The sequence below is a fragment of the Phyllostomus discolor genome, chromosome 13 (assembly GCF_004126475.2).
Source record: "Phyllostomus discolor isolate MPI-MPIP mPhyDis1 chromosome 13, mPhyDis1.pri.v3, whole genome shotgun sequence".
Lineage (NCBI taxonomy): Eukaryota > Metazoa > Chordata > Mammalia > Chiroptera > Phyllostomidae > Phyllostomus > Phyllostomus discolor.
In genome coordinates this window covers 67,744,515-67,888,693 of record NC_040915.2, presented here as the reverse complement: position 1 = coordinate 67,888,693, position 144,179 = coordinate 67,744,515, and the positions used below count along the sequence as shown (strand labels likewise).

Here is a 144,179-nt window from a genome sequence, read left to right as displayed (position 1 = left end):
CAGGTCAGTGTTCTTACCCACTGTGCTGTCCTGCCTCCCAAGACAAGCTGTCCCAGCCCGCTCTAGCACACACCTATGCAGAAAGAGTTCCAGTCTTCCTCAATTGAGTGTCCTTTGCGAAGACATAGAGATTGGAGCCTTTCTTCCACTGAGGGGGAGCAGCAATAGGAAGGCGGTCTGTTTCATGTCTGTTCTCACGCTCTCCCTTTCTCCGACATGCAGAACTTCTGCGGGAAGGACGGCATGTGCGACACCCTGGGCGTGGCGGACATTGGCACAATCTGTGACCCCAACAAGAGCTGCTCCGTGATCGAGGACGAGGGGCTCCAGGCAGCCTACACGCTGGCTCATGAGCTGGGTAAGAGCTGCCATGCCCGAGCCTGCCGGACGCTGTCAGAGAGAACTACCTCTTCCAACCCCGGGCTCGCCCAGGTTCTGCGGCCTACGCAGCCCACACAGCTAGCCAGGCTCCCCTTGTCGTTCTGACGGAATGATCAGGTGCCAGTACATACTGTGCTTCCTCCATGCCCACCCTGAGCATAGGGCCAAAATATTAAGATGGTGTCCTGGATCAAAACCGATGCCCGAGGAAAGTTGTGATGCCGTATGCAGGCTAAGGGGTCAGAACTCTGGGAAGATTGACTGTGAAGAGAGTGCGAGCGAGTAACTGAGGTGCCTGAGGATTTAAGACAGGCTGAGGCAGGAAATAAAGGGACACCAACATTCCTCAGTACTCTGAGAAAGCTTTCTGGAAGAGGAAAGCCCAGAATGGAAAATATCTTTAAAGAATAAGGAGAGGGAGGGGCACTGGGCCACCTGGGGTGCCCTGGAGCAGGGTGGGCAGGGGGGAGAGCAGAGAAGGCCCTTAGGGTAGACTGTGGGTCTCTCTCCGTCCTCAGGGCACGTGCTCAGCATGCCCCACGACGACTCCAAGCCCTGTGCACGGCTCTTTGGGCCCATGGGCAAGCACCACATGATGGCGCCCCTCTTCGTCCACCTAAACAAGACGCTGCCCTGGTCCCCCTGCAGTGCCATGTACCTCACGGAGCTCCTGGACGGCGGACACGGTAGGCGCCCCTGACTCGCTGCTGGCCGTGGAGCTCTGCCCGGCCGGCTCCTTAGATCGTGGTAACGCCGTTCCGGGCTGAGCTCCACCACAAAGCACCATCGCCACTTAGAGGGTTAGGAGAGACTTCAGGGATTTGTCCCCTGCCTCTCCTCTGGGGCCATGGCCTTCTCAGGCTCTTCCAGGCCCCATCTTCCAGCAGGCTGAGCTTCGTGCTAATCTTGATCGTCCGTCACGAAGCAGGGAGAATGAGTCTGGGAAGGTCTGTCTGGAAGAGGTGGGTCTGAACAGAGCTCGAAGGAACGGAAGGATGTTTGCAACGCAGAGGAGAGAAGAGTATTCTGGCTGGGGTGGACATCACATGATAGCTTGGAAATGGCAAAGAGAGCACGCAGGGGGTCGGGGGTGGAAGCAGTGGGCCTGGTTAGAACGGCTTGACTTGCGGAGCAAAGCAGCGAAAACACTTTATTCGGGAGTCTCCTCCTTGAAGGAGGCAGGGCCGAATACAATACAAAAATAAGGGCTTATCCAAACATCAGTACCTTGGCTGTATTTTGCATGCCATGGTTTTTAAGAGCTCATTTATACCCCCGATTATAATGTGATGTAGAAGAGCAGCACAGTTTACTGGCATTCCCCAGATAAACACTAAATCATAGAAGATGCCCATCATAGAAGATGCCATAGAAGATAACAAAAGAAATTCAATCCTAAAGATAACTTTTGTGACTAATAGTCAAAAATTGGACAAGTTCTATCCAGATGATGAGTGTTTAGATTAAGGTCCAGGAGAGCACGACATCTAGACCTTCAACCCCGTTAGGAGGGATTGAGGACTAAGCACGGGAGCCAGGGAGAGCTGGAGAGGGAAACTCTGGCCCCTTACTCTTGTTCCTCTGCTTCCTCCATTCCTCAGGAGACTGTCTCCTCGATGCCCCCACCTCCGCCCTGCCCCTCCCGACAGACCTCCCTGGGCAGAGAGCGCTTTATGAGCTGGACCAACAGTGCAAGCAGATCTTTGGGCTGGGTTTCCGCCACTGTCCCAACACCTCTGCCCAGGACATCTGTGCCCAGCTGTGGTGCCACATGGACGGCGCCGAGCCCCTTTGCCACACCAAGAACGGCAGCCTGCCCTGGGCAGATGGGACACCCTGTGGGCCCGGGCACCTGTGCTGGGAGGGCAGCTGTCTTCCTGAAGAGGAAGTAGAGAGGCCTAAGGTGAGCGATGGCCATTTGGGGACACGGAGGTGGGGTGGAGGGCAGGGGAAGAGCTGTGTTTTCAAGGGGGAACCCACACTTAAGAGCCACAAACTAAGAGACTCTGGGCCAAGCTGCAACTATGACTTCTAAGTAAAATTACTCATCTTCTTACAAACAAAGCAAAGCATATTTATGCAAACACAAGAGGAGCCCTTCGGAGCTGTACTCAGAGTGAATGGATGGTGCCACCAGAGCCACAGGCGTCTGGGGAGCTTCCCATCTGGAATTGCTTGGCGCTGATGTGAAGACTGGTGATAAATATGAAACACTCCAGCTCGAAGACCACGGGCATTCAATAAATGGAAACCGTTCGGAATTCTTTTATGAACAGATAAGAGTGACTCAGGAGAGGAACTTTCGATCAGAATGAAGGAAAAGTATTCCAATCCTACCCATGTCTGAGAAGAATTCATAATTAAGAGGTCGGGGGGATGAGAGTAGTTGTGGGAATTCCGTACTCAAAGAGGAAGGGGAGGAGGAATCAGACCGCCAACAGCAGGCAGAGAACCCTTGGCCAAGACAGAGCACATGTGCAGGGAGAACCAAGGCAATGCCACAGAGAGTTTTCAACGATCCACCTCATTGCGCCGCTCCTAATGCTTCCAGCCTGTGGGGCTGATCACATTTCCCTCACTGCGAGTCACTGAGGCGGCCCTATGAAACAGCATCTGTTGGGTTACGGAGCCTGGTCCCAGCCCAGCACTGAATCACCAGAGTGGTCTGGGCACTCCCTGTCCCAAGGGCTCTTCTCAGTGATGTGTGTCTTTTGCACAGAGTCTCAAGAGCCGGCCTGGGCCAGGTAAGCCCCGCGCTAGCTCTGAGCCTGAGCCGGGGTAAGATTCGTGCTTCATCCTCAGCCTCCTCCTGTGCGGACACTGAGCTTCGCTCCCAGGTGTCAGCCTCTCACATAGCCAGTGCTTCACGCATCGTCAGAGCAGGCAGAGGGGGTCCGCACAACCTCCCCCACCCAGCACCAGAGCAAAGCTCGGTCCTGGGCAGGGTGACCTGGGGTGATCATGGAATGCTATTGATCATCCATTTTTCAGGGGAAAGGACAGATCATAAAATACTATATATGTGACAGAATCCCATCTGCATAAAACAAAAAACACCTCCTCTTTATGATTAAATATTCAAAGCAAAGTGTGAAAGGCTGTTGATTAAAATCATAACCATGTTTTTCTTCTGGGTAGTAGCACTTTTTTTTAATGTTATACTTTCTTTTTTACACTTTTCTGTATTTTCATTTTTTATATAAGCAAATATGCCATTTTTAATATCAGTTTTATTTTGGAAACTCTATGAAGACACCAGTGACAAATCTCTGTCCTCACAGGACCAAGCTGACAGCAGCTCTGTCCGTCACCCAGGGACACCTGCCCCTGAACTGGGAGCTGGTGGACAAGCAGCTACACCTCCCAGCAGCTGTTCCTTTGGACCAGGACTTCCCACCTCGGCTCCAGAGACGCTGGGGGCTGCATAGGTGTCTGTGTAGGGGGAGTCTCGTTCACTGTGGGATATTCATCGTTAGAGGTTTAGCAGCACCTCTTCCTCTACCCATGAGAGGCCAGCAGCCTGGACCCTCTCCGGTAACAACCCAAAGGTCTCCAAACCCTTCCACTTGCCCTTGAGGGACAAGACTAGCCCCCGTGGAGAACTGCTGCATCGCACCCAACGTCAGTTCCATAACAGAGCTTCATTTGACAGCTACTACTGAGAACCATACTGAGGGCAAAGCACTGTTTCAGACACTGGGCAGCCCCCATGAGCAAGCCCAGCATGGCCTCTGTGTTCACAAAGTCGACGGCCAAGCAGGCCACACAGACATGAAACGAATGATCAGGGCAGTTTACTGACCTCCATGCCGTCCCCAGTCATAACTCAGCTGCTGACTCAGTGGCGTTGTGTGTTGTAGGCCGTGGTGGATGGAGGCTGGGCCCCCTGGGGACCCTGGGGAGAGTGCTCCCGGACCTGCGGAGGAGGAGTTCAGTTTTCACACCGCGAGTGCAAGGACCCTGAGCCTCAGAACGGAGGAAGATACTGCTTGGGCCGGAGAACCAAGTACCAGTCGTGCCACACGGAGGAATGTCCCCCTGATGGTAATGGCCACTTACGGCCGCCCCAGCCAGAGCAGCCGTTCTGAATCAATGAGTTGATGTTTCTCTCCCTCTCTCTCTCCTTCCCTTTCACTCTCTCTAAAATAGATAAACAATATCTTTTTAAAAAATTAAATGGCATCTAGACGTTCTCAGTGCTAGCTGTCCTGTCAAGTCACCTGGGAAGAACTTTGAGACCCGGGGCCCAGGCCCCTCAGACGCACTGACTCAGAGCGGGGCACGGCCGCCACGTTTCGAAGTCCCCACAGGGCATGCAGGCTCACAGCTGAGCTAGAGAAGCTCAGCAATAAGAGCAGGCTTAATCTCAGGGCTGTGCAAAACTCTTAATGCAGATGGATTGTTCTGGAAGCAGCACGAGGTGGGACGGGAAAGGAGGCAGCTGTGTGCAGGAGGCTGGGCACTGGCCCCGAGTGAAGCCACGGGGCCTGGGCTTGTGCAGGGGACCGAGGTGGTAAGAGCAGCACAGAGACATTCAGACTCACAGACTGCCCAGAATTTCGTAGCATTTGATGACAGCTGGGCAACGGAGGCCGCAGACACTCCGGTGATCATCAGCCTTAGACGGGAACGTGCAAGTGCCACCCAGTGGAAACCGGCCCAGTTAGTGCAGGGGCGGCAGGTAGTCGAGCTGCGCTGAGCTGGCGCTGATCCCAGCCCCTGCCGATGGAGTGCCTCTGAGACAGCCAGAATCGCAGCCAGTGGGGCGCACGCAGGGCACCGTCAGAGCTGAGCTGTAGAGTGGGAAGTCCATGGCCATGTGTCCAGTGCCACTGAGGAAGTCAAGCTGGGGTGCAATAACAGAGGCCCAAAAATATAATTTCATTCTGCACTTTCCATGCTTACTGAATTGTCCCCTATTTTCACCTAAAGATTATTTATTTGTAAAACAGACTTAGTATCTTCATCAAATGGAAAGGGAATTTATCCCAGAAAGCCTTGCTGAGGCTGGAGGCTCCTTTCCTTGCCCCTGTGAATCAGGGTCCCACGTGGCCCTAGGTGGGGTGCACCTAGAAATGCTGGGCCCAGGAGATGCTGGACCTATGTCCTGAGTCTGGTCAAAACCAGGAGGAAGAAAGACTCCTGAGTCCAGGCCTTTCTGCAGCTGGGTCCCCCCACTTCAGCACAGCATGTTAACTTCGAGCTTTTTTAATACTCTTTTCAGGGAAAAGCTTTCGGGAGCAGCAGTGTGAGAAGTATAATGCCTACAATTACACTGACATGGATGGAAACCTCCTGCAGTGGGTCCCCAAGTACGCAGGGGTGTCTCCCCGGGACCGCTGCAAGTTGTTCTGTCGAGCCCGGGGGAGGAGTGAGTTCAAAGTGTTTGAGGCCAAGGTGAGAATCCTCCTAGAACTCAGATCAATAGATGAAATTGAAAGTCACCTGTTGTCACCACTCCACCCCACCCCACCCCACCCTGGGCCAGGGCTGTGTCTGTGCTCACCACACCCTGTCTTCCCTGCCCTCCCCTTCCCTTCCCTGCCCTCCCCTGCCCTCCCCTCCCCTCCCCTCCCCTCCCTATCCCTTCCCTTCCTTGCTGCAGGTGATCGACGGCACCCTCTGTGGCCCAGAGACTCTGGCCATCTGTGTCCGTGGCCAGTGTGTCAAGGCTGGCTGTGACCATGTGGTGGACTCACCTAGGAAGCTGGACAAATGTGGGGTGTGTGGAGGCAAAGGCAACTCGTGCAGGAAGATCTCCGGTTCCCTCAACCCCTCAAGGTGAGCGTGTGTCCACGCTGGTGGTTCAGCGTGGAGGCGGAATAGCAGAATGGGCTTTGGAATTGCATCTTCCTAGGTTTCGATTGTGGCTGCTCCTTCATACCCAGGGAGTACTGAACTTCCGTTTCTTGACAAAATCTCAGAAGTCCTCTGGATCTGGGAGTCATGTAAAATAGTCATGAGATGGGACATGCGGAGTACTCAGGACAGGGACTGGCCATAGAGAGGACCAGGCACAGGGCAGCCAGAGGCCACATGGACGGGGTGGATCATCTCTGAGTCAACTGGCAATAGAGCTTTGCTGAGTAACGGGGACCTTTGCCAGGAAGCAGCTCTTCCAGGACTGTTTTGGGAAGGACACCTCACCCACCTCCTGGTGAGTCTATGCTTCCTGCAGGTGGATCTTTAGAGAAGAGGTACAAGGGCAGGGGACCTCAGGGACCCCAGTGACTTCCAAGTCTGAGCACTCCATACACTTGCTCACAGCTCAGTGCCCCACATCCATTAAGCTCCTGATATTTGATTAAGTGTTTTACCTGTGTGGCCTGGTTTGATTCCTAAAATAAGTCTCTGAGGTGGGCAAGGCCAGCACTGTTATCTCCCATTTACAGGTGAAGAAACAGGTTCAGTCAGATCACCTGGCTCTCCTGAGGTCACACTGATAACGAGTAACAACCAGGAAGAGAACCCAGGTTTCTTAACTCCTGGACAACCTTCTTCCTGCCGCTGCAGGCACCTGGGGAGGAAGGGGAGGGCAGGTGTTATGTAGCCACACAGGCCCCTCTGTCTCTCCCTGTATCGACAGAATCAACCCACAGCAGACAATTGGAGGTCTTTCCAAATTTAAAATCAGAGGATGTAGAAAAAAGAAGCCTGGGGCGTGGGATGTTCAGATATGGGGTCGCCTAGCCGGCTGCCTCCTGGGCGTTAGACAGATGGGCCCGTGCACGCTTTCACACTGCCCTGGGGAAGTGGCTGAGCATAAAGCAAAAATAGAGAACCAACTGGTTCTGCTCCTCTCCGTCCTTTTCACTTTCTTCCCAACCTGTGTAACCCAGCTGCTTTCAGCCCAGAAGATCAGAATAAGAACTAACGCTCCTCCACTTCACATAAAGCCCTACAATTACATTGGAACCTGTTCCCCAAACAACACCCTGTGCGCCCAGAAGCACAGCTCACAGAATCTGGGCACATCCAGAAAGAAGCCCGCTCCTCTGGGCCTTGGTTCCTGCCCTAAGATCGAGTGACTCTAAGAAGTGGGGTGAGGCGTTAGATTCTGGAATGAGAATGTGGAACATATTTTTCCACGTGGGTTTGAGCTCTGGGTATGAAAGTGGCCAAGCAAAGTTTTCTACCACTGCAAACAGCTAAATGTGTTTGAGATCTCATGTGAGCCCAGAGCTGCCAGGTTTGGCAGCCCCAGTGCCGTCTTCAGCCCCCTGGGCTGCCTTCCTGCTTGTGCTACTGTCAAGATCCGCCCATCCAAAGCCTCAGCCCCCGCATTTGAAACGGAGTTGCCAGGCACGGCAGAAGCCCATGCAAAGCCTCAGCCCCAGCATTTTTTTTTAAGATTTTCTTTTAAAGATTTTTATTTATTTATTTTTAGAGAGAGAAGGGAGGGAGAAAGAGAGAGAGAGAGAAACATCAATGTGCGGTTGCTGGAGGGTCATGGCCTACAACCCAGGCATGTACCCTGACTGGGAATTGAACCTAGGACACTTTGGTTCACAGCCCGTGCTCAATCCACTGAGCTATGCCAGCCAGGGCTAGCTCCAGCATTTGAAACGGAGTTGCCAAGCAGGGCAGAAGCCCATGCAAAGCCAACATACAAACCATTGCTGTCAGCCTCAGCAGCTAATTTATTTGGAACGTGGAGGTGGCTGCGAAACTATTTGCTACTGGTTTTTGTCTACCACCCTCCTCACCAGCAGGTTAGCTTCCTCAGGCTCTGGCCTAGGAAGCTTCTGGTCCTAAGGGTGTTGCTTTGTTTCTGTCCTAGTTATGGCTACAATGACATCGTCACCATCCCAGCTGGTGCCACAAACATTGATGTGAAACAACGGAGCCACCCAGGAGTCCAGAACGACGGCAACTACCTGGCGTTGAAGACCGCCGACGGGCAGTACCTGCTCAATGGGAACCTGGCCATCTCTGCCATAGAGCAGGACATCTTGGTGAAGGGGACCATCCTGAAGTACAGTGGCTCCATTGCCACCCTGGAGCGGCTGCAGAGCTTCCGGCCCCTGCCTGAGCCTCTGACCGTGCAGCTCCTGACAGTCCCGGGTAAGGACTTTCCCCCCAAAGTCAAATACACCTTCTTTGTTCCTAATGACATGAACTTCAGCATACAAAGTGGCAAAGAGAGAGCAACCACAAACGTCATCCAGCCCCTGCTCAATGCACAGTGGGTCCTGGGGGACTGGTCTGAGTGCTCAAGCAGCTGCGGGGCCGGCTGGCAGCGACGGACCGTGGAGTGCCGGGACCCCAGCGGCCAGGCCTCTGCCGCCTGCAACAAGGCTCTGAAACCCGAGGATGCCAAGACCTGTGGAAGCCAGCCGTGCCCTCTGTGACCTGTGCAGTGGGGCCAGTCTTGTGCTCATGGACTCGGGGTGCCGGGATACAGGCAAGTGTCCCCACCGTGGTGACTCTACGTGTGGAGGTGGCATGGCCTACCCAGCTCTCGCCTGGCACCAGCCCCTTTGGCACGGGGAGGGGAAGAGAAGATGGGCCAACAGATCCTAATGTCTACTTTCTAGGGGACGGGACCTTGCTTCGGTTCAAGTAGAGGGCATAGGTTAAAAGGTGAAAGCATACTTGTTGACCCAAACAGGAGACTCAGTCAGCCTGTTTGCAAAGGATGAGCAAAGTTAAACAACAAAAAAATGTTTTCTATTTGGTTTCCCCTATAAATAATCTACCTCAGAGGGGAAAAACTTAGTCCAAGATAGGTGTGGGGTGGGGAGTCCACGGCGAATGTCAAAGCAAGCTGCTAAGCTGGCTTCAGAAGCGATCACAACTCTCTTCAGTATTAAAATCCGTCGCCTGAAGGGCTGCGGGGTTGCGGGGAGCCACACGCTCCCAGGCTTCCACCTGCAGGGTGGACCCGTTTCAAGTATTTATGCAAATGCGTCTCTGAACTAAAGTGTGATCTTGTGCCAATGCAGTGGTCTGGTCTGCTTTAGTATTTCTTTTGAAAGAGCGGGGACCCAGAGCCCAAGGATAAAGGCCAAAACTAGGTTGGTCAGCTGACCTTGAACACACTGGGAAGCGGGCACCTCGCCTGAGTCTTTTCAGGCCTTCTGCCTGGGTTCTCAGACACCTGCCGAATCCAGCTCATTTGGAAAACTGCACCTTCACATAACCCAGTAGTTCTCAAACTTGCGTGGGCATTAGGATCACCTAGACATCTTCTCAAAACCCAGATTGCTGGGCCCACCTCCGACATTTCCGAGACAGTAGGTCCTGGGGGGCCTGAGGGTCTGCACTTCCAACAAGTTTCCAGGTGACGCGGAGGCTGCTGGTCTGGAAGCTGCGCTTTGAGAATCACTGCTCCGGTGGAAATTTCCAGTTCAGAGGCACAGTTGCTATGCGATGCCTCTGGGCTCGTTTTTCCTGAGAAAGACTGTCCCCTCCCCACTGCATGTGTCCCCACCCCCACTTTCACCCACTAGCCAGCTGGACGTACAAGAGTCTCTTAGGCCCTGAGGGGTTCTGAGCCCTCAGCTCTTTCCCTCTACACCAGAATCCATCCTCCTCTCACAGCTGTTTGGGCCCGAGCACCTTGCAGCTGTCCAGCCAGCCCTTTCACTCAGAATGGCACTCCCCACCAGCCACCAGGAAGTACCTGAGAGCCTCCAAAACCCCGTCTCCCGGGACATAGCTCCTCAGGCGCAGTCTTCCACAGGGTCTGCTGCAGAAGATACGCAGTGCTTGGTCATAAGTGGATGAGGAGAGACAGACAACATCAAGAAATGACATTCTAGCTCTGGCGGGGTGGCTCAGTTGGTTGGAGAGTCGTCCCGCACACCAGTACACCACCAATAGATTACAGGTCCAATCCCTGGTCAGGGCACGCATACCCAGATTGAGTGTTCGATTCTCAGTCGGGCGGGGGAGACAACCAATCGATGTTTCTCTCTCACCCTCTCTCTCTAATATCAATAACCATACCCTTGGGTAAGGGTTGTTGTTGTGTTTTTTTAATCAAAATAAATGTTAGAAAAGAAACATTCTAGTAAAAAGAAAGAAAATATCTAAATTTTTATCTTCCTTCTTTTGCCCCCTTTTACCCATTTGTCCTTCCCTTTTGCTTTCTGTTAAGACCTCTCCAAATGTATGGTGACACAGGCAGGGAAGATGCGATGTGGAGCCGTGTGTGAGTGAGGAAAAGGGGCCAGACGAGGACTCAAGCCCTTGGGTACAAGGAAGGCCCACGGGACTTCAGCCCCTACCGTGCCCTTAGCTAGCCACATCTGCGTGGTGCACGCGGCTGTTGACTAAGAGCTGACCGCTGTTCCTGCCTCCCCTTCCTGTCTGCCGACTCTTCAGTGAGCGGAGGCCGGGCGTACCTAAACATAAACAGGCACACACGCAGGCATGTGGTCGATGACGCCTAGTAAAGCCAGATTTTTCCTTGCTGCGCACCAGTTTTACTGAGGCTGATAAATGTTTTTTTCTGCAATCTTTCATCTCCTTTCATTTCTCATTCTCCCCAAAACACTCAAGGCCAAGTGTGTCCCCCATTCGCTGCCCAGGCCAGCCCAGCTGTGCCATCCCTACCGCCTGCATCATTACCAGGCACAGCTTTCGCCCTGGAGTTCAGCTGGCAACAGAGCTGCTGATGTGCAAAGCGGAATGGAATCCAGCTTGGCTCTTCCTCGCTGTGTGGGCTCGGCAAGGCTCACAGAATACATAGTTGTTTGTGTCTGGAAACTCAACAGCTGCAGCTCAGGGACTCAGAAAACAGATCTGCAGAGAGAGCCCGCATCAGTATTTCCCACAGCCAAGCACGACCACCCTTTCTGCCTGGAGAAGAAAAGACTGCCCCTCCTTTGCTGTGAATTTGCATTTTCCAGTTAGTGCTCCTCACAGAACCAGGTAGAGGTGCCTCGGAATGGGAGTCCCTATGGACCTGACTCGGCAGGTGACTTGGTCATTCATCTGTACCCTCCAAGTACCTGCCAGAAATATTTGCAAGGTGACAAATGAGTATCAAAGTTCTTTTACAAATCTTTCATCCTTAAGATAAGTGAATCCTTGTCTGCAGTTTATTCCCTGCCCTTATTCCCCTGTAGCTGACCTGATGGTTTTGTGAATTTACAAAAGGATGCAACGCCACTGGTCCCCCATGTGCTTCAGCAGACCACCCCTCCCAGGAGCATTTCCCAGGGGCGATGGGCCATCTTCCCGCCAGCCCTACATTTGCTCTCTGATGATGTCCACTAGGTCCCTTTTTAATCAAGTGGGCCCTCTTACTGAGGACCGTTCCTCCTCCCTAGCATGTAAACATGCAGTGCAGCTTCCTTCTGCTGGAACCCTCTTCTTTTTTTCCCAGCCTCTCCCTTCCTGCAAAAAAGATAACAAGAGCCATAGGAAAGTTCTTAAGAGTATGTTGGCTTTTGCTTTGTCTTGATATTTTCATCTTGTGGTGCAGGGACAATAACGAGAGGGGCATTGTCACCTCTGCGATCTCGAGTCTAAAGTGGCAGGAAAATGCTGCTGCTCAGTGCCAGGGTTCCACACTCGGTGCCGACCCACCTCCCCCCAGAGCCCAGCTGCATCTTCCCAGGCGTCAGGACGAGCCCACAACCATCTCTGCTCCACGTGCTGGGCCTCACATCACAGTCCCTGGCGGGAGCGGTGATATCCCCTTAGCTGTTTGAAAATTAGGAATTGTTTGTCTATAGAGTGAACAGAAATCTGGAACCTAGTCAAGGGGATCAGATGTGGTATTATCCCCAAGTTTCCAGATTTCTGCTGCCACCGCCTGATGACTTCCCTTTGCCTCTGTGCTGAGTTAAAGCTAACTTACTGCACACATGGCCAAAACAAAGCATGAGATGGGGTGGACATGGCAAAGACAGTGCAGGCAGCAGGTCAGGTACGTTTAAGCGACTGTCCCTGACCCCTGTCCCCCTCCAGCCCTGTTCTGTTCTGTGTGAAGGAGGAGGGGATCCCCTGAGTGGAGAGAAGTATCTTGCCACCAGCATTCCCACCCCCAATTCCACCATCAGTGAGGCAACGAGCTATCCCGGGGCCTTGAGCAGGCGCTGCGCAGGGGCACCAGGATGGAAGGCAGAGGAAGGGAGCACCCCTGCTCATGAGGAACAGAAACAGGGACTTGCTCGCTTTGGGGGGGGGGGTGGCCTGGCCGAAGGATTGTATGTCTTTACGAGAAAGCTCCCTTCTAGCATGGCACGTTTCCCATGTCCCCTGGCTGAGCTGGCAGCTTCGAGAAAGCTGCATGTGGAACGTGAAAGAGAAAGAAGTCACCGAGGTAAGCTGACGTTTTTGGTGGTTCCACCAGCGAAATCACTGAAGTGACATATTGTGGTCATATCGATGTTACAGTTGAAAAAGGTCTAAACAGAACAAAATAACACACCGAGGGGAGCTAAGAGGTGGAATGCGGAGGGGGCAGAGCGGTTGGGCTATGACACCCCCTTCCTCGCTTGGACTCACTGACACCATGTCGGCCCTTCCCAGGCACCTGTGTGCTTTCTAGGCTGACACTTCCCAACAACCTGGCAGGACTCTCGAAAACAGGCACGCCCCTTTCCAGCATGGTCCACTCTTCTTCAGATGTGGAGCTTCTCTGAGACTCCCTTTGGGAGGTCGTTGGCCTTCCTTGCTTACAATTGAGTGGCAGCCCACCCACACCACCCCAAACTATTACCTAGTAGAGGGGCTCCTCGCAAACACAGCTAAAGTATCGGAAAGAGAAAGATGAGACCTTATATACAAGTACATTCTGCATAGCAATGCTGGTGCAGGGAGAAAGAAAAATAAGAGGCTTCTAAGACACCTGTCTCTTTGAGAGCATACTTTCCCTCAGGCTCAGTTCAAGCTCAGCGATGAGAGACAGGAAAGTTCTGGTTAGTCTCCCATCCCCACAAGCTGCGCAGCCTACCCCTGGAAGATGCACGGTTGCCCCAGGAAGGGAGAGAGCAAAGAAGCCTTTCTCAGACCTCACCATTCCTCATTCCAAATATCATGTAAGTCTCAGGCACACTCAAGAGTTTGTCTTCAGCCAAACACAACTTCCTGTTTCTAAGAAAGGGAAGAAAAAAAATAGTTGAAAGGGTTTTGGGACACTGGAGATTTCGAGTTTCTATAAACGCAAATGAATCAGACACATGTGGAATAAATTTCTCCGGAAGTAAAAAAGATGCTGTGAGTGCCTCTTTCTGGACCAGAAAGTGGGAAAAGGGTAGCGGAGGTGGGAGGTGCACCAGACACCGAAAGGAGAGAGAGATGCCGTGTGGATGTGGGATCAAAGACAGGGTCCCAGCGATGACAGGGGCCAATGCGGGCCCTCCCAGGCCACATCCTGGGCTTGCTGATTACTCAGGCCTTCTCCACGTCTGAAGTCATACATTGAAATACCCTGCTCCCTCACTGCAACTTCCTGTCTTTCCAATCCCTCACTAGCTCCCCCTACACACATTCCAGGGGCCCCCAAACCCTTGGTCACCCCCCGTATTCACACGTCCCCGTCTTTGTTTCTCTCCTGTCTCTCCTCCTGTTCCTGTGCTTCTAAGAGTCCACGTTCCAGCATGTCAACCTCCATCTCTCCAACACTCACAACTCACCGGCCCCATGCCTTTCTGTGGGCTTCACAGGCAGAGACCCAGCAGGACCAGTCAAGTCTCGGCCTCAGGCCCCTTGTCACGATGCTCACGACCAGGCTCCACACCTCGAGGGAACCACACAGTTGCCACTGTAAACCTCATAGTCCCCAATGGGAACTGCGACCAGCCACCCAAGCAGGCTTCGCGCATCAGCTCTATTGCTGCTTCTCTACAAAATTATTTTAAACTTTCTCCACTCTTCTCAAGTTCACGATTCCACCGCATTTCCTCTTACTGTGAGCAAATGACCTCTCCGCCTCCTACTAAGCAGAAACCAATACTGCGTGTCCCATGACAGAAGAGAGAGAAAGGAGTCAGTCCCACTGTTAACCGATCGAATTACAGGCACCAAACTAGAGGAACATTCTAATTCCACCCTATTTTGGATTCAAGAGGCATATTCCAATCGGTATGAAATCCGTACAAAAGGAAAGACTCAGAAGATCATTTCTTGACCTTATTAAAATGATCTCCCAGCGCCTCTAAAGGGCTGTGACACCCAGGACTTGCACGAGGCTCAGCTCCCACACCCCCATCACCCTTGTGAAGTGCTCTGATCCCCACCACCCACCCAGAGCAATGTGTTTCTTGGGCTTGGCCCCTCCCATGAGTTACGAGTCACTCAGGTCTGTCTTGTTTCACTGCTACATAAAGCTGGGTCTTCAGATTTCAAGGGTAGGGTGAGGGAAGATGGAAAAAGCCCTCACAGGGACAGGGTCAAGGACAACAAGATGATAGACCTCCTACCGTGATAACCTTGGCCTCCTGTGAGCCTTTCTCCTGTGCACTGCCGTGCTGAAACATGTCGCATCCTGAGTTATATCGCCAAAGACCCCTTCTGTTTTCCTCGACTTCAAATGTGGTCCATCTCAGGAAAGCAGGGAGCGGAGAATCTGCCCCCAAGAAAATGAAGTCACTATACAAGAATGCACCATGTCTTACCATCAATTCTAAGGTCTTATCTGTCACTGTACCTACCCTTTAAAAAATGTACTGTCTTTTCCTATTTCTGTTACACAATGAGGCATTTTCCTACCATCAGAATCAGCATCTTCTAGAGGCCACAAGCCTGCACATTCACAAGGTCCGTGCACAGCCCATCTACGATCCCTTTCTCCCCTGTAGATTGAGCTTCCCTCTCTGCTGCCTCCTTCTCATCAGTATTTAGTCTTCTCTCTCCCTGAAATGTCCCTTTTATCCTCTCCCCACTTCAACAAACTACCTACTCACCAAGTCCCAGATTCAAGGTCGCTTCCTCCTAGGAACTCCAGAGTTAGGCTAAGCACCCCCCAACCCCATGGCGTTGGGCATGCACTTCACACGTCAAAGACGCAGCACACTGGTGGTCCCTCCTGTCTTCACTGCTGGACCACACACTCCCTGAAGCCAGGCCACATCTGGTCACTCTCATCTAGCCTGAGCTTGTCACACAGCAGGCACTTGATAAATGAGAAAACAAATGATCAGGTTTTTTCCACTTTAAAAACAGTATGTGTAGCCCTGATTGGTGTGGCTCAGTTGGTTGGGCGTCACACCATAAAGGGCAAGGTCACTGGTTTGATTCTCCATCAGGGCATGCCTGGGTTGCAGGTTCGGTTCATGGTTGAGGCACAAATGAGAGGCAACCAATCAATGTTTTTTGTCTCTCTTTCTCCCTCCCTTCCCCTCTCTCTAAAAACAAATAAAATCTTTAAAAAAAATGTTTACTCCCACCCACATTCCTCTCTTTCTCCCACAGTCACACTTGAGATGATCTCTCGACTCCTCACCTCCTAACAAACCAGCAACCCCCCAACTGTCCATGGGGACTCTCTTGCCAAAGTGGTCAGTGACCTTGTGCTAAATCCAGCAGACAGTATTGTCTCCTATTGCCTGGGTTCTGACCTTCTGTGTAGTTTCTGTCCCCCTGAACACCTCTAAGTTGTGGAGATCCTCAGGGTTTTACTCATGCTTCCTGGGTGAGCTGGGATACTCCCATGGCTTCAAGTTTTCCTATATTCTGATCACTCCCAAATTTAAATCCTGAGCCCTGGCTGGTGTAGCTCAGTGGATTGAGCACAGGCCTGTGAATACAAGGGTTCCCAGTCAGGGCACATGCCTGGGTTGTAAGCCAGGTCCCTCCACCCTCCGGTAGGGGGCGCTCAAGAGGCAACCACACATTGATGTTTCTCTCCGTCTCTTTCCCCCTCCCTTCCCCCTCTCTAAAAATAAATAAATAAAATCTTTAAAAAAATTAAATCCCGAGGCTGTGTGAGGGGTCCCCAAGATCACCCATCATCCAGAGATTCGCAAGAACTCACAGGACTCCGCACGTAGTTGTACTCATGGCTGAGATTATTACAGAGCTGTAGTAAGGATAGACAGCTGAACTGGAAGGAACCCGGACACAGGTGCAGTCCAGAGACGTCTGCACAAGGCTTCTGCGTGCAGTCTCCCGCCCACGAAGGCTCTCACAGAGCTCACTCTTCCCCCAGAAACGTACGTGTGTGCTGTTTCTGCCCAAAGAAGCCTATGAAAGCCTCGGTGCCCGTGGCTTTCACTGGGGGCTGGTCATGTGGCCATCGTCCCCTTAGCGTGTACCCAAGTTCCAGACTCCCAGGGGAAAAGCAGGTGTCTGGCATAAATCACGTTGTCTGCACAGTCTAGCCACAGGGAACCAGCCTTATTGGTTGACTGTTGACTGAGGACACTCCGAGAGCCAAGTTCCCAGACACAGGCCAAGGGCCAAGTGCAGGCAGGACTTTCTAAAGACAGCAGAGGCAGGCGTGCTGTGTTTACGCCTTTCTGCGCAGGCAGGATCTGTCTCCCGAACTACAGGCTCACGTGTCCCCAACATCCCACCAGATGCAGTGTCCTCTGTCTCACCCTCTTCCTCCCAGCTGCTGCACCTACGACATTTCTTCTGCTCCCCCTTCTTCCCCACCCGTCCTTACTCTCTGGTCCTCAAATGCACCCACTTCTCTGTATCCTTACTGCTTGCTGTTCAGGGTAACCTCCTTCCAGCACAGCTGCACCAGCCCTCAGAAGAAGCCTCTCTCACTGCATCTGACGTCCCTTCAATCTGGTTCTCACGTTATTCAGAGTTCTCTTTTAAACAAGAAAATCAGATCATTTCGTTTCTCCACTTAGTGCAGCAGCTCCCTGATGCACTAAGAATATACATCTAAACCTCTTAACAAGAACTACAAGTTCCTCCATGAACCATTCTCTAACAGCTCCCAGTCTTATTATATGTCACTCTCTCCTGCTCTGGTGACATGGGTGTCTGGTCAGTTTCTCACCAAGCTTTTTCTCATCCCAGGGCTTCACACATGGCCTTCCCAAGGCTGGGATGTTCTCCTCGGCTCATAGCTGGCTCCCCTTGACTTATTCTTGGGATCTCAGGTTGAAGGCCATGTCCTCAGTAAGTCTTCCCCATCTTCCCCAGTCCAAATGAGGCACCCTTGCCTTCTTTCATAATTAGTAACTATATAGATCTGGTATGGATCGTTCACTTCATGACTCCTGCTCCTCCCCACTAGACTGTAAGCACATGAAGACAAGGATTCTTTGTTCGTGGCTGGGTATCCGGAGCCAAGCTAGTGATGGCTGCATGGGGTCTTCATCAGCTTGGGCTCCCGTGCAAAGTGGCTTAAACAACAGAATGTGTTTCTCACAGCTCTGGAGGCTGGATGTCTGAGCTCGAGGTTCCTGGTAAGGGCCCACACCTGGCTTGCCGACAGCCCCCTTTTCACTGTGTCCTCACACGACCTTCCACGCCACATGCTCAGAGAGGGAGAGAGAGGGCACAGTCTATGGAGTCCCTGCTCATGTGGACACTGACTCATCATGAGGGCCCCACCCTCGTGCCCCCATCTAAACCTGCTTACCTCCCAGAGGCCCATCTCCCAGCTCCATCACACTGGGGTTGTGGCTTCAGCAGAGGAGTTGGGGTGGGGACGGTGGCAGTGGGGCACACACAGTCAATCTGTAGCAGACACTCAAGTGTCTAAGGAGACAAACGAGTGAATCGTGGCAGGGTGGGATTTCTAAACTTTGTATCTAATCTTGTCCTCCTTTCCACAAGGTTCTTCCATAATTTCTGCTCTCTGGAGGGTACATCCCAAAGGCTGGAGCTCGGTATCTGAGCCCAGGACACCCCAGCCCCACCTCTCTGTCCAGTGTCTGTCTCAGCAGTGCCCCACCATGCTCCCCTCTGTCCTGCAGGAGCACGCTCAGTGCTCCTGTCCTCTTTCCTGTCCTTGCCACCTGGGGGACAGCTCTCTCCTCGGGGATGGCACTGGACACAGCGCAATGGCCGCAGCGGGGTTGTGCATCGGAGGGTGCCTGGTGAATGGATGCAGCAGAACAGCCAGAAACCTGTTCTCCTAGAAGCTGCTGGAGAGAAAACACATCTGTGGGAGGAAAGCCACACACATGAGCTTGATCTGAGTCGCTCCACCTAGCACTGGGCGTCACCAGTTACACAGCCCCTTGCCACCCTCGCCCCAGCCTGCTGGGCAGAGCAGAGGAGGCCCCACCATGCCGGCACCACTGCCGCCACTACCACATCTCCAGTGGACCAGCACGGCCTGTCCTGCCTGGGCACGTACCTTCCCAAATTCTGTGATGAACAAGTGAGTGTGGCATACAGCAGACACTCAGTGTGGATTCATTCTTTCCCATTCTTCCTGTTCCCTTGCTCGCAAGCCCAACTCCTCACCTCCATGTGACATGTATGCCCCGAGATCAAAGGCTTCCCTCCCCGGCAGTTCTCCCAACCCAACTTTCTCTGGCTTCCTACACAGCTACCATTGGCCCTCTCATGTTACATGACATCGCGGCGGATCGATGTGGATAAATCGATCCCTAATTCTTCTTGTCCAAATCACCTCAGTCTATCTGCTGATAGGAAACGAAGAACTTGCTGAGCTTCGGCCTCCCACTGTCTTCCAAACGGAAAACTGACTTTAATGTCACCTACGTGGTAAAGGGTTAGCATATGTATTACGAAAGCAGAAGGCTGAGTTAGATGACCTGACTTCAAGTTTTGTGTGTCATTTATCAACTAAGTGACCTTCAGCAAGCCGCATAGTCCCTCTGAGCCTCAGCTTCTTCGTCTAGAAAATATCCTGCCAACCTCAGAAAATTTGTGTAAGGATTAAATGAAAGAATGTTATTTGCAAGTGCTGTGCAAATTGTAACATGCTACAAAAATTCAGGGAATTCAATACCCAAAGTCTTAGGATACCAGGGGCATCACTTGCTGGAAAAGTATTTTGGTTACAACCAAATCCCTAAGTTGGAGAAGGATGTAGGTAGAAGAGGAAAAAGAAAAGCATAAAATGACCGAATTTAGTGAACACCAGCATTCATAGAATCAGTTCTCATAGGAGGACGGCAAGTTGGGAACAATTAGGGGGAACAAAAGAACAAACCTGGATGTGTTTGACTCACTGACCTGGAACCCCAGGCCCAATGCCAGTCCCAACTGACAGGCACTCCGCCTGGACCACACTGCTCTCCCCTCTGAGCACTGAGCTTTGGGAAATAAACACAAGATCTGAGGATCAAATATCAACTTTATTTTTTCATTACAGCAAAAGATTGGAAACTACCAAATTCCCGTTCATATGAGAATAGTTAAATACATCATGGAAATTTATTCAATGAAATACTATGCAGCCATTTGAAAGGTGAAAAACGAAAGCAAGATGTGGAACAAAATAGCACGCCACTGATTGTGGAAAAATGTATGGTGTGTATATATGTGTTTATTTGCTCACGTACATATAAAACAGAAGATTATACGAGACCCTGTACGCATTGATTGCCTCTACCAAGGGGACTAAGGAGCTGGAGATAGGACCGCAGGGAGACTTTTGACTGTATGTCCTTTTGTGCCTTTTGAATTTTGAACTGGGTGACTGTGACGATGCTTTGTACGTACATGTGTATCAGCTTTACGAGACTGGACAATCAGCTTGGCCCAGAAGTCCATGGGCTCTCTGCTTCCTAATACTTAGGTCTCCACCCTAAGTTCAGACCCCAGGACCCACTCCTGGGGAAACCATATCCCGACAGCAGCAGGAAGGACAAGAGCTACGGAACTTGTGCTGCCTGGCAGTTCCTGGGAAAGGTGGCCAAGGGCTGTGGACGGCAGCACATTTTTTCGCAGTCTCAACAGTGGGAAGGGAAGAGAGGGACTAGAAGTTTCTCCAACAAGAGGTCCTCTCCCTGCTGCGGCAGCGGCAGCGTGAGGAGCGAGAGGACAAGCATGCTCCCTAATAGCACAGGAAACGTTAGCGTGGGGTGGAAGAATACAAGACGGCTCATGTGGGAAACAGTGGGTTGGGGAGGTAAGGGCCGAGAAGGAAGCTGAAGCGAGGTGTCAAGGCCAAGTTGAAGGAGTATGAGAAAAAAATACATGATGTCAGGGAGTCGTGGGTCACAAACTTTCATGGGGGACAGAAAATGAGAAGATGGCTCTGGAGAGACCCAAATTTTTTTTATGAATTATTTTATAACTTTTTTCTTGGGTTGTACATAACTTATCTGTCAACACTTTTTCTTTTCTTTTTTTAAAGATTTTATTTATTTATTTTTAGAGAGAGAAGGGAGGGAGATGGAGAGAGAGAGAGAGAGAGAGAAACATCAATGTGCGGTTGCTGGGGGTATGGCCTGCAACCCAGGCATGTACCCTGACTGGGAATCGAACAAGACCCAAATATTTTCTATGGCCTCCGATGGTGAGATCGAAGAGTAAAGAGGATGTAACCTTTGCTCTGGCACAATTAGCAAGGATGCTGACAAGATGAGATGATGACAAATGCTCCTCAGAGCGTGATTCAGTCTGATTGTGAGGAAGCCCCTCCCTTTCCTGACCCCCCACTGTCCTCCCCTGCATTCCCATTCCTCACACTTAGAAAAATCTCTTGGGTCAGTGTTCCAGTGTTCTGTTTTACATTTGGTTTTGTTCAACAGCATCCTATGCTTAGCCAATTTCTGCTTAGGAGCCAAAGCACCAAGAAACTACACAACAAGAGCAAGGTCTGGGCAGGATCAGAAAATGCCAGAGATTTTGCCACTGAGCCTCATCCACCAGGCAAGACTGCCAGGAGAGTTTTGCAAATGGAATCAATCTGAACGTGGCTGATGAGAAACATCTGAATGAGAAAGAAGCCAGCACAAACAGAAACCGCTGCGTTTCCCACCTCGGTAGCCTGGAGCGGCTTCCGCGGGGTTCCTGCTCATATGTGTTTGCCTTTCTAGCACAAGCAGACACGTGCTTCTTCTTGGAAACATCCGCAGACCGTGCTGATGAACGCTGGCCGCACAGACCCCACTTTCCCTCAGGTTCACTGAGCGCTCTGTGCTGCCCTCGGCCAGTGGCTGTTCGCCCTCATTGCCACGTGGGGTACATTTTTATAGGAGGCAGGTGGAGGTGGATTTTGTTTACAGTGTGACGCTTCCTTTTCCATGGAATTTATGTCCCTGCCTCACAGAAATACCAAGATACCTCCCAAACATAGTCAAAGAATCTGGGACATCCTCCTGTAATTTCTTCAGAGAAGCGGACGTGATAGCAAACAAGCAATGACATCATTCGCTGTAACATATCTCAGATGAGGTTATAATCAAGGAATGTGATTATTTGCCTAGAGACGAGGAGAAAGACTTAGATAGTAAAACCTTGACAGAGGTTGTCTAGCAAAGTCCAAGAAAGAGAACACCTTCATTCTAACCAGTACCTGCTATTGAATCCTAGACTGCTGTTCTTCCGAGTGGAAAATCAGAACAGAGATGTCAGCCTCAGAGAGATGATGCATAGAAGACAGTGTCCACTGGCCTTCTCCCAATCCCACTTCCACTGAGAGCAGCTGGCCAGCTCCGACCGCCCTAACAGATAATGGTCATTGAACACCCGACACTGTGGTGGTATCAGTCAAACCCTCTCTGTCGAGCCAGCATGAATCTGGGCAAACACCACGTAGGGATTTGGCATCTGCAAGGCTTCGGTCCAGATCTGGGACCGATGTTGATTAACGATGCTATGATTGAATATTTAGGAACTGTTGAGCTGCCAGTTCAGAAACAATTAAACCATTGGTCAGGGAGTTGCTCTGCTTTTTAGGTTCTCTAAAGGATGACTTTGCTATGTGTTACCCTGAGCATAAACATTATGCTGACCTTGATCCAGGAATTTAAACAGTGTCATTTAATGTAAACGCTAGCAAATGCCTTCTTGCTGAAGTGGTGTGTTTCCAGGATGGGTTAGGGTTTCTTCTCTGCTGAAGGAATTGGGGGCATTGGATTTTAAACTCACCAACTCACCATCAGGTGTGCATTCCTTCCCTGGTCTACATCACGTGGCCTTCCAAGCATCGATACCAGCTCCCAGGGCCAAGGGAGCCCTCTGCTGATGGCTTGGGTGTAACTTCATAGGACGCAGAAAGGAAAACTGAGTGAAGCCTAAAGCACTCCCAAATCTGAAAGCTAGAACCTGTTTCCACCCAGATATCTGAAAACCAGAACCTGTGTCCACCTCGAGCAGACTTCTGCTGCAAAAAGGCATGCTCTAGAAATGTCCTTATTTTCCTCAAAGTATCTACATATTCTTTTTTTCAGGTTTTATTCTTTCGGAAAACAAAAGAAAAGAATATCTGGAAGGGAGTTCTCATCCCCTGCATTGAGAGACACACACACTGTCCTCTGGTGCCGTGGCCCGCTGTGGAAAGGCTCTGCTCTGCATGTGTGTCTGGGAGTAAAGGGGTGGAGGCACCTAAGTATATATAGCGCCCTGGCCTCATGGGACTGGATTCAGGAACATTCACCCTTTGTGGCGTGTCCAGATGAAGAACTCTGATGAGGCCACAGCCTGAGAGAGGAATTCTTCCCAGCAGCTGTGGCCTTGATGCTGGAGGTTAACAGCTTAACACCAGGGTGTGGCGTCCAATTCCAAACTCTGAAATTAATGGCGATAAGGCCTGTGGTGTGAATCCCAGGAGAAGCACCTTCTATTCTGGGGCCTCCCGCAACCCGTGGCATGCCGTGCTGTGCTTGGATGCGCGTCCCACCTCTCGGTCTGTATGGTTCAGTCTCCAACTTTTATTCCCAAACTCTTGAGCTTTTGATGCAGGGACGGAGATAACAGCTTACTCTCTGACCCATCGAAGTCACTGACAATAAGTCAGGAGGTAATATGCATCAGATGCCTGACCCAGATGTCAACAGCCAGAACCGAAAGCATCCAAGCAGATGGAGAGGTGATATAACACATAGGGTACCAGACCTGGACTAAAGGGGCTACAAGCACAATAGGGTCTTTTTCCCTGAGACGGCTCCTCTGGAAAATAAATAAATAAAAGTGCTCCCTTAAAAATAGATAGATTAATTAATTAATTAATTAGCCCACACTGCCCAATACTGGCACATGCCAAAGAAGCCATCTCCAGAAATTCAAAAGGTCTTCCTTACTCAAAATTCTTCAGTGACTCCCCATTGCCTCTATAAAATCTGAAGCCTTTAAGAGGATATTCAAGTTTCTGGACCCCTCCTGCCACACTCCTCTCCTCCCTCTGACCTCACACACGTGCACACACCTCGCTCTCATATTTTGATGTTAGATCGCTTTCATCTCAGGTTTTCCTGGCTGTGGTTTCCTCCTTCTCGCCATCTAAGGGGTCTACCCACCCTTCAAGAGGGAACCCAAGTGGCCCGTCCTCCATGAAGCTCCTCGTGCTCTCCCAGGCAGAATGAACTCCCTCTCCCCTATGTCCCCAAAGGGTGCCGTGTATGCCCTCCTCCACCCCCATTCTCATACCTACGCATAGTCCTCCTGTTTCCGTCTCCTCTACAGGTTATACACTGAGAGCAAACCCCATACTCAGTTGCGCCTCCTCCCTCCCATCCCCACTTCTATGATGTCGCCCCTCCTCCCCCCACTTCCCATGCTCATTCCTCCAGTCAAGGGCCCATCTTGGCACCTTCCTTGTGGGAGATTCTTAACATGTTGTTTGTTCCAATAAATTAAACTAGTAACTTAGAAGATTAGGAGAGAATACAGTTCACTCCAAACACAAAAGAAAGGCATTACCATGATACTAAGCAAGTGAGATACACCTCAGGTCCTAAGTAATAAGAACTCTTGTCAGCTCCAAGGTGGCTCATTTAGAAGCTGCTCAAGATTTGGAATGTCTCTTGTTTAGGGACCCTGGCTTCTACCTGTGACCACGGAGCATTGAGAACAAGTTTTGATCAACTGTGAGTTAAGAACCACTCTCCCTTGCTCCAGACACTTTACTGCCATCTGCTAGAAATTTGTCATAAAAACTATCTATTAATAAATGTGAGAGCAGGAGGCATTCAACGAACAGAGCTAAGTGGTCTTAAACATGAAGCTGAACATATCCAGTCAGGGTCCATCCTTCAAGGTGGTCAGCATAATTGCTCATGAACTTTGGAGTCTGACAAATTTTATTTTATTTTATAGATTTTATTTATTTTTCAAGAAAGGGGAAGGAAGGGAAAGAGGGAGAGAAACATCGATGTGTGGTTGTCTCACACACCCCCTACTGGGGTGCTGCCCCATAACCCAGGCATATGCCCTGACTAGGAATATCAAACCAGCAACCCTTTGGTTAGCAAGCTGGCACTCAATCCACTGAGCCACACCAGCCAGGACACAAATTTTACTTTAAATCTGATTAACCATTCTAACCTTTAGTTTCCTTATCTCTAAAATGGAGCTAATAAAATTCCTCTTCACACAGTTGCTTTATGATTAAAAGAAATTTTGAATATCAAGTACTAAATGACTCAGAACAAATGCTCAGGAAGTAAAAAGCCATTATTATTATAGTAATGCTTCTATATTTTAATACATTTCTGAAAGTTTTCCCTTAGAATTAATTATAAGGCCTTTTTATAAGCTACGTGCAAAAATCGTAAAGTTTTTTCTTTTCTGTACATTCTGTAGTTTGTAAAAAAATACTATTATATTTGAGTCTTCATTTTTATTCATCAGATTTATCTAAAAATTCTATTTAGAGATTTACAAGAGTCAGATTCACTGTTTAAAGAAAAAGTTTTGCAACTAGTGGCTATGTGTTCCAAGAACTTATGGAATTCCGATGGCATTTTTCAAAACCTAAATTTTACTTTTTTTTAAAGATTTTATTTTATTTATTTATCTTCAGAGAGGGAAGGGAGGGAGAGAGAGAGAGAGAGAGAGAGAGAGAGAGAGAGAGAGAGAAACACCAATGTGCGGTTGCTGGGGGTTCTGGCCTGCAACCCAGGAATGTACCCTGGCTGGGAATCGAACCTGGGACACTTTGGTTCCCAGCCTGTGCTCAATCCACTGAGCTACGCCAGCCAGGGCTTAAATTTTACTTTTAAAAAAATCCACATCTTACACAAACATCCCAGACATTCTCCACAATCCCAGTAAAAGGTCAGACTGATGTTTCCTTTACTTAATTTAAATCATCAAGTATTTATTGAATGTCAATATGAAAGCTATTGACAGATGACAACTGTGGAAACCTGGTTTTCTGAGTCAGCACAGAATCCCAAGAAGCCTAAAACTGTGGGAGTGACCAACCCGACACTAAGTTGAGCTGACATTTTATTTATTTTTATTTATTTATTTACTTATTTTAGAGAAAGGGGAGGGAGGGAGAAAGAGAGGGAGAGAAACATCCATGTGTGAGAGAAGCATCTATCGGTTCTCAAATGTGCCCCCACCTGGGGACCAAACCAGTAACCCAGGCATATCCCCTGACCTGGAATCGAACCAGTGATGTTTCGCTTTTTGGGACAAAGCCCAACCAACTGAGCCGAACTGGTCAGGGCCTAGTTAAGCTGACCTTCTAGGTGGCCCCAGGGAATTTCACTGGAGTGATGGTTTCTTGGCTGCCTTGAGAAATACTGAGAATAACTTTAATTATTACCTCATATTCTAATTTTCCAGTGCTTAGCCAGAGAATATCCTTGAAAGAGCACAGGATTCACTAACTGATACTCCCAAAGCTCTGCTTTTTCAAGAGCGGATTATTATTCATTCAATCAATAAGCACCTTCTGGCTCCTCTTATGCAGAGTACAAAGTACTTAACACTATAGGAGTTACAAAGAAGACCATGCAGGAGCCCTGGCCTCATGAGGGTTTCCATTCCAAAGGAGACTGGAATGTAGAATTCCAATCTAAAGTCTGTCCATTCCAATCAGTACATAAGACTATAAAGAATACATCACAAGTAATATAATTACGCATTGAGTCGATAGTAGAAACAATACATGCTTTGGAAAGAAAGACACATGTGGATGGGGATGGTCATGGGGGCCCTGGAACCCATCGCAGCCTTAGTGGATGGAAAGGCCCTCAACAGGTGGAGAGAAGGGGAACTATTCTAGGGGAGGAGACCACTGCAGTGACGGTATAGTGGCACAAGTGGTCTTGGGAAACAGAGAGGACACCGATCTACTTCAGTGGAAGCCAAAGTAAGGATGCAGTGATTATAAGGTGGGAAAGGTCGTGTGGGGCCATTCTGCAAAGAATCTGAATGGCAGGAATTCATACTTCATCCTACACGGAGCAGGAAAGGACACTCTCCTGTGGGATTGTAGAAAGTTGGGCTGAACACACAGAAATAGGCCCCTTTGACATTAGCCACATAGTCAGAGGGGTTCACAGGCAAATGAGTCTAAATCTTCTGCCTAAAAAAAAATTGGGGGATTAGCTGTACATTTCAGTCTCCCATGTTCACCCTGTGCTCTCTGACCAAGGGTCATAAATAATGGGCAGCTGGAGCAGGAAAAGCCAAAGAAACTCTGAGCTGCTGGTGGCTGGAAAGAAATTGTTCCTGGCAATGAAACAGCCCCATCTTTGCCTGGGGCAAAGCAGTGGGATTAGGCGGTTTGCTGGGCCTCCCTGCGTGGTCTGAAGGGCTGTCAGCAGCCTTCCATCAAAACACGATGGTGTGGCACGCATTGGTGGCTGGTTTGTATTCTGGATATTAAAGTCAGGCTACGTGTCCCTCTATTTATACATGCGCACAAGCCTGCTGGAGGACTGCCATTCCATTCAAGGGACGTAAAATAAAACCCTCCGAGTAGCACGCTGAAACACACCACGCATTCCTGGAAGCAGCCGGCAAGAGAGGGTTTGACCTCCAACCACAAAAAGGAATCCAGTAGGGAAACCACACAGTGGCTTAACAGACCACAAAGAGAAACCCATTCTCAGAGTGTGAAAAGCTGGTGCTAGCGAAGGCAGTAGATGGGATTTTGAACAAACCGTACCAGTTTGGAAAGATGAGAGGGTGAGGTGAGGGGCCCTAGGGGCACCATCTGGCCCGTTCGCCGCAGCTCCACTCTCAAACTCCAGTCTTGTCAAAATGCTGCTGTGGGGGGCCATGCAGCTTACACGAACTTCATTCCCTGATCCATCAGGCATATCCTGCCAGAGTCCTTTCCCAGGGCTGAACCTGTTTCAACCCAAAGGAAAGCAGATTGCAGAAGTCAGCGTGGTTGGTTGTGTGGGAACTGGCTGAACTGAGTTTAAAGGCCCCTGGAGATACAACTGCATGCAGCTTGCCCTGACAAAATCCGCTTCTACGTTGACCTTCAGTTCCAAACCACCAGCCTCCCACTCCTCTCTAGTTCCCTGCCCTTGAGTATTTATGGCCAGACACATACTTTATTTTACTGGCTACTGCCTCCCTGATACTTTTCCAGATTACTAGAACGGAATGCTTCCTCTTTTGAACTTACTCTAATCTCGTGGCACTTTTCACATACCTCATTTTACCTAAGTATTTTCATACACTGCTTTCCCCCCATGAGTTTGTAAACTCCTATAGGCAAGATACCACTACCCTCTTCCCCCACATTGACTTAAACATCAGAAATAGTGGATAAACTCTTATGGAAAACATCCAGAAACATTTTATACAACTGATAAATTGTGAATAGTCTAGAAGAAAATGGAAACTAGCCAAGGTGTGAGTGGAAGGCCAATTAGGAGACAACTGCCACAGTTCAAGGGACAATTAGTGAGCATCTGAACTCAAGGGGTGGGGGGGAGAAGGAGGTGGACCTCCATAGATGTTGCTGACTCATTCATTAACTTGTAGAGCAAAGTGGCACAATTAAGCAAAACACAAATATCCCCCACAATGAAGATCATGATGCAAATAGTGTCACTCTTTGGCCAAGCTCTATGACTTGCTCTGATTGGGTATTAAAACCAGAGCTATTCAAATAACAAAGTGGAGAGACAGATTTGGAGAAGTAACCACCATCCTTGAAGAAGAGAAGCAAAAGTGAGGATTCTTACCTCCAGTGTCCCTCGCCTCCACCTGTCCCTTTTCCTTGCCCCAGCCACACTGTCCCTGGACAGTCCTCGCATCTCCTTCTTTCCCCCCAACCCTTGAGTGCAGGTGCTCACCAACTGCCCCTTGAATTGTGACAGTTGTCTCCTCATTAGTCTTCCACCCACACATCTTGCACCGTTTCCAGGTTGTTTCTAGATGACTGATAGTTTCCCCACACACATCCCACACGTTCTCATCCCCACGTCTGTGCTCAGGCCTTTGCCGGGCCTGTAAAGTAGTCACCGCCCACCCCCACTCCACATCTGCCCGTCCAAGCTTTATTTATGTGTCCTTCAAACCCCAATTCAACCACCTCATCCTTCACTGAGTCTTCTGTGAAACTCCCTCCTGGAAGCAATTTCTCTTTTTCTGAGCTCCCATAACACTCGACACCTTTCTCGCTATATTTAGCACACTCTGTATTACAGTTTTCCATGCATGTCTTCTCTCTCCTGGCCCGGGCCAGGAAGCTTAATTGGTTAGAGCATCCTCCCAATACACCAAGGCTGTGGGTTCAATCCCTAGTCAGGGCACATACCAGAGTGAACCAGTGAATGCAGAAATAAGTGGAACAGATCCATGTGTGTGTGTGTGTCTCTCTCTTCTTCTCTCCTCTGAAATCAATAAATTAAAAAATAAAATAAAATAGTAATTCCTGAGGGCAGAAAATTTTATCTTATCCCCCATTGTATCATGCATTATTAATTCATATGCTACATCCTTAATAAATAGTTATTGAGTGAAGCAATGTATGGATGAATGAGTACATAAAGCAGTAAATAACTACATGAATGAGATAAACTGCCCGTATTTCCCAGATGTCAGGAAATGAAAAGTCACTCAAGCTATCCATCAAGTTAAACCTCTTGCCTTTACCCACATTAGTTATTATTAGCCTCTGTTACAGACAAGGCCACCGAGGCTGACGTACGTGAAATCCCTTTTAAAAGTCATAATGTTCAATGAAGAGCCCTTTCTGTTCAAGATCAGTCTCTGTTTTTCCAACATCTGGCACATATATCACAGGAGTACTTTCATGAACTCCAGAAAAGACACTTTCGTTTTTCTTTCTCCTCTTCTCACTAACACCTTAGTCCCATGCCTTCATAGGAAGATGTCCTACTTATTGTAAACAGGGCAGACACAGTCTAAATAAGGTCAAAACATAAAAGTCTTTCAAGGTAAAAAATAACACCCAGATTAGAGCCTGGGGAATGGCGAGGAGGGAATTTATCGAAAGAAACACCTAATCACAGGGAATGTGAGAAATCATCCAATCACAGGGCTTCCCGCCAGCAAGCAGAGTCAGGAACACAGCTGTCTGCAAGGGTCATCTTCCCTCCCCACGACCCCACCAGGCTCTCCCTGGTAGATGACTGTGGGACAGTTCGGAGCCCACGAGTGGAAATTCTCAGGGCAAGCTTAGTCTTCTGGCTGCTGGCAAACCGCCAGAGAAGCACTCCCACCCCAGGGGGCTCCCCCGGGAGGAGCAGGCACCAAATCCAGAGAGCAGAGCACCAGCTTTTAGGGACAGAATGGCCCCTGCTTGGTAGTGGCTCAAGGCCCCAAGAAGGCTGAAGACCGTGAAGAGGCTGTCTCATCTACCAGGAAGAGTTAAGCCTGTTCCTGGGAAATCTCTGGCGAATGTTCTCTCACACTTCGTTTTGCAAGAACAGCAGTTCCTGATAAAAGCTCAGAAAGAAGATAGAAGCTCTTAACACCCTGGGCTGAGGCCTGCTACTCTTCTGACAGGCTTTCTGCATTTCAGAAAAAGATGTGCAGGAAGTCAGAAAGGCTTACAAGCAGGTGGCTGGTAGAGCAGCAGCCTGGAATCAGGAGGTAGTTCTCACCCAGCCTTTTTTTTTTTTTAATGGTTCATTGATTTCAGAGAGAGAACAAAGAAGGGAGAGAGATTGACTTGTTGTTCCACTTATGTATGCATTCATGAGTCAGCTGTTGTATGTTCCCTGACTGCAGGACCCAAACCGCAACCTGGGCATATCAGGACAACTCTCCAACCAACTGAGCTACCCAACCAGGGCCCCAGCCTGGTGCAGCCACTGTGGAAAGCAGTGTGGACGTTCCTCAAAAAATTAAAAATGGGTCGGCCGTGTGACCCTGTGATTTCACTTCTGGGAATATATCCTAAGAATCCTGAAACATTAATCAGAAAGAATATATGCACCCCTGTGTTCATAGCAGTGTTATTTACAATAGCCAAGCTCTGGAAACAGCCCAAGTGCCCATCAGTATATGAATGGATAAAAAAGCTGTGGTGAATTTACGCGATGGAATTCTACGCAGCTATTAAAAAAAGGAACTTTGTGGCATCATGAATGGACCAGGAGAATACTGTGCTAAGCAAAATAAACCAATCAGAGAAAAACAAATACTGTATGACTTCACTCATAATGGGAATCTAATGAACAGAATAAAATGACAAACAAAATAAAACCAGAGGCATGAATACATGGAACAAACTGATAGATCTCAGAGGAGAGGGGAGTAAGGGGACTGCAAGAGATTAGGCAAAGAACATACATGCATATACAAGGTCTTTCCAGAGAGTATCCAGCCATGTGATATGAAAAATAGAGACATTTATTAAAGAAGATATAAGAAACATTGTACATAAGACAATGACACCTCAGTCCCATTCAAAGTAGGCCCCTTGAGACCTCACACTGTTCTCCCAATCACCATTAGTTGTGACATTGTATTTTCTAGAATCTCACCAACAGTCTACAATCTTTTCCTTTTCAAGGGTGATTTTAGTTTGGTGAAAAGCCAGAAGTGTCTAGGCACCAAATCTGGGCTGTAGGGGGGCTGAGTCACCTGGATGATTTGATATTTCACAGAAAAACTCTGCACAAGACGTGATGCATGAGTGGGTGCCTGGTCATGATGAAGCTGCCAATTACCAATTGCCCATAGCTGTGGCCTTCTGAATCATCCAAATAGTTTCCACAGAGGAATGTTCAAGCTCAAAGGAAAATTTGATGCAGATTTGTTGCTCTACTCACTCAGTTGTTTTGAATGTGACAGCCACACAGTACACATGCTCACTCAATGGTGTCTACTGCCTCCACTGACTAGTACAGTGAAGCCATCATTGTTCACACATACTTCAGTCCACTCTCCTTGGCTGCCAGGTTCCATCAATGTCCCACAAACCATTCTCGTTATATTAACAATGGCTGGACATTTTCCAGAGCTTGTATGCATAGCCCATGGACACAGACAACAATGTGGTAAAGCAAGGGAGGGGAGAAAAGGTGAGGGAAAATGGGGGACATCTGTAATAGTATCAACAATAAAAATATTTAAAATGAGATAAATAGTTTTGTGCCTGTTTCCCTAACTGCAAAATGGGTTTGCTCTGGAGTTAGGATGGTGTGTGTGTGCGTAAAACACCAAGTCTATTCTCTATGAGTGTCAACCAAATGGGCTCAAACCACACCAGCCTGCAGTGGGAATGCTGACCAGTCATTCCAGGTCCAGTTCTCACCAGTAGGAAGAGTACAGCTTCCTCCTGGCAGCTCCCAAACTTGCCCCATGACCCCAGAACACAGTACCCTTCTCCTGGCTTCACTGATCCCATGGGTGCCTCTACCCTGGACTGAGGCACTGCCCTGGCCCCACAAACACTGCTGTACCCCTCTGGTGCTCGCTCCAAAGCCAACCTCACCACAGGGCAGGAACTCTGCTCCCCTCGGTGTACATTCCATTCTCTTCTTCAGCTCTGTGTCATTCAGGCCCCTGTGAGAAGTGTCTGCCGGGTTTCGACAGACACTTCATCAGTGTTCTCTGAAGGGTTAGGGGTCAGACACCATTTGAAAGGCATTTCACCATGTTACACTCTGTCTAAAGTGTCCTTCTCTTAATGTTGGGGAATTTTTAAAACATAATCACCATCCCTTCATCACACATCAAAATTAACAATAATTCCTTAATGTCCGTTACTACCAATCCCCATGCATATTTCCTTGATCGTCTCAAATATATCCTTTTTTAATATGTATTTACTTACTTACTTATTTATTTGACAGAGGGGAATAAAGAGAGAGAGGAAGAGAAACATTGATGTGAGAGAGGAACATCATTTGGCTGCCTCTTGCACACACCCCAACCAGAAACCCGGCCCATAACCCAGGCATGTGCCCTGAGCAACTGATAATCAAACCAGAGAAGCTTCACTTTGCTGGACAATGTCCAACCAACTAAGCCACACTGGCCAGTGTTTTACCGTAGATTAGCTCAAATCCGGATCCAAACAAGGGCCTTACAGTGCATTTGGTTGTTACCCCTTCTCATTTTTTTTTATTCTACAATAGCTCATCCTCCCTTTTTCTCTACTGCGATTTTTGTTGGAGCATAATGAAGATTTGTTGACAAAAATGGGTCATTTTTCCTATAGAGTGTTCTACCTGTTGGGTTTTGCCAATCATATCCTTGGCCTGTAGGTAGCTTTTCCATCTCTCATATTTCCTGAAAAGTAGTAGCTGTTCTAAAGACTTGCTTAGCATCAGGTTCCATTTTTCAGGCAAGGAACGTCATAAGAGATACTTCCTGCTGCATCACCTCATGGGGCATCTAATGTTTGGGCCATCCCACTTGCGGGGAGACTAAGGTTGGTCACAGGCTGTAGGTGGCATCAAGCTAACCACCCCATGATAAGGTTCCCCAATGACATTTCAGCTAACACTCATTAATTAAAGTTGCCTAAATCAATTATTTCATTAGAGGTTGAAAATGGTGCATTTTTTAAAAATTTTATTATGTCTTCATTAGATGAAAGTTTTCCATTATAGGACCTACTTTTATCAAATGTTTAGTTACCATGAAAAAATATAGTTGGCATAGGAAATATAAAATAATTTCTTATTATTCACTTTCAGAATAATAAGATACTACCCTAACAATGTCCAGTGACAAGATATTAGGCTGTTTTATTTTTAATTTTTTTAGGCATCATTATGAACTCATGGCTTTTATGTATTTTTCAGGTTTTAACCACTGTAGTTATCATTCTTTTGATGTACAAATTACCCCACTTTGGCCAGTGGGAGCCCCTTCAAAGTGGTTCCTGTGTTGTTTTGACAGGACCTCAAGTAGCCTGGGAAAGCATCCTCAAAAAACAAGTTTTTCGTGGCTTCTCATAAGGATTTCTTGTCCCAGATCTGGAATCAGCCATTTCACCAAGGAAAATGGTATTCAGAGACCTACTTCAGGATTTTTTTAAAATTAAGCATCCTGAGTATAATTGAGACATCCTGTGCGGACATCTCCCCATTCTCATTAAACTTCTTTTTTTGTTGTTGGTAAACACTACCATGAATATATTAGTTATGATTCTTTTTCAAGTTTCTGTCCTTTTACTGCATATTTTGTATATATATAAATTAAATGGCATCATTTGGCAGATGTTTAAATCTTATGCAATGGTATTATAACTATATGTATCTTTCTTACTTTAAATAATGTTTTTATTTTTCAGTTGACATACTTGACATATTTTATACTTGACATACAATATTATTTTAGTTTCAGGTGAACAACTCAGTGATGAACATTATGTAACTAAGTGATCATCCCAATAAGTCTAGTACCCACCTGACACCATACATAGTTATTACAATATTATTGACTATATTCCCTATGCTGTATTTTTCATTCCCATGACTATTCTGTAATTACCAATTTGTACTTCTTAATCCCTTTACCTTTTTCACCTATCCCCCCAGTACCTCTCCCATCTGACAACCATTAGTTTGTTCTCTGTATTTATGAGTTTGTTTCTGTCCTACTTGTTTGTTTATTTTGGGTTTTTTTAGATTCCATATATAAGTGGAATCATGACATTTGTCTTCCTCTCTCTAACTTATTTTACTCAGCATAATACTATCTAGGCCTATCTGTATTGTTGCAGATGGCAAAGTTTTATTTTTTATGGCTGAATCATGTTCCATATTATATATGTACCACTTCTTCTTTATTCACGTATCTACTGATGGACACTTAGAACCTTGGCTATTGTAAATAATGCTGCCATGAACATATGGAAGTATATGTCAATTTGATTTAGTGTTTTAGGTTTCTTTGGATAAATACCCAGAAGCAGAATTACTGGGTCATTTTTGTCTCTTGTTATATTATATAGCCTTTGTTTTAAAGTTTATTTTGTCCGGTACAATTGTTGCTACCCCAGCTTTTGTTTGTTTGTTTGGTTGGTTGGTTGGTTGGTTGGGTCCATTTTCATTAAATATCTCTTGTCATCCCTTTACTTTCAGTCTGTGTGTCTTTCCATCTGAAGTGAGTCTCATGTAAACAGCATATATAAGGGTCTTCTTTTGTTATCCATTCAGCCTCCTTATGTCTTGATTGAAGCATTTACTCCATTTGCATTTAAAGTAATTGTTGATAGATATGTATTTGTTGTCATTTTATTGTTCATTTTTTTTATCTTTCTTCTTCCTCTTCTTAAAGAGCACACTTTTACATTTCTGGTAATATTGGTTTGGTGGTAATAAACTCTTTTAGCTTTTTCTTGTCTGAGAAGCTCTTTATCTGTCCTTTGATTGTAATTGATAGCTTTATCTGTCCTTGGATTCTAAATGGTTGCTGAATAGAGTAATCTTGAATGTAGGTCCTTGCTTTTCACCACTTTGAATATTTCTTGCCAACCCCTTCTGGCCTGCAAAGTTTCTGTTGAGGAATCAGCTTACAGTCTTATGGGAACTCCCATGTAGATAATTAACTGCTTTTCTCTTACAAGATTCTCTCTTTGTCTTTAACCTTTGGAAATTTAATTATATAGAGTAGGGCAAAAGTAGGTTTACAGTTGTGAGAACGTGAAACACAGTTTATTCTTGTACTATTATTTATTAATTATTGTATGATTGTCCATATGAACAACTATAAACCTACTTTTGCCCCACCCTCTGTGTCTTGGTGTGTACCTCTTTGGGTTCTACTTATTCAGGTCTCTCTGCACTTCCTGGACTTGTATGTCTATTTCCTTCACAAGATTAGGGGAGTTTTCTGTCATTATTTTTTCACATAAGTTTTTAATTCCTTGTTCTCTTTCTCTTCTCCTTCTGGCATCCCCATCATGCACATGTTAGTGTGCTTGAGGCTCCTAATAATATCCTCATTTTTTATTCATTTTTCTTGTTGCTAGTCTGATTGGGTGTTTGCTGTTTTCTTATCTTCCCAATCTCTGATTTGATCCCCTGCTTCATCTACTACACTTTTGATTCCTTGTAATGTATTCTTCATTTCAGTTAGTGTATTCTTTATTTCTGAATGGTTCTTTTTTATGGCTTCTATCTCTGTTTTTATGTTTCCTATCTCTTTGTTGAAGTTCTCACTAAGTTTATCTACTCTTCCTCTGAGTTCATTGAACATCCTTATAACCAGTGTTTTGAACTCTGCATCTGGTTGGTTGTGTGTCTTCATTTTGTTTAGTTATTTTTCTGAAGTTTTGTTCTGTGTTTGTTTCTTTTTATTAAGTCAACCTGTTATATCCCCTGGGGCTTGGTAGAGTGGCCTTATACAGTAGGTATCCTGTAGGGTCCAGTGGAACAGCCTCTCTAATCACCTGAGCTGAGTACTCCAGGTATATTTCCCCCACCCTGTGTGGGCTGTGTTCACCCTCCTGCTGTAACTGAGCTTTGACTGCAGTTGGCACCTCATTGAGAGGAATTTACCCCCAGATTGATTGGCTGCAAAAAAAAAAAAAAAAATGGCTGCAACCACCATGGAAAATCAGCTGAGCAAGAGCTGACACCACAGACCAGGACTTATTTCAGCAGCGTTCTGGTGCCTGCTGAGTCCACCTCTTGAGTGTGTCCCTTGTGGAGGAATTTAGGTGGTGCTCAGGCATGGTCCTGAAGCTATCCACTGAGTGTGCTGGTTCTGGGGCCTTCTGGGAAGTGTAAGCCAAGGTCAGCCACTACCTGTGCCCTGCCAAGAGCCACCCAGCATGAGTTACAAAGTGATCTGCAGATGCCAACTACCTTCACTAGGCTTTGAAATACCTGAAAAAGGCCAACCTGTGAACTAAGACCAGCTAATGCTAGTGCTGGGCCTGGGGCCACTTAGTGAGAGGGGTACGCTGCATGCCTAGGCTAGGTGCTGCTTGTTTGAGAAATTCTAGGAAAGTCTGAAGCATAAGACAAATCATTTGTACAGAAAAGGCACTGGAAACACCTTGGGTGAGCCCCAGGTTGGGTAGGGTGGGGTCTCAGGTTATCACCAGAGTGGGGCAAACAGTGTTAGTCAGGTTGATGGAGCCTCAGATATGGCACTGGCCTGCCAGCTCTGTTGAGGGAAAGCTCAGAAAAGAAACAATGGCCTCTGCCAGCACTTCTCTCTAGAACAAAGCTGCTCCTCCAGCTCATCCTGGAGCCAGACAGTTCAGTTCTTCCCCATATGTCCCTGGTGCCCCAGCACTGGACCTCAGATCAAGAGAGTTCAAGTAAGTCCATGCATGGGCCATTTAAGAGGAATCCCTGGGACTCCAGAAGCCTCAATCAGCAACACTCAGCCACAGTCCTCCTTGGTTTTTACAGCCAGAAGGTATGGGGACTTCCCTTCTTGGCACTGGAACCCTGGGCTGGGGGGCCTGGTATGGGGCTGAGGCTGTGATATCCCTTGTGAATTTTACCCACCACACATGGGTGTGAAACCAGCTCGTATTGCATCTCCATCTCTCCTACCAGTCTCGATGTGGCTTCTTCTTTATATCCTTAGTTGAAGGACTTCTGTTCGGCTAGATTTCAAGTGGTTGTTTAGGTTGTTCGATTTTTATGTGATTGTGGGATCAATACTTGATGATTCAAGTATTGCATTTACGTATACTGCTGTCTTGACAGAAGTCCCCATACTATATGCATCTTATTTCAACCAGTTTTTTCCCACACAATACTATATTTTTTATATTTACCCATATTGGTAGATATATTGCTGGTTCATTTTAATTTCTGCTTGTTATTTTAGGGTTTAAATATACAAAAATTTTTTTCTTGTTGATGAATTCTTATTTTCAAATTTTGCTATTACAAACAGAACTACAACTAATATTCTTGAACACACTTTCTTGTGTTGGGTCATAGGGCACCTTCAAATTTACTAGATATGGCCAAATGCTACCCAAAATGGTTGTGCAAATTTATACTTCCACCAACAATGTACAAAAGTTCTAATTTTTTTCCTGTATCCTCACTCAAACTTGGTATTTTCAGACTTCTAATTTTTTTTCAATTCATGGGTGTGAGGTGATTTTGCCTTGGTACTTTAATCTGTACTTCTCTGATTGAGAAAAGGTTGAGATTCTTCTTATAACTACTTGGATTTATGTTTCCACTGAGTTAGAGAGCAAACATAGCAGTTAAGACCATAGGGATTGGAGCCAGACTCCTAGGCTCAAGCACAGCTCCACCACTTACTAGTCACATGACTTGAAACAAGCTATCTAACCCTTTTTGTGCCTGTTTCTTCATCTACAAAGTGAGGATGATAAACACATATCTTATAGGGACATGATAAAGATTAAATGAGTTCATCTATCTCAAGTGCTTAGGACAGGGCCTAGCTATCATCATCATCATTGATTTGTAGGGTTACTTTCTATATTCTGGGGGTTACTTTCTATTCTGGTTATTTTCTATATTCTACATTCTATATGCTATTTCTTTGTCAGAGTTTGCATCTTAAGTATCTTTCCCTAAATGTCTGTGATTTGTCTTTTTACTTTTATGGTATCTTTTGTTATTGCAGAACATCTAATGTTAATACAATATAATAAAAATTTATTCTTGTTTTTTTTTACTTGCAAAATTCTAGCCCATTTGTGATATTTCTCCACACAGATAATTTGTTTTCCAAGCACCATTTATTGAATAGTTGGTATTTGGACAATGACGTGCAATTCTGCCTTTATCATTTGTTGAATGTCCGGATACACGTGAGTGTGTTTCTGGGCTTCCCACTGTGTCCCATTGACTTATTTTCCAACTCCTGCAACATCCCACCTCCTAATTTCTAAGACATTTAAAAATAAGTCTTTGTATCTCATAGGGCAAGTCTCACATTTTCTTTTCTAAAATGGAATCTGCATTCTTGGCTCCTTGCTCCTCATAGAGTCCTTTAGAGTTTGTAGAACAGTGTAGCCCATGCATAACATCTGAGAAACCTAAACAATGAAAGACTGGCTAGTAGCTGCTCTGATGCAGAACAAAGGGAGGCATTCCCACACGCCCAGAATTTATCCAAGCAAAGTATGGAGATATTTCCCATGGGCCAGTGTGGGCCATAAGAAAGAACGTGTTTCCTTTTGTGGAATCATCTTAGCTCTATTTAAGAAGGCTAGCTTCTATAAAGAACTAAAGTTGCTATGTGAGGAATCCAAGCAACCAGGTAGAAAATATCCTCCTGCAAGAATGAAACTGCAGATGACAGACTCCCAGATATAGGACCCCAAAAGTGCCCCCAGAAGAGGTCTGTTATAGAAAAGGTCAGCTTTAACATTCCACCCAGCCCAGGGTGTTCCAATACCAGCTCATAACAGTATGGGGTAAATAGAACCTTTCCTATTGCTCTTCTCCATTCTCCTGGTTCAACTCTGAGGAGTCAGAGACCTCCTAGTGAGGGAGAAGGAGAAAATCTAGTGGAGGGAAACACAGGAGACACCACCACACTGTCTACCCCACCTGCTGCAGGCTCAGATGAGGAATGAAGATAAGCTTTAACTTTGGGATGTTGAAAGTTTTTACTATTACCTGGGACTATACATCAAAGGACTTTTCACTTGGCATGGCCAAAAAAGTCAATGACTTTTCATTTATTCAGGAGCAAGAAAGGGCTAGCCCCACAATTCAGCTTATCAGGACAATAGCAAGAGGCAATGAATGACAATGACACTGCATCACTCCATCCCATGCATGAATCCTGTTTGTGTGAAGTATCAGATGCTTATTATTTTTACTATAGGGCTGAATTAAATTAGCTAGTAGTTTATTTAGGAATCTTGCACCTACATTCTTGTGTGGCTAATAGATAAATTTCTCATTTTGTTCTTGTCAGCTTTGGTATCAAAGTTATACTAATTTCATAAAAAGCTCTGAATAGCTTTTCCCCTGTTCTGTCATCTTAAACAGGTGCGACATAAGGACTGTATGTTTGTTGATTTTGTAAAACTCATCTCTGAAACCATCTGAGCCCAGTGACTTTGGGAAACAGGAGACAAGATAATATAATCTGTAATTCCACTTAGGTACAGAAAAGGATGTGGCTGCCTGGAAACTAGCAAAGGAAGGCACCATTATCCCTCTGTTTTGGGGGACACTCACTGTCCTCTCAGGACGCCTATGGTACCAAAGATGGCCCTGGGTTCATGGTTGAGAGAGAATGCCAGGGTCAATTTGGACATCACATTTTAGTAAGACTAGATATCTTTTTAAAAAAAAAAAACTAAAAAGTAAATAGATATTGAAGAAATGGAAAATACTGCCTTTTTATACACCAGCGGAACCTATTATGCATCTTATCTTTGGAGACCATTAGAGAGGGAACTGAGCATGACCAGCAGCTAGAGCAATTCCCTCTGACCACCTGTGGAGAAAGGAAGAGTTTAGGAAGAGGGGCTTGCATTGGGCGGTGGCCATTTGCATGTTTTTTAACCTGGAGGAGGCTGCACAATAGTGCTCATTTTCAGATTAGTTTGATCATAAGAATCAGTGAGCACATTTGTTAACCAAAGGTATTCCCAGACTTCAGTCCCTGAGAACACGTATTTTTAATAAACTCTCCAGAAAGTGTTGCAAACAGACAAGTTTGGGAAACACACAAAAGGAGGACAAACATGAGCTTTGAAGTTGGGCCAGGATTGAATAATGACTCACTCTTTAATAGCTGTATGACTTAGAGTATGTCATTTAATCTCCCCACACCTCCATTTTCTTATTTGAAAAAGGGGATTCATCATACCCCCCCGGTAGGGTAGTCTAAAGGATTAAATGAGAAGATACATATATAACACTCTACACATGTCCAGCCCCCAGTAAATTGTCATCGTTATTGTAGACAGTTTCTCAAAGAAGCCATGAGGCTTAAATTACCAACCTATGAAAACATCCATTCTTGAAATTGGGATGAGACTTCCGGCCAAGATGGAGGCATAGGTGGACACACTATGCCTCCTCACACAACCAAAATTAAGGACGACAAAACTTTAGAAACAAAAAAACAACCAGAACAGACAGAAAATTGAACTTATGGAAGTCCCAACAACCATTCATCCAGACCAGTAAGAGGGGTGGAGTCAGCGGCCAGCAGAGAGGGGTTGCAGCAGGAAAAAGCAGTGGCTGGCAGACCTAGGCATGCACGGTGCAAACGGCAGCTAGCAGACCCCGATGGCAGACCCCGGGCGTGGGCGCAGGGAGGCCATGAGCAGACCCAGTGAGGCATGCAAGGCAGCTGATTGTCTGCAGTCACACATTCATGCACAGATAAACCAGGTGAAAATGGGCAGCAAGACAGGCCTTGCAACCCAGAGCCCTAGCACTGGGAAATAAAGCCTAAAAGCACTGATTGAAAAGTGCTTTGAGGAGATTGAGGTGGCAGGAGAGACTCCCAGCCTCACAGGAGAGCTCATTGGAGAGACCCACAGGGTCCTAGAACGTACACAAGCCCACCCACCCAGGAACCAGCACCAGAAGGGCCCAATTTGCTTGTGGGAAGTGGCAGAGGGGACTGAAGTCTGACAGAGGGTGGAGCAAGTGCCATTGTTCCCTCTCTGACCCCGCCCCCACAAACAGCATCACAAACCCATGACTGGGTTGCCCCACCTGGGTGAACACCTAAGGCTCCACCCCTCACTATGTAACTGACTCCACCAGACCCCACCCCCAAAAAATGGTTCAAACAGAAGAACCAATTAAAGCACCAGAGCCAATACTTTTAAGCAACCGAGATAGCCAACTTATCAGATGCACAGTTCAAAGCACTGGTGATTAGTGTGCTCACAGAATTGGTTGATTTTGATCACAAATTAGATGAAAAAAAAATGAAGGCTACACTAAGTGAAATGAAGAAAAATGCACAGGGAAACAACAGTGATGGGAAGAAAACTGGGACTCAGATCAATGGAGTGGACCAGAAGGAAGAAAAAAACATACAATCAGAAAAGAATGAAGAAATAAGAATTTGAAAAAATGAGGAGAGGCTTAGGAACCTCCAGGATATCTTGAAATGTTCCAACATCTGAATTATAGGGGTACCAGAAGGAGAAGAGGAAGAGCAACAATGGAAAACTTATTTGAACAAATAATAAAGGAGAACTTCCCCATTCTGGCAAAGGAAATAGACTTCCAGGAAGTCCAGGAAGCTCAGAGAGTCCCAAAGAAGTTGGACCCAAGGAGGAAAACACCAAGGCACATCATAATTACATTAGCCAAGATTAAAATGAAGGAGAGAATTCTAGAAGCAGCAAGAGATAAGGGGACAGTAACCTACAAATGAGTTCCCATCAGACTGTCAGCTGATTTCTGAAGAGACCTTGCAGGCAAGAAGGGGCTAGAAAGAAGTATTCCAAGTCATGAAAGGCAAGGACCTACATCCAAGATTGCTCTGTCCAGCAAAGCTTTCATTTAGAATGGAAGGGCAGATAAAGTGCTTCTCAGATAAGGTCAAGTTAAAGGAGTTCATCATCACCAAGCCCTTATTTTATGAAAAGTTAAAGGGATTTGTGTAGGAAAAAGAAGATAAAAAATATGAACAGTAAAATGACAGCAAACTCACAGTTATTAACAAGCACACTTAAAACAAAAGCAAATTAAGTAAACAACTAGAACAGGAACAGAACCACAGAAATGGAGATCACATGGAGGGATAGCAACAGAGGAGTGGGAGGAGAGAGAGGGAAAAGGTACAGAGAATAAGTAGCATAGATGGTAGGTAGAAAATAGACAGGGGGAGGGCAAGAATAGTATGGGAAATGTAGAAGCTAAAGAACTTACGACACAGGGACATGAACTTAAAGGGTGGGAATGTGGGTGGTGGGGGTGTGCAGGGGGGAGGGGAATGAAGGGGGGGAAATGGGACAACTGTAATAGCATAATCAATAAAGTATAAAACAAAGAAATTGGGATGAAAGTATAGTACCTCAGTTTTTGTTTGTTTGTTCAGCATCCAGTCTCACTTTTCTGGTAACAGTGTCTGTTTTTTCTCTTGGAAAATCACCACCACCTTCTCCTGTTAGTCAACATGGTTCAGGTTGATGGATTTGACCTTGTCTTTCACCTCCAGGGTAAGCGCAATCAAGGCCTGGCCAGTCCGCATACTGCATTACCCCAGCCATCATTATTGATTCAGAATGAGGACCACGACCGAAGTTGGTCCAATGACATTCAGTCTTGGAACTTTCACCAGAGATGTGAGCCTAGAACTGAGTTTCCAGCTGCCATCCTGCCAGAACAGGGGTGGACCCACCTGAGAAGCCAGCAAGAGAGGAAAGAAGAGCTGAGCTGCAGCGAGTGTGGAACCAAATCCTGAAGATATTTTTCAGCCCTGGAACCTGGATATGCTGAAGCCATTCCATCCTGGGACTCTTGAGTTAAGTGAGATGGTAAAAATTTTTACTTAAGACATTTTGAGTTACTGTTTCTGTTACTTGCATCCAAAGGCATCCTGACCATGATGTTTAAGGTGTTTCTTCCATTTTAGTCTCCAGCTTACTGTGTAACCATGCAAGCCCCTTTGTAGTCTGATATACTTTCTAACTTTATTAGGAAGAAGCAGTCCTGTGGCCTTAGCATTTAGATTTAGTGGATAATGGAAATTTCTGAGGCATGGTCACTCTCTGGGAATTAGAAAACTCAAATCCTTTCCATCTAAATGGATTCCTTTCTCTTGGGGTGAGAAGGAGCTGATATTTAGGTAAGTCTCTATTTTTGTTCTCCAAACTCTGAGAAAGGTTGTCATTAAAGGGCAACAACAATTAAAAGCTGTTGGATATGAGAATGACAAGCGTGGCTGGTATGCAATACTGTGCAGCTGAGATGATTATTCCCAATTAATAGGCAAACATTACACAATTGTCTCTTTCATGTCCAGAGTGCTAATATATAATACACAATCAGAGGGCATTGTACATTGGAATATAACTCATTAGCCAGTGCCAGATCTTTACACCCTAGAAACAAAATAGTCCATTGTCTTTGGAAACCACAATTTTGAGTCTTTTAACTTTGCAGCTATAGGCCAGGTGAGAGATTTCAATTTGGAAAACATCTGAATGGAGTTGGGAATAGAAATTCCTACTGGAATTCACCATTCAGATGAAACGAGTGGCTGGGAGAACTGGCGGGGGAGGGAGTAGGCTTTGACCTCCTGTGACTCCCCCTAGGAGCCCCATTCAAGGACCTTTGGCAGATCTGGCTGAGGCAGCATCTGTCCTGTGAGGGACATCCCAGAATGGACATGTCCCTGTGTGACTGCCCAGTAAATACCAAATAGATTGGATCATTTTACTCAAACCTGGAGGACTTGGCTGCCTGCATACATGCTCTGTGGATGAACTCACTTTTCTTTAGTCCCTTGTGGCTGCCCAAGTCTGAGCAGCTCAGACAGCGACAGGCAGAGGTGAGAAGAACACCAGGCAGGTGGTCAGAGAAATCTAAGGAAGGGGATTGGATTCTCGTCAGATTGCAGGGAGTGGGACAGATTGGGACAGATTGATGGGAGATCCGACTGGTTGGCAGGGAGCTGAGAGCTGTCACGGCTGACTGTGCTGAGCCAGCTGCTTTCTGTGTGCAGAGTGCAGGCTAAGTGGGAGGGGACAATCCTGACAGTCACAGAAAACATGCAGCCGTCCATTGGCCCACTCAGCTGGGACACAAAGCATGTCTTTTGGACTCCAAATCCCCCACCCAAAAAGACACCTACAATGTCATCCAGTTTCTTCCTTCCTAGGGCATGTGTCCTCCAGTCTTTCAGCAAACACTTATTAAGAGAGTTTTAAAAGTCAGGACTGTGCTAGGGGCTGGGAACATAGAGGAAATATGTACCAAATTGTGTCGTGTATAATCCACACTTTTTGCCCAAATTTTTGAGGGAAAAATAAGGATGGGCATTACACATGTGATCATGTGCAATGGGTATAATAATGCTTGTAGTAATCCCATGTATAATGTACACAAAAACATGGGTGTACATTATACATGGCAAAATATGGTACTTCTTTTTTTGTTTTGCTTTGTTTTGTTTTGTTTTCTTTTGTGTACTTCCTTCTAAGGAGCCCACCACTTAGTAAGCAATTACAAAAAGGGAGAAATGCCATAGGAGCTGTGACCAAAGAGAGCACAGATCCTGTACCAGGTCATGTAAGCTGTGCTCTAAAGCGAAAGAATTATCTTCAAACACATGTAAGCCACTCTTCAAAGGCCACCCCACGTTATGCCCACACAAGTTTTCTCTTATCCAATCCAGTCTCCTATCCATGACCTCAACAAGGTAAAACTATCTCCCCTGGCTGTTAAGGTCTAGCAATAATTTATCGTTGTGTTCTTCTCTGTGTATGTTCTCTCTATGTGTTTTCACATCTTGCTTGTCTTTGTTTTTGAGTGTGTTATTTACTCTGGTTGGTAGAATATGATATTTAAAAGTCAGGGCTTCAATTTTATGGACCATTTAGCTTCATTTTGAATGAGAATAAAGCCCCCATGTCTAGAGGTTTACCCATCAATCGGAGCCAGAGGCCTAGCAAACGCCTACTGTGTCCTTAGAGCAAGAGACCAGAGATAATTTCCTTCATTTAGATCTGTCACCAGATACACCATCAGGAGGATGCAGCCATTAGGTGGTGTGACAGCAGCATGACATTCATAAATAAGGCTATGCAGGGGTGTGTGTGCGAGTGCGCGCATGCATACTGTTTGGCAATGTCCTTGAGGACAGCGGATATAATTACTATGAACCTGCGAGCGTAATCCCTCCAAGGGGCACACTTCACCATATCTTTCATGTCTGTAGAATGAACACTCCCTGAGATTTTTGTCTGTTTACTTACTCTGTAAAATTAAAGCCCTGATCTTTTAAAATATCACATTCTACCAACTACATGAAACAACTCACTCAAAAATAGACAGCAAGGGTGCGGGAACACATAGAGAGAGCATACACAGAGAAGAACACAAAGGTTGCATTGTTATGGGACCTAGATGGCCTGGGGGGTACTTTTACCATATTGAGTTCGCAAACATGAGACCAGAGGAGCTGAGAGAAAGCTGTTGCACAGATATAAAAGGGGATGTGACACTGGCAGAGTGGTTTATGGGCCAGAAGGCGGCCCTTACGTGATTGTATGCTCTTTCCTAGAATAGTGCCTGCCACGTAGTAGACGATCAATAACTTCTGAATATCTAGTGAATTTAACAATCAGATGCTCTTCAATGAAGATTTTGTTTACTTCTTCTCCTTCAATTTTATAAAAAGCTAGTATGTTGGCACAGCTTAACATTTATATTAGGGTAAAAAATAATGCCAAGTCTCCTTCTCACCCCATTCTCTACCTATTGGGTTCCCACTTCCTGTACGGCAATCCCCTCCACCAACTATTTTTACTAGTTTCTTATTTATCCTTCCAGACTGGTTTATGCAAATCAAATACAAGTATACTTTATTTTGTTGTGCAAAAGATAGCATACTATCCACTTTGATATTAATCTTGCCTTTTTCACTTAATAATGTAACTCAATAAGTAAATAGAGAAAATGTGGTATATATACAATTGAACATTATTCAGCCATTAAAAAGAAGGAAGCCCTACCATTTTCAACAACATGGGGGGACCTTGAGAGCAAATACTGTACGCTCTCACTTATATGTGGAATCTTCTTTAAAAAAAGAATTCACAGAAGCAAAGAACAGATTGGCAGTTTCCAGAGGCGGGGGCTAGGGGTGGAAGAAATGGGTGACAGTTGTCAAAAGATACAAATTTCAGGGGACCTAATCTACAGCATAGTGACTACAGTTAACAATATGCATTGTCTATTTGAGGGTTGCTAAGAGAGTAAATCTTAAAAGTTTTTATCACAAGAAAAAGAAATTAACACTATATGAGGTAATAGGATGTTAACTAAACCCATTGTGATTACTTTCAGTATATACTGCATCAGTCATTTTGTTGTACACCTTAAACTAATACAACATTGTATGCCAATTGTATCTCAATAAAATTTGGTGGGGGTGGGGCCAGAATGTAACTTCTGGATTCTTCCATATTCAACTTGGATAGTATCTTTGATTTACATTTCTGGTCAATTCCATTATATAAATTGTTCACAGTTTATTAAAACAGCCCATGTGGATGGATATTTGTGTTCTTTCCAACATTTTGCTATTACAAAACAAAAACACTCTATACAATATAACAAAAATAGTACAAATTCCCAGAGACAGTATGCTTGATCCAGCAGTCTATGTATTGGTAACTTTATATATATATAGCCAAATTGCCTTCCAAAGGGTTATATAAATTTATACTCTCACCAGCAATGTATAAGAATGTCTGTTTCCCCACAGCTTGCCAGCAGAGTTTTTCAAACTTAGATTTATGCTAATCTAATAGGTAAAAAACAATCTCAGTATGGTTTTGATTTGCATTTCTCTTGTGACACAGAGCACCTCTTTATTTCTGTGAATGGACACTTTGTACCTTTCTCAGGACTCTATTAGCCATACAGCTTATAGGAGCACAGTATAGAGGGAGATTAACCCTTTCTCTGTAATGTGATTGCAAAAACTTTTTCTAGTGGTGTGTTGGTTAATGTTTAACAATAGTCTCCAAGGAACATAAGCTCTGGTTTATAGCATGCACCCATTTCCATGATGTAAATATCCCCACCACAGCCAAATTCAGGCTGCCAACACAACCTCTCCAAATGCCAAGCTGGGCAGAGGTGGGCAGCAGTGTGCAGCAGACCATCATATGTCTCCACTATACAGAGAAAATAGGTGTAAATAACCCCAAGAGCATGAGTGGCAGTAAAATGCAGTCAAACAATTGGAGAATGATGAGTTTGGATTCATTATTGCCTTTGTTTGTAACATAATTTATTTAATCATAAGTCTGCATAATTGAATTTTAAGCCATGGCTGTGTTTGACAGCCAGCTTGCAAAATCCCTAAAAATTTAATGGTTGGCTCCCATGAAACTTTGCTGGCTATTGCCAAAACATCACTGCTTTACATTCCATTTGTTTTTGCCTTTTTACTTGTTCTCAAATGATGTTTCTCACCACAGAAATGTTTGGTTTTCATGTACTTTTATTTATCAGTCATATTCTTTCAGAGTTTTTATGAGTTCAGAGTTTCGAATGATGATTAGGGAGACCTTCCCCATTCCAAGATTATAAAAAGGTTCTTTCATGTCTTCTTCTAACACCTTCATGGTTTCACTGTTACATTTAACTCTTCAGTCATTTTGGAGTATAGCCCATTGTACAGTGGGAGGTGTGGTTCCTCCTTTCACTTTTCTCCAGACGTCTATCCAGTTACTCAACACCAGCTGTTGAATAAATCCATTTTTCCCCCCATCTGTAAAGCTATCTTCATATGATACAGCTTCTTGATTTTAATGATCATGGTATTTATAATTATTTGACTAATAAGTTTCCACTGTAACTGTAGTTTATAAACAGCTTCCCTGGGTCTGCTCATTTGATTTTTTTTTAACCTGTAATGGTAGGTTTCATTATAAGGTAAGTTATAAGAGCTGTAATGTTTTTATGCCCAGAATACTTTCCCATTCTTTCCTTCCTGAATGTTTTAGGGGATTCTTCCTCCATGCAGTGAGATCCTAGAGAGGCAATCAGTTATGGTATACTGGTCAAATCACAGGGTCATATGAACAGATGACCTACGCTGGCCAGTCAAAAATATCCCACTATGCATCTGACCTGAGCAAGGCAATGCAATCATCCCTGGGAGTGCTAATTTGAATAAGATTTTCTCTTAGAATTGTTAAGCTGCAAAATGAGGGTGTTTTTTTAAAGGTATTATTTATTTATTTTTAGAGAGAAGGGAAGGGAGGGAGAAAGAGAGGGAGAGAAACATCAATTGGTTGCTTCTCATAGTATACACTCCATCTGGGGACAGAACCCACAACCCAGGGCCATACCCTGACTGGGAATTGAACCAGCAACCTTTTGCTTTGCAGGGTGATACCCAACCAACTGAGCCACACTAGTCAGAACAGAAGATAAGTTTTTTCGATCTTCTTAACTGACACATAAATTAAAGCTGCCTGAAGATAAAGCTAAGTAAAAACAAGCAGAGCTAAGTAATGGAGAGTCAGAAAGTTCTGAAGGTGTCCTGGATCCAGCCTTGCCCAAAAGTCAGTGTCCCATCCACAAATAAAAGCCTCTAAATTCTTCCTTTTTTTTACCTTAACTAGTTTAATATGCCTTTCTGTAATTTGCAATCAAAAGCGTTCCAACTCTCTTCGACAGATATTATTGCTCCCACATTACAGAAAAAGAAAGGTTAAATTCAATTACAGTGATGATGCACTTCCCACTCTTAGCTCTCACTTTCTGGTATTCGTACTCTTAGCACTGGCAGCGCCCACTTGCGTACTCGAGGAAGATTCTCCACCAAGGACTAGGAAGAAAGGCCATATAAAGGCATGCAGGCTGCTTATTATCCTCTAAAATAGTCAAGATCCTGAATTAGATCTGTTCTATTTCTGCTCATCAGCCTGCCTTTTCCTGAGACAAGGTTAAAACCTCCCTGACCTGACTTCTTAATATGGTCAAGGTCTTGGCATTGTCCCTAATGTCTGGCTGGCAGAGTGTAAAAGGTCGTTATTCAATGATGTCACACTCAAGTCAGGACCAGAGTTTTCTCCCACATTGGGAGGAGAAATTTGGTTTTTTAGAGCCCTTTTCTTATATGATTTAGAATTTCTTCATACTACCTGAAGTAGAGGGCACCTGGAAAACAGAAAAATTATTCTGAGTTGGAACCAGGTCCTCTAAAAATTCTATTTTCTATGGAATAGATAACACAGCTTCAGATTTAGACATTTTTTCTAGCGTGAAATATAGACTTCTCTTAAAATGCAAATAGCCCCCGAGAGGGTTTACATTCAAATCTTACTGACAGTGTGTGCCTTACTGTGAATTCATTTAGCATATTTCTTTCTTGGAGCATATTTTCCTTGAGGGAGTAGGAGGCAAAGGAAGATACGTAGAGCAAAACTGAGAGAGACAGAGGGTGCTACTGAAGGTAAGGGGGGAGAGCGTGGAAATGGAAAAGTAAAGACAGTTACTAAAAGCTTACTCCCTAAGTCACTTCTGAGATACAGCTGTGAACCACCATGAGGATTGAGACCAGCTAATATGACAGATACCATCAGGAATGAATTGAATTATACAGATTTTCTGAGCTCGGAGGGGAGGCTCTAATTTGATGCCAGGACCAGCCATCTCATTCTTTTCACATATTCTTCTACTTGGTCATTTTTGGCATGGCTCAAGACCCTTCATAAGCTACAGTTAATCTGCATCCAGAAGTCAGACCCAACTATCCGAAGCTTGTAACTACAGCTGTCCCATACCATCAGCCATTGCCAGCTCCCCAGGTGATTTATCCTACCTGGGCAAAGCTTGTTTCATAAGCTTATCAGTTTTCACCTGTCGAACAGTATCCTGTGAATTCTTCATCTATAGAAGTTTAATCTTTCACCAAGTTCCTATTAAGGGCCTCTTTACTGTGGCTGGGAGTGTCTCATTGTTCCCATCGTGTTTGTGTGGGAAGGGCTGTACACACCTTCATTTAACATATTTTGCCATGTATACTTTGCACCCACGTTTTTGACCCAAACTTTCAGGAAAAAAAGTCTTTCATTTGAATTCTTTCATTTTAATTTTTAACTCAATTTTTTATTGATTTACACTTAGATACTTGTTTTTTATATATTATAAAGGAATTTTAACATTTTTAACATATTATGGTACAAGAAATTTTATGTAACAAGTAATTGCAGAACACAAGAACAGACACAAGTTATTTCAGGTACTGCCCATGTACAGTGTGCATCCTTAATTTTCCCTCAAAAGTTTGGACCAAAAAGTGTGCATTATACATGGCAAAATATGGTAGTTTATACGCCAAGTCCTCTGATGCCCTTTGGAGAAAGTCCAATGAAGGCAAAACTTTCTTAAAGAAGACATTGACAGCCCTGGCCAGGTGGCTCAGTTGGTTGGAGCGTCATTCCATACACCAAAAGGTTGCATGTTCAATTCCCAGTCAGGGCACATACCTAGATTGTGGGTTGGGTCCCTGGTCAGGGTACATATGGGAGACAACCGATCGATGATGTTTCTTTCACATCAATGTTTCTCTCCTTCTCTTTCTCCCTCCCTTCCCCTTTCTCTAAAAATAAATAAATAAATTTTTAAAAATCAAAACCATAAGAAAAAATGTAAGGAGATACCACTTCATACTCAAAGGTATGCCTACTATTTAAAATAAAAGAAAATAAGTATTGATGAGGACATGGAGAAATTGGAAGCCTTGTTCATTACTGGTGGGAATGTAAAATGGTGCAGTCACTGTGGAAAACTATGTGAGGAATCCTCAAAAAGGTAAACATAGAATAGCCATATTATTCAGCTATTCCACTTCAAGGTATATGTCCAAAAAAATTGAAAGCAGAGACTCAAACAGATACTTGCCCACAAGTATTCATAAAAGCAAAAGATGGAGATAATCCAAGTGTCCATCAACAGATAAATGGACAAAATGCAGTATATACATATAAAGGAATATTTCTAGCTTCAAAAAATGAATGAAATTCTGGTACACACTACAACATACACGAACCTTGAAAACATTATGCTAAGTGAAATAAGTCAGTCACAAAAAAAACAATATTGTATGATTCCACTTACTTGAGTTAACAACAATAGGGAAATTCATAGAAATAGGAAGCAGAGTAGAAGTTACCAAGGATGGGGAGAATAATGAGGAGTTATTGATTAACTGTTACAGAGTTTCTGTTTGAGATCATGAAAAAGTTCTGGAAAGGGTTAGTGGTAATGGTTGCAAAACGATTTGAATGTGCTTAGTGTCACTAAACTGTACACTTAAAATGGCTAAAATGGTCAATTTTGTGTTGTGTACATTTTACCACAAGAAAAAAATGTGGTTAATGTATTGAATATAAAATGTTTTCATAGCCCTCTCAAACCACCCATTAAGTACCATTTAATTGTTTCCCTTTATTCAACAAAAATTTACTGAATGCTAACCAAATGTCACTGTCTCTCATAAAGGACATAATCTGCTTGGAAAGTCATGGAAGTAAAATTAACGGGCAATCACGTGATAAGCACCATGCAATTGGTAAGTATGAGGAATTAAGGAAGAACATGGGTCAGAGCATTTAGCTCAGACATCAAATATCTGGAAACACTTTCCACAGGATGTTAGTGACTAAGCCGAGGCTGGACAGAGAGGAGTTAGTCAGAGAAAAATGGAAAAGGGATTCTCCAGCGAAAGAGAAGGCAAAGACAATATGAGAAGATTGGGGAAATGTGAGTAATCAATGGGGGTAAGGTAGATAGAGGAAGGTAAATACTGAAGAGCCAGGTGAGGTTCAAAATGGATATTTCATGTAAAATTGGAGTTTGTACTTTATCCTATAAATAGCTATTATATAGGATTTCAGCACAGGAATCACACAATTGGCTCTGCCTTTAAAATAGACCTCCCCAGCTACACTGTGGGGAATGGACAGATGAGAGCTTGCCTCGCCAGGTACACAAGGGAGACCTGATGCAGGACCTGAATTAAGGCACTGGTATTGGCCATGGAGACTCGTGGAGTCAAAAATGTTCATGATAATGACTCAGAAGACGAAGTACTGGTTGGATGTGGGTCTCAGGAAGACTCGGAGGTTTCTAGCTTGGGAAATCTGGTGAATGGTAGTATAATTCACTGAAATGAGGAACTCAGATGAAGTAGGTCTTGGACAAGAGACATCAATTCTGTTTGGAAATGTTGCATTCGAGGTATCGAGCAGAAATAGGCGACAACTTAGGTGTAGAGCTTAGGGAAAGTGCTTGATGGACAGAGATAGATTGAAAGGCCCACTAAATTTAAAGAAGAATTTGCCTGAAGTTGAAGGACTTAGTGTCTAAACGTACAATTTCACTATGAAGTAAGTATATTCTTTCCATCATGGGATAATTTAAGGAATGGAGCAGCAACTCCATATGACATAAAAATCAAACCATATGGGCAGTTGCCCACTCAACCTTGCATGTATTAAGGCTTATGAGAACAAACCTGTTATGGATAAATCTGGAAGCTTTCAAACTGGTTTTTATATTGAAGCAAGGAAAGACTTCCAATATGTATCTTGCCTGTGGCAAATCAAAATCCTAAGTCACTTCTTATATTTCAGATAAATCCTTTGAAAATCTTATCAACAATCAGAAAAGAGTGGCTAACAAACAAAAGCAAGATAAAATAAAAACAAAACAAATGTTAGTGTGCACTATTCTGTTTTCCATAATAGGCATTCATCAATTTTCTCCATATCTGCTCTTCTTTCCTCCCACTACTGACAGAAATTCATCTTTCTAGCAGATGGATTCTATGTGCAGAATTTCTAAGGAACTGCATCACATCATATTTGGAAAAAGAAAACTGGTTTAGAGTAAAATAATCAATAAATAAAAACCCTGAGATTGAATTTTATTCTGCCATTTATGTGATTCTGGATGAATTTATTTATTCACTCGCTCTTTCATTCATGCAACAAATTTGTATGGGGTGCACTCTATATCACAGAACCTTCCCTAGTGCATAAAATAGTGAGTTAAAAATGGAAGTCTTGCTCGTAGACCAGAGATGAGGCAGATATACAAACAGAAAATCACAGAGCAATGTATATGCTAGAAAACTGGGGAAGTGGTTGCACCCAACTCCACTTTTTAAGAAAGCTTTACTGAGACTGAAAAAAAGGAAAAGGTGCCTGTCAGGTAGGAAAGGTTTTAAGAAGTATGAGAGGGTAAATGGTCTTAGGGAGATGAAAATCAGAGGGGGTGGGGGGATACCTTGTTGAAGGAACTATAAGACTAAAGTCAAAGAGGCATTAGCTAGAATAAAGTTGTATTTTGGAAGTTCCAAGTCATTTTTTTTAAGTTTTTATTTATTTTTAGAGAGAGAAGGGAGGGAGATCAAGAGAGACAGAGAGACAGAGAGACATCAATGTGTGGTTGCTGGGGGTTATGGCCTGCAACTCAGGAATGTACCCTGGCTGGGAATCGAACCTGCGACACTTCGGTTCGCAGCCTGCGCTCAATCCACTCCAAGTCATTTTTTATACTTGGTAAGTAGGGTAGGTACATGAGTGATAGAGAAAGGTGATAAAGTTTGACCACTAGGCAGGGATCACATCATGTACATTTTGCCTTGTTGACTGGAGCTACCTTTGAAGCATCACCCTCTCTTTCCACACAGACTCAAGAAACACTGTCCTTTGGGGTAGGCAATGCTTTTTCATACAGTCGTTGTCTCCTACTCTCCACCTTAGAAACTCTCATCCATTATTTGGGGACTTTGACATTGTGTTCATAGGCTCCTGCCTAAATTCCATAGAATCCTATATTACTCAGGATTCTCCAGAGAAAAAGAACCAATAAGATATATCTATTCACAGAGAGATATTTATTTTTAGGAATTAGCTCATACAATTGTGAGGGCTGACAAGTTCAAAGTCTATAGTGCAGGTCAGCATACAGAAAACTCAGGCAGGGTTTCTATGTTTTGAAGTAGAATTGCTTCTTCTTCAGGAAACCTCAGTCTTTGCTCTTAAGGCCTTCAATTGATTTGATGGGGTCCACCCACACTGGGGGCGGGGAGTAATCTGCTTTCATCAAAGTCTGCATATGTGCATGTGTTAAATGTTAATCACCTCTAAAAAAAATCTTAATGGCAACATCTAAAATGGTGTTTCACCAAACAACTGGGCACCATAGCCTAGCTAAATTGACACACAAAATTAACTATCACACATCCCTTGAGATTTCAAACTATCCAGCTATATTAGGCAGGGGCTCAGCAGGAATCCGAATTCAATGAGATGGATTTTGTGAAGGGACTATCTTTAAAGGTAACATCAGGTTTAAGGGAACAACCAAGAGATGCCAAGTTATCTGTCAAGAACTATGAAGAATCTGGGATTCTTACTCCATTTAAAAGCTAACAAGACAGTCTGTTAAAGTTTTCTGGGTGCTGATAGAAGACATAATGCTCCCAAGCCAAACATGAAGGACAGGTTATGACTGATAGCAATAACAGTAGCCAGAGAATCTGCATTTGTGTTCTGGTTTCCCATGCCCTAATTCCCAGAGTGACAAGGAGATAGCCAGATAACATCTTCACAGGCAATGGGTTGAGTTACAGACCAGGAAACCCTGAGCTGAGGAACCCCAATCTTTTATAAAGGGCACTAAGCATGTTTGCCCTTTGCTTCAAAGGAAGACATTATCTTTGTTATATTGAATAGTAAGTATGACTGCCTTTTGCTGTAAGGGGAGATACTACCTTTACCTTCCAAGGCCATTTAGTATACAAACATCCTTGAAAAGATGATCAGAAACAAAAGGCAGTTAATAACTTGCCCTCAAGTTGGGCAAAAACATGAGAGACTCATGAAGAATTCTCTCCTGACAGTATCTAGAAACCAGTGGTGGTTAAAAAAAAAGTTATCACTCATAAAACCAGAATGCAAGAAGAAGAAATAGAATCATCTGAGCCCAGTGAGAGCTGGCACCATGGAAAACAGGCCACCAGTGGGAACTTCAGTCATGGAGAGACACAGATGCTACTAGAGAAGCAATGTTGAAGCAGAAAGAGTGGAAAAGAAACTGATCTCTCTTCTACTCTGATTTTTAACCAGTGACTCCAAGTCCCAAAACCCACATGAAGCCAACCAGCAAGAAAACCTGGATGACACAGTTGATAGGGGTCAGTCTCCCTCCAAAGCAGTGCAGGGAAATGGTTGGAGAATCTATGTGGGATGCAGTAAAAGAGAATAATCAGCACAATATGTGCCCCCCACCCAATAACATAGCTTTGAAGCCCTAGGTGATATGGTTCAGTGGATTGAGTGCCAGCCTGTAAACCAAAGGGCTGCAGGTTCAATTCCCAGCTAGGGGGCATACCTGGGTTGCAGGCCAGGTCCCCAGTAGGGGCCATGTGAGAGGCAACCACACATTAATGTTCCTCTCCCTCTCTTTCTCCTTCCCTTCTCTCTAAAAATAAATAAATAAATAAAATATTTTTTTAAAAAAGTAACCTAGCTTTGAGGGTGCTTGACTTTATGGGATCAAATTATCTTCACTCACTCTAGTCCACTGCTCTCAAGGCTACACGCAACTTATCAACACATAGGATTCCTCCACCTCTGAAATACTGAGCCTAAAAATACCAATCCCTGACCACACTTTCTAAACTTCCAGTTGGTTCACTCTCTTCTTCCCCAGAAGAACTGCTTTGCTTACCTGAGCACCACTGCTTCTTGCATTCCATCAGTTTCCAGTAGTTCCTCTCCTTATTGAAGTGCTACATTTAATAATTCTTTCAGAGTCACGGAATGATAAGTTTCAGTCATTTGGCTGCCTGAAAATGTTTTTACCCTATGCTCAATATTGCATGATACTTTAGCGGTGTACAAGTCCTACTCTACTGGTTATTGCCTCTCAGAACTCTAAAGACATTATTCCAATGTTTTATTGCTTCTATTCTATCTGATAAGACACCAATTTAATGTTTTTTCCTCTGTAGGGGACTTTTGTCTCTAGTGTCCTGTAGTTTCTCTATAATGTGTTTACATAGGGAGCCATATGGATTTATTTTACTCATGAGTAAGCTTTCTTCACTTTGAGCGATCAAGTCTTTTATAATTCTTAGAAAATGTTCAGCCCTGTCTCTTTGATACTGCCCTTTCTCCATTCTTTCTACTTTCTTTTCCTGGGAACTACTATTACATGTGTACTGGATAACCTCCTCCATATCGCAACTTTTCTTTCATATTCTTCATCTCTTCTGTTTGTTATCTTACAGCTATGCCCCAGCTCACAAACCATGCATTAATGTGTAACTTAACCCACTTATTTAGTTTTAATTTTAATAAAGTTGTTTTTTATTTCTAGAAGTTCTACTTGGTTCCTTTTCAAATCTGCCTGTTCTATTTTCAGTATTCTATTCTTTCCTCATCATTTCTGTATCTTCTTCTATCTCTCTGATCATTGTAAACTACTTATTGTGTAATCTTTTCAAGACTGTTCTGTGAAAACAAGGTATCAGTATTCTAATTCTACTGTATCTGATAAATCTCTGCATTATGTGGCCTGGAATTTGCCTGTGAGTTCATCTTCCGTGGGGACTGGTTTCCCGTGAGCGTCTCCTGGATTGTAGAAGTGTGCAACACAATGACTTAAGATTTGCATCTTTCAGGTGCAAAAAAATTGCACTGCCTAGGGTAACGATCTGTCCCGAATCAACATTTATACTAATATCTCCTCTATAAGATTCCCATTAACAAGAATAGGGTAAATTCAGATTCAAAGTATGAAGATGGGGCAAAAATACACTTCCCCGTTACTTTTCTGGAAAGCTTCTAGTTCCCACTTTCACTAAGGGGTCACTCTACCAGAGTCCTGGCTTGATTTAAGGATCTCAGTTCCAGCCTGCTGCCTTGTTCTACATTAAGGCAATATTTCCTGTCCTTATGCAGGTGCTAGAAGCCCAGCACCCAGCCTCTAGAATACATATTCTGCTCTATATCCCTGGCCGATGCATCGGGTTTACAGACCCTTATTTTAGGCCTACGTCTTTTCAGTGAGAAGGGTGACAGAGATCCTCATTGGCTCATTCTGCGGTGATGCTACAACTGGCAGTTCCCCCGCATTGCTACTTTATTCATACCTCTAATTTCTTTGTTTTCATTTGCTTCTGGGAATGTTACTCCATTCATGGCTTTGGTAAGATGCCAATTCAGCCTAGAATCCACAGTACGCCATTCAACCCCTCTACTTCCTACAGCCTAACAATGTAGAACTCTTTATTCCGCCTCACCCACCTCAGAAACACGCAAGACTGGACTTGTCTGAAGAGCCCCATTCTTATGCCACATCCATGACAAGCAGAGTACACAATGAAAGCATGGACTTGAGGGTAAAACAGCTAAATGTAAAGCCCAGTTCTGCCACTTATTACCTCAGTAAGCTTAGACAAGATATTTAACTCAGGGGTCCCCAATCCCTGAGCAAAGCTCACCTGAGCTCCACCCCACTTTCTGTGCCTGCCCCACCATCCACAGCAGGTAAGCAAGTGAACTCACCTGAGCTCTGCCTCCCATGTCGTGTTGTCCCCTCCACCTCCATCTTCCACAAAAACGGTCCCCGGTGCCAAAAATGTTGGCGACTGCTTATTTAACTTATCTAAACCTCCATTTTCTCTCCAGTAAAATGTAAGTAATAACCATTTTCTCAAAGTGATTGTAAAGATAAAATAAAATAATGAGGGAAAAGCACTTAGCATAGCTCTTGACACTTTCAAGAAAGGTAGCTATTGTTAGAAAAAAAATCTGAGATTGATACTCACAAATATATTTCCTTCAACTTCAGCAAGACCATCTGTTAGGCTGGAAAACCTTTTTTGCGTGCTGCCTTTTCCATTTCCCACAACTGTTCTTGCAAATCTGGCGCCTTCTCCTCAAGCCCTGTACCACACACCTCTGACCCTGCTCCCAGCAGGCACCTTTGCTTCCTGCGTCAATAAAGACATTGAGAGTAGGAGATGGCTTCAACATCAGCTCAGACAGCCAATGGGGGCAATCCGTCTTACTGACTTCATATGACTTACAACAAATTTGGTCTTCATCTTACAAAAATTATTTGAGTACATATACTGTGCCCCAGGCAGTGTTCTCAGTCCCATGGATACATCCGTGAATAAAAGGAATAAACACCACTGCCCTAAATGGTTTACATTCTCCTGAGAAGAAAAAAATGGTAAGTAAATCAGCCTGTGTTATAAAAAGTGATAAGTGCCATGGAGGAAAGTAAAATGCTGGCAGGGCTGAAATTTTAAATCAGGTCATTGGGAAAGTCCTCACTGAAAAGGTAACAACCACACCTAAAACAAAAACAAAAACAAAAACAAACTAAGCAAACAACTAGAACAGGAACAGAATCACAGAAATGGAGATCACATGGAGGGTTATCAGCAGGAGAGTGGGAGAGGGCGAGAAAAGGTACAGGGAATAAGTAGCATAGATGGTAGGTAGAAAATAGACAGGGGGAGGGTAAGAATAGTGTAGGAAATGTAGAAGCCAAAGAACTTATATGTATGACCCATGGACATGAACTAAAGGTGGTTAGGGGGCTGTGCAGGGGGGAGGGGAATAAAGGGGGAAATGGGACAACTGTAATAGCATATTCAATAAAATATATTATTTTTTAAAAAGTGGCATCAGAGTAAATGGAGTGAGGGAGTGAGGAAAGGCAAAGTGCGGGGTCCTGAGGAGCAGCTAAGCCGGTGTGTTTGAGGAAAGCAGCAAGGCCAGCACGGCTGAAGAGAAGCGGGGAGGTGGAGGCCTGCAGCGGTCAGGCCAGAGAACTAATGAGGGCCCAGCTTGCGGAGGGCCTTGAGAGCCATTCCCAGCCCGCTGGCTTCTTCTTTGAGTTCAATGGAAAGCCTTCGTGTTGGATTTTGAGCAGTGGGATGACACAGAGACTTACATTTCAATGGCATCACTCTGCTGTTGTGTTGACAATTGGCTGGGGAAAAAAAAAGTGTAGACCCAGGTAGACTACATAGGAGACTTTGGAAATAATCCAGGCAGGAGATGCAGGTGACTCAAGGCAGTAGCACAGAAGATAGTGAAAAAAATGGTCAAATTTTGCATGCATTTTCAAGCACCAACAGTTTTTTTCAAGTGAGATAAAACTGACATATAACATAACCTGATATTTGTATGTATTTCAAAATAACCACCACAATGACACTAGTCAACTAACAGGTGTCACCGTACAGAGTCACAAATTTTTTTCTTGTAATGAGAACTTCTAAGGTCTACTGTCTTAGCAACTTTCAAAAATGCAATACAGTGTTATTAATAATCACCATGCTGTACATCATATCCCCTTGCATATTTATTTTACGAAAGGCTCGTACCTTTTGACCCCTTTCACTCATCCTGCCCACGCCAGGCCCAGCGTCTGGCAACCACCGATCTGCTCTCTGTGTCTGCGAGCCTGCTGTTTGTTTGTTTTGAAGCTTCCACATATAAGTGAGATCATATGGTATTTGTCTTTCTTAAGAAATTCTCAAATTCTGTACATATTTTAAAGTGCCAACAGTTTTTGTTAATGGACTGGATGTGAGGTGGGAGAGAAATAGAGGTTTCAAAGATGATTTAAGATTTTTGTCTAAAGCAACTGGAAGGATAGAGATCCATCAAATCGGTTAAGAAATCCTGAGAGGACTGGGTTTCACTGGGGAGAATAAGGACGTTCAGGAATTTTGTTCTGCACAGGTTACATCAGAGATGTCCACTTGCCATCGAAATGGAGATGTCCGTCCAGTAGGTTACTGGAGTTCGACAGTTGAAGGAGAGGTCCAAGCTGGGGATACAAACTTGGAAGTTGTCCGTGTATCTTAAAGCCATAAGACTAGATGGTATCACCAAAGGGGTAAGCACAGATAGAAAAAAGTGTAGGTCTGAGGACTGAGGAGGGGGCAGTGAGTACGATCAGTGAAGGAGACTAAGAAAAAGTGGCTGGTGAGGTGGGAGGAAAGCTGCAAGTGCGTGGTGGTGTCCTGGGCGTCGAGTAAGAACATATTTCCAGGAGGAGATAATGGTCATCTCTGTCAAATGTCACTGAGTAAGATAAGAATGGAGAATTGACCATTGGGTATAGCAACCTGGGGATAATCGATGAACTGGACGAAAGTAGTTTGGGTAAAGCAGTGGGCGTGAAAGCCACTGGAGTGGGTTTAAGAGAATTCACTCAGCAGATACTAGTTTGCCAAGGTTTATAACAGCATTATTCACAATAGCTGAATGGTGGAAACGGCCAAGCATCCACCAACAGATGAGTGGATAAACACAACCTGATATACAAATACAATGGAATATTATTTATCCTTAAAAAGGAATGAAATTCTCATACATTCTACAAGACGGATGAAACTTGAAAACATTATACTAAGTGAAACAAGCTACACAAAAAAGGAAAAATGCTTCCATTCACAATACATGAGATACCTAGAATAGTCACATTCAAAGACACAGAGAGTGAAATGGTTGTTGCCAGGGGTTGGGGTAGGTGTGGGAAATGGAAATATTGTTTAATGCAGGGGTGTCAAACTCATTTTCACAAGGGGCCACATGAGCTTTGTGGTTGCCTTCAAAGGGCCAGATGTAATTTCAAGTCCTTAACACTTAAGTAGTTACATTTATACAGTCCTAAAATTATTTCGGCCCTATGAAAGCAACCGTGAGGCTGATGTGACCCCCAGTGAAAATGAGTTTGACACCCCTGGTTTAATGGGTAAGAGTTTCTGTTTGGAGTGATTTAAAAGTCCTAGAAAGTGCTAGGCATGGCGATGGTTGCTCAACACTGTGGATGTACTTAGTGCCACTGATCTGTACACTTAAAATAGTTAAAATTGTTTTTTCTATTATGTATGTTTTTGCAAAAAAAACCTTAAAAACAGAATTTAAATAGAGGAATTGGAAAGAAGAGACAATCTCCCAGGAAGTTTTGCTGTAAAAGGAAGCAAAGAAATGGGTCAATAGCAGGACAGGGAAGGGGGGACAAGCAAGGATTCTGTATAAATTAGGGGGAAATTACAAGTTCTTTGTGTGTCTGTAGGAATGATCCAGGAACGGGGCGGGGGGCGGGGAATGAGAGGCAGAAAACAGAGGGTGGGGCGGCTCCATCAGTGTCACTGAGGAAGAAGGGCAGGGCGTGGTGCCTAGTGGGTGGGAAGCTTTTGCCAGCAGCAGAGGGAGGGACAGAGTCTGAAGGGAAGCCTGAGTTTTCCAACGACCCTGACAGGAAGGAGGGCCTGGTACCTGGTTTTACACACAGGGGAGCGAGGTATGATTTGCTAATAAATTCTATCAATTCTCTTCTTACTGCTTTTCTTTTCCCTCTGAAATAGGAAGTGTAATCATTATGGTACACAGAGCAATGGCGCTCCAAAGATGTCCAGGCTCTAACACCTGGAACCTGTAACGATGTTACCTCACATGGCCAAAGGGAGTTCACAGACATGATCAAGGGTAATGACTTCAGATAGGAAAATGAAGCTGTGTTATCTGTGTAGGCCCAAACTAATTACATGAGTCCTTAAAAATGGAAGAGGAGAGCCCTGGCCAGATGGCTCAGTTGGTTGGAGTGTCATCCTGTATACCAAAAGGTTGCGGGTTCGATCCCCAGTGAGGGTACATACCTAGGTTGTGGGTAGGATCCCCAGTCTGGGTGCATGCAGGAGGCAACTGATTGATGTTTCTCTCTCACACTGATGTTTCTCTCATTCACTTGCTCTCCCCTTCTCTCTCTCTAAAATCAATAAAGACATTCTCAGGTGAGGATTTTAAAAGATTTTTTTTAAATGGAAGAGGAGAATAAAATATTGATACCTGCTCCACCTTAGAGGAACCTTGAAAACATGCTAAGTGAAAGAAGCCAGGCACAAAAAAGCAACATATTGTGTGATTCCATTTGTGTGTTGAATGTCCGGAACAGGTAAGTCCATAGAGACAGCAAGTAGACTTGGGGTGGGGAGAATAAAGAGTGACGGCTGAAGTGCACAGAGCTTCTTTCAGGGATAATAAAAACTGGCCTAGATTTGATTGAGGTGAAAAATGCCCAAATCTGTGAACATACTAAAACTATCTAAGTTACACTTTTTAAAATATTGTTTCTGCTGTTATAGTTGTCCCAATTTTCCCCCCTCTGCCCCCTTCCACCCAGCCCATCCCCCACTCCCACAGTCAATCTCCACACCAGTGTCCACGTCCACGGTCACTCCCATATGTGATCTGACTAATCCCTTCACCTTCGATCACTCAGCCCCCACCCTGACCCTCCCTTCTTACAGCTGTCAGTCCATTCCATGATTCTGTGCCTCTGGTTCTGTTTTGTTTGTTCCTTTACTTTGTTTATTAGATTTCACATACAAGTGTGATCATATGACATTTGTCTTTCACCGACTATTTCACTTAGTGTAATAGTCTCCAGTTCTGTCCATGCTGTTGCAAAAGGTAAGAATTCCTTATTTTTTACTGCTGTGTAGTATATTATTATGTAAATGTACCACCACTTTTTCATCCACTCATCTACTGATGGGCAGTTAAGCTGTTTCCAAATCTTGGCTATTGTAAATAGCACTGCTATGAATATAGGGGTGCATAAATTCTTTTGAATTAATGTTTCAAGACTCTTAGGATATACTCCCAACAGTGGAATTGCTGGGACAAAAGGCAGCTTCATTTTTAATATTTTGAGGAAATTCCATACTGTCTTCTGCAGTGGCTGTACCGGTCAGCCTGCATTCCCACAACAGTGCCCGAGGGCTCCCCTTTCCCCACATCCCTACCAGCACTTGTTGTTTGTTGATTTATTGATGATAACCATTTTATTATCAGATAACACCTGATAACAGATGTGAAGTGGTATCTCACTGTGGTTTTAATTTTCATTTCTCTGATGGCTAGTGATACTGAGCAATTTTTCATGTCTGTGGGCCCTCTGTATGTCTTCCTCGGAGAACTACCTAACTGTACACTTTAAATGGGTGAATTGTGTGATATATGAAGAGTATCTTCAGTGCACCTGCTACTGCAAATGTGGGAGAGAAACAGGAGACTGGGTCAGAGGAACATGTGACACTGGAAGAGGGCCAGAGAGTTGCTGACTTTACACTTGGAAGGAGACCAAGAGCCAGGGAATGCAGGTGACCTCTGAAAGCGGGGAACGGCAAGGAGATGGATTCTCACTTGAGCTTCCAGAAAGGAACCTTTCTGGAAGGGTCCCTGCCTAGACCTTGATTTTGAGCCCAGTGAGACCTGTGTCAAATTTGTGAACTATAAAACTCTAAGGTAATACATTTGTGTTGTTTTAAGCCATTACACGTGTGGTAATTACTGTTATGGCTGTCGTCAATTATAAGTGAGAGTAGAGAAGAAGATATTGGAGGTTTGACAGAAGAGGGGGTGTTAGGAAACAGTCATCTAAGAAAGCAAAGGAATGAATTAACTGGGAGAATGTATGATTACCTGCCAGCATTAGAAGCACACATCAGGGAACTGCGAACCCCTTTCCCCCACTTAGGTGTCTACTGTGGGAGTTCTATTTCTTCATTACCCACCAGTGGGCAACATTTCATTGATCCAAAGACAATCATCTGCAACTCCACTTCTGGGAATATATCCGAAGGAACCTGAAACACTGATTCAATAGCACACGGGTGGGAAAACATAGGTTTACAGTTGTTTGTATGGAAAAATATATAATACAGGAATAAATAATAACACAAGAATAAACTCTGTGTTTCAGGTACTCGCAACTGTAAATCTACTTTTGCCTACCCCTGTATATGCACCCCTCTGTTTATTGCAGCATTATTTACAATAGTCAAGATTTGGAAGCAGCCCAAGTGCCCATCAGGAGATGAGCGGGTAAAAAAGCTCTGGTACATTTACACAATGGAATACTACATAAAAAGGAAATCTTGCATTTTGCAACAGCATGGGTGGATCTGGAGAGTGTTATGCTAAGTGAAATAAGCCAGTCAGAGAAAAACAAATACCAATAAGCTCACTTAATGTGGAATCTAATGAACAAAATAAACAAACAAAATAGAAACAGACTCACAGACACAGAGAACAGACTGACAGAGGTCAGAGGGGAGCATGTTGAGGGACTGGGTGAGTGACATGGGTGAAAAGATAAAGAACAAAATAAACCTGATAGACACAGACAATAATATGGTGATTACAAGAGAAAAAGGGGGTGGGGGGAGGTAGAAGAAAGTAAAGGAGGAATAAATGGTGACAGGAGACTGGTCTTTGGGTGATAAACACACAATACAATACACAGATGATATATTAAAGAATTGTGCACCTGGAACCTATATAATTTTATTAAGCAATGTCACCCCAATAAATTTAATAAAAAATTTAAATAAGTAAGTAAGTAAATAAATAAAGGGGAATTAGGAAAAAACAAAGATGATCATTCATCTGTTACAAGTTTGGCCAATCATACCACACTCCTAACCTCAAACGATTTCTGGATCAACAAACACTGTCCCCCAGCCAAATGAAAGCAATAGGAAGTTAACCAGTCTTAAAGAAGAACTAACAAACACAAACTCAATTCTTGCAACGTAAGCTGTGGCTACTGCTCAGCCCTTAAGATGAGCCCAGCCCAAATGTATTCACCAATAGAAAGTACACGGCTGAGGATTCTTCCCCATCTCTTTCTCGTGATGGCCCTGTGGGGTAGAAAGAAGGGAAATTCTCCCAGGCAGAACCTGAGGCAAAACCTGAGCTCATTCCATTGTTAAGGAGATGAGTTAACAAAGAGTTGCCTATGAAATTTGTGTTTCCTATGATCTACTTAACTCATCTCCTACAGCACGATATAAGACCTGTAACAGTTACCACCATATGTTGCTTTCATTTTCCTTCTTTTCTAAAAGGGCTTTTTTTTTAAGTTACGGATATCCTATTTGTCTTTCATCATTTTCTATTAGTTGTAATCCAGAAGAACAACATACACACATTTAATTCATGCAAATTCAAGTGGTGTTCGGAGAAAGAAACATAAGCACCAATTTACTTGGTGAGTGATAACCCATAATAAGCAAGAGATGGAAGACTTCAATCTTTCATTCCTCAGTTGGTCTCAGTCTCTGGGCGCCTCTTGTGGGGTGGACCCCCAGCAGTCTGAATACAAGTCTAAAATCCCAAAACAAAAGCAACAACTTCCTCCATAGAACAACAAGCAATCTGTTCCAACACTTGAGGGAAAACCCACTGGGTTGGAATTCCTCAGTGACAGCACGTCAGCCTCCACCACAAGCTCATAAATACTACATATTGTGCTTCACGGGTAATGTAAGAGATCTTCAAAGGTAATTTTCACTATACATGATTTTTAAATCTGTAACATATGCTTATTGTATTATTTAATAATTGTATTTTTAATCTCCATTATATTTTTTCCATTACTATTTAATCCCCTTACACCCCCTCCCCCCAGCAATCACCACACTATTGTCCTTGTCCATGAGTCCTTCTTCCTTTTTGCTCAGCCCCTCCACCCCATAACCTGCCCCCACAACTAGCTGTCATCCTGCTCTCCATCTATTAGCCTGCCTCTGTTTTGCTTATAGTTCAGTTTGTTCATTAGATTCCACATATGAGTGAAATCATATGGTATTTGTCTTTTTCTGACTGGCTTATTTCACTTAGCATCTCCAGGTCCATGCATACTGTTGCAAAGGGTAAAATTTTCTTCTTTTTTATGGCCAAGTAGAATTCCATTATGTAAATGTGCCATAGTTGTTTTATCCACTCATCTATTGATGGATACTTGGGCTGCTTCCACATTTTGGTGATTGTAAATAATGCTGCAATGAACATAGGGGTGCTTCTGTTCTTTTGAATTAGGGTGTTGGGTTCCTTTGGATATATAGTCCCAGAAATGGGATCACTGGGTTAAAAAGCGGATCCATTTTTAATTTTTTGAGATATCTCTATATTGCTTTCCACAGTGGCTGCATAAGTCTGCATTCCCACCAACAGTGCAAAAGGGTTCCCCTTTCTCCACATCCTTGCCAGCACTTGCTTTCTAATAATGTTCTATTTTACTGTAGAAAATAAGGTAAAAATGAGGAGGCTAAAAAAAATGAGGAGGCATGTTGGAGAGATATAAAAATAAGTGGGGCATACATGTTCTGAACTAGATGGAAAGGGAAGGAAGGACCAAGACATACCAATATTCATGATTCACTAAATATACATGAGGTATATTAAACATTGGACATTTATGAGGTCTTAAATTGGCCACCCATAAATAATACCATTCTGTCCCCACTTGCCCATATGCCCAAGAAATGTAGATGAAATTCACAGCTACTCATCAAGCTAATTGATGAGATACAGCTACTTGCCCCTGCATCTTTCCAATAGACAAGTGTGTGTGTTGGCTCCATGCACCTTCAGTCTGCTCAAAACTCAACTCTGATTCCCATCACCCCACCATTAGACAGAAAAGTTGACAAAGCAGAGAAAAAACAAGAATATGAACACTATATAATCCACATTCAGGTAGTATGGTTCTTCTACCCAACTTGTAACTCATTCAAAATGTATGACTCTGCCCTGGCCAGTGTGGCTCAGTTGGTTGGAGCTTCGTCCCATGAACCAAAAGGTTGTGGTTCTATTCCTGGTCAGGGCACATGCCTAGGTTGCAGGGTTCAGTCCTTAGTTGGGGTGTGTACAAGAGGCAATAGATTGGTGTTTCTCTCTCACATGTGTGTTTCTCTCCTTCTTTTTCTCCCGTCCCCTCTCTCTAAAAATCAATAAGCATAAGTAAAATATATAGTACTTTGGGTGAAGATAAGTAAAATATATAGTACTCTATGCAACCTCTTTCCCGTTACTTCTTTTTTTAAAAAAATAAACTGTGTGATTTGAGCTTCTTAGTTTGGTCTGTGAAACTGTCTGTGGCCTCTGGGATAGCTTTGCCTGATAAGGGTCTTGGAGGCTACCACGGTCCCAAAGTCATTTTTCACATGGCAGGAGCTGATTGTATTTAGAACCTCTGCAAAAATTATGACTCTACTGTTTTAAGGGTCATTAAATTTGTCATTTAGCCCATAGTTGCAAAATTGTGTGCAACCACATCAAGACCTGATCAACAAAGATTCTGGGTATCAGAGATGAAAGAAGTAGCTAGTCACATTTTTAAACAGTTTCTCATTGAGGGGGCAAGATATCTTCAGTTCTATGAAGGCAAACTGCATTATGTTAGAGAACATGTATAAAAGTGGATGTGTGTGTGTGGTCTGCTGCAAGACTGCCTACCTGGCATTCTCCCTCCCCCTAGAAACTGCCACTCAGCATCAACATATCTGCCATGGATGCTGCATGTGCTTAAGCACCCATTGCTTGGATTTCAGCTGATTGGTTTACAGACAAGTACCCACCCTGAGCTTAGTCAATAAGCTCCTTCTCTGGAATTTTTGAACTTAAGACCCAAAGAATTGAGGTCAGTTCTTCTCCAATGTAGACATTTGTGTAGTATATTCCTACAGAATGCAATATATTAGGATTTTAACCTGTTGCCTTGGGTTCTAGAGCCAAATTGCTTGGATTCGAATCCTGATTCTGACCTTTACTATTTATGTGAGCTTGGGCAATAGCTAAACCTCTCTTCAGCCTCCTTATCTGTCAAAGAGAGAGAAGTATAATATCTACTACATACTGTTATAGTGAATAATAGAACTTAGAATTGTAGCTTTACCTCAATAAATGTTAGTTATCTTTACTCTTGACAAATCAAAACAAAGTATTATATTTTTCCCAGTCCTACTTCAATTCAGTGCTATTCAACTCAGTATTTGTTTGCACACAAATTATACAGACATACTCAGCGATATTGTGGGGTTTGTTCCAGACTACCAGAATAAGGCAAGTTTCACAATAAAGCAAGTCATAATCTTTTTGGTGCTAGAGGCACTTGCCTTCAGTTTGTAAAAAACACAAGATCTGTGAAGCACAATAAAGCAAAGCACAATAAAGTGAGGTATGCCAGTGTTGCAAATATTAAGTTAACTTTAGGAGAAAAAAAAACTGGTACCAAAAGAGACATGGTCCATGCCTTCATGGAATTTATAGTTCAATGGAGAAGGCAAATATTAAACAAATAATCACATAAGTAATCCTAAGTACAAACTATGAGATGTGCCACGAAGGCTAAGTGGAAGATGGGGTGCGAAGTTACAAGTGGAATACCAGTCTAGTCTTTCTTAAGAAAACAATGTAATCCCAGACAAGAAAAAGCTGAAGGAGTTCATCACTAGCAAACCACTATTACAAGAAATGTTAACTGAACTTTTTTAAGAAGAGAAAAAATCAATCAAAACTATGAATAAAAAAATATTGCAAAGAAAAAAATATTCTCTGACAAAGGCAGACACATTAAGAAAGCAGTGGCTTAACCAACACTTAAGTTGTTACAAAGGTTAAAAGGCAAACACACACAAAATAAGTAAAAAGTAATGACAAAAAAATAAATATGGAGGGGGTAAGTAAAAATGATAGTGATTATAGAATGTGTTCAAACCTAAGCAATCATCAACTTAAGGTAGACTATTATAAACATGGCTTGGTATATATGAAGCACATGATAACCACAAACCAAAAATCTACAAGAAATATACAAAAAATAAAGAGAAAGGAATCCAAATAACACTACAGAAAGTCATCAACATACATGAGAAGTGAGTATGAGAATAAGAAAGGAACAGATGACTATAAAAACAATAAAAAACGATAAAAGGCAATAACTACATACCTATCAATAATTGCTTGAAATGCAAATGAATTAAATGTTCCGATCAAAAGATGAATGAAGACGATCTGGTACTCCTATTGAGGCAGAAGAAAGCATAGGAAGAACTCTGAGACTGCAATATTGTCACCGGCCAGCATTTAGCACCCTGGTTGCCAGGAAACGCCTTTTACCAATTAGGTAGAATAAATAGTAAACCGAGGCAAGGAGGAGAAAGGAGACATGTCTCACATGCTAACTCAGCAGTCCTAAGCCTGGTCTGATAATATTGCCAGGTGTTCCAACATCACAAGAAACACTATATTAGCAAGAAAGAAGGAAAGTCCTTGAAATTCTATGTAACATTTCCACTATCTGGGAAAGAAAGCCTTGAAACTGCTTTCATCCCAAGGCCTGAATGTGGGACAGGGTCCCGGTGCCCAAAGAAAGAGCCCATAAAATAACTTTGGTTAATTGCCCACCTCTTGTTTTAGGAGGGAGTCCCTGATGCTTGCAGAAAGAGCCCATAAATAACTTTGGAAAGTGCCCCACTTTTAATTAACTGCCTTCTGTCATGTATTTGTTTTACAACAAGATGAACAAATGGGATCTGGAGCAAGATAAGGATTTGGCCTAACAGACCCCCACACATACCTAAGTTTGGGTAGTCAGATTCCCCCAGGAAAATTGGCACCACATTCACCCATTAATCAATACGTAACTTTTTTCCCTCCTATCCCACCAACTATATAAGTCCTGAGAACAAAGAACTTGCGCTCTCTCTCTCTCTCTCTCTCTCTCTCTCTCTCTCTTTCTCCCCCTCTCCGGGGCTCAGGGTGCTCTTGGTTCTCGGGCCACAGGGCCTCTGGCCACCTGGCCTCAGGCTGCCCAGGGGCTTGCCACCCTGATCTTCAGCAGCTCTTACTTTTTCTGCCTTGCTTTGCCCTGAAACTTCGCCTTTCATCCCCTATTCTACCCAGTCCTGTTCTCTTCCATGGGAACAGGCCACTAATAAACTGATTACGTACTACTAGATTTGCTGATATGTAATTCTTTACATGCATCAGCAAGAAGAACCAGGTCTCTCCCATCAACAGTATGAGCAATGTTACTCAGCCCTAAAAAATTAATGGAGTCTTACCATTTGCGACAACATGGATGGAGCTAGAGGGTATTGAGATAAATGAAATAGGTTGGACATAGAAAGACAAATATCATATGATTCCACTTATAAGTGGGATCAAAAAAAAAAAAGGAAACCAGGAAGACAGAGGCAAACTCACATATTCAGAGAACAAATTGATGGTTTGTAGGAGACTGTTCTGCATGGCATAGGCCCAGTTCCCACTTGGAGATGCACAGTACCCACGCCCATGGATAGGTTCTCCTGTGGAGAATCAGGCCTGCAATGTACTAGGCTGCTTTGAGTCTTGCTTTTGCTAAAAAAATCCCTCACCCTGAATTGAGGACATTTACTGCAAAGTAACTTCCTAAAATCCATGCTAAACCTTCCAAGGATGAGTGTAACTGGTTCAACCATTTTTTTGCCTTTTCATTTGCAAATATCCCTCTTCTGTGACGTGATTAGTGGCATTGGCTCCTTTGTTTTCTGTAAAAGGTAACCACCTAAAGCGAACTGGGACACAGTAAATGAGTAATGTAATGTGCGCAGAGATAGAAATAAAGGCCTGTCACAGCAGAGGCCATGGCTTTTTGCTCCCCTTGAGAGCAAAGCCGCTCACCCTTTTCTTCCACAGGACTCGGTAGTCCGTGTGAATGTCTCTCCCCCATCCACAAAGTCACAGACCCCACTAGCCAGGGTCTGCATCAATGGTTGACAGAAGAAAAGGGGACTCGGGCTGGGTGAAAAAGATGAAGAGATTAACAAGGATAAATTGTAGTTACAAAATAGTCATGGACATGGAATGTAAAGGACAGCTTAGGGAATATAGTCAATAACATTGTAATAGCGTCTCTCTAACTGCAGCGCCACATCTAGCTGGCTGAGACCTATTCTAAGAACAAGGAGGGTAAGCAAAGAGGTCTCCATCCTGGTGGTAAGGCACTGAGGAAGCAATTGGCTACTAAAGCCACTTGCAAGAGCACACCCTCTACTGGAGGGGCAAAGAAACCTCATCGTTTCAGGCCTGGTACCATAGTACTCTGTAAATTAGATGTTATCAGAAATCCACTCAATTTCTGATTCACTAACTTCCTTTCCAGCATCTGGTGCAAGGAATTGCTCAGCACTTCAAAACAGAACCGCACTTCCAGAGTGCAGCTATTGGTGTTTTGCAGGAGACAAGTGAGGCCTGCCTAGTTGACCTTTTTAAACACACAAACCTGTGTGCTATCTATGACAAACGTGTAACAATTATGCCAAGTAACATCCAGCTAACACACTGCATACTTGGAGAACATGCTTAAGAATTCACTATAATGGAAAACATTTCACTATTTAAAACAAAAATAGTCTCCTTCCTGTTATTGGTAGTTCTGAACGTTAGATATATTTTTTCCATGGTGTCAAAAAGGTACCTAAAGTATATGATTTGTAAGTGGAAAACAGGGGACAAAACAGGTATTGACAGTTTTTCCATTTTATGTATGAATTTTTTAATACAACTAACATAAAGCATTAAAGCAACTCAAAATGTTTCAGTGAGCAACTTTCAGCAGTTCAACTTTAGAACAATTACAAATAAATCTGTCAAATTTTTCCAGACAATGTCAGCATTTGGATTTTTTTTCTTACTGATGACAAAAAAAAATATTGTAATAGCTACACATGGTGTCAGGTGGGTACAAGACTTATTGGGGGGATCACTTTGCAAGTTATATAAGTGTCTAACCACTATGCTGTACAGCTGAAACTAATATAATATTGAATGTTAACTATAATTGAAAATTAAAAAATTAAATTAAGTTTAAACAAAAGAAAACAATGTAAAAGTTAGTAAGGGAAGAGGAAGTTGGAGAAACCCTGTCAGGTAGAGGAGTCACATGCAGAGGCTCTGAAATGGGAAAGATCTTGATGACTTAGGAAATGAAAAAAAGGTCACTGTAGCTTGAATGTAGTGAGAAAGAGAAGAGGAAGGTAGCATGAGATGAGACTGGAGAAACAGGCAGGAAGGACAGATCATTCAGGACCTTGCAAGATGAGTCAGATACTAAAGATTCAAGATCTTGGAGCTTGGCCCTGGCTGGTGTAGCTCAGTGGATTGAGTGTGGGCTGTGAGCCAAAGGGTTTGCTGGTTCAATTCCCAGTGAGGGCACATGACTTGGTTACATGCCAGGTCCCCAATGGAGGCCACATGAGAGTCAACCACACATTGATGTTTCTCTCTCTCTCTTTCTCCCTCCCCTCCCCTCTCTCTAAAAATAAATAAATAAAATCTTTAAAAAATAAAAAAGATCTTGGAGGTTAGCTTAAGGATTTTTTATCAGGATGGTAAAGGTTTGAAAACAAAATAAGTGGAAAAGGGTTGTGAGATATTTAATAAAAAGGAAAGAATTAAGTATTTGTTCTGCTTTCTTACATAAACTAAACCACTAAGTAATCATATAAATGATGAGGACCAATTTTCCTTTGAGGAAACATTGCAGCTAATAAATGCAGAATGGTAGAATTATATCACCATTTTAAGTTCTAATGAATGAATTGATCTAGGCATTATTCATCATTAGCAGTCAACATTACAGAGAGGCAAGCACATACTGGATGTCTCTTAATGGAAAAATACGCAGCCCCCTATGAAGAGATCTTGCCAAAAATTAAGTTTTAATCTGATAAAACCTCTAGATCTTACTACCAATTTACAGAAAACACAGAGGATGAGGAAACATGATAAAGTGCACCGTGGAGACTGTGGCAAAAACTGCACAACAAACAACCTAGTTCCTTAAATGACAATTTAAAATTACTGGGAAAACAAAAAGAAAAAATATAGAGAACTTAAAAGATACCCCAACCAAATCCAATATAGCTCCACAGTGAAACAAACTGTCAAAAGTATATAGTATTAGTAAGTCTTGGAACTGTGAATACTAACTAGGTATCTCATATTAAAAACCATTGTTATTTTTAAATTATGATAATGGCATTGTAGCATTTTTTATGTTTATCATTTTTACAGATAGACTAAAATGTTTAAATATAAAATCATATGATATCTAGGATTTGCCTCAAAATAATATAGAAAGGGGAGATGGATGTGTATTGGATGAAGCAGCATTGGACATTGATTGGATTTTGGCAATTAGATGATGTGTACATGCTTACATCTTTTTAAGCTCTTCTTTCCATTTTTTATATGTTTGAAATTCTCAAAAATGATCTTCAGACTTCTGGTCAAGATGGTGGCATAGGTAAACACAGTTTGCCTCATTGCACAACCACATCAAAATTACAACTAAAATATAGAACAACCATCACCTGGAACCATCAGGAATCAAGTTGAATGGAAGTCTAACAACTACAGAATTAAATAAACCACAACCATCCAGAATGGTGGAAGGGGTGCAGATACAGAGTGGGCTGGTCCCATACCCACATGTGGTGGGTAAACACTCACGAGAGATATCTCGGGAGCAAGGAGTCCCAATCCAAAACCAGGCCCCCCAGCCCAGGGTCACAGTGCTAAGAAGATAAGTTCCCATAATTTCTGGTTGCAAAAACTAGCCAGGATTAAGCTGGCTAAAGAAACTTCTAGAGTCCCAAGCAGTTCCCCTTAAAGAGCCCGTACACAACTTACTCAGACTACCTTCCTTTGAGCTCCAGCATGGGGTAGCAGCTTGAAAGGCACCAGTGGCACACAGGGAGGAACTGAAGTGTCTGGCTTCAGGGTGAGAGATGGAGGACAGCTTTCTCCCAGACAAAAAGGTGGGCAGAGGCTATGGTCCCTTTTTCGAGCCTTCCCCCCACAGAGCCACAGAAACAGCAGGCAGGTGCCATATCTGAGACTCCATCAACTTGGCTAACACTGTTTTCCTGGCCCTGGAGATCCCCTGAGATTCCATCCCACCCAAATTATTGGCCTACCCAAACTGTTAACTGTGACCTTTCCATATAAATGACTGGTCTTGGCTCATGCTTCACAATTTCCTAAATCCTATCAAACAAGCAACAGCTGGCCTCAAAGCCCCCAGCTCCTGTACCTCTTGTTAAGTGGCCCCAGGTCCAGTACTAGCAGCAGACAACCTAGATTCACAACTTGGCTTTGCCTTGGAATCCCTAAGCCCAGCACAAATAGCAGCCATCTCAGATTGTTTTATAGCTCATGCAGGTAGCAGCTGACCTTGGCCTGCACCACCCATAAAACCCCAGAGTCAGTGTACATAGTAGACAGCTACAGACCACATCAAAGCACTACTACCCTGCCCCTGCACAGCTGGTGGTCAGGGGTGACAAAAAGTTCTTGCAGTTGATCAATCCCTCCCATTGATCTGCCAACAGCAATCAGCGCTCAACTACAAGAGGAGGGTGTACTCAGCTCACACAGAGAGCACACCTTGAATACCCAGCTTGGGTGATAGGGGAGGCTGTGCCATTGTACCATAGAGGAAACCTACTATTTTAGACCATGCTACCAAGTCAGGGAGTCATAGTAGCTCGACCTACTACATAAAAACAAACACAGGGAGGCTGCCAAAATGAGGAGACTAAGAAACATGATACAAATGAAAAAAATATCAAAACCCCAGAAAAAGAACTAAACAAAATGGAGATAAGCAATCTATCAGATGCAGAGCTCAAAACACTGGTTATAAGGATGCTCAAGAGACTTAGTGAGGACCTCAGCAGCATAAAAAGGATCCAATCAGAAATGAAGGATAGACTAGTTAAAATAAAGAATAATTTGCAGGAAAACAACAGTAGTGGATGAGGCTGAGAATAAAATCAATGCTTTGGAACATAAGGAAGTGAAAACAACCAATCAGAACAGCAAGAAGAAAAAAGAATCCCAAAAAATGAGGATAGTGTAAGCAGCCTCTGGGACAACTTCAAGCATTCCAATATGCACATCATAGGGGTGCGAGAAGGAGAAGAGAAAGAGCAAGAAATTGGAAATCTATTTGAAAAAAGAATGAAAGCAAACTTCCCTGATTTGGTGAAGGAAATAGACATGCAAGTCCAAGAAGCACAGAAAGTCCCAAACAAGATGGATGTAAAGAGGCCCACTCCAAAGAAATATAATTAAAATGCCAAAGTTAAAGAGACAATCTTAAAAGCAGCAAGAGAAAATCGTCAGTTACCTACATGGGAGTTCCCATAAGACTGTCAGCTTATTTCTCAAAAGAAACTTTGCAGGCCAGAAGGGATTGGCAAGAAACATTCAAAGTCATGAAAAACAGGGACCTTCAGCCAAGATTGCTTTACCCAGCAAAGCCATCATCATTTAGAATCAAAGGGCAGATAAAGAGCTTCCCAGACAAGAAAAATCTAAAGGAGTTCATTATCACCAAACCATTATTATAAGAAATGCAAAAGGGATTTATTTAAGAATAAGAAAGATCAAAACTATGAACAGGAAAATGGCAATAAATACATATCCATCAACAATTCAATCTGAAAAAAAACTAAGCAAACAAGAAAAACAGAGACAGAATCATGGATATGGAGAGTGTTTTGATGTTGCCAAATGGAAGAGGGTAGTGGACAATGGGTGAAGTGAGGGGATTAAGAAGTAGAAATAGGTAGTTACAGAATAGCCATGGGGATGTAAAGTACAGTGTAGGAAACGGAGTAGCCAAAGAACTTACATGCGTGACCCATGGACATGAACAATGGTGGGGGGATTGCCTGAGGGAGTAGAGGATGCTGGATGGAAAAGGGGCAAGGAGGGGAGAAGTGGGAAAACTGTAACAGCATAATCAATAAAATACAATTTTAAAAAATTCTCCACAGTAAAAAGGTTGTTTTTTAAAAGAAATTTAGAATGTAAAATGGACATAAGTTAATAATAAATTGGACATCTGGCAATGGTAAGTGTGAGGGAGCTGTCAGGGATGACCCCGGACCTAAAGTGGTGCCCTTCTATGACTTACAAAATAATAAGCATGAACCATGTTTACAAAAGAAAGCCAACAATCTATTTGGCCTTGCTGAATCTCAGGTATCTTTGAGACAACCAAGCAGAGGAGAGGTAGTCAGAAGAGTAGATCTGGAGCTGGGTAGAGACCTCTGGGCTAATGGTATGGATGTAGGAATCAATAGCTTGCAGAGTTTATACAAGTGAATGGGATTGCCTAGGCATTGGTTCTCAAACTTGAACATTAATCCAAATTATATGGGGAGTTTATTCAAACACAAATCGCTGGGCCCAGCCCCAGAGCTTCTGATTCAGAGGTCTAGGTACGATTTAAGAATTTACATTTCTAACAATTCAACAGGTGATCCTGAGCTTTGACTTGCAGGGAGTGCTCGATAAGACCAAAATGCTGCTCAAAAATCCAGTAGGATGAGGGTAAAAAATGTTCTTTGGATCAGCAAGATAGAAATACTTGATGGCTTTAAGGGGATACATTTTGGTAGAGTGAAGGGAAAATCAAATTAGAGGGATTGAGAAGATGCAAAAATAGAGAACCGTAATAGTTTTGAGAAGTTTGGCTGTGAATCCTATGAAGGGGAAGAAAAATTGTGTTGTGGCTGGTGGGGAGGTGGGGCTGAGGGCAGATGTAATAAGATCAAATCACTGAGATCAAACCACTGCCCTCTTCCTTTAATATTTTTAAATATATTTTCTTGATTATGCTATTACAGTTGTCCCATTTCCCCCTTTTATTCCCCTAGACCCTGCATACCCCCTCCCACCCGTATTCCCCGCCCCACTTTAGTTCATGTCAGGTCGGGTCATACGTGTAAGTTCTTTGGCTTCTACATTTCCTACACTATTCTTAACTTCCCCCTGTCTATTTTTTACCTACTATCTATGCTACTTATTCTCTGTACCTTTTCCCCACCTTTCTCCTCCCACTCTCCTGCTGATAACCCTCCACGTGATCTCCATTTCTGTGATTCCATTCCTGTTCTAGTTGTTTGCTTAGTCTGTTTATGTTTTTGTTTTTGTTTTTGTTTGGTTGTTAATAGCTGTGAGTTTGTTGTTATTTTGATAGGGGACGTCAGAGTTGGAAAATTTTAGTTTAAGTAATAGCTAATAAACTTAGTAATCAATGCATGTAAAAGCTTTTGTTCCAGGAACTGAAGGTATGACCTACCCTGATTCCAGGAGACCATAAACAGTTCCACCTTTGTTCCTCAGGGGGACTGCAAGCAATTCAAAATGATATCTGAGCCATTGTACTCCAAGGTAAAATGACCACCGCCCAAGACACAGATAAAGACCACCACCTGGGGCACAGCTTAAGACCACCACCCAGGGTGAGAATGCTGAGTCCAATTAACTTTTCCCTGAATTCCAAACCCCTTACCTACACTTTGTTCTCCTTATAAAAAGGGCCATTTTAAAGTGAAATTTAAGATGGTCTGTTAGGGTATGAACCCACCATCTTCTCAGATCCCCAGCCATCTGAATAAAGCACCCATAAAGATTCAGTCCCCGTCTCTGCTTATTAGGTTTGGTAGTGACAGGCAGCCCAAACTCCAGTGACTTTTCCAGTTTCAATTTTACTGTTTGTATTTTTGATCTTCTTTTTCTTAGATAAGTCCCTTTAACATTTCATATAATAAAGGCTTGGTGATGATGAATTCCTTTAACTTGACCTTATCTGGGAAGCACTTGATCTGCTCTTCCATTCTAAATGATAGCTTTGCTGGATAGAGTAATCTTGGATATAGGTCCTTGCCTTTCATGACTTGGAATACTTCTTTCTAGCCCCTTCTTGCCTGCAAGTCTCTTTTGAGAAATCAGCTGATAGTCTAATGTGAACTCGTTTGTAGTTAACTCTCTCCTTTTCTCTTGCTGCTCTAAAGATTCTCTCCTTATCTTTAATCTTGGGTAGTGTAATTATGATGTGCTTTGGTGTGTTCCTTCTTGGGTCCAACTTCTTTGGGACTCTCTGAGCTTCCTGGACTTGCTGAAAATCTATTTCGTTTCCCAGATTGGAGAAGTTCTCCTTCATTATTTGTTCAAAGAAATTTTCAATTTCTTGCTCTTCCTCTTCTCTTTCTAGCACCCCTGTGATTCAGATGCTGGAACATTTAAAGATGTCCTGGAGGTTCCTAAGCCTCTCCTCATTTTTTTGAATTCTTGTTTCTTCATTCTGTTCTGGTTGAAATTGCATTTATTCCTTCCACTCCAAACCGTTAATCTGAGTCTTGGTTTCCTTCCCATCATTGTTGGTTCATACATTTTCCTTTATTTCACTTATCACAGCCTTCATTTTTTCCTCTAATTTGTGACCATATTCAACCAATTCTGTGAGCATCCTGATTACCAGTGTGTTGAGCTGTGCATGTGATAGACTGGCTATCTCTCCATCGCTTAATTGTATTTTTTCTGGAGCTTTGATCTTTTCTTTCATTTGGGCCTTTTTTTTTTTTTTTTTGGTCTCAGTGGGCCTGTTAGTATAGTAAGGGGCGGAGCCTTACGTGCTCACCAGGGCAGGGCACCCACATCACTACTTGTGACATTGTCTATCAGGCAGGAGTCCGAGGGAACAGTGCTATTTGCTTCATTTTTCTCCTGGATTTCAGTCATTTGTCTTGCTACCTGTAAGCAAATTGGGCTCTGCTGGTGCTGATTCCTGGGTGGGTGGGTTTGTATACATTCTAGGACCCTGTGGGTCTCTCCAACGAGCTCTCCTGTAAGGCTGGGAGTTTTTCCCACTCCTGCCTCAACCCCATACGTGTTTTCAGTCAGAGGCTTTGAGGCTTTATTTCCCTGTGCTGGAACTCTGGGTTTCGCAGTCTGTCTCTCTCCCCAGTTGGTGTTCCTCCCAGTTATCTGCACTCGAATGTGAAACTGCCCAGTCCTCTAGCCGCCGCCTTGCCTGCCAGCTACCACCTTGCCACAAGTCCTTGCCATCCAGCTGCCCATCTCCACCCCACCTACCGGTTTGGATGAATATTTCTTCTTTAACTCCTTGGTGTTCAAACTTCCATACAGTTCAATTTTCTGGCAGTTCTGGTTGGCTTTTGTTTTCAAATTTGTTGTTGTCCTTCTTTTGGTTGTGTGAGGAGGCACAGAGTGTCTACCTACTCCTCCATCTTGGCCAGAACTCTCCCCTCTTCTGTACACACACACACAGGGTGCGCACGCGCGCGCACCCTGGCTCAGTAGCTAAGTTGGTTAGAGCATTGTCCTAACATGCCAAGGTTGCAGGTTCAATCCCCAGTCAGAGCACATATAAGAATCAACCAATGAATGCATAAATAAGTGGGAAAACAAAGCGAGGTTTCTCTCTCTCCCTCTTTCTCACCCCTCTCCTTCCTTCCTCTCTCTCTCTCTCTCAAATAAATAAGATAAGATAAAATAAACCACCCATTCCCCCTCTGAAAATGAGTTGTATTTCAATAGCTGCATCTTTAAAATCTAGAGTTTTCAAAAACCAGAAGCATGGACTTAATCTCGGATATTCTAGCATCTTGCACAGAAATGGGTAAGGTTGTTGGAGCACAAGCTTCTCCCCTGAAGTCATAGGTCTTAGGAAACTGCCATTCTACAAGCTGATAAAATTGGCTTCCACCTTCATTTATTTCATCATTGACTTATTCACCCATTAAACATTAATCAAAAATACTTATTATGGGCTGGACACTGTGCTAGGCTCTGGAATTACAGTGGTGATAGACAAAAGAGTCATTAGAATTACAGTGGAAGAGTGTTAGAAAACTGTAGGGAGCTCTCAGAACATGTACGGGGTCTACTGTAACCTGGGGAGTCAGGGGACGGTGGCCTTGAATGAGTTGTGCTCAAGAAGAGACCTGAATTCCATTTATATGAAATGTCCAGAATTGGCAGATCTGTAGCAACAGAAAAAGTAAATAGATTAGTGGCTGCCTAGGGCTGAGGGGTTGGGGGTGTGAGGGGGCCGCTAACATGTATGAGTTTCTTTTTCAGATGATGAGTGTGTTCAAAGATGTATTGGGGTGATGGCTGCACAATTCTGTGAGTACACTAAAAGCCATTGAATTGTATACTTTTTTAAATGGGTATATTTGAATTATATATCAATAAAGTTCATTATATTTATATATATGTATATATATGATCTGAAGGTTGAGAGGAATTAGCTAAGGAATGAACTATTTCTTCACAGAGGGAATATGTGCATTAGGGGAAGACAATAGCACTTTTTTTTAGATTTTCTTTATTTTTAGAGAGCGGGGAAGGAAGGGAGAAAGAGAGGGAGAGAAATTTGGTGAGAGAAACGTCAATTGGTTGCCTCTTACAGGCACCCCGTCTGTCCAGGGACCAAACCCACAACCCAGGGAATCGAACCAGTGACTGGTTCCCAAGCTAGCACTCAATCCACTGAGACACACCAGCCAGGGCAAGAGTGGCATTTTTTTTTAAAGATTTTATTTATTTTCAGACAGAAGGGAAGGGAGGGAGAAAGAGAGGGAGTGAAACATCAATGTGTGGTTGCCTCTCATGCACCCGGCACCAGGGAACCTGGCCCGCAACCCAGGCATGTGCCCTGACTGAGAATCAAACCGGCAACCCTTTTCTTCGCAGTCTGGCGCTGATTCCACTGAACCACACCACACAGGGCAAGAGTGGCATTTTAGATGTGGAAAAAAAAAATCTGTGACGGGCATGTTCTTTGAAAGAGTACAATGAGAGATGAAGTTGAAGATATGGAAAGGAGCCAGATTGTGCAGTGTTGTGAGACCTCTGCTAAAGGTCTAGGACTTGATCCTAAGAACAATAGGAAGCCATTGTTGGGTGAAAGATATTATTGTTATTTGACAGGGGTCCTGGCCCTGAGCTGGTTTGCCTAGGGCCAGCCGGTAGTGTGTGGGCTCCTCACTTCCCAAATGTAGGAAAGATTTCCCAACACAAGCCCAGGTGATTTTTGAAAGTACATTTATTAAAGCTGGGGACAGTAAAGCAGGGAAGGGCTTGGAATAATGGAAACAGCAGGAGAGCCAAGCAGGACTGCCTTGGCTATCTGGAAGTGCTATAAAAAAAGAAGTGAGCCTAGGCGGGGCTGCTTTAGCTCACTGGGGACCCAGAGAAAAGGGGGCCTTGGAGACAGGTTCAGGGGGTGAGCCCAGCAAGAGCTGCCACTGCCCATTGCTGCCCTGGTTGCAAGGCTTGTGGGGACCCTTAGGGTTAGGTGATGCAAGCCTGTGCGGAAAGAAGAGGGGTGGGGTAAGAGAAAGGGGTGCCTGCTGCTGGAGGGAGCACTTGCTCTGAGACCTATGTTTGGAGGGGTTTTAAAGGCTGGGGGTTTAGGGGAGACTTTTGGAAGAATCTCAATAGAATATTCATCAACTCTATGCCAGTATGCCAAAATGAGATTTATTCCCTTACTTCATCTGTCCTTGGGCATGGTTAGCAAAGGGCATTCTTTGGATTAAGCTATCTCCCTGAGTCACTTGATTTAAGTTATTTACCCTCCGGTTGGGGAGGGGAAGTGGAAACCATTTACTCCTAAATGTCCTTGGTTTACAGAAAATAGGATTTACTAGATTTACTGCTTGTTTAACTGTCTGTTTCCCCATTCCACCTGTCCTGGCTTGCTAGCCTGTCCCATTATGGCCATGCGTTATTATTCTGGCTGCCAGGTACAGGGAAGGGAAAGCATATTTGGAAAACCAGAAAAGTGATATTTCAATTCTCCAGGCACTAGTCATGTGTGTCTTAGATTAGGATGGTGGCAGCAGAAATGGACAAATTTGGCGGGATTTGTGGATGGATTGGGATTGAGATGTGGTAGAATGAAGCAGCAAAGCTGACTTGCTCAACTGGGTGGATGATGATATGGGAAACTAGAAAAGGTGCAGCTTCCGTTGGTGGGGGGGCAGGATTAATTTTTTAATAGAGTTGGGGTGATCTAATGAGGGAACCGGATGGTCTGTGCAGTAAGGAGCTCTCCTCCATTGAATTCTTCAAGGCAGAATTGATAGAGATCTTTCCATTGAGTAGAAAGCATTTGTGCTCTAAAATATATTGTGAACAAAATAACAAAGTTCCCATTCATTCAGCTCTAATAGTCTATCACAAGAAAGTGACTTTATAATTTTTTTTTTGCCAGAATTTGTTCCCCCAAAAGTTCATGGCTGAAATAAAAAATGTATTTGCCTGAAATCTGAATTCCTTTGAATCATCCACACCAGGTTGGTAATTAAAGGTTCCTGATAATGTATATGTTTGTTTGTTTTACCTGTGTTCAGGATTCACTTTCATAAAATCCTCCCAGCAACACTATTTAATTTAGTGTCAAAGAAATGTGCCTGTATTCCACTTTCCCAAAGGCAAGTCTCTACTAGTCCAGGAAGAAAACGATGGGAGGCTGCAGAAGTCACAGAGACTGACCCTGCCCAAAGCCAAAACAGAGAAGAGGACTCCTACATAGTTAATCTTGTTTGTTTGTTTTTCTCCCATATCAGCTCAAAGAATCTAGCACTGTGTCCTAAGGGCCCAACCATATCTTGGTTAATTGATTCTCCAGATATGCGATGGGGGGGGGGGGGGGGGTAAAAGGATGATAAAAGTTGAAAATGTAACATGAAAAATAGAAAAGCACAAAAGGGAGGGAAGGGAGAGGAGACAAGAGAATAATCTAAGGAAAGCTATTTTTTTTGTATCAGCACTGTTAGTCTTGCCAGGAAGGGAGATGCCACCTCAGTCCATTGCCTAATTGTATTTTATTGACTGTCCAATTAAATGTCCTAGGTGAGATAGACAGTATTAGCTCAACCACTGTTAAATAGAAAACCACAGGCCCAAAATGGAGCCACTTGGGCTAAATTCCATGACCTCACACCCAGATTTCATTCCTGACCCAAATGCAGTTTCAACCTTTTCCAGGAATGCACTCTTAGTCTGTCATCTGGGCCCATTCCATCCCCCAGAGGAAGGTGAGGCAATCTGCCTGATGAAACCTCCTGCCTCCACCTGAGGAAAGGTAACCTTGACTGAGACAATCCTTTCTTTTGTCTTGCTAATAACTTTCTTGCTCTTCCCTATTTCTGCCTGTGGAAGCTTTCCATATTGTCTGGAAAACTTGCTAGATGGGATGCTCCGTAAAGCCAGTTAGATCCCCAGATTTACTTGATTGAATTTTTATTCTTTTTTTTAAAGTTTATTTCTTTTATTAACTGACAGCTATCAGCAGACAGGGGAGAAGTCTTGACTACTGCCTGTATACTGAATTGGAATATTCAAGGTAGGGAAGGAGGCAAATCTCTAATTATGAGCCATAGAATCGATAAAGGGGATGACTTGAGGACATCAAAGGGAAGAACTGGGCAAGAGTGGTAATGGGGAGTGTGTGGCTTGCTATTATTCTAACAAATCAACGTTGAATCCACTTGTAACCAGGTGTTAACCGAATTTTTGTTCTTTGACACTACTTTGTTCTCACCCTGCTTCCTTCCCAGTTTCACCCTGAGCATGCACTCTAATGTGCACCCCCTTCAGGGCTTCAAGTTCCCCCTCCCTCCTGAGCCTTGCTTTCCCAGGGTAAACATTCTGCCTTTTTTTTTGTTTTGTTTTGCTTCTTCAAATCTCAGGACAAAACTTTCTGGGCCAATTCACATCTTTCTGGTTTTCCTAAACTTTGAAATGGGAATAATAAACATAATGATGGAAAAAATAGTAAAACCTACGAATTACAGTTGCTGTGAGAATTAAATATTATATATACATTTGAAAATGTGTTGGAAACTGCAAAGGACTATAAAATTAGACGTTTTTATTACCTTTATTTTGAAAGTGATTTCAGTTGTTAGAATAAGGGTGCTAGGGTGTTTAGTCATTTGGGTCTCAGGGAGAGGATTAATGTAAGGTGTTACCCCGAAAAATCCACTTTTCTTCCAAGTGGAAGTCAGCTCACCTTGCACAAAGCACTTTGAAGAGGTGTCTTTCTGTTTAAAAGCTGGAAGCGTGGGAAAATAAAGTATGCAAATACAGAGCGCCGGAGGCACTCTGGGCCTCCAGGAGCAGGTGGGGTTCACGGGGCCAGGGAGTGCTTCCGCCTGTTGCCGTGAGGTCCCCTCTTTACCACGTGATTTTGATGCTGAGCACGTGCCTATCAGGTCGGGGGAAGCCAAGAATTAGGGTCCTGGGAGTTCTAACTCTACATGATTTGCCATTGACCTAGAACTCTAAAACCTCCCCAGGCAGTACCCGCCACTTCGGAGTGCCCCGCACACAGTCCCTGTGGACAGGCCCGGAAAGTGATGGTGTAATAAAAAGTGAGATTGAAGGTCGTGGAAAGAATAGGCGTGGGTTTTGCAGCAGCTCTAAGTGTTCTGTGTTGGGGGAAGAGACAGGCTTGGGACTCGATTTCTCCAGTCATTTCAGAACAGCACGTCTTGCCAGGACGCCCAGGGAAATGCTAGAGCAATCTCAGGGCACTGAAAGGATGCCAAGAGATGCAAAAGGCGGTACAGAATCGGAGTACCCCGCCAGGTCGGCTGTCTGCAAAGTGGAACCCCCACCTCTGTGGGGGCCATCTCTTGGCAGACCAGTTTCCAAGTGTGAAGTATGGGCAGATTACCAGCTCACTGAAATGGTCTATGGTGTTCCGGTTTCAGCCCCGCTACAGAAGCCATTCGAGAAAACAGTTTCTTTCGTTTTTAGTTCAAAGGGGAAAGAAAAACTGCAAGCGTGAGCCATGCCCAGAAATGCTTCTGTGATGCGAGCAGAAAGTGGGCTGAGGGAAAAACTACAGGAAAGACAAACTAGCCAGAGCTTTTGCAGCGTATAATGTAAATCTGCGTGTGTGAGCCTACGCAAAGGTGCACACAGTGTCGAAACCCTAAAGTGTAAGCAGAACAAGTCCCCCACAGCTCAAGTCCGTGGACCGGGAACCGCTCCTCCTGCGCTTGCGCCAAAATTGCTGGTCTCCGCCCACCCCCGGTTCGCCCCACCCCCAAGCTCGCCCCGCCCCGCCCCCCGCCCCTCCCCTTTCCAGCCCTGCCTGCGTAGAGCATTGTGGGACACAAACAAAGTGCCCCCAAACAGGCAGGAGTGAGCGGAGCGGCATCGGCGGCAGCGCCGTCCCGCACGCGCGCGGCGGCGGCTCCCTCCCAACCTCCCCCTCCCCTCCCCTCACTCCCCTTCCCCTTCCCCCCAAGCCAGGAAAACGCGAGCCGTCGCCGCGCTCCCTAAACCGCGCCTGCCTTCGGCCAACCGCCCCCAACGGCCGTCCCCTTGCTCCTCCCCTCGGGCTGCTCGGAGCGCCGCGGGCGCTTTCCTCCGGCTGCCTCGCACTCTCCCGCCCCGCGGGCACGTTGCCTCTGTGTGCCGCCATGCCCCAGCCGCGGGCTGTTCACGGGCCTAGGCTCGGCGGCCCGAGATAGGGTCCCTCCAGCCTCCCGGGGGAGGAGAGAGGCCGCGAGCCGCGCGCTCCGCCCCCTCCCCCCGGGCTGTCGCCGCCGCCGCCGCCACCTCGCTGCCTCAGCCTGGCGGGGAGGAGGAGGAGGAGCAGCGCCAGGCCTCCGGTCCTCGCCACCGCCCGCAGGTAATGGGGAGGGGGGGCACCGAGGGGGGCTGTGGCCGGCTGCCGCTGGCCGCCTGCCTCCTGGGGTGCTCCTGCCCAGGGGCGGGCACTGTGCGCCCCCCATCGGGGCGCCTGACGAAAGGAAAGGCTGGTCTGGTCACCCCATCTGCTTCGGGAGACACCCCACAGAGTCCCCTCGGTGGCATTTAATCCTTCGGGGAGGAGGCTGGCCGTGGGCCCCGCAGCTGAGGAGAAATTACCCGGTCTTCCGGGGCGCCGCACGCCGCTTGCACGCCCATTTGCCCACACCCTAACCGGAGGAGGCTGAGGTGTTCCCTCCTCTCACCTGGGCGGGCCGGGCGCCCGGACCTGGCCGCGTCTCCCTCCGGTCCCCTGCTGCCCTGCCTCTGGGACTGGGAAGGCAGGGATGGCACTTCTTAAAACGGGAACAGATGCGATCACCTCTTTCTCGGCTCTACCTGAGGATCACTCAGCATCTGGTCGTTCTCTGCCGGCCTAACCGGAAAAAGGGGTTACCTGAGTGAAATAAATAAGTACGTTAGAACCGATGGGAGGAAATTACGTCCTTGTGAGTTACATGAGTCTTAACCAGAATTTAGAATAAAGCCCTCTAATATGTACTTCATTGGAACTTACAAAAATGAAGGCAAACATTTTTTTTTTTTTTTCAGTATGTAGGTAATTGAGTGGATCGGTTGCGCTCGGGGGGGAAAAAATCCTCTAACTTCCAGTTATTCCGTTACTGTTTTATCCGGATGTAGGCTAATACCAGAAGCACACTTCACAGTTTGATGGCAAATAGTTTGGATAGGTAGAGATTGTTTTGGTTTTCCTATGGTTGCCTAGGATTTCAGTTGAAACGATTGGATTTAAAAATATATTATGTAAATCCTTATTTCCTCCCGTACTTCACGTGACTGCCAGTGGGTATTTAATTTTACCTAATGTAGTTTCTTATCGTGGAATGTGAAAATAATGAAAGGAATGTTTTCCTGTAGTGACGTACTTTAGGATGATTGCACTCATTAATTATGAAAACTAGATTTACATATTTTATGCAACGGGCTGCTAGTCATTTGCATATGTGATCTTATTTAACTCTCAAAAACAATGTATCGGTTTAAATTCTAACTTGAGTTTTATAGAGGAGACACAAACTTAAGTGATACTAAGTAACTTACCTTAGGCCACACAACTAGTTAAGTAATAGAGGTGATATTTGTGCTCAGATATAATTCTATTGCACAGGTATTTTCTTCCTTACCTCTCAGTACAGATACACTTTATTTTAAACTTTACTATGAAAAATTTCAGTCCTTTGGGAGTTAAGAAAACAATACAACAAATATTCCACTATCTAGATTCAGTGATTAATAGTTTGTCATCTTGCCCCCCTTCTCCCTTTCCATATGTGTCTGTGTGTGCTACCATTTGAGAGCAAGTTGCAAACATCATGATATGCAAATATTTCATCATGTATTTACTAAAAATAAGCACAGTCTCCTACCAATTCCAATGATCAACATATGTAAATTCCTCTTAGTATTCCAGACTCTCTTTGGGAACAACCCCCCCCCCCCCCATGCACACACACCTCCCCACTGTATTCAGTCAAGATTCATGTACTGCGTTTGGTGATTATGCCTTTTTAAAAATACCCATCTCCTTTTTTTTCTGACAATTTACCAAATGAATTATCTTATAGAATGTTCCCACATTCTGAATCTGTCTGTTTCCTCATAGTATCATTTAATTTATGACTCTATCCCTCTGAATTTCCTGTTGCTGGAAGTTAGGTCTAAAGGAAAGCTTGATTCTCTTCAAGTTAAACTTTTCTTTGGCAACAATATTTAATAGATGATGCTATGTACTTGTATTTCATCATAGAGGAGGTACACAATATCAGCTTGCCACACTATCAGTTATGCTAAATGTGACCACTTGCTTAAAGTGGTGACTACAGAGATACAGTGTTACAAAGGTATAGCTTGCCTGTTTGTGATTTGTATGTGATGTGGGAGTACTTTAACACCAAGCATATATCCTGTTGCTGACTACTTTTTTTTGCGTGGTGATTTTAGTACCCGTTAATGACTCTATACCAGTTATTTTACTGGAGGTTTTCTGTAAGAAACAGTTTGTTTCTTCATTAACCTGGGGCGAACTAAAGTTCCTCCTAGAAATACACAGCAAATGTTTAATTTCTTCTCTTTCATTACCAAGTTTCAGAGTAAAGAGCTGGGGAAACAGTCACCCCCAATGGTGGCAAGTGAGATTTTTTTCCCTCTTTTTTATGAGATACCACTATAGGCTCATGATTTAATTAATTAATTTATTTTTGTAACCATTACAGTCATTTTTCTTTTTGGTGATCAAATTGTGCCAAGTGTGGACAGTAGGACTCATCTCAAGCTGGCTCCTGTGTCTTTTTAACACTCATTCTTGCCATTACCCTTAGAGTGCTTTTTGGCACAAAGTATCCCAGGCTTGCCTTGTTCATTTCTTTATCCTAGATCTGGAATGGGCTATTTATCTAAGGAGTCTTGGTTCTTTTTTAGTGAGAAATGGTATATAGAAACCCACATCTGGGTGTTTGGCATATTCATTGCTACTGGTGTGTCATTGTTTTTAGATCCTTTCAGGGGAAAGAACTAAAATTGATGTTTTACTCGCTTGCATAATCATAAATTCATAGTGATGTATCCAATTCAAATTTAACATCGCAGACATTTCCTTAACTTCTGTGATTCTACAGTTGTCTCTTTTTGTCTTAGACAAAAATCTTGGTGCTTAATAAAATCAACACACTTGCCTTATCCTACTGTGTACACATAAAATCATTTCAAAATTACCATAACCAATATTATTATTACCAATAAACTTCTAAGTAAAGTTTAAGGGGTTTTTTTTTTTTTTTCATTTTTGTCCTTAGAATTATTACAAGAAGTATGTATTTACTGTGTTCAGAAGTCACTTGAAAATACTTTTCTCTGTTTGGTTATGCTACCAGTTTGATATAGTTCATTGGTTACATTTTTTATTTTAGGGTTTTATTTTTTAATTTTATTTTTTAATATGTAAAATACATACATGGTTCAAAAGTCAACAGTTCAAAAATGTTGTAAAAGTATACCTAAAGAAGCCTCACCCAAATTAGGTTGTAAAATGAAATATTCTTTACATTTGCCATACCTTTTAAAAGCTAACATATTCTCATATATCTTAACTGCAGAAAGATTAGCACTGGACAAAATATGTTCCTTACTTGAAGCATTATAAGAGCACTACTTTAAAATTCACAGTTAGATTCTGATTCCTCTGGCAAAGAAAAAGCACTAAGACTAACTGTTGAGGTGAGTAGAATAGACTGAAGTTTTTCTTGAAAATCATGTCTTTAAAGAGGTATGTAGTTGGTAGAAGTTTTATGAATCTGTGTTGCTTATACCACACAAAACTGATATACATATGCTGTCTGCGGATATAAAAGGTACTTGGACACGTGATCAGTGAAGTTAGCACATTTTGTTTGGATTGGGCAAAATTTGATAGAAATTATATTTATGTCTTCAAGTGAGAGTTTAAGAGAGAGCAGTGGTTGTCTGGAAAGGTAGACAGGACAATTAGGCAGTTTATCGGCTGCCTGTGACCCAGTGCTGAAAAGCAAAAGATGTCTGTTTTAATGTATACTACTGCTGCTTTTGGTGAGAGAAAGGACATCTATTTCCTTCAGGAAATCCAGTGGGAAAATGGAGAGGGCTTGTGCTTTGGACCCATTCACCCTTATTGTCTTTAATCTTAGTAAAAATAGACTACTTAAGATTAGTAGAACGCATAGATGATGAAAAAAAAGGCCACAAACAGTAGCGTAGGTGCATGTAACTACAGAACAGCTAGACCCTTAGTAAAAATAGACTACTTAAGATTAGTAGAATGCATAGATGATGAAAAAAAGGCCACAAACAGTAGCGTAGGTGCATATAACTACAGAACAGCTAGACCCTTTGTGGTAGGTTAAATGGGCTAAATACAGTGATGATGATAATTACTAACGTGAGCCCTTTCAAAAAGCCAACACTATGTTAAACATTTTATACGTCATCTCATTTATATCTCACATGAACCTATTGGTATTGCTGCTAGTATCTTACTTAGCCAGTAAGAGCATGCTCAATATACAGGTTTCAAACCCAAGTCTCTTGGTCTTCAGAGTTAGCGCTTCACTACTTTGCTACAGCTCACAACTAAATATAACACATCATAAAAGTGAGTGTATTTTCATTCACCATGAGTTAAACTACATGACTCATTTTTGTTCTATAGCCACAAGATCGCCTGCCAAGAGCCCCACATGCTTGTCCTGTCTCTATCAGACCTTGCTTCAGAAACTGCATTTATGTAGCATTTTAATGGACATTTGAAAAGTAAGAATGTCAAAAATCAAGATGGATTGATGGATGGATAAATATGTGATAAAACAAGTATAGTTGAACGTTATTCGTAGAATCTAGGTTTGGCTATTTAGGCATTAACCTATAAAATTCTTTAAATTTGCTGTATCTAAAATTTTTGTGGTAAAATTAGAGTGATTAAAAATATGTTTTTATTATAAAACATTATCGACAGTTGTATAAAAACCAGTAACATGCTATATCCTTTATGTTTACACTAGACTTTTAAACTTTTGGTAAATCTTCCTGGCCTAGAAAAGGATAAAAATGTTTTATCACTGAAAATGGTCAAGTATCAAGTAAAGGAGCTTCCTTTATTAGTTAGGGAGTTCCTGAATAATTATGTTCCTTCCAATGATAATTTTAAGCTATTTTAATAAATATAACATATATTGTGCATGTACGTGGGACACATACACACACCCTGTCCTTTGCTGGGATTTTGTAGACTGCTATTGAGCATTTTCTTTACGTAAGTGTTAAGGGCTGGTTTTACTTTAAATGCCACCACATTCATGACTGAAACAGATAGTTTTTCACGTACCTCGGAACGAGCGCTTGAAATTTATCTCCTGTTAAGCCAAAAGCTACACTAGTTTTTCTTTGTTCTTTTTTTATTATTAAATTTATTGAGGTGATAATTGGTTTTCTTTGTTCTTTATATTAGAAATACTTCTCCCCATTTTAGGCAGTGAACTGGAAATCTCTAGATTCTTACAGGACCTAAAATAATGATTGTATGTGTGCCTTTAAAAATATAAAGATATATTAGATTTATATTACATTCCTACTTAAAGGGCACATTGAGTATTACATTAATTTCTTCATTAACGTTATTATTAGTGCCAAGGATGACCTTAGCCAGCACATTTTTACATAACTGACCCTTGAATAAATCACTGACTTGTATCATTGTCATATTTCACAGTGATGATTCTATCTTTTAAGAGTGAAAACTAGTGGATGAAACTTATTTCACTCTTGAAGAACATCTTTTCTCCACATTCAATGCACTTCTATTTTAATACTTTTCTTTACAGCTTTAAAAATATCTTAAAATTACAAATGTTTGATACCCAATTAGTTTGCAACTTTAATATTCTATGTTGCTATCCTTCTACAGGTATTAAATTGTATATTTATGTTGGCGTGGTTTGTTACTTGTTTGGTTTTGATAATTTTTCATGTATTTCATGTATTCAGTATAACTACAAACATCTCAGGATAGCATACAACCAAGATCGTGAATCCCTGAAATGAGTATTTTGTGGAACTGCTACCTTCTGGCTTCTGAAGCAACTTTAGATGATTCCTTTTTAAAGTCATTTTCTCTTTAACTCAGTTATTAACCTGCTAAGTATTTGGTCCTAGCCTACTCTTACTAAGTAAGCATATATAATACTACCTGCTATTAAATATTTTATTTGTGTTCTTTGATAAAATTAGGAAATTCTTTGATCCAAACAAAGAAAATGAAAGGATTTTCAGAGGCTCAAACATACTTACTTTGCTTGATTTCATTTTTCTCTTTTACTGGTGTTTACTGATTGTGTATATGTTTTCATCCACTTCTGCCTTTTTCTCATTTCTACAGGATGACTCTCTGGGTTTTACTTTATTCATTGCTCTCTACTTTTCTTCCTTTCTGCTTTGGATTTTCCACTACTGCCCATTTCCCTTTTTATGGCTTTCCATTACTGTATGAGGACAGTTTCTTTTATCTTTGGTACCTTTTGTGTGCCACATAAAACTATACAGGCCGTACTTTTTGATGAGAATTATCTCTATTTACAGGAATCATTGCGTCTCTCTGGCTTTTTGGCCCACCCAATACCATTTTCACCCCTATTTTCTTGAACCAGGTTTACTTAGCTTTACTTTGACAGGTAGTATAACTCAGCATACCATCTGAGTTCAGATCTTGGCTCATACTTACTAATTGTGCAGCCTTGAGTTAGTTCCTTAACTTCTCCGCACTTCATTTTCCTTATTGCTAAAATAAAGATACCAAGTAACACCTATCTCAAAAGGTTGTATGAAAATTAAATTATTTAGTATGTAAAAAAGTACTTTAAAAAAATGCCTGGTACATATTAAATACTATTTATTTTATTGATGTTTTTAAGAGAGAGAAACATCTATTTGTTGTCCCACTTATTTATGCATCCATTGGTTGATTCCTGTATGTGCTGTGATTGGGGATCAAACCTATAACCTTGGTGTATCCAGATGATGCCCTAACCAATTGAACTACTTAGCCAGGTCTAAGTACTAACTATTAACTAACAGTTATTATAATTTTTTAGAAACTGATTCAAAGACACTGATTTTTATGACAGTTTATTGAGATAGAACCCAAAAACCATGGATTACTGCCACTACAAATTTGTGGTCTTCAATTTCATTGGTTCTTCAGTGGCTCCTGGCCATTCTTTTTATGTTCTCCACACATATTTCTCATGTTTGGTTTTCCTCAAAATTCTCTTGTGTCTCCTCTCTTTGCAACAATCTGCCTTTACCTATAACTTCGAAGAGAAAAGCCAAAACTATCAGACAAGAACTTGTGTTGCTTCTTACCACCCATCTATAAACCTCACTGTAACCCCATCTTTCCTTTCCTCTTTTTCCTATTGGTGGGTCTCCTGTTAAGGCTGGTTCTTTCACCCATGCACTGAATCTAGTCCTTTCTACCTACCCAGAGAAGTTATGTTACCTGTTATCACCTGTTCTTGTATTTTAACTTTCCCTCCTTCTCTGAATCTTTTTCCAGCAACAATCAAAACATTCTCTGTATATTTATTTTACCACAATGTAAAAAAATCTGAGGTTGGGAAAATCGTCTAGTAGCCCCCCCCCATTTTATAAAAATACCAATATTCTCTACTGAGTCCTTATTTCCCTCCAGTTAACCCTTTGCTCTATCTTTAGAACCAAACTTCTTGAGACTAAATCATCTATACTCAAAATTTTCACTTCCTCATTTCTGTATATTCTTTACCTTTGTCTGTTGCAATCTAACATGTAACTCTCTTACTCTTTCCTTATATGCTATATTACAAAGTCACCAGTGACTCCTGTGGCTAAATTAAATAGGCTTTGCTCTATTTTATATGACCTTTCAGTAGCATTTGACCCTGTCAACCACTCCTTGAAATGCTCTACCCCTCTGGTTTTTAGAACACTCTACCATCCTGGTCATTCTGTGTATCTCTTTCTCAGGTTTTCCTTTTGCTGATCCCCAGCCCCATTTTTACCCCTTCTTCTTTTCCTTGATTAGTTTAGCTAAGGGTTTATCAACTTTGCTTATTTCTTGAGAGAAACAGGTTTTTGTTCTATTTATTTTGGGTTTCTCTGCTGGTTTTCGTGGTTTCTTAAGAGTAGGCCACTGATTTTTTTTGTTGCTGTTGTTCCAATAAAACTTTATTTGTAAAAACAGGAGGTGGATTGGACCATTGATTTTTTTTTTTTTTTTTAATCCTCACCAGAGGATATGCTTATTGATTAAGAAACAGACAGAGACATCAATTGGTTGCCTCCTGTACACATCCTGACCAGAGACTGAACCTGCAGCCTTTTGGTGTGTGGGGCAGTTTTCCAACCAACGGACCCACCCAGCCAGGACATTTATTTTTTAATTGTAGTGAAATACACATTAAAATTTTACCACCTGAACGATTTTTAACTATACAATTTATTGGCATAAAGTACATTCACTTTGTTAGGCAACTATCACTGCCATCCATCTCCAGAATTGTTTTCATCTTGCAAAACTGTACTGTGCCCATTAATCAATAATCATGTCCCTTTCCTCCCAGTGAGTGGCAGCCACCCTTCCACTTTCTGTCCCTTTGAATTTGATTCCCCTGGAAGTGTTATATAACTGGGATCAGACAATATTTGCGTTTCTGTGACGGGCTTGTGTTACTCATCATAATGTTTTCAAGATTCATTCATATCACAATGCATATCAGAATTTACTTTTTAAAGCTAAATAATATTCCATCGTATGGTGTATATACCACATTTTGTTTATCCATTTATCTGTCAGTTGCTATTGTGAGTAATGCTCCTATGAACATTTATATACAAATGGATGTTCACATGTGTACTTTCAGTCCTTCAGTACATATACCCAGAAGTAGAATTGCTGGATCGTGGCAGTTCTATTTTTAATTTTGTAAGGAACCAGCACACTGTTCTCTAGTTTCTTACATTTATATTCCCATTAATAGTGCACAGGGTTTCATTTCTCCACACCCTTGCTAACACTTGTTATTTTCTCTCTCTCTCTCTCTCTCTCTCTCTTTTTTTTTTTTTTTTTTTTGGTAGCCATCCTTACCAGTGAGAGGGGGTAGGGTGTGTGGTGGTAGACAATTGATTTTTAGACCTTTCCATTTATTCACAGAAATACAAATTTTATTCTTAAGCATTGCTTTAGCTGCATTCCACAAATTTTGATAATGTTGTTTTTGCAGTACAGCTCAGTTAAAAGTACTTTTTAATATCTTGATTCCTTCATCAACCTGTGGATTATTTCTAAGTGTATTTTGTTTTTAATATTTGGAGTTTCCTTGATTACTCATTAATTTCTAACTCTTTTTGTTATGGGACAATGTACTCTGTATATATTCATTCCTTTAAAATTTGTTAAGATTTGTCTTAGGGCCCAGAATATGGTCTGTCTGGTGAACATACCATGTTGCACTTGAAAGGAATACGTATTCTGCAATATAAATATCAGTTAGGTCAAGATGGTTGACAGGATTGTTCAGATCTTTTAAGTCATTGCTGATTTTTTTTTCTTTTGTCCAGGTGTATTGATTATACTGATTTGTTTTCCCTGTGCCCAGTTCTATCAATTAGTGAGAGGAGCATTAAAATTTCCAGCTTATTATATTAGATTGTCCTTTTCCTTCATGCTGTCAGTGTTTTGCTTCTTGTATTTCGAGGCTTTGCTGTTAGGCACATGTACATTTTTTATTGTTATACACCTGCATGTTTCTGGTACTGTTTTTTGGCTTGAAGTCTACTTTATCTGATATTAAAAATAACCAGCACTAGCTTTCTTTTACTTATTGTTTGTATGGTGTGTCTTCTAAAATACCTGTGTCTTTTTATTTAAAGGGAGTTTCTTATAAAGATCATATAATTGCTTTTTTAATGTCAGTCTCTGCCTTCTGGTTGAAATGTTTAGTCCATTAAAATTTTAAAGTTTTACAGTTTGCATTACTTTGAAAAGCAAACCGGTGTTAGTTTGCTAGGTCTGCTATGACAAATTACCACAAACTGGGTGGATGAAAGAGAAATTGCTTGTGTCGCAGTTGTGGAAGAAATCAAGGTGTTGGCAGGGTTGGTTCCTTACAAGGGAAGGAACCTTGAGGGAAGAAGGGTCTGTTACAGGTTTCTTTGCTTGCTTCTCAGAGCGCCTAGGCTCGTGGCAGCAGAACTCCAGTCTTCCAGTGATGTTCTCCCTGTGTGCAAGCCTGTCTCCAAATTTTCCCTTTATGTAAGGATAGCCTACATTATCTCAGTTTAACTTGATTACCTTAGTAAAGTAGCCTGTCTCCAAATAAGTAACATCTTCAGGTGCTGGGGATTGGGACTTCGGCCTATCTTTTGGGGAGAACACAGTTCAGTCCATACCAAGACACATTGCAGTTCGACAACAGTGCAAAGGCATGTCGTGTAAAGCCCCTGTATATGTGTGTGTACATACTTGAAATATACGCAGTGGAGCTCTTCAGTACTAGGTGTGAACACTTAAAAACTCCTTCGGGACAAAGGACTTCTTTAAATGCCGTTTGACTAAAACTAACTTGAATTTGACGTGGTCATGTTAGGGATCCAAAAGAGTGAATAAATAAAAGCCCTTGAAGTTTTCTTTCTATGAATAATGATTTGATGTCAATAGCTGATATCCCTTAAGTACTATGATTGAATTCTTAAAAATGGCCGGATCATGATAGAGTGGGAGAAGGGACTGTAATTTGAAATTCTTAGACCTCTGTTCAGCTCGAGATTTCATTATTTATGGGACAGTGGCAAGTTAATTTAACCTTGTGTTTCCTCATTTATAACTGGATTTTAAAAATCTTTTTCTCAGAATTGTGAGTCCAGAAGACATAAAGACACTTTGGGAGTTAATAATTTCCAATAACTTAATAATAACTTATCTTCCCTTGATATAGAAGTTGACCATCAGCATGACTATAGCTACCAGCAGTGAGGGGAAAGTGTAACAGTTTAATGTAATTAGTTTTATTGAGTTATTGTTTAACTCCAGGTAGATTTCAGTCTTTCTTAGAGCTCTAAACTAGAAAGAACTTCTTTACATAGTAAACTGGTTGAAATGTTTATTTGATTAGAAACTAGCTGGTTATAAAACTAAATTATCTTTTTAATAAGTCAGATACAATAATCCATTTGGAATTCTTCCTGAAAACTTAATAAACACTTAAGGAAGACCCTTGGGAAATAAACCGTCATCAAGTAAAGATTGCATACACTTTTATTAGTGTTCAGAGTAAGTTAAAGCATGTTCTCAAAAATGAGTACTTGTGTGAGTCCATCTAAAAAGTTTGTTTTCTTTCATGAAAAAAATATATAGATATTTGTTCTTGCTTAGATTAACAACAGAGTGACATGTTTTCTTAGAACAAAATATAAAATATTTGGTACTTTAGTATATGATTGCTGTATCCAGGATTTCCAGTACTATGTTGAATAACGTGGTGAAAGTGGACATCCCTTTCTTGTTCCTGATCTTAACAGAAACCGTTTTAGTGTTTCCCCACTGAATAGATGTTAGCTGTGGATTTGTCATGCATGGTTTTTACTATGTTGAGGTATGTCCCCTCTATTCCGACTTTACTGAGAGTTTTTATCATAAGCGGGTGCTGCATTTTGTCATGCTTTTTCTGCATCCATTGATATGATCATATGATTTTTAATCTTTCATTTTGTTTATGTGATGTATCATGTTAGAAAATGCAGTTTTTTAAAAAAAAATACAAAAAATATATGTGTTAACAGGTATATTTACCTGGCTTATGGGCTTATTTTTTAATCAATTTTTACATTTCTAGATTTTAATTCATAATATGGTAACTTAGTAGATGTAGTTGACATAGCAAAAGCTGTTTGGAATCTTAATACATTTTAAGAATACAGAGGTCCTGAGACTAAAGAGTTTGAAATCTTGCCATCTAGTGTTGATGCTACTCTAACCACATACTAAAGGTTATCCATTTCACCATTTTTCCATGTCACTTGCTGATTATCACAGTGATGCATGTGTGACATATTCATATGTTGCAGGATTCATGTTCTGAAATACCCACAACAAAGCAGCATGCTCTCACACGCTTTACTAATATATTTAGCTCTGTACTTTATTTTTGCCATAATTACATACTTCTATTTAACACTTTCAGTGTTCTTACAATTTCTGTGCTTACTGATTATGCTGGGTTCAATAATATGCATAATCATCTCAAAACTAAGCTCAGAGAGAGCAAACTAATGAAGACTTGGAAGCAACGACTAAATGACCCTGCAAGACCATTATTACCATCTCTTGGAAGTGGACATAATTAACCCTCTTGCTCTAGAGAATAACTCTGATTTACCAGAAAATATTTATAAGTAAGGAAATATCTAATTTTTCTAAATTTGCCTGGGAAGAAAGAGCCTGTGAGGGAAGATTTTCAGATTTTGAAAGAAGGTGGGAAGTGCTAAATCCAAAATGAGTACCAGGTTTTAAGCTCTGGGTAACTGGGCAGTCAAAAGCCATTAACAGAATTAGAAATTTTATGGTGGGGTATTAGTTGGTAAAGAAAGAATCTGAGTTTATTTTCCGATGGTGAATTTGAAAGAGAGCAAATACATCCAGATGGAGTTGTCTAGCCCTCTAGCTAATCATTAGAGGCACAGAATTAAAGTTTGGGAAGGATGATGGATTTAGAGAATCGAGATGAATTCAACTAGAGGTGATAAGAGTCAGAGATCTATCAATAAGCGTATTTCATCTATTACTCAGTACTGTGTCATATTCTTGTATGTATACTATATATTAGGCACTGGGCATTTTTCATATACAGACAGACCCTGACTTACATGACTGACTTAAAAATTTTTTATTTATGATGGTATAAGTGTGATATGCATTCAGTAGACGCTATACTTTGAATTTTGATCTTTTCCTCACTTAGTGATATGCAGTATGCTACTCCCTTGTGGTGTAGGGTTCTTTTGCAGCAAATACTGTAACTAAGACTCAGCTTTTAAAATTCTGGCCCAATAGCAATTTTTTTTAAACATCATTTTGTTACAGAATTTCCCTAACTTTCTATCAGTTTGACAATTTACTATCACAGGTCATAACTTTTCCCATCCCAGGATGTTTATTTTTACTTGTATAAAAGCAGTTTATGCCCTAGCTGGTGTAGCTCAGTGGATTGAGCATCGGTCTGCAAACCAAAGGGTTGCTTGTTTGATTCCCGGTCAGGGCACATGCCTGGGTTGCAGGCCAGGTCCCCAGTGGGGGGCATATGAGAGACAATGACCCATTGGTGTTTCTCTTCCTCTCTTTCTCCCTTCTGGTCTCTCTACAAATAAATAAAATCTTTTTAAAAATAAAAATAAAAGCAGTTTCTCGCTTTCTAGATAGCTGATTACTAGTCTGAATAGATTGAAGTTACTGACTCAGTTAACCTTTCTAGGCTCTTGAGCACTGTATCTAGCACCTGTAAATGTTTGTTGAACAAACTTAAACTATGAAATAATCTCCCATTACCCCTTCCAGCTTCAAAGTTCAAATTCCTTCATTCTGTTTCTGCGTAGGGGGTGTGTCATTTGGGGGTCGGGGGGGAGGAAGAAGGGAATGCCACTTTCCAGTCTTTTTATCCATCCTTTATTTCTTTCACCTCTAAGATAGTGTTCAGGCCATGAATAGTAATGTCTACAGTATAAGAGAATGAAAACTATCTTTCCCAAAGTCATACCTCACCGTCTGACATATGGTTCCTCTGGAGACACTTAGTATAGTACTATCAAAACAGTGTTTTTCAATAGTTGTCTATATTTTCAAAGACTGGTACTCTCAAGAATAGTAGCAGTTGTGTTGAAAGGCAGTTGGGAGAAAATTGAGGATTTCATAAATATGTAGCCTCGACTATATGCTGGCCAGTATACAGGGAGAAGTAGAGATTAAGACAGCTGAGGAGAGAGCTCCTGTTGTCAAAACAAATATCAAACAGGGTTCTCAGAAACTAGCCCTTCAAAGGAGCCACAATTTGATTAATTTGTGGAACAATTCATGTCCTAGAGCATTGTTAAAAAACAAAGGAGCAGTTAGTGGATTTCAACATCTGAGTGTGTTAAGGAAAGAGGAAGAAAGCCCTATCATATCACTGTAGATCCAGGGTAACTGGACATCCCAAAGATTCACCTCTCTGAGGAACAACATAAAAGGCTTAACATTCTGGGGACTAGGATTGCAGAACAGACCTCATCTAAATTGGTCCAGCTGGTCACTGAGAAATGAGCTAGCATACATCAATAGCAAATATCAGGAAGTGGGCGTGCTTGACAATAACTGGAGTTGCTACACTATAGTATCAGTATGTCCAGTTTCCCACAAAAAATGATGAAACATGCAGAGAAGCAAGAAAGTATGGCCTGTACACAAGAAAAAAGGCAGGCAACACAAAAATTGCCTTTGTGAGACAGACCAGATGACAGGTTTAACAACAACAACAACAAAGATTTCAAAATAGCCACTATAAGTATGTTCACAGAATCAAAGGAAAGCTGATCAGCAAAGGATGGTATATGACAATTTTACATAATAGAGATAATAACAATAATAAATAGAAATTGTGAAAAAGAACCAAATGGAAATTCTATAGTTGAAAAGTACAATAACAGAAATTATAAAAAATCCACTAGAAGGATGTGACAGTACATTGGGCCTGGCAGAGGAAAGATTTAGCAGACTTGATAGCTCATTAGAGATTAAGCAAACCAAAGAACAGAGGGGAAGGATCAAAAGAAACATGAATAGAGTCTAAAAAATAATGTGGAATACTATCCAGAACACCAATATATGTGTAATGGGAGTACTAGGAAAAGGAGAGATAGGAGTAGAAAAAAAATTAGAAGAAATAATGTCAGGAACCATGCTAAATTTCTTGAAGAAATAATAACCTGTGCACCCAGGGAGCTCTATGAACTCCAAGTAAGAAAATTGAAAAGAAATCTATAGGCATATGTATCATAGTAAAAAGTTGAAAGTTAAAGACAAATATCCTTTTTTTTTTTTAAGATTTTACTTATTCATTTTTAGAGAAAGGGGAAGGGAAGGAGAAGAGAGGGGGAAAAAACATCAATGTGTGGCTGCCTCTCCCATGCACCCCACCAGGGACCCTGCCCACAACCCAGGCATATACCCTGACCAGGAATCAAACTAGTGACCCTTGGCTTTGCAGTCCAGTGCTCAATCCACTGAGCCACACCAGCCAGGGCAAGGAGAAATATCTTGAAAGCAGCAAAAGAAAAATAACTCATCACTTATAATGGACCACCCTCCCCCGCCCACCATAGATTAACAGCTAAATTCCTATTAGAAATAGGGGGGGCCGAAGAGCAGTGGTATAACATTCAAAGTGTTCGAAGAAAAACTGTCTCCCAAAACACCAATTCAAAAAAATATATGCACCCCTATATTCATAGCAGTATTATTTACAATAGCCAAGACCTGGAAACAGCCCAAGTGCCCATCAGTAGATGAGTGGATAAAAAAGCTGTGGTACATTTACACAATGAAATGTTATGTGACAGTAAAAAAGGAAGGAAGTCTTACCTTTTGCTACAGTGTAGATGGATCTGGAGAGTATTATGCTAAGTGAAATAAGCCAAGCAGGAAAAGACAAATACAATATGATCTCCCTTACGTGGAATTTAATGAATAAAATAAACTGATGAAGAAAACAGAAACAGAGGCATAAATACATGGAACAGACTGGCAGTTGTCAGGGGGTAGGGAGGCACTGGAAGAAAGAAGGTGAAGGGATTAGCGAAAGAACATACATGCATGACCCATGGACAGGAACAATAGTGTGGTGATGGCTTGAGGTGGGGTGGGGGCTAAGGGGGGAAAAGTAGGAATGGCTGTGATAGGGTAAACAGTAAAAAATAAAGAAAAAAAACTGTCAATCCAGAATCATGTACTATCTTTCTAAAATGAAAGCAAAATTTTCACCAGTAAACAAAAAAATTAATTTTTGCTAGCAGCTTAAAAGAAGCTTTTAAGATGGTAATTCAGATTCATACATGCACAAAAGAACACTGGTGTAAGAAAATACATAATTATACAAAAGAGTAGAAATAAATTTTTTCTTCTCCTTGTAACTTTTTGAAAAGCAACTTATGCCCTGGTTGGCATGGTTAAGTTGGTTGGTGTTTTACCTCAAAGTGAAAGGTCACCAGTTTGATCCCTGGTCACAGCGCGTGTGAGAGGCAGCCCATCAATGTTTCTAACTCCCTTTCTTTCTCCTTCCTTTTCCCTCCCTCTTAAAAAAAAAGAAAAGCAAGTTGTAAAATGTGCATAAATGTATATTGGGCATGTTACATAAAGACATGTTGCGTGTGGTATATTGGCCAATAACCCCACAAATACAGTAGGTGGGAGCAAAGCTATATTGGGCTACATAAATGATTACAGGAGGTAAAGAGGTAATCATAATAATGCATTACTGTGCTTGTAACATTAATATATATAATGTGTATAATACTAAAAGGGTGGAGGGATAAAGCTTTATAGAAGTAATGTTTCTATATATCACTAACATTAAGCTAGTACAAAATCAGAAGCTGATTCTGATAAGTTATGGTTTATTTGATAATATCTTGAGTAACCACTGAAAAGAATTTTAATAAGTGGAAAAATTGTTTAAAAAATTAAAATGATACATTAGAAAATATTCACTGAATGGACTCAATATGGCAGAATAGGAAGATTCTGAACTCACTTCTTCCATTGGACATACCAAGTATAGAGCTACATGTGGATCAGCTCCCTCTGTAAGAGACTTAAAAACTAGCTAAACAGCTCCTCCACAAAAAAAGGATAAAAGGACCATGTGAAGACTAATAGGAGGGGCAGAGATGTGACCTCACAAAAACTCAGCCCCATCATGGTGGCCCACAGTTGGGAAGGATCTCAGAAACTGAGAGCTTCTCCGTGAGGAGTGAGAGGCTTGTGTCCCACATCAGGTACACTAATTCTCGGAACCTGCACCAGAAAAATGTCCTCAAAATGTCTGGCTTTGGAAACCAACAGGGCTTACATCCAGGACACAGCCACAAGGCTGTGGGGAATGGAAAGTCCGCTATTAAGGGGCTAATGTTCAAATCCCTTATCCCGGGACCCAGCACAAAAGCAGCAGTTTGAAAAATGTCTAGAACCTGAGTAAAGGAGATTCATTAGCTACTCTTAGAGCATCCCTAGAGGCAGAGAGGTCTGTTGGGTCTTTGTCTAGGGATGAAGATGCCAGTGGGCACCATTTCGGTGCTCATTCCACGTTGTTAACACTGACACTGGTGGGTTATGTTTTTGAACTTCTCTCTTGCTAGGGCCTGCAGGTTTGCCCAGGCTCTGGGCTCTCCATTGAGCCTGTGCAGTTATTGGGTGCACACAGTTAACACAGGGGAGGCCCCTTGTGCACCTGTCTCTGGTGGCTAGTGGGGTCTCATTGCTGGGCCCCGTGGTACTGAACCAATCAGAGAGGCAGTTGTCGGCAAGCTACTACACCAGGGTATGGCACAGAGCACAGACTAAGAGACAGCCCCAGTCTACCTGTGAAAAAACCTGTTTGTTCTAGAGCTTCTGCCTGAGGGGCAGGCTTCAGGTCCACCACACATCTAGTGGTTACAGAGGACCTCTCAGGGAGAGTACACTGGAGGGCACTGTCTTTGTGCTCTCTGGTGGCTGTGCAGCAGCTTACCAGAACTTCCCCAAAAGGAGCTTATACACTTGTCTGGAACCTCAATGTCTGCAACTGTTGCAAGGACCCTTTCAAATACTCTGGTCTGGAGACCAGCAGGGATTATGACTGTAGTCTCAGGACCATATAAACGTGCATACTTTTAAAAGCTGATGCCTGAGAATTTGACTTCCACTGAGCCTGAAACTCACTGCTAACTGAGATCCCTCCCTTTGGAACACTGATAGAGTTTGACACAACATTGACAACTGGGACCTATCAAGAATAAATCAGCCCTGGCCAGTGTGGCTCAGTTGGTTGGAGTATCATCCTGTAAACCAGAAGATCACCAGTTCCATGCCCAGTCAGAGCACATGCCTAGGTTATGGCTTAGGTCCGTGGTCGGGGCATGTACGAGAGGCATCTGATCGATGTTTCTCTCTCACATTGATGTTTCTGTCTCTTTTTCCTTCCCTTTCCTCTCTCTAAAATCAATAAGCATATCCTTGGGATAAGCATAAAAATGTTAAAAAGAAGAACAAAAAATCAGGCTGCTTAGACAATCAGAAACATCCCAGAGATAATCTAGAGTTAGGGCAAGGTTAAACAAGTCCACTCCTTAAAGACTGGGAGAGGTAGCTATCTCACCTAATGCATAGCTACAGATATAGACAAGCATTATGAGGAAACAAAGGAATGTGTTCCAAGCAAAACAACAAGCAAGATAAAGTCCAAAGGGTGGGGCAGGGGCGGGGAACCTTCATTGAAATAGAGATAAGTTATTTACCTGGTAAAGAGTTCAAAGTATTGGTCATAAAGATGCTCACTGAACTTGGGGAAAATGGATGAACAAAGTGAGAATTTCAACAGAGATAAAATATAAGAAATTACCAGATAGAAGTCTCAGAGTTGAGGAATATAACAACTGGAAATGGACTGCATTCAAGACAAAGCAAAAGAGCAGATCAGTGACCTGGAATACGGGGCAATGGAACTCACCCAAACAGAGCAGCAAAAAGAAAAAATGTTAAAAAGCTAAAATAGCTTAAGGGACCTGTTCAACAACATTAAACAAAGCAATATTTTCATTATGGAAAGGGGCAGAAAATTGATTTGAAGAAGTAATGGCTGAAAATTTCCCTAACTTAGAGAAGCAAGCATACATCTAGGTTTAGGAAGCACAGAGATTTCCAAATAAGGTGAACCCAAGGACATCCACATCAAGACGGATTATAATTAAAATGTCAAAAGCTAAAAACTCGTAAAAGATTTCTCTTAAAATGTTAAGAGGAAAACAACTTACTATACTCAAAGGAACCCCCATAAGACAATAAGCTGATTTTTCATCAGAAACTGCAGGCCCACAGGGAGGATTATGATTTATCAAAGTGCTGAAAGGAAAAGCTTACAATCAGTAGTCTACCCAGCAAGGTTATCATTCAGAATTGAAGGAGAGGTAGAGTTTTCCAGATAAGTAAGAGCTAAAGGAGTTCGTCACCACTAAACTGGCCTTATAGGAAATGTTAAAAGGACTGCTTTAAGCAAAAAAGAAAAGGTACAAATTAGTAAGAAAACAAAAAGTTCACTTGTAAAGCAAGTAAATAGTAAAGGTAATGCATTTGCTACCTATAAAACTACTGTGAAAGCTAAAAGAAGTACAGTCATGTACTACTTAGTGACAGGAGTAAGTTCTGAGAAATGGGTCATTAGGCAATTTCATCATTATGCAAATTAAAATGTACTTGTACAAAACTAGTGGTATATAGCCTGCTGCTGTAATTGTTCTATGCTTCTGTATGACTGGCAGTGCACTAGGTTTGTTCATACCAGCATCACTGCAAACATGTGAGTAATGCGGTGTGCCATGACCTTAGGGTGGCTACAGTGTCACTAAGCAATAGGAATGTTTTCATCTCCATTATAACGTTATGAAATTATCATAAATGGGGTCTATTATTGACAGAAATGTCATTATGTGGCATGTGACTATAAAATTAATTGTAACTGCAATAATTTGATAAGATACACACAAAATTAAAAGATGTAAAATATGACATGTAAAACATTGGTGGGAGTAAAAAGTAGTTTCTGGAATGCATTCAAACTTAAATTGCTATCAACTTAAAAATATATATATATAGGCTCTGATATGTAGTTACCTCATGCTAACTATAAAGCAAAAAGATTGTCAACATAGCACTGAAGAAAGTTATCAAATCACAAGGGGAGATAGTAAAAGAAGAAAGGAACAGAGGAACTACAAAAACAGCCAGACAAATAAGTAACATAGTTTTAGTTAGTACATGCTTGTCAATAATTACTTAAATATAAATGCAAAAGACTTTGAATAACTGAATAGATTTTTTTTAAAAAATCACACACAAGACCTATCTATACATTGACTATAAGAGACTCACATCAGATCTAAGAATACACACAGGCTAAAGTGAAGAGATGGAAAAAGATATTCCAAGCAAATGGAAATGAAAAGGTAGTAGGTATAGGTATACTTATATTAACAAAATAGACTTTAAAACAAAGACTGTAATAAAAGACAAAAAAGGGAATTACATAATGATAAAGGAGTCATTCCCACAAAATACAGCATTTGTAAATATTCATGCTGCCAACATAGGTGCACCTAGATACACAAAGCAAATACTAACAGACCCCAAGGGAGAAACAAACTACAGTACAAAGATAGTAGGGGACTTGAATATACAACTTACAATAATGGATAGATCCATCTAGAAAGAACAGTAAGGGCATTTTGGCCTTAAATTACATATTAGACCATGCTGACTTAGTAGATGTATATAAAACATTGTATCAAAAAAGGAACATTCTCTAGGATAGACCACATATTAGGCCACAAAACAAGTCCTAATAAATTTAAGAAGATTGAAATATCAAGCATCTTTTCTGACCTCAATAATATGAAAGTAGAAATTGGTTACAAGAAGAAAACTAAAAATCACAAATATGTGGAAATTGAACAAAATATTCCTGAATAACCAGTGGATCAGCCAAGAAATCAAAGGGGAAATAAAAAAGAATACCTTGAGACAAATGAAAATAGAAGCATACCATTCCAAGATCTTTAGGATGCAGCAAAAGCCATTTTAAGAGGAAAGTTTTTGGCAGTACAGGCCTACTTCAAGAAACATGAAAAATCTCAAATAAACAATCTAGTTGTATGCCTAAAGGAATGAACTATTCAAAAGAAGGACCAATGAAACCCAAAGTTAGTAGAAGGAAGTAAATAATAAAGATCAGAGCGAAAAATAAACAAACGAGATTAGAAAAACAGTAGGGGGAAGAACAATGAAATTAGGACTATTTCTTTGAAAAGATAAACAAAATCGCCAAACCTTAGCTAGAATTACTGAGAAAAAAATGGCTCAAATAAAATCAGATATGACATTTCAACTGATACTACAGAAATACAAAGAATTATGAGACTACTATGAACAATTATATGCCAACAAAAGGAACAATCTAGAAGAAATGGATCGATTCCTAGTAATATACCATTTTTTAAGACTGAATCATGACAAAATAGAAAATTTGAATAATAACCATAATAGTAAATAGATTGAATCAATAATCAAAACAGTTTCAACAAAGTCCAGAACCAGATGCATTCACTGGTAGAATTCTATCAAATATTCAAAGAAGGCTTAATGCCTATCTTTCTGACACTCTTTCAAAAATTGAAGAGGAGGAATGCTTCTTGACTCAACAAGTTTGGTATTACCCTGATACCAAAACTAAACAGGGATACGACAAAAAAAAAAAGAGAGAGAGAGAGAGAGAAGGGGTAAGAGAGAGAATTAGGTCAATATCCCTGATGGACATTGATGCAAGAATCCTCAAGAACATATTAGCAAGCTGAATTAAGTAGTATTAAAAGGATCATACACATGACCAAAGGGGATTGATTCCTGGGAAGAAATAATGGTTCAGCATCCACAAATCAATATGAGACATCACAGAGAAAAGTCATGATCATCCAGTAGAAGCAGAAAAAGCATTTGATACAAAGTTGAGCATTCATTTATGATAGTCTAAAGAAAGTGGCTGTAGAGGGAACCTACCTCAACATAATAAAGGCCACATATGAAAAACCCACAGGTAACATCATACTCAATGGTGAAAAGCTGAAAGATTTTCCTCTAAGATCAAGAATAAGACAAGAATACCTACTACTTTTATTCAACACAGTATTGGGAAGTCCTACCTACAGCAGTTAGGCAAAAAATGAAAAAGAAATAAAAAGCATCCAAATTGGAAAGGAAGTGGTGCAACTGTCACCATTTGCAGTTGATGTGATACTATATATAGAAAACTCTAAAAACTCTACCAGCAAACTCTTAAACTAATAAATGACTTTAGTCAGGTTGCAGGATACAAATGTCAGTATACAGAAATCAGTTGTGTTTCTGTATGAGCTGTCAGAAAGAGAAATTAAGAAAATCCATTGAATGGGATAAAATATCTAGGAATAAATTTAACCAAGGAGATGAAAGACATGTACACAGAAAACTAGAACACACTGATGAAAGAAATTGAAGACACAAACAAATGGAAAGATATCCAAGAGTCATTAATTGTGGTAATTCCATTAACATGTCCATACTACCCAGAGCACTTTACAGATTCAGTGAAATCTTTATGAAAACTCCCAACGGCATTTTTCACAGAACTAGAACAAATAAACCGAAAATTTGTGTAGACATACAAAAGACCAAATAGCCAAAGCAAGCTTGAAAAACAACAAAGTTGAAGGTACCATGTTCCCTGATTTTACACAATACTACAAAGCCATGGTATCGAAACAGCATGGTACTTGCACTAAAACAGACGCATAGACCAATGGAACAGAGAACAGAAATACACTTAATGCATATGTGGTAAATTATGACAAAGGTATACAATGGGCAAAGGACAATGTTTTTGATAAATGGTGCTGGGAAAACTGGACAGATACATGCAAAAAAATTAACCTAGACCACTACCTTATACCATACACAAAAATTAACAGAAAATTGATGAAGGACTTGACTGTAAGACCTAAAGCCATAAAACTCCTAAAAGAAGACATACATAGGCAGTAAGCTCTTTGACATTGGTCTAGGTGTTAAATTTGGAGATAGGACTCCAAAAGCAAAGGCAACAAAGAAAAATTAACTAATGGGATTACAGTCTTCTGCATAGCAAAGTAAGCTATCAAAAAGGGGGGGAGGCAGCCTGAGTGTTGGAAAATCTTATATCCAATAAAAGTTTAATATCTAAAATATTTAACTCAAAAACTAACATACTCCTAAAGAACCAATGTGTCAAAGAGGAAATTAGAAAACATCCAGAGGTGATTGCAAATGAATTTATAATATATTAAAATGTATGGTGTCCAAACTTAGCAGCACTTAGATGGAAATTTATAGCTGTAAATACTTATATTTGAGAAGGAAGACCTCAAATTAATTATCAACCTTCAACCTTAAGACACTGTAGGAAAGAAAGCAATCTAAACCTGCAGCAAGCAGAAGGAAGGGAATGTTATAATGGAACACTGAATAGTCAAAAATAAAATTAGGACACAGTTCCATTCATAATAGCATCAAAAGTAATTACGTAGAAATAAATTTAACAAAGGAAATTTATACTCTGAACACTATGAAATATTGTTTAAAGGAATTAAGGACAGTCTCAAGTAATAGAAAAACATCCCTTGTTTGTAAATTGGAAGACTCAGCATTGCAAAGTGGCATTTCTCCCCAATCTAATGTACAAATTGAGCACAATCCCTATCAAAATCCCCACTGACTTTTTTGGGAAGACAGAATAAATTCTTTATTTTTTCCCTCTATTTTAAAAACTAGTTTTCAAAATAAGTACTTGGTTCAGTAGCATCTTTTTTATTCTTTAAAAAAAATTATTTTATTTTTTTAATTACAGTTTACATTTAATAGTTTATATTAGTTTCAGGTATACAGCATAGTGGTTAGACAATTAAATATATACTTTACAAAGTGTTCCCCCTGAAATTTCCAGTGCCCATCTGACACCATACATAGTTACTGCAATATTATCAACTATGTTCCCCATGCTGTACTTTACACCCCCCGTGACTGTTTCGTGACTGCCAATCTGTACTTCTCAGTCCCTTCACGTTTTTCACCCATCCCCCAACACCCTGCCCCTCTGGCAGGTAGCATCTTTAAAGGTGACAAATTAGTTTTGTCTTTGTTTCAAGTGTCATGTGAACTCATGACTTTAAGTATATTTCATGTGTTGCAGTTTATTCCATTTTGGCCATTCAGAACCTCCTTAAATTGACTTGAGTTTCAATACATCCCTAATCATTGATGGCCTTGCTCTCTGCTAAGCTGTTGGAGGTGGGCATTTAATGGCTCAGAAGTGTACTCAGCCTTTTTTCACAGGAGCCATGTTTCCTTTTAATGGGAAATGGAGTTTGAAAGCCAGTCTGGAAAGCAGTCTGGATTGTTGAAGATTAACTACATTATGAGTTCATTCTGATGCTTTTAATTCAAATTCAAGACTGTAAGTTTAAATTGCAACTTTTTCTTCGCCTTTTAACCAATAGTAATGAGCAGGTATAGGCATTTTAGATAACCAAACCAGGTAGAAATTTCATGGCATATATTTATCCATTCACATATTTCATTGACTCTTTTGTGTGTATTATGCTCAGTACTGGACAGGATCAAAAGAGAAATTAGGCACCATAAAATGTTTCACTGAATCCTTTCACTCTGCCTGCTCCAAACTTCTCACAATTTACATTTCTTCTGTTCCTCTTCCATACATTCTTCAGATGTCTTCAGTTCTAATTTTGAATAGTGAAATTTATCAGTGATTTACATAAAATGCCTATTTAGGTCCAGCTCTGGCCTCTTCCCTGAACTCTAGACCATAATGGGCAACTTTCAGATTCAGCATGCCTAAAACAAAATACTTCTTTTCATTCATCATTAATCCCTATCAAAACCGGTTCTTCCTTTCATTTTCCATCTTGTTTGGTGAAAACACCGTCTACTCAGTCATCTGTGTTGAACACCCAAGGTCAGATTCTTCTCTCCTAGCTACGCCCCACCCCATCCCATCCCACAGCTATGTCACAATGGTTTTAACTCTTCCGTATTCTCAGATTTTTTTTAAATCCCCACCCAAGGACATTTTTTTTCCCCATTGCTTTTAGAGAGAGACACACAGAGAGAAATATCTATTGGTTGCCTCCCGTATATCCAGACTGGGGATTGTATGTGCCCAAAACAGGGATTGGACTAGCAGCCTAGGTATGTATCCTGACTAGGATTGAGCCCACAACCTTTGGGCTTTGGGACAACACTCCACTTAACTGAACCACACCAGCCAGGGTTCTCAGGTATATTTTATTCTGCCTTTTCAACTCAAAATTATCCTCACTGCCACCAACTTGGTTCGTTTTTATCATATACTATTGTACTAGCCACCCTTAAATCTACTCTCAATGTTGTCACCAGGATAATTTTTTAAACATGTAGATATAACTATACTACTCCCCAATGGCTCTCCATACCTATTGACCTAGGTCCTTAGCATTGCATAAACATAACCAGCCATGGACAAAGTAATATTCTGAGTCTCAATTGCCTCTGTAAAATCAGAATATTATCATCTTACCTCATGTAAGATAATATCTAAAGCTCCTAGTGTTACATCTGCTGGAGAGTGGACAGTTAGCCAGTACAAACAATATTTTCATGTGTATATATCTCTTACAGTTATTTTAAACTCTGTGTTCCTCCCCTAGACCTTCTTCTCTGTCCTTGATTAGTTTTAATTAGAATATAGGGTAAGAATGAAATTATCTCAATTTAGTTTCAGCTTAATTAAAATCTTGCATCATTTGTAAAGTTAACATCCAGTTTTGAGATGTGGTTGGGTATTTAAGCCTGCAGATTCTTTTAATAAACATCACCTTTTCCCATCCAAATTACTTTTAAGGTTAGCAGTCTCTCATTACTTTTCTTAATATCATCTTAGGCAGCCACCTTACTGTATATGCTGACTACTAGTATTTTGTATTAGGCATGCTGAATTATCAGATCCTCTGATAGTTCTTATGAGCTAATAATCTTCATAGCAAAATATACATATTCACAGTGTGCTCTTGTCATATAAGAAATAGAGTATTTTGAAATTTGATCTCCATTTCATTTTTACTCACATTTTTTGTAATAATAGTAGCTAACATTTATTGAATGCTTACTCGATGCCAGGAATTGTGCTATAATATTTTAATCCTCTTGCCTAAGATTTAATGCCTGGTTGGTAAATGGAAGAGTAGGAATTCAAAATGTAAGATTTGTGTAACTGAAATCATTCCCTTTTAACAACTAGACTATATACCTTATTTGGCAAAAAGTTTTCAACCCAACTACAGGAAAAGTCACAGGATTTTTTTCTCCTTAAAGTCCGTATTGTTTAGCAGCCACCACTTTGATAAGCACGTGTACTATTCCATAAGTAATTCGGAATCAGAGGGTTGGGAAGGTAACTATTTCTGAATTACCTACTAGTTCAAATTACAAACTATTACACAAAGAGACCTTTATTAATGGTGCATAAATTCTACATTAGTAATTGGAATTAAGTAATATTTATCTTTACTCAAGAATTTTAAATGGCCAAATATATAACTTTATACATGTATATACATATATACATGCTCATCTACACAGAAAGGTGTGAGGTGTTTAACAGAATTATCTAATTTATGAAAATTTTAGGTTACACTTTCTGGCTTCTGAATGATCCATATTACATTTGACTTTTTCAAATAATGTAATTCATCCCAAGTTTTGCCACAATGTATGATATTGTAGTATTTCCAAATTATATTTCTCTGTGTAATTTTTTAATACAGAATGTATTATAATGAAACTGAGTTTCCATAGCTGTGTGTTGGGAAACTCACGTAATAAACACATGGTATATGAGGCATTTTTCAGTCTGACTTCATCTTTCTCTCATTTCATACCTCTGGCTGTATCAGACTTTGTACCATGTATGCATAATTGTATCGAACAAGTTCGAGTTATGGAAGGTACTCAGAATCCATTTTTTTTTTTTTTGTCTTCCACTTCAGTGTCTGTTCCACTATCCATTTTAATTTATTCTGCAGGGTTAATTTTCCCTTCAGTTCCTTGAAGGGCAAGTCAGTAACTTTGCTAGTCACTCTCAGGAAGCAGTTATTTTCCAGAACTTAATTCGGAGTTAAAGGTTTCTCTCCTTACCTACCTCAGGCCTTCTGTGGGCCTGCAGTGAAAGGTGAGGGTTTTTTGGCTTCCTTTTGCTTTCTGTCTTTTCTCCTCTTTGTGCTTTTACTATTCTTCATTTTTTTCCCCTCTCTAAAGATTTTATTTATTTACTGTTAGAGAGCGGGGAAGGGAGAGAAACATCAGTGTGCCTTTTGCATGCCCCAAACCAGGGACCTGACCAGGAATCAAACCAGCAACCTTTAAGCTTGCGAGATGATTCCCAGCCCACTGAGCCACACAGTGAAGGCCCCTTTTCATTTTCTGACTGTAGTTTCTGGCCCTTCCAGGATTGGTAGAGGCAAGAGTTGAATAAGAAATTAAGGTCTTAGCCCTGGCTGGCGTAGCTCAGTGGATTGAGCGCCGCCTGGGAACCAAAGTGTCCCAAGTTCGATTCCCAGCCAGGGTACATGCCTGGGTTGCAGGCCATAACCCCCAGCAACTGCACATTGACGTATCTCTCTCTCTCTCTCTCTCTCTCCCTCTCTCTCTCTCTGTCTCCCTCCCTTCCCTCTCTAAAAATAAATAAATAAAATCTTTAAAAACAAAAAGAAATTAAGGTCTTTAATAGTAATAGCAGCTGCAACCAGTGTTTTTATAACATTAAGTCCTGACTGGTGAGGCTCAGTGAATTGAGCACCAACCTGCAAACCAAAAGGTCACCACTTCAACTCCAGTCAGGACACAGGCCTGGGTTGCAGGCCAGGTCCTCAATTGGGGGCATGCGAGGTGGTGGATCAGTGTTCCTCATACACATCCATGGTTCTCTCCCTTCCTCTCTCTCTAAAAATAAGTAAAATAAAACCTTTATATGGTATTTATTTTGTGCTTGGTACTATTATAAGCAATATATATGTATTAAGCCAGTTATCATTCAGACCTCTCTGAGATAGGTTCTCTTGCCCCTCTTTTACTGCTGCAGAAATTAAGGTACAATTAGTGACTTGCCAAGGTCGCACATACACATGGCAGAACAAGGATGCAAATCCAGCATTCTGGCTCCTGAGTCCTGTTTCTACCATTCCACTGTATTGCTTTTACATGCTGTCGGAAGATGGTAAGCATACTTCCCAGTTTGGTCCAGAGTTCAAATCAGACTCATACCCTTCAGATTTTTTTCAAGTGTGACACATTTTCTAGAGGCCTGAGACAAAGAGTTAACATGCAGCCCCTTACCTGGGCACAGGGGTTGGGGTGGGGGATAGTGTTTGGAACTCAGAACACATCAATCATTCTCCACAAAAATTCTTTTCTAATCTTTAACTACTTGAACCTTGAAAGTAGACGTAATCCCAGGTTGAAAAGTAGTTTTCCACTAACTCCATGCATGGGTGGTCTTGCACCTCACTTTATAATATAGTATCTGTTGTTTGGGGCCTCCACCCAAACCAAGATTGGAAAGGTTGCACTTTAACACCCGTTTGCATATATTCTCCAGATACACTATTTAATTTCTTGCCCTTAAACACCTTTGTTCATATTGTCCGCAGATTAAGACTGTATCACTGGCTCTGAAGGCATGTTTTCTCCCTGAACCAATGATCCCCATCAAAGCACTCTTGATATTCAGGACTTTTTTTAAAAAATCCAGTTTACTGGGGTGCAGGAAATAAAGAACTTTATATAGCCTTCTGTTGTATTCTTCTTCATCTCATTCCTATAAAAAAAAATCAATAAATGCATTCAGTGATGGTTTGCTTAGAATAATCCTAGCTGTCTAGTGTCTCATTTTGATCACTTGTGGAGCAAGTATATATTTGAGCTGTTAACTCTAATTTATGGTCAAGATAATTATTTTAGTGTCTTTACCTGGCAGTCTTTGCCCAGAGCTTTATGCCTTTTATCCTTTCTATGGTGTCATCAGACAGGAAAGAGGACCTGGTAGATCAGTTTGTCTTCCTGTATTAGAATATTCAGCTGAAAAGCTTTAGTGAGGTTTTTTTTTTTCTTTTCCCCTTCACAAATATATTTACCTGCATAGAACTTTTGAAGGGATTGTTTGATGTTTGAACTGACTTTGCCCTCTGCATGCTCACATTTAGAATATCTTCATGCCCATTAACAAGTTGCCAATCAGGTATACACAATGTACAGGGTGCATCATTCACTGACCTCTTGTGTGATCCCTTGATAACCCAAAACTCCCTTCTGCATCATCCCCTGGCAGAGTTCTACTTTCATTAGGCCTGTCCTCGGTGATGCCTCTTTTCCATTTCACATTGTGAATTAAGTGTTCCATTTTTTGTTTTTGCACAGCACTGCAGCATACCTCTTGTAGTCTTAGGCACTTATGTCTTCTTTATAAGGACTGCAGGCTTATTATTAAGTTTTTATAATGTCAAGAAAATCAGTGTTACGATTTGACTGTCAGAATACCTGATTGAGCCTTACTAATATGTGTGTCCAAAACAGAAAGGTAAAAATAGTAAAGGACACTCAGTTATAATCCTGCCATACCTGTACTGTTGTGTGCAGTTCTGGTCACTGGTTGTAATGACCTGTCGAGAGTAGGGATTGTTCAGAGCTGAGCAATCTGAATAGCAAGGGCATTAATCAGATTTTAAGGAGCACTTAATGGAACAAGAGATACTTAGTTTAAAGAGGAAAACCTTAGGAAAGACTGGGATGTGATTGCCATCTTCAGTTTTTGAAAGCCTTTTCAAGGGGAAAGAAAGAAAAAGAGAGTGAACACCCATACTCCTCCGAACGAGGAGGAGTATTCCTTGAATACAAAGGAAGCTGCTGCACATGCATGCAGCCACTCTAGGCACTTCAGAAGGGTCATGGCTTCCTGCAGGGACCTGTGAGTGTCTGCTGAAGACCTTACATTGTCCTGATCTGTGTGTGCAGGTTAGCACACAGATGGGGTCATAGTTCTCATGTTCTTTTATCACATTTTTCACTGAGTATGCACAAATAATAACTATAGTTATTGAATGTTCACTGTATGTCAGTAATTGTGTGTCCATTTAATACTTAGAACCAAACATTTGCTTCTTCAGGTCCATTAAATACTCATTTTTAACATCATCTTTAATTGGTGGTTGATTTTTGAGGCACTTGATGTCTTATTTATCTAGAAATAATTTACAAAAAGTATTTCCCCAAATTTGCTTTGTTTTGCATTTATTTCAATACCAGCTATTTTATTTTAAAAAATTACTCAGCTTAAGTAAAATAATTACTGTACATGACTATGCGTTCTGCATTGGGAAAGTGCTGTGGCCTGAGGGTCAGAAGACCCTGATCGGCTTTGGCTGTCCTTTGGTAGTCACTGACCCGAGCAAACGAACATTTTCCCGTCTCTGTCAAAGGGCTACTGCCAGCCTCCTCACCTCACATAGAGGGTGTGAAAAAGAGGCCGGGGGGGGGGGGGGGGGGGGGGGGGGGGGGGGGGCGGAGCACTATAAAAACTGACGCATTACCATATTGCTACATTAAAAGTCTTTGAGAATTTGAGTTTTTTATATTCTTAGTAAATCAGTATAAAATCTATTAATAGTAAACCAGGTGTCTTTTTTTCTTTCAAGGAAAATCCAGTCATTTGATTACTAAACATTTTTTTACATAAATTTAATTCCAGAAAGGTTTTACTGTGTTAGTAATCTAAACAACTATAACCACTTCTATTTGTTGAGGATTTACAAAGTGCCAAATACTGTGCTAAAGCATTTACTACATACATTATTTCATTTAGTATTCATAACAGCCACTGAGGAATTGTTGAAGAGAGCATCCAAGCCTATCACATTCTAAAACCTGGACTCTTAACCCTCTATATTTAACCACTTTATGTTCTAAAAGAGGCAGTATATGGCATTGAAGTTAAATAGGTTCTGGAACCAGGCTACCCAGGTCTGCCACTTAATAACTTCTTTACTTCACAAGGTAATTAACCCTTTTCTGTCACATGGGTTATAATGCTCTGATAGAGCTATAATGACAGTTGAATAAATTCAAATGTAAAGCAGTTAAAACTGTACAGTTCATTAAAACATTAGCTCATACACTTCACTGATTAGACAGTTTGGGGGACAGGTAAAAGGAATTTACAAAAACTTTTTTTTGCACATGAAGATTTCATGAAGAGTTTTACTTATTAAATTTATTGGAGCAACATTGTTTAATAATATAGAAATTTCAGGTGTACAATGTTATAATTGAACATCTGTATACTCTCCTGTGTGCTCCAGTCTCCTTTGTGTCAGTATGTACTTGACCACCACCGTTGCCCTCCACAACCATTCTGTTGTCTGTGTCCATGAGTTTGCTGTTTTCTGTTACATATCCCTCACGTGGTGAAGTCATACAGTTCTTGTCCTTTTCCATATGATTTATTTCACTTAGCATAATACTCTCAGGATCCATCTATGTTTTTGCAAATGGCAATACGTCACCTTTATGGCAGATAGTATTCCATTGTATATGAGAGGAAGTAAGCTGAAAGGTGTTTATAGGGAAAGTGATGTAATAAATAATAATACACAAATAAACCTCTTATCTTTATAAATAAGTGTTTTTTAACTTTTCAGCTAAACACCCAGAAGTGGGGTTGCTATTCTTATTTTTTTAGGAACCTCCCTACTGTTTTCTATAATGGCTGTACCAATTTACATTCCCACCAGCAGTGTATGAGGATTCCCTTTTTTCCATATTCTCTCCAATACTTGTTACCTCTTGTCTTTTTAATAATAGCCATCCTCATTGTGGTTTTGATTTGCATTTCCCTACTAATGAGTGATGTTGAACATCTTTTCATATATCTGTTGGCCATCTTTGTGTCTTCCTTGGAAAAGAAGGAGGTCCTCTGCCCATTTTTTAATCAGTCTTTTTGTTGAGTTGTATAAAATTTTAATATATTTTAGATATTAGCTCCTTAATCAGAAGTATCATTTACAAATCTCTTCTCTCATTCACTTGGTTGCCTTTTTGTTTGTTGATGCCTCCTTTTGCTGTACGGAAGCTCTTTAGTTTGATGGAGTCCCATTTGTTTATTTTTGCTTTTTTCCTTTACCTTTGGAGTCAAGTTCACAAAAACATCTGTTGAGACCAGTATCCATAAGCTTAATGCTTATGTTTTCTTCTGTGTATTTTATTGTCAGGTCCTACATTCAGATCTTTAATCCATTTTTAGTTAATTTTTGTGTGTAGTGTAAAGTCAGAGTCTAGTTTCATTTTTTTTGCACATGGCTGTTCAGTGTTCCCAGCATCATTCATTGAAGAGACTGCTTTCTCCATTGCATATCCTTGGCTTCTTTGTTGAAAATTAGTTGCCCATATATGTGCCATCTGTCAGCTTTTTGATTTAGCACAGTGGCTGTGTGAAAACTATCTAAATCACCTATTCGACTACTAAACCATCAATTAATGCTCATTTTATGTATTTTTAGGTCAATTCTGATTCATTTGCATCCTTGAAGAGCATCTGTAGAAGAGGAAGAAAAAGATGGGTGTGAAAACATTTACTCATAGTTCTTCTTCTCACAGCCAGGAAATGCTTGGAAAACTAAATATGCTGCGAAATGATGGACATTTTTGTGATATCACTATTCGTGTCCAGGACAAAATCTTCCGGGCACATAAGGTGGTACTAGCAGCTTGCAGTGATTTTTTTCGCACCAAACTTGTAGGCCAAGCAGAGGATGAGAACAAGAATGTGTTGGATTTGCATCATGTGACAGTAACTGGTTTTATACCTCTTCTAGAATATGCTTACACAGCCACTCTGTCAATTAACACAGAAAATATCATTGATGTTCTAGCTGCAGCCAGCTATATGCAAATGTTTAGTGTTGCTAGCACCTGCTCAGAGTTCATGAAATCAAGCATTTTATGGAATACACCCAACAGCCAACCAGAAAAGGGTCTAGATGCTGGACAAGAAAATAACTCTAACTGCAATTTTACTTCTCGAGATGGAAGCCTTTCACCAGTATCTTCAGAGTGCAGTGTGGTAGAAAGAACCATCCCTGTCTGCCGAGAATCCCGGAGAAAGCGCAAAAGCTACATTGTTATGTCTCCTGAGAGTCCTGTAAAGTGTACCACTCAAACAGGTTCTCCCCAGGTGTTGAATTCTTCAGCTTCCTACTCAGAAAACAGAAATCAAGCAGTTGACTCTTCTTTAGCTTTTCCCTGGACTTTTCCTTTTGGGATTGATCGAAGGATTCAGCCTGATAAGGTTAAGCAGGCAGAAAATACCCGGACTTTAGAATTACCTGGCCCATCTGAAACAGACAGAAGAATGGCCGATTTTGTGACTTGTGAGAGCACAAAAACTACCTTGCCTCTGGGTGCCGAAGAAGATGTCCAGGTCAAAGTAGAAAGGTTAAGTGATGAGGAGGTTCATGAAGAAGTGTCCCAGCCTGTCAGTGCATCTCAGAGTTCACTGAGTGATCAGCAGACAGTGCCAGGAAGTGAACAAGTCCAAGAGGACCTTCTGATTAGTCCGCAGTCTTCATCTATAGGTACTGTTTTCTGTGTTTTTCATGATGCTGTAGTGGAGTCAGATTAAGCAATTTTTGAGTGCTTACTAAAGGTTTATGCTGGGTCCTATAGGAAATATTAGGAAGAATAAAACACAACTGGATTTTTTTAGATGCTGTTAATACTGTAAATTTCTTTATAAGTTATACATTGGGGAAGAAAGAAAATAGTTGAAATTTGATGGGACAAAGGCAGGTAGATATAGATATATATGAGTGGATTGTAAATTACTTTCAGTGCAAAAAATACCAGTTTAAAAAAATCCAGTTAGTGTTTCATTCTTTATTAAAATATTTATTGAAAACTTAACATGTGCCAAACATTGGGGATACATGATTAAAAGAAGAAAAAGAAATAGTTGCTGCATTGGAGGATTTAGTAGTCTAATTGAGGAAGCAGATGTGTAAATGAATGGTGAGTGCTAGGCTAGAGGCCTGAACAAAGTGTTATGGGTTCCCAAAGGAAAGAACAAGTTAACACTATATTTAAGCTGGATGCTGAGTAGGAGTTGCCCAGGCAAGGGATGGCATTTCTTTGAAAATATATAAAAGCACCGAGGTATGGAACAGTAATTGTGTTTGGTAACCAGCGAATTCATTGCAAAATAATGTGAATAAAACATGGGAGCCTGCAGATATGGAAAATAATAGGAGATATGACAAAATGAGTGTGTGAGACCAGGTTGTGAAGAACTTTGAACCCTGGTCTCAGGTAGGATTGCATTCAACTGCATGTAACAGAATTCCTTCAGGGTAGCTTAAACCAAACAGGATTTTAATTTTTTATCCCATGAAGCATTCAGAAATAAGCAGTCCAGGACTGGTACAGTGTCTCTACAGTGTAATCAGTGACATGGGCCCCTGGCATATTTATAATTTACTGGCCTTATTTTGTCAGTTTCACTTGTGTGCTTACTGCTTTGTGGTTACAAAATGTTTGCTTGATCTTTAGCCTTATATTCTAGAAAAGAGTAGTGCTTATATCAGGAAAGCACAAATATTCCCAGAAATTCCTTAAAAATTTGTGCCAGGTTTTGTCAAATGGTTTTTCTAGCTGCAAGGGAATCTGGCAAGATACGTAATTAGGTGGGTGTGAAATTGTCTCAAACAAAATTAGAGGAAAATGAATATTGTATGCAACTAGTAGTGTGTGCTATAGCTAGGCTCGGATTTTATTCTGGTGATAAGGAATCTACTTTAAAGGGAATAAAAGAAATATTTACTGATATTTTAGGAAAATTAACTTGGTGTTGATATTCAGGGAGTTTGGGCCAACCAGTTACCATATGGTTGTCCTTGTATGAGTGAAGATGCTTAGACAAAATCTATAAAGAAAATAGGCATATAGCCTTGGCCAGTGCAGCTCAGTTGGTTAGAGCATTGTCCTGTAGACAAAAAGATTGCAGGTTTGAGCCCTAGTCTGGGTGTATATGAGAAGGTAAGCAATTGATAGTTCCCTCTCACATTGATATCTATATCTGTCTGTCTATTTCTCTCTCCTTTCCTCTCGCTCTAGAAAAGCAGTGGAAAAAAAATTCTCAGATAAGGATTAAAACAAATGGGTATTAAGAGACTTTGTAAATGTAAAATAAGAATCATTACTTCCTGATGATACTGAATAGGTAAATTGAGGATATAGGAGGGGTTGGAGTACTCTGGATGACTAGGAAATATATTGATAACATACAGACGTGGGCAAAAGAAATAGGTTTACAATTATGAGTGCACAAAACAGTTTATTTTATTTTTGTATTACTGTGTTGTTTTCTTTTTTAATTATTATTGTTTTTTTAATCCTCACCCAAAGATATGTTTATTGATTTTAGGGAGAAAGAGGAAAGGAGTGAGAGAGAAACATAGATGTTCTGAGAGAGGAACATTGATCAGTTACATCAAACTGACTGTTTTTTGCTGCTAAGTATTGTTAAGTACTAAGGGCACTTAAAAAAAACTTTTCTGGTGATGAAAAATAATTACATTGGCCACCCACTAGTGAGCATTTACCATGTTCCAGCCACTGTTATAAGTTTTTTTTAAGATTTTATTTATTCGTTTTTAGAGAGAGGGAGGGAGAAAGAAAGAGAGAGAAGTATCTACGTGGGAGAGATACATCGATCAGTTGCTTCTCGCATGCCCCCAACTGGGGACCTGGCTCACATCCCAGGCATGTGCCCTGACGAGGAATCAACCCTTTGGTTTGCAGGCCAGCACTCAGCCCACTGAGCCACACCAGCCAGGGCCACTGTTCTAAATGTTTTAAGTACACTACTCATTTTTTAACTAAGGAAGAAAAAAACTAGCCCCCTGATGTTTAGAAGCTGGCCTGACACTGACACGGGGCCCAGTTGTCACAGGTAGGGCCTAGTGTTCTCCTGTTGGATGGAAAACAGTCTCACGGCACACCTGTGCCAGACCAGGTCCTGTGGCCTGAAGTAAAACACATTTATGTGGCGTCGTACAAACTGTTAGGATTAGCACATTTAGCTTTCATTAAAATATCGCAACCAAAGGTTTGCTTGCTGTTAGTGAACTACACAGCCTCAGCAGCTCAGATTTTTCCAGCTGGTGCAGCACAGCTTATTTGCATATGTTTTAAGACAGTGGCAAAGTTCAGTGCCTGATGAGAACACTCTAGGTTGTTTGGATCTACCTTCCCACTGAAAACAATATGATTTTGTAAAGTGCCTTAAAAGTGTTTGAAAAGATGGTTAATTTTAGGGGACAGCCTGCCCCAGAGAGGTAAGTAGATGTCAGAACACTAAAACTAGTTTTTCCCTAAGACTCATGTTAAAACTTAAATGGACTTGGGTTCATCAACCCAAAAAGTGACAGAACAAAAGTCAAGACTCAGAAGATGTGACAGTTGTGAATTCTTGGAGTAGTTGCCCTACGCATTAAGTAGGGACCCCAAACTTCTATACCAGTAGAACTAAACCTGCTCCCCTTCCTCCAGACTCCAGGAGACTGTAGAAACACAGCTTTGTTGGCATTGGGCAGAGTAGAAGGCAAAAGGTGAAAGGGGGGAACACATCCCTGAGAGGTTGTGGCCATCACCCAGGCCTCTTGCAGATTTACATCTTGATTACTGCTTTCAGGGGTAGGCCAAGGAATCTCAGGGAATTGGGTGTAAGTAGTGCCCTCCAGTAACCTAGCAGAAGGAAACATATTAAGCTTCTCTGAAAAGGGACATACTCATCCTAACTTCAGTAAATCAGTCTCTTACAAAGAATTTTCAGGGGCAATAACCACTGTCAAAAACAACCAGGACACACGAGGTAATGTGGCAGACAGAACCAATGGGATTGGGGAGGAGCAGCCAATAGAAATAAATTGGCATAGTTTTCACACACAGATATAAAATATGCTTACTGTGTTTAACAAAATAAAAAATGCCTGAACCATAATTGCAGAGAGCAGTAAGCTAAAAAGTGTAATACAGGAGATTTGAAGGGAAAAACCAAATAGGACTTCTAGTGGGGGGGGGGGGGGGTGACTGAAATTAAAAAATCAGTCAGCATTTTGGCAGCAGATTGGACTTTGTAGAAAAAAGAATTGGTGAGTCAGAGGATAAACTAGAGGTGGCTGTGTTAGTCAGGGTTCTCTAGAACCAAGAGGAGAGATGCAGAGATTTGTTAGGAGGCATTCACTGACATGATGTGGAGGAAGAGAGAAGTCCCACAATTTGTCTTCTGCTGGCTGGAAGCCCAGGAAAACTGGTGGTATGGTTCCAGTCCAGACCCAAATGCCTGGGAACCAGGAGAGCTGGTGTCCAAGAGCTGGAGAAGATGGATGGATATCCCAGCTCAAGCAAAGAGAGCAAATTTGCCCTCCTTGCACCTTTTGTTCTGTTTGGTCAAGGGGTGGAATAATATATCTACTTGCATTGGTGATGATGATTTTTACTCATCTGTGGATTCAGATGCTAATCTCTTCCAGAAACACCCCCACAGACTGCCCAGAAGTAACGTTTTACCAGCTGTCTAGGTGTACCTTTGCCCTGTTAGGTTGACACATAAAATTAACCACCACAGAGATAGAGAATGCAGTGGAGAAGATAAGGGTTATCATAAGGTGACTACATGCAATAAAAATGTCTTTCAAGAATGAAGGTGAAATAAAGACATTTTCAAAGAAACAAAACAATTGGCAAGTCATCACTAAAGAAAATTCTAAGGTGTGGTACATATATGTAATAGAATATTACTCAGTCATTAAAAATTAAATCTTGGCATTTGTGACAACATAGAGGAACCTACAGGGTATTATGCTAAGCAAAACAAGTCAGATAAATATCATATAATTGTACTTATATTGGAATCTAAAAAATAAATGAGCAAACAAAACAGAAACAAACTCATAGATACAGAGAACAAAGTGATGATTGCCAGATGGAAGGCGGGTATGGGGGGGACAGGTGAAAATGGATTAAGAACTACAAATTGGCAGTTATAAAACAGCATAGGGAGTGATTCCAGTCGATAATATTGTAATACCTCTGTTATGGTGCCCGGTAGGCACTAGACTTACCGGGCAGATCACTTCATAAGTTATGTAAATGTCTAACCACTATGCTTTACCGCTAAAACTAATACTAAGTTTAAGAAGAAAATTCTTAAGGGTAGCCTTCAGGCAGAAGTAAAGTGAGTACAGATGAAAGGTCTAATATACAAGTGAGAATGAAGAGCAAAGAAAGGTAAGTATGTGAACAAATGTAGATAAGTATTGCTGTATAAAAGTAATTATGACTTGGGCTTTGTCAAAAACAAGAGAGTAAAATATCACAGTAATTTATAAATTACAGAATGAGAGTGAGTGGGAAATGGAATTCAGCTGTTCTAAGATACTTATACAGTTGTGAGTATGTGAAAGTTTATTCTTGTATTATTAATTATTGTTATTTTCCATACAAACAACTGTAGCCTACTTTTGCCAGACCCTGTATTATCCAGGAGAAAGTAAATGTTTGTTTAATTGTAGACTTTGATAAGTATGGGTCTAATTTCTAACATAGCTAGTAAAAAAGAATGGGAAAAGATTGTATAATTTTCAAGCTAATAAAAGGGGAGAAATGGAATGATTATTACCATTTATATTCAACAAACTGATTCTGAAATGTATAAAGAAATGCAGAGGGCCGAGAATAGCTAAGATGTTCAGGAAGAAAATGAACAGGATGAGATTTGCTCTACCTGATACCAATGTTTATTGTAAAGCTGTGGTAACTAAAGATTGGCATAATGCACAGACAGCCAAGCAGATGGAACTAGTAGAAAACCTGGAAACAGACCATGTGCTTAGTGCACTGCAGAGAAGAAAAGATGGGCTTTTCAATAAAAATGTTTTCAATCACAAAATCAACTCCAGGTGGATTTTTTTTAAAAAGAGCTAAATGTCAAGGAACAAATATAAGTCTTTTGTAAGATAATTTGAGATAGGGAGGGATTTTGAAAAACAAGATCAAAAAGCCATAACCATAAAGGAAAAGACTAATAAATTTAATTAACTTAAAATTTAAAACTTTTGATCATCAAAAGAAACCATAAAAAGAAAAGTCATGGAAGAGGGAGAATATTTGTTACATGTTTCACTGACAAAGAGATTGTATTTGAAATAGAAAAGAACTCATAATAAGAAGCACACAACTCAATAACAAGACTTGAACAAGCATTTCCCAAAAGAGGGGATTCAGTAAGTATACAAAAAGGTGCTCAACCTCATTAGTAGTAAGGGAAATGAAACTCAAACCACAATAAAATATTTTTAATGGCATATATTTATTTATATGTAGACATAATGACCGTTTGTATCTCTTTTCAACGCCTAACCCTCTTTTTTTTATTATTTTGTTGTTCAATTACAGTTGCCTATTTTCTCCCCACCCCTACCCCCACCCCTCCAAACCCACCTCCCTCCCTTGCTTCCACCTCCCCCTTGGTTTTGTCCATGTGTCCTTTATAGTAGTTCCTGAAAACCCTTCTCCCCTCTGTCCCCTCCCCCTTTCCCTCTGGCTATTATTAGATTGTTCTTATTTTCAATGACTCTGGTTATATTTCGTTTGCTTTTTTCTTTTGTTGATTATGTTCCAGTTAAAGGTGAGATCATATGGTACTTGCCCCTCACTGCCTGGCTTATTTCACTTAGCATAATACTCTCCAGTTCCGTCCTTGCTGTCACAAAGGGTATAAGCTCCTTCTTTCTTTCTGCTGAGTAGTATTCCATCGTGTAAATGTACCATAGTTTTTTGATCCATTCATTTGCTGATGGGCACTTAGGTTGCTTCCAGCACTTGGCCATTGTAAATTATGCTGCTATGAACACTGGGGTACATAGGTTATTTTGGATTAGTGTTTCAGGGCTCTTAGGGTATCAAACCACAATAAAATATTGACACACCCACCAGATTGGCAAAACTTTTCAAATCCGACAATACCAAGTATAAAGAAGTGGGGCAACAGAACACCAATGTAAATTTAGTATAATCACTTTCTGAGTTTAGCATTTTCTAAAAAGTCAAAGATAAACATCTTGTGACCCAGCAATTCCATTCATTCCTGAGTTTAGATATCCTAGAAAGAAACATGCATATGTGCATTCAGTTGCTTATACAAGACTATTTACAGCAGCATTGTCCATAATAGCCTGAAACTGCCCATCCAGAGTGACATAGGTGGGTTATGAATGTCATACAACCATTTTTAAACTTCACTTACCTGTAACATGGGTAAGTCCAAAATACTGAAGGAAAGAAGTACGACACAAAAATACACACAATGTGACTCAGTTCATGTGAGTTGACAACCAGCCAACCTGACCGTACTGTTTATGGTGAGTAGCAGACTTCCTTAACAGGCATGATAGTAAGTATTTCAGACTCAACTGCCCCACGGTCTCTGTTGAGACCTCTGTTACTCCACTCCGTTGTAGTGTGATGGTGGGTGGTGCATGGCTGTGCGTTCTGCAAAATTGACCCCTGGCTCATGGGTACATGTATTTGAGGTAAAAATCACTTTTAAAAGGAAGGGGACAAGGAAAAAGGAGAGAAACGATAACCATTGAAGTCAGGATAATGGTCATCTCTTGGAAAGAGGCGTTTGTGATTAGGGAAGGGTTGCATGGGGACCTCTAGGATGCTGGCAGTGTTGGAAGTGCATGGGTGTTCACTTTATAGGTGAATCTTTAATTCTTTGTAAAAATAATATACACAGTAAGTTGTATGCCACAATAAAAAAAAAATTTAATGAAAATTGTTGCCCTGGTCAGGTTGGCTTGGTGTTGGAGCGTTGTCCCACAACTGAAAGGTTGCAGGCTTGATACCCTGTCCAGGCATGTACGGGAGGCAGCCAGTTGACCTTTCTCTATCACATTGATGTCTCTCTCCTCCCCTCTCTAAAGAGCCATGAAAAAATGTCCTTGGGTGAGGATTAAAAAATTAAATAAGTAAATAAAAATTGTCAACAAGCAAGTGCTGGCAAGGATGAGAAGAAAAGGGAACACTAGTGCACTGTTGGTTGGATTTCAGACTGGTGCAGCCACTGTGGAAAACAGTATGGAATTTCCTCAGAAAAGTTAAAATGGAACTGCCCTTTGGCCTAGCTGTCCCACCTCTGGGAATATACCCTTAGAACTCCAAAACACCAATCAGAAAGAATGTACATACCCCTATGTTCATAACACTATTTACCATAGCCAGGATCTGGAAACAGCCCAAGCACCCATCAGTGGGTGAGTGGATAAAAAGCTGTGGTACGTTTACACAATGGAATTCTTCTCAGCCATGAAAAAGAAGGAAATCCTACCCTTTACAACAGCATGGATGGATCTGGGGAGTATTATGTTAGGTGAAATAAGTCAGAGAGACAAGTACCATACAATCTCACTTATATGTGGAATCTAATGAACAAAATAAACTGACAGAAGAGAACCAGAGATATGAAAACATGGAACAGACTGACAGTGGGGAGGGACCGAGTAAAAGGTGAAGAGATCAGCCAGAGAACACGTGCATGTGGCCCGTGAACACAGACAACAGTGCAGTAAAGGCTGGGGAGGGGGTGGGATGGGAAATGCCTGTGATGGTGCTGACAAAAAAAAAACCTAAATAAAAATTGTATGGTTCCTTAAGTAATTGCTATAACATTTATTTTCATATACATTTTTGTTTAGTTTACATTTGAATTGCTCTGCTTGTTTCTAAAAATTTGCATCAAAGAAGTATTCCTAAAAGAATTTAATAATAAAGGGCTGTTTTACATATGATTTCTTTTTAAATCACATCAACATTTAAAGTAAAATATTACAAAAACTTACTTTTGATTAATAATTCAGATATACATATACATCAGTCTATTTTTAAAGGCTTAAAGATACAGCTTGCAACTGACAGCTTATTTACTCCAGAGTGTTGACAGCAGTTGTCTTTTATTTCCAGGCTCAGTAGATGAAGGCGTCACTGAAGGATTACCCACGCTGCAGAGCACTTCCAGCACTAATGCTCATGCAGAGGAGGATGATCGGTCAGTATGTCGCTTTCTCTTAAGGGCTGTGCTCGCAACTCTTAAATTTAAGTCTTTCAACTGGGAGTTATATAAGAAGTTTATTGGGACTGCAATTTAGCGTATTTTTCAGAGTAATGAGGTAGCATCATCACATCATAAATCAGACCACTGATACGACAGTGTTTAGCATTTCCAAAACTCCCAGTCCCATCATTTTAAATAGTGTCTGTATCAGGTTGGCAGACTGTGGACCACAGGCCACTTCCAGCCTACCTACCTGTATTTGTAGATCAAGTTTTATTGGAACATAGCTGCCCTCATTTTTTTATATATTGCCTGTGGACAACAGATCACGAAGTGTGCAAAGCTAGAAATATTTACTATCCTGCTACAGAAAATACTTATTAAACCCTCATCTACCTGCCCATAATTTCCAAGGCACCTTCAAGTTGACCCTCCCTGCTTAATATTTCCACATGGATGTATAAGGGGCATTTCAGACTTAATGTGGCCAAGACAGAACTCAGGGCTTCTAACTCCCCTTTGAAGCCTGCTCCCCCCATATTTCCCCTCGAAGTAAATGGCACCATCCCCATAATTTGTCAAGCAGTGTCTCCAGAAATTATACTTGTTTTTTCCCTTAATTTCCATCGCCCCTCCTCATATTTAAACCTTAAGCAAGTCCCCATGTTTCTCCCTCCAAAGCATATCCCATATCGGTCCACTTTTCCTCCATCTCTGCGACAGCCGCCCTAGTCCATCAGCATCTTTTGCCTTGACCATGACTAGCCTCAACTGGCCCCTGCTTTTATTCTCCTCCTGCTTGGATCATTCCTCATGTAGCAACTAGAATGATCTTGTTTTTTAATTAAGTCAGGTTATATATGCTAAGCAGTAGATTCTTAAATGTTTCCAATAGAGTCACACTTAAAATCTAAACTTGCTAATGCCTTTTGAAGCCCTACATGATCCAATTTCTGCCTGACTCCCTTCAGACTACTCTCCTTGCGTGCAGTGTTTTAGCCAGATAGGTCTCCTTTCAATTCATGGAATTGCCTGTGCTCGTTTCTGCTTTGGGGTCTTTCTGCCACTTAGGGCCTTTATTCTCCCTGAAATGTTTCTCCCCTGATCTTCACATTGTTGGCTCCTTCTTGACCTTCAGACCACTGACTAAATGTCGGTCCTCAAGGGAGCTTTTCCTGACCACCAGTCTCAAATAAAGCAGCACTAATCACTACTTCACCTTATTTTTATTCTCTGTTCTGATAATTTTCTTGACTATTGTTTGTCTCTGACCACTGAAGATAGATAGACTCCACTGAATTAAATCCTCAGAGAATCTAGGACAGACTTAAAAACTGTATTTGTTGAAAAGTTGAAGGATTCAAGGACCTCAAACAAGGTTTATTCTTGAATAGCTAAACCTGGCAGAACAGGTTAGTACCATAGTCATTTGAAGAAATTAATGAAGCTATAAACAAATAGAAATGTGCCTAGATTTCTTAATTTCAAACATTATATCAGGTTGTCTGTTCAACACTAGATACTGTGGTAAGTGGTAGAGATATTAGGAAAGGTGTAGCCTTTGCCCTCAATGAGATCGAACCAGTATTGGGGGAGGGAGGGAGGTTGAAGATAGGCACATAAACATAATCTCGAATGATCTGCAGAGGATTCTGTTGCTCTGCATGCACTGACAAAGACTGCCGGGGCCAGGGGGCCTTTGGTACATTTCATAAAATAACTGGGCGTTTTCTAGGCAAAGAAGGTAGACTAGTAAAGGAAGTTAAATGTACAAAACACAGCACTGGGAGAACTATAAGGAACTGCTTGGTATAGGGTATGTTTGGGGAGTATGATAAGACGCAAGGCTGGAAAAGTAAACAGAACCCAGATCATGAGGAATGCTTTGCACAGAGGGTTTTCGACTTTGTTCTGATGATAACTGAACCATTGCAGGTGTTTCTACAAGTTGATTGAATCCAAGAGGTCCTTGTGAACCAATGAGAAGGATGGAGTAGAGGGCTGTGGGGCTGAAGAGAAGGAATTACTAATTCGGACTTGTATTGACAAGGTCCTAAATTAAAGCAATGGTGGGAAGCAAAGGATTTGAAAGATTAAGGATACCTGAGGTCAAATTGTTTATGGTACTTTCTGTGGCCGCATGTCCTTGCTTAAGATGCTGGCCATTCTGGACAGTAACATTTTTCATACTGTTGTACGTGAAGTGTGTCATGTAATAGTTAAACAGTTTCAAAACATCTTTTAAGTGTTTTTTCTTTTGTTCGTTTCAAGTTGTGCAGAAATGTTTATTCGACTCAAAAATCAGAGCCTGGTTGCCTTCTTTGGTCTGTTTTTTTAGATTGGAAAATGTTCAGTATCCCTACCAACTCTACATTGCTCCTTCTACCAGCAGTACAGAGCGGCCAAGTCCAAATGGTCCAGACAGACCTTTTCAGTGTCCGACTTGCGGGGTGCGCTTCACCCGCATTCAGAACCTAAAACAGCACATGCTCATCCACTCAGGTAATGTCATCTTCCCTGTTGAGGCATAAATGAGTACTCTAAAACATTTTATTTTGGAATCTCAGTTAAAAATAGAAAGCAGATGATTTTGAGTTAAAAAAATATATAGGTTTCTCTGGAAAGTCAGATGAGAACAGATAAGCCTAGGTCTGTTGCTGAAATGGTACAGGGTCAGAAAGCTGTTTCCTTCATGTATTTTGCATAGGCATAAATATTCTGATTAAAAGTTAGAACTGTGTGTGCATGTGTATAATATGTAAATAAAGATTCTGGACAATATTGGGGGGGTTGTATATGTGAGGCAGAGAGGCGCAAATACAGATTGTAAAGGAAATGAGAATAAAAGGGGGGTGTGTTCATGTGTTTGTTGTACTGTTCTTACAACTTCTCTAAGTTTAACATTATTTCCAAGTAAAAAGCTATTTTAAAAATTTAATATAATTTAGTTTCAATTCTGCAATCCCAAATTTCTCTGTGCCCTGGCTAGTTAGCTTTGTAGTACTTTTTTAGTATGAGAGAGCTTTGGATAAATGATGTGCAGAAGAGATTGAAACTTAAGTTCAGTGATCACGTAAAGGCATCAAAGTCTTATAGGTAAAGCACTGACCTCTGATAAGCAAGAAATCCTCGCTGTTTGCAGCTGTGTGACCTCACCTTCCTCTTCCTCAGAAAGGTCTACTTGTCCCTGTGGCTAACTCCAGTTCCCTATGGCTTTGTCAGATCAACAGATTTATATTTTGAAGGTTTTAAAGTATTTTTACCGAAACTATGATAATGAATTTAAAGACCATTAAAGTAATTTATAATATACATGTGAATTTATACAAATGTTTTCTGTCACTATTACATTAAATACCCAAAACCCAAGTCATCAAATGATAGTTCTGTCACTAGTTATGTTCAGAGAAGTTCGACTTTGTCTTCTCGTTTCCTCTGAGAGAGGGAGTGAAGAGCAGCTACTGATTTTTTCCACATCCTTTCAATATAAACCTCACCACTTGAATGAAATGAAACAAATGCTAGGTAGGGGTTTGGGTCCTATGTAAATACTATGGTTAAGTTGTGTGTTCAAGTCTGTAAACAGATGACTAGAAGGGTTTTCAGAAGTCAGCCTGAGTATGTATTACCTAGTTGACCTCACCTTCACTTGTCTGTCTGTCTTTCTTAAGAAAGCAGTAATGACTTCATATGTTCTGTACCTTTTCTGAGATAATGAATTGGAATTCATTTTTGTGGTGGTATTTGTCCTTTTCAAATTATCTATTGCTACAAAATTACAGTACAGAAATTTGTGAGGTTTATGACCTTCCACTTCATTTTGTTTTTAGATAATACTTTGGTTTTGCTTTGTTTTGTAGGAATTAAACCATTTCAGTGTGACCGCTGTGGAAAAAAGTTCACCAGGGCTTACTCGCTAAAGATGCATCGCCTAAAGCATGAAGGTAAACGCTGTTTCCGGTGCCAGATATGTAGTGCCACTTTCACTTCCTTCGGGGAATATAAGCACCACATGAGGGTTTCCCGGCACATTATCCGCAAGCCTCGGATTTACGAGTGCAAAACATGTGGCGCCATGTTCACCAACTCTGGAAATTTAATCGTGCACCTGAGGAGTCTGAACCATGAAGCGTCAGAGCTAGCAAACTACTTCCAGAGCAGGTGAGGCGCACAACGAAAACCAAACCAGGAAAAATGCTTTCTAAACTCTCTTTTCCTGCTTTTAGGGCAGCCTGCTTTGTCTTTTCCAGGCTGCCAGGTAATCAGTCACATTCCTTTTAAATTCCCACTGTCCATACTCCAACCTCCTGATCTGATAAAGTTTTGCTGAATCTTCTAAATATATACAATTTAAAATATTGTATTTGAAATTAGAAATTTTTTCCTACAGAATTAGGCTAGTCATCCTCTGGGGTTTTGTTGGGGAGTCTTGGGGGTGGTTGGTAGGGGGTGTTTTTTGTTTTGTTTTTGACAATACAAGAGCAAAATAATCGTGTGGATCTTAAATAGACCTTGTCGGAAAACTTGCCATGTCATGTGACACTCAGTGATAGCGGACTACCTCCGACTCTTTGGATGTTAATAAACTGCTTGACCGTTTCTCTCTTAATTTTATATAAAGGAATATACAGCAAGAGAGAAATTTCAGTAGCAAGTATAATGGATATGATTACTTGGATCAAATGAAGTTTTCCTTTTTTTTTCTTTCAACTTAAAGCTTTCTTCTTTTATTATTAATAGTTTATAATAGAATTACCTTTCTGATTTATAGATTATCCAAGGAAATCAGGTTCTAGTTCTAGCTCTGCCACTAACTGCTGTTGTAATTGAACGTGTAACTTTACAAATGAAGAAGCTTAAAAGTTAGAAAAAGACAAAATGTAAGCTTTAACGGCAATTTCTGAGGTCCCCTCTAGATACCGAATTTTGAGTTGTCTGTTTTTAATATATCCATAAGAATGCTCAGTTTCTTATAAAATGACCCTTACGTTTTAAACCACTTTTATTTTTTAAATCTTACTTCTTAATAAATTCCAAATATCCCTGCATGATTTTGTTTTTGTCCTCAAATCAGACATTCACTTGGTTTAATGTAATTATTTCTAATGCCGAGCATCTGGTTATTGTACCCTAAACCTAGCTCACACGTGCCATAGTAAACATTGTCGAGACTGAGGCAGTGTCCCAGTTAACCACTGCCGTCATCGGCGCCTTCCCTGCACAGAGCCCCTCTGCCCTCCGCTTACCGTGCCTAACACCGGAAGATAATATATCATGACATCTTAAACTGCTTGCAGATGAGCAGAGTTTAGTTTTTTTTATTAATACTAAACAGTTAAATTATAAGTTTATTAAGTGTATTAGTTGGCATTTCTAGTATAATGAAGCAATAAAGATTTAAATAAAGCATCTAAGATGACTTATTTCATAATGTTTATTTTAACTATGAAAAGGCTTATAGTAGAAAATTTAGTAAATATAAAAAAGTATGAAATATAAAAAATCAAAGCCCTTTGCTGATCTCGCCACTTAGGAATAATATCTACCGTTGTTAAAATTTTAGTAAATTTTACATTCAATAATTAAGTACTTATAATTTATCATATCATAGACTATTAAATGCTTTCAATATCATTAAACTAAATAGTCTCTGAGGGCTAAAAGGTCACTAATCTCGTGGCATTTAGTTCCAAATTCTGATTAAAATGTAATTTAGTAGTTTTCTTATAACAAACCCTTTTTTGTTTGTTTTTTTTTTTTTTTAAGATTTTACTTCTTTATTTTTAGAGAGAGGGGACGGGAAGGAGAAAGGGAGAGAAACACCAATGTGTGGTTGCTTCTTCTATGTCCCCTATTGGAGACCTGGCCTGCAACCCAGGCAAGTGCTCTGACTGGGAATCAAACCAGCGACCCTTTGGTTTGCCAGCCGGCACTCAGTCCACTGAGCCACATCAGGCAGGGCTCATATACCAAATCTAATAGCAGGACACATAGGTTTTCTACATTTCTCTAAATAGTATATTTTGTGGAAGGTCATTTATGCATAAAGATTTAATTTCTTAATTACCTTATATTCAGGAAGTAATACAACTGGGTTTATTAATCTTTTAATAAGTATGTAGTCCAAGAAAGGTTAGGTATAAGTTATTCAAATGCTCTTTGTTTAACAGAAATTCTGCTACAGAAAATAAGAAAGACTACCGTATTTTGCTGTGTATAATCACTTTTTTGCCTAGATTTTTGAGGGGAAAATAAGGATACACATTATACATGGGTAGTACTAATTCCGTATCTATATGAGTGTTTTTAATTCTTTTATTTATGCTTATGTGTTAAAAGTGTAACTCTAGAAAGCAACAACGATCCATATGTAAAATAATACCCTGGAATACGACAATTGGTTTTGTTTCTAAATAAAAATAAATAATTGAAATTTTTTTTAATGAAATGAATGACTTTTTTCCCTGCGAGTTTGGACCAAAAACGTGGATGCACCTTATGCATGGCAAAATACGGTATTTAGGTGGCCATGGTTGACACTGAGTCCTACCTACTGCCAGTGGGAGTGAGAGTGATAGACTTGGTGCTGATGGATCACTTTGGTTCATATTTAAGACAATTTAGAAGTTAAATTCCTGAGTTTAATCTTCATTCAGGAATTAGAAAAATAAAAATATCCCAATCTTGTTTTACAAATCCGGTCTTTTTATTGTGTCTTGTTTATTACTGAGTTAAAAATTAACTCCTGTTTCATCCTTTGCCTCTTATCTAGTGATTTCCTAGTACCGGACTACTTAAACCACGAGCAAGAAGAGACCCTTGTTCAGTATGATCTTGGAGAACACGGTTTTGAAAGCAACTCCTCTGTTCAAATGCCTGTAATTTCACAGGTCTCCTCAACCCAGAATTGTGAAAGCACTTTTCCCTTGGGGTCTCTTGGTGGGCTGGCAGAAAAGGAGGAAGAAATGCCAGAGCAGCCAAAGACCAGTGCTTGTGCCGAGACAACCAGAGATGACCCCCCAAAATCAGAGCTGTCTTCTATAACTATTGAGTAATTTCATGTTTTGGCTTCAGTTTGGTTTTTGGAAAGTGCCTGTGCTTGGTCTTGTACATTTAAATTTAATTTAATTTTTTTAAACAAAAAAGGGTTTGGGAAGGAATTTCCCTTTTTACTTTGTAAACCCTGCAATTGATGTTTTATTTTTCGTAATTAGGAGGTTGCTTCTGTAAGTACATAGTAACATGATGTCAAAACACAATACTAACTGTGATACTGAAGGAGAACCAGTTGGCTTAAAACGTGTCAGTTTCTTCCAGTTTTCAAAGTAGGCTAACAAAGGAGCATTAGGGAAAGAAGAAATCTATGGACACTGACCTTCCTGAGATGAAAGTGCGCACCAGAAACTGAGCACTAAGAGGAATGGGACAGATGGTCTGAAGAGATGTTTACTCCCACCCCGGATATTGTACAATATTTGTAAAAGCCTGTTGTTTTTGGAAGTATTGATGATAAGCTTTCTAAAGAATTACTAGGGTAAATACTTCTGAAATCCAACATACTTTTTTTTTAAGCTTTGTCATTTCTATTCTGGTTTTTCATAGTGAAAATTTGATATTGGGATAGGCATTCCCTGTAACTTTATAGTGCCAGTCCTCAAAAAAAAAAAAAAAAAAAAAAAAAAACACCTTACCTTTGTTCCTCAAAAGAAGGCAGAGAACCATGATCGAGAATAGTCGAGCTATGCATGAGCTGGCTGGGCATGGAGAATGTAGTCTGTAGATCCCGGTTTCATAGGCACTAACACTGCTTTTGCAGCTAGAATTGTTTACCTGTCTTTGAATGTTCATGTCTGGCTAATTAGGTCATTGCCTAAATCAATTTTCCTCTTGCCCCATCAACAATACTTTCTCCTGCATACACAGCTGTGATACTATATAAAGGAAAAATATTGGAGATATTCTATATTTTATATGTAGGTCTATGTATTGTTGGGGATGTTTTTTATTATGCTGTTTTAGACAACGTAAAAAATTCTGTTAAGGCTATATTCTTAACCCAACTAAGATTGTTTACAAAAATCCCACATGACAGTGATACATTGTCCTTGTTCCAAAATATTTTTAGACATTGCCAAGTTTATTAAAGTTAGTGTAGTTTTTACACAATGTAAGCAATAATGTAAGAGATGAGAAAAGGCTGCAACATGATGGTCTGTGAATGATGGTTATAAATCTGGGGAAGAAAACAATTGTTAAGACTAAAGAAAAACTAAAAATCTTAATATCACCTCTTCTGCTGCTAAAACATAGGAAACTTTCTGATTTACAGTTGAGATTGATAGGATCCTCTAGGCTAGAGTATTCTTTCCATCTCACACCATTTCAAGTATCACTTACACCTTGATCCTAAAATATTTGAGTTCATGAACAATGAACTTCTGAGTAGCTCTTTTTCTGTGTATATACCCAAAGTTTAATAATTATGAAAGCACCTGATTAGCTCAGAAAATAAAATATAGTTTATTATTCAACACATAAGATCTGAATTTTGTCCGGACGGTAGACCTTAATAATAAAATATATTTTTAAGTTTTAATGATTTGATTGTTTCCTTTTTTAAAATTTGCTAATTCTGTCATTTATCCCCCCAAATGTAAAGGAAGAGAAAGCAAACTCATTGAAGGGTTTTTTTTTAGGCTAATTTTTTTTCAGTCCCTTTCCCTAGTCCACTGCTTTTCACCTGTTTCCACCTCTGTACTCTTGAACGAATGTGCACGGCCTTCAGGAAAGTCAGCACAGGGTCCTGACAGCCCCCACCGGTAACGCTCCTTTACCGAGAGGGTTGGAGCGCTTTCCGCACAGACCGGTAGTGACAGCGTGCTGCGTCTCCACTGGAGAGGCCTGGGGTTTTTAAGTTACGTCATACAATTTGAAAACTGTTACGCCTGCCAAGCAGATAAGTGTCAAAGTTAATTTTTAAATCTTAACATGGACAAGACAAAGAATAGGTAAAATTGTGACCAGCAGTTGTTGCCCTCAGTTCTAAGAGTTACTCAAAAAAGAAAGACAAAGAAGGATAGAAATAGGGTTAGAGAAATGTATTAGAATCATTTGGGGATTTTGTTGGTTGAAAGCGCTTTAGTGTGTCTGTCCCGAGAACTCGACCTAGGAAGGCCCTGCACAGTTCAGGCCCCTCTGGGGTGTCCTGTGTCCTCAAGGTTACTACCACTGGCTGTTGGTCCCCAGGCGGAAACTCCAGATTTTCATTGGTAATTACGAATTGCACAGATCTCCGGGTTTTATGAGAAAGTTGAATGTAGTACTGTGAAAATGCTTACTTGGTCACTTGCCTATTCCCCAGATCTTAGCAATATGGTTAACCAACTAGCATTTAACATAAAATGATAGAAACAAATGCCTCTTTTTCTGTATTTCCTGGAGGCTTTGCATTTTTCTTGATACACAGTTTAATGATATTTATTTAGCTTATGGATCTCTTCTAGGAAACTAAGCTGCAAGGAATAATTGTATATAGAGTTAATTAGATTTATTTAAAATTCATTTAATTAAGGGATGTTTGGATGTGTAATTTTTACCAGAATATGTGGAAAACTTTGCAAACAGATGAAAGCCAGTTACATTATCTCGTTCATTAGAAATTATCAGTATAACTGAATTAAAAATTCCAGTTTAGAATGCTTAAGCATAGCTGTCTTTTCTTAAGGCCCACGTGGGTAACTGTGATATTTAAAGGGCTTAAATTTTAGGATGCAGGATAAATTGCCTTTTTAAAACCAAGTATTTTATACAAGAAACATTTATTTCCCATTTTTAAACCACCACATGGGTGTGTTGTGCTTGAGAAGTGAGCAGAGATGTTGCTGGGATACCAGATGTCGCGGTTCCTGCCGTCCCCCTTTCTGTTTTGAGGGTGTATTCTAACCCGGGTGCATCCGATTTAGAAACAAAGGGGTTAATATGGATGGGTTTTTGAATTTTAAATTCTGTAAAGGAAAACATGGAGTTTGTCCACAAATTAAATGGATTTTTCTTAATTTGAATTTCAAGTAATCTTAATGTTTATTTCAAGTAATTAGTCATACATTTAGTTCCATTGCCAGTTTTTCAAGCTCTTGATTTCAGTGAGGCAGGGTATACTCAGATGTAGCCTCATTCAGTCTTACGTGTTCAACACTTCAGCAGCCACTCTGGCTGACAATAATTTGATTCCATATTACAATATATGCCCTTAAGCTTTAAAAACAAAAAAACTTCCATTTGCTATTTATCAAATGGAATGGACTAGCCCTCACATCTAATGTACTTACCGTTGGTAATGCTGTTACCTTCTGACTTCTGAGCCGTCTCTCCTGATGCATAAATGGTTCCCAGGGAGCCTGCGAACGCTGCACTGCTCTTTGCAGTGTTTTCTTCTCTCTGTTACTGTTTTATGTTCTTGTGCTTATCTTAATCTGAATGGAGGCCAGTTGTCTAGTTTAGCGGCTTTTGTTTTGAAGACTCTCAGATCATGTTTTAGTCTCTTTTAGCTTTGTAGCCCCTGAAAAATGCATTACTGTATGGTGATTTGTACCAGCATACTACATGGAGAGATTTATTCTTACTACTTGATGAATGAACAATCCTAAAATTGTAATGTGTAACTGAAAGGAGTTTGAGATTTGAGGGATTGATGAAGAAAAGAATTAGAAACTTTCACGTAGCACTTAACTCTGTTTTCACTCACCTGCAAAATGTGAAGTTATAACTGAAACATACATCCAAGTGAGGGATAATGGGTTCTAGATGTTAATGTTAACTGGCCAGGGGGATGCGGGGTGGCTCATAAAGTTCACTTTGAAAGGACCCAAAGTTGCTAAAAGGTAGTAAATGTGTTTTTTTCAATATAAAGTTATTGACATAAGATGCTTTATTTATAATATATTTAGATTTTGAAAGTTACTGAGAGACATCTATGAGGAATATTTATAGGTAAACATAGTCTTACAGTCCTTAAAACCATCAAAATTTAAAGGAATGATTCCTTATTTTCCCTATACCCATTTTTGTCTTTCAACTGCATGATGGAATGTAGTAACAATAGAAAGTCCTCGCCAAGACAAATTTGCAGAAAGCAAAGTGATTCCTATTAAACAAAGAAGTGAAACTGAATCAATTTCCAGGTTCGGCTAAGGAGCAGACACTCTGCATATTTTATTTTTAGGTTATATGTACGTTGAGATTTATCAATGGAAAGTTAAGTCCATCAAATTATGGGATGAAGACTCCTGGTGACATAGTTGTACTTCATACTAAAGTATAAAGTTAGATATTTTTACTTTATCATAATGATATTTTTATGACAGAAAAAAAACAGATTCATGTCTTTAAGTCTTTACAAATAGTCTCTACGCAGACGTGGCGTTATTGGGATCTCATTTTGGCGGCGCCTGCAAACCGACACTGCCTGAAGTGCCGGTGGACTTCAGCTCGCTGAGCTCCCTCTGCGGGACCCCAGTCGGCACTAACCAATGCAGAGGTTCCTGTTTACATAGTACTTTACAAGGGACTTACGAGTTCAGACCATTGATAGAAAGCTAAAACTTAAAAAAACTTTTTAGCTCATTTTTTAAATTTCAGTTTGAAGTGCCTGGTTTATAAGATCAATTTTTTTATTGTTACCTTTCTCTTTTCAGAAATTGAATAATTTTTCTGATTAAGCTTAAAACCCTGGGTCAGTTACGAAGATGTATTGATGAAATTTCTCCTTGATGGTTTGGGGGACTGAACTTTAATAACTTTATTCAGTTGCCCTTATTTTCCCAAATGCCATCTAACCACACCCAGCCTTCATTATTAAGTTGAGTTAAAGAAGCTCTTCCTGTCGATGAATGTTTAAGTTACCAAAGTACGTCACCCACTGCAGAAGAAGTCTTCCCACATGAGAAGGGGCCCATCATCTTGGAGCACCCTGCGTCCCTTGTTGTTAGTGGGGACTGTTCATTTAAAGATGGGAAGCCTTTTGTGCAGCTCCTAGAAACACCTTTTTCTAGAGAACCTTTTCTGCGATTAGGTTGGAAGTACGTTTTCCGAGTTACCAAGTGAATGTCCCCGCTGACAGACGCTGCATGCAGCGTCTGCTGAGGGCAGCCCGGGATGTGGGGGAAGTGGTGCTGCTGCTCATCTGGCGGGGCCTGGAGTGAACACCATCAGGCGTTCGGAAGGAGTCAGATCTTTAAACTTGATTCATTTTCTTCTTTGTACAAAGCGTTGGCTTCGAATGCCTCTGTTTCAGGATATTTTTTGAAACAACAGTCCCTAAAAGGGTAAATTTTGATTTCAAACCAAGTCCCAATAGCAGATTTGATGCTCCTGTCGTCACTGGTGCTCCTGCATCAGACAAAGTTTGCCTGCCTCTCCACAGGGCCCCCTGAATGGCACCTTACGTCTACTTGGAGGGTAGTAGGTGGCTGCTGTGTGCCCCCACTATCTTCTCAAAAGCCATTTGATAAAAATCCTATGTAGCCTATTTTAATATTTAAATATATATATTTGTGAGAGATACTTTTAGAACAGACTTCTACTTTAAAATTCCTGTATTCCCATTTTTAAGAGTAAATTTAAACCTTCCAGGATTATGACATGTCTTTCCACAGCAACAAAATGAGAAAGTCAGATGGAGATAATGCACCACAGCTCAGTGATAGAAGAGATTGATGTCTGGTTAAAGGAGACAGACGGGAAGGGAAAAAAGTGTTTTGATGTAACAAATGAATTTTTACATACAATTTTGTTTTCTGTAATACTTGCTGCTACATTAGCTCAGTATTTTACAGAGCTAACCGATAACTCTGGCTCCGTGTAAAAACTGGAGTACTTTCTAGTACAGCCAGCCTAGAAGGAAGCTGCACCACGGTCTTCCGGACGGGGACTGCTTTCTCTAGCTGATGCATGCTTTACTGTTTGCCTGTAGCCCAACGCCAGGGGAGTGTGGGGAAACGTGCTAGTTCCGGCATTGTGATTCTCTTGGGGCACTGGCATTTCGTGAAACCCTTGGGGGAGGGTAGTGCTGAGGAGGAATGTGAATTAAATTATGTAGATGGGTGTTTTTGTGTCTTCTACCCCCTCCCAGAACCAGCTCACCAGCTTTGTACCCAGTTGTCATCTCATTCAAGTACCGCTTTACTTCTTGGTGACAGTGGCCATAGCTAAGTTACTTGGCATGTTTGACCTTCAACAATAACAAAAATGGTTTTGGATTTTGCTTTATTTCCTAAAAGTGTACACAATGTCAGAACTTTACATTTTGTATACTAGTATCTGGCTATTAGTATTTTACAGGAACCATAGTTCTTGGTGACTACATATATATATTTTTGTGACTTTTTTGTAAACCAAGTGCCGTTTGAACGTTACAATCATTTTTAGAGTTACTGTAATCGATGTGAATATTACATTTGTTCAAACCCGTTCTGAGCCTATAGTGTTTGCTCTGTGCACATGTGTGTATTGTACATATTCTGTATAGTTCCATTGTACTGAAATACTAGCTTGTTTGATATAAGGAAAGTATGTATTGAGTAACTTTTTGCTAGCCTGGTTGTTTAATCTTTTTTAAAAAGGTTTAAACTTTTTAAAAAAAAATCTTTAAACTGGCCTTTATTACATGGTCACAAATAAAGTTCAAGTTAGAAGGGATGGGCAGGGAAAAACTAGTTTCGAGTGTCTTTGAATAGAAATATAAGACTAAGATATGGATTTTTTCCTCATTAAAATATCTTTAATGCTTTATGGAGTAAGACTTCCTGCTGTTGTTATTTTTTTGTTGGCCAGAAGGAAGAATTGGTGGTGTTGGTTAAGGTCAAGTGGGTAAGTCCAGTCAGAATGATGCACAGCCTAAGTAAACAACACTGAGTGTGAGACTGGAGTGTCACACGTTAGAGAGCACCGGCAGCATCGGGGCAGGGGAGAGGGCACTGAAAGTCCGCAGGCCGCACGGACACCGGCCCCGCAGCTGACAGGGATGCAAAGGGCGCTAGGGGAGTTACTGAGTCCCGCAGCCCTGGAGCCAGGCTCTCTGCAGAGCTGCTTCCTGAGTGGAGGGCGCATGTTGAGAAGGCGCTCTAAACCTTTCTGAAGTTATTCTTTATTGATTGGAGACCTGTGGGTGACCTTTCAATAATAGCTTAACAACCAGGGACTAGACGGTAGGGACTTGGTGGGAAGCAGCTCACTGACGGGGCAGTGACCCTGTCGGGGCTCAGGAAGAGCTTTTCCACTTGACGTTTGTCGTGATGTGGGGTGGGAAATAGCTGGTCTGTAGAGTGAGACTACGTCAAAAGAAAATTATTTCATTGACCCCAGGTTACCAGGGTCACATCACAGTTCAGAAAGGAAGAAGGTAAATGTTAAGCAGCACTTTCTCTCATTCAGCGAGTGTTGTTTAATGCCAGTTTACCAGCCATTCAAGACTGTTGGGTTCCTCGGTAGCCTCACACACAGATGATACTCATATATGCAAAGTGTAGAATTCAAAATAAGTATATCCTAGTTGGACTGGCATGGGAATTACATACCAGAAAAAGTCCTTCCTGAGAGTGACGCTAATGGTAATGACCAAAGAGGAGCATGCCCATGACAGTTAGAGTTAATAGTTTGGGCACTCTCTCAGGGATGTTTGTTCTAAGTACCAAACTGAGACAGTAAACTAAGATCTATGAATATGCCCAGAATTTCAGTGGGGGGAACTTGCTTGTAAATATAAAAATCCAAAATTTAATTCTTTTTAAAAAGATTTTATTCATTTTAGAGGGAAAGAGGAGAGAAACATCAATGTACAAGAGAAACATGGATCGATTGCCTCTCCCACACCCCCAACTGGGAACCCACCTGCAACCCAGGCATGCACCCTGACTGGGAATCGAACTGGTTCCCAGGCCAGTGGGCACTCAGCCCACTCAGCCACACCAGCCAGGGCTGTAATTCATTTCATACATGGATAAATTTTTATGTAGATGGAAAAACTAAGGGCATTTCCATCTAGAAATAAATATATCAGCAAACTGATTTAGAAGGAGGGTTTAAGAAGCCTTGGAGACAAAGGGAAAGCTGTTTTCTTGTTCTTTTAAAGTCGATTGGTGTACTTGAATTTTCCTACAAAAAATATCTGAAGTTCCTAACCCTGCCCGTTTTACAGATAAACAAACAAGTCATGGCAGAAGCTCTGGGTGGGCTTGGTGTTAGAGTTTTTTTGCAGGACTCCCACACAGGGTCCCACACCCTTCTCTCCATCCCTGCCTAACTTTTTCCACAGCTAGCATTGCTGGCTGCCTTTGGCAGAGAGTCATTTGGTGAATATGTGAGTCTCATTGACAAGAGAACCCGAAAAATTGGACAGGTACAGCAACAAGGCTGTGCACACAGACACAGACACGCCCCCAGGGAAGGGCCATCAGAGTGAGTTGCCTCTGATGATTCTTGTCCTGTGGAGACTGCTGGGAAAGTTACCTTTGAACATAAGAAATGATCGGAGCCAAATCCGTTCCTGTAGTGCGTTCTAAATCGGGCCGTGGCAGGCAGGCTCTCTGGCAGTCCGGGCCTGAACGGACCTACATATGGCGGGACTGCCCAAGAACAGAATAACTCTTTTTTAAAGATTTTTTAAAATTCATTTTTAGAGGAAAGGGGGGGAGAGAGAGAAATAACATATGGTTGCCTCTCACGTGCCCCCTACTGGGGACCTTGCCCACAACCCAGGTGTGTCTCCTGACTGGGAATCAAACCAGCAACTCTGATTCATAAGCTCGCACTCAGTCCACTGAGCCATACCAGCTAGGGCCAGAATTACTTTTTTGTAATATTCATCTTTATTGAATGTTGGGGTGGATGGTTGATAAAATCACATAGGTTTCAGGGATATAGTTCTAAAATATACATCACCTGTATATTGTGTTCACCCACAGCCAATTCTTCACCATTTATTCTCCCTTTACCCTCTCCTACCTCCCCCCCCCGCCCCCCTTTTGCCTGTGGTAATCACCGACCATACTGTTGTCTGTACCTGTGAGGTGGGGGTTTTGGGCATTTTGTTGTTTTGTTTTTACTTAATCCCTTCACCTTTTTCACGCAGTCCCTCAACACCCATCCCCTCTGACAGCTGTCAGTCTGTCAAGAACAGAATTCTTGCTCTGAATGCTGCTGGGTTGCAGGTCCAGTCCCTGGTCAGGGCCTGTACGAGAGGCAAGTGTCCGTGTGTCTGTCTCACATCAAAGTTCCTTGCCCTCTCACCCTCCCTTCCCTTCTCTCTAGAATCAACAAGCATGTTCTTGGGTGAGGATTAAAAAAAATAATAATTCCTTATTGAACACAATGAGTCTGCCTGCAAGATTCATAAAAACACTTTTCAGATGTTTTGCGGTATATAAAATGCTAGCACTCTTAGTGACAAGGCCTTCAGAAACTCAGGGCGATAAGGGAAGTAATAATAAATGGGTGGTCCACATAGTGTCCTTCCTGCCCGTCGTACGAAGGCTTAGACTCTTCTCAGAGGCCAGGCCACTCACTGGGCGGGAGCTTGTGAAGGGGGCCTAGTGGCCCCACGGCCGCTGAAGAGAAGCCAGGCCTCTGACCCCACAGTTTCTGGTGGCAGGACCGTTTCTGGGGACTAGCCTTTTGGGAGACCCTGGAGAGAAGAGGGTAACAATACTGGCAGGATGTGTGAATTCAACAATGCAGATGAGTGTGTCTGTCTCTTATGCCAGGATCCAGTTCTCTTAAAGGAGGGTGAGGTTAACGTTTTCTTAACG

At 41.6% G+C, this 144,179-nt stretch overlaps 2 protein-coding genes across 5 annotated transcripts in view; both read left to right on the top strand.

The window, feature by feature from the left end:
* Window positions 1-9,321, top strand: part of ADAMTS8 (ADAM metallopeptidase with thrombospondin type 1 motif 8) — an 18,616-nt gene extending 9,295 nt beyond the window's left edge. The window contains exons 3-9 of the mRNA XM_028528330.2: window positions 223-358; window positions 900-1,067; window positions 1,983-2,284; window positions 4,242-4,425; window positions 5,606-5,778; window positions 5,987-6,162; window positions 8,162-9,321. Of these exons, the coding sequence (XP_028384131.1) occupies window positions 223-358; window positions 900-1,067; window positions 1,983-2,284; window positions 4,242-4,425; window positions 5,606-5,778; window positions 5,987-6,162; window positions 8,162-8,732 (1,710 nt within the window). The 3' untranslated portion in view covers window positions 8,733-9,321. The remainder of the gene's footprint in view (window positions 1-222; window positions 359-899; window positions 1,068-1,982; window positions 2,285-4,241; window positions 4,426-5,605; window positions 5,779-5,986; window positions 6,163-8,161) is intronic.
* A 75,786-nt stretch (window positions 9,322-85,107) lies between these two features.
* On the top strand, window positions 85,108-140,989 carry ZBTB44 (zinc finger and BTB domain containing 44). 4 transcript variants are annotated; one of them, XM_036014293.1, is made up of 6 exons: window positions 85,108-85,622; window positions 117,767-118,840; window positions 127,287-127,371; window positions 129,770-129,879; window positions 131,238-131,538; window positions 134,150-140,989. In XM_036014293.1, exons 2-6 carry the CDS (start codon window positions 117,823-117,825, stop codon window positions 134,430-134,432), a joined length of 1,797 nt encoding a protein of 598 aa, XP_035870186.1. In that variant the 5' UTR covers window positions 85,108-85,622; window positions 117,767-117,822; the 3' UTR covers window positions 134,433-140,989. The 4 variants fall into 4 exon arrangements, with proteins under 4 accessions (XP_035870186.1, XP_028383140.1, XP_028383141.1 ...); XM_028527339.2 differs by having other exon boundaries at window positions 85,109-85,622; window positions 129,716-129,879; XM_028527340.2 differs by having other exon boundaries at window positions 85,110-85,622; window positions 129,716-129,879; window positions 131,238-131,321.
* Window positions 140,990-144,179: the final 3,190 nt, after the last annotated feature.

Excerpts from the sequence above, each read along its gene's own strand:
- ZBTB44 (XM_028527339.2), top strand. The coding sequence starts at position 117,823 with ATGGGTGTGAAAACATTTACTCATAGTTCTTCTTCTCACAGCCAGGAA. Across the intron at positions 127,372-129,715 it reads CATGCAGAGGAGGATGATCG|ATTGGAAAATGTTCAGTATC; the intron begins GTCAGTATGTCG and ends CTGTTTTTTTAG. Across the intron at positions 129,880-131,237 it reads GCACATGCTCATCCACTCAG|GAATTAAACCATTTCAGTGT; the intron begins GTAATGTCATCT and ends TTTGTTTTGTAG.